The sequence below is a fragment of the Euprymna scolopes genome, chromosome 6 (assembly GCF_053919585.1).
Source record: "Euprymna scolopes isolate OS-2025 chromosome 6, ASM5391958v1, whole genome shotgun sequence".
Taxonomy (NCBI): Eukaryota; Metazoa; Mollusca; class Cephalopoda; order Sepiida; family Sepiolidae; genus Euprymna; species Euprymna scolopes.
In genome coordinates, this window is record NC_136487.1 from 44,282,502 (window position 1) to 44,404,397 (window position 121,896).

At 32.9% G+C, this 121,896-nt stretch overlaps 1 protein-coding gene and 1 pseudogene across 2 annotated transcripts; one reads left to right on the forward strand and one right to left on the reverse strand.

Annotated features, from left to right (window-relative positions):
- Positions 1-52,806: 52,806 nt before the first annotated feature.
- On the reverse strand, positions 52,807-121,499 carry LOC145277624 (striatin-interacting protein 1 homolog). 2 transcript variants are annotated; one of them, XM_080129178.1, is made up of 21 exons: positions 121,342-121,499; positions 112,759-112,828; positions 110,513-110,587; positions 108,922-109,053; positions 105,806-105,926; positions 105,273-105,341; positions 103,722-103,828; positions 95,862-95,989; positions 94,711-94,896; positions 84,562-84,749; positions 81,863-81,992; positions 79,904-79,975; positions 75,708-75,782; positions 73,851-73,936; positions 72,247-72,288; positions 67,437-67,563; positions 65,908-66,008; positions 63,152-63,218; positions 62,324-62,428; positions 58,649-58,853; positions 52,807-53,329 (listed from the first exon to the last, which is right to left on the reverse strand). In XM_080129178.1, exons 1-21 carry the CDS (start codon positions 121,417-121,419, stop codon positions 53,079-53,081), a joined length of 2,415 nt encoding a protein of 804 aa, XP_079985304.1. In that variant the 5' UTR covers positions 121,420-121,499; the 3' UTR covers positions 52,807-53,078. The 2 variants fall into 2 exon arrangements, with proteins under 2 accessions (XP_079985304.1, XP_079985303.1); XM_080129177.1 differs by having other exon boundaries at positions 84,562-84,764.
- On the forward strand, positions 60,446-60,580 carry LOC145278584 (U2 spliceosomal RNA; annotated as a pseudogene).
- Positions 121,500-121,896: the final 397 nt, after the last annotated feature.

The following is a 121,896-nucleotide window of genomic DNA, read 5'->3' on the forward strand; positions in this document are numbered from 1 at the left end:
AGGCTGAAGAATCCTAGAGTGGATGAAACGCGGAATATTCAGTGTCGCTTAATCGCCATATATATTTTATAGATTACTATATATATATATATATATATATATATATATATAATGAGCACTGTCTAGAAAGTGCAAACTAATAAGTAGTCAACTAGCGGTTATGCAACATTCAGGGATTCCTATCGTTCGAACACTATGGATTGTCTAATGTCCACGCCTGAATTGACTGTTTATTAGTTCTTAATTCCTTTCATTCTCGTGGCAATTATTTGGTGGTCGGAGGTAGAGGGTTAACAAATGTAGTCGAAGGTGGTTTCATGGCTGTGTTCGAATCTACCGACCGGCAGGAATTTCATCCTACACTGATGATTGCATAAGCATGAAGCAGTAGTGTCTGTAGATATAAAAGAATAATTATTATTTAATTTTAATATATTAATATATGTATATAAACAATCGTATTCCAAATAGGCCCTTTTCTCTCAACACTCCACTTCAGCATATCCGTTATACAGAAGAATAATGCACATTGAGATATTTTTGTAATACTGAAACTGACCAACAAAAAATAATACGTATCATCACTATTTTAGGTTTGAGTTTGTTTTGCTTGTTTTTTTTTGTTTTTTTGTTTTTTTTTTTTTGTTTTTTTGCAAAAACTTTACCATCCAATATTCAAACAAATCCATATTAATACCAAGAACATATTCCTTATTATTACCATAATAATAATAATAATAATAATAATAATACAAACGGATAAACCCATCCAAGCAAGAAGACCGGATGTCGTAATAATTAACAAGAAAGAAAAGTCTTGCCAAATCGTAGACTTTGCTGTCTCAGCTGACCACAAGATAAATATCAAAGAAAAGAAAAACGGAGCAAATACACAGAGCAAAGGGATATGGGTGATTAAAAAATCAAGATAGTACCTATAATAGTAGGAGCACTAGGAACAATTCCGAAAAACTTTGAGAAGACATTGGGAGAAATTGAAATCAGAGAAATGGCTGGAAAGATACAACGAATAACAATTACGAAAACAGCTGCAATATTAACGAAAACCCTGGAATGCGGAAACTAATACATGAGCCACATGCGCGGCCCAGACGAGCTACTGCAGAGACAAAACACGAAACGTTACACATGGAACCAAGAACATTGAAGCTGCATATCTATAAGTTCTCCATCTCCACTTCCATTACCCAATTACCCCCCTCCAAAGAATGGTGCCAAATAGTCGAGAAGGCTCAATGGGGATAGAAAGACTGAGAGAGTGCTGACCAGACCTCCGCTGGACAAATGCCAATAGAATTGGTACCTTGGGGAGGGGGCTTGTTGACACTCACATTCCAGTGGAGACTAATGACCGCTGCTAGTGAGAAATCAGTGATAAGCGGCTGTTGCGAAAATGCAAATTTATTTGCAAATGTTATCGAAAGAGGTGGAGAGTACTGGAAATTTGTAGAGACTTATTGTCACTCAGCTTTCAAGGAACACCAAAGGTTGTTCTCAAGGAGAAATCCTTTATGACCTGTGTGGAAGTTCCTAGTGAGCCAATAATAATAATAATAATAATAATAATAATAATAATAATAATAATAATAATAATAACAACAACAACATTGAAACTGAAATAAACCTTATAAACTGTGTCTGTGAAGGTTATTGTCACTCAAATTTTAGTGAAAGGGAAATAGTCGTTACCAGCGAGAAATCAATGGTAAGCGGCTGTTGTGATAGCGCAAATTAATTTGCAAATGTTATCGAAAGGGGTGGAAATGTGAGGATACTCGTCGTCATACAGACTTAAGAGAACACCATCGATTATTATCAGTGAGTAATCATTGATGATTACCTGTTTGATACAAATAATAATAATAATAATAATAATAATAATAATAATAATAATAATTGGAATCATGCAAACAACTGCATCTTGAACACCCCAGACAAATGAGACAAGCACAAACCAACAGCAGTACTTGAACATGGAAATCATGAAATCTTATGAGACATGGGCGTGCAAGTCCAAACAAGAAAACCGGGTGTATTAATAATTAATAAGAAGAAAAAGCCCTGCCAAATCATATATTTCACTGTTCCATCAGACCACAGGGTTATAATCAATAAGATTGAGAAGCGGAACAAATTCACAGAGCTAGCCAGACAGCTGAAAGGAATATGGAAGATGAACAAAGTCAAAATAACACTAATAATAGTATTAGTATTAGGGAAAATTCCGAAAAACTTTGAAAAAGAATGGGAGAAATTGGAATCAGGGGGGGGGCTGTGAAAATACAACGAACAATAATAATGGAAACGGCTGAAATGTTAAGAAAACTCTTGAATCCGAACTAATACACATGAGCCATAGGCACTGGCCGTGCATATATCTACTGCTACAGATGTAAAACACAAAGAAACGCTACATGGAATCGAGAAAACTAAAACATGTTATTATAATCCCCCTCTCCAAAAGAAAAGTAAGGGCATCAACTGATACCACACCAAATAATCGAGAAGGATCGAAGAGGATGGAAAGACCGAAGAGAAAAAACACTAACCAGACCCCCACGAGATGAGTTCGAGGAGAACTGAAACCTTGAGGAAGCTTAATGCCAGTCAAATTCCAGTGAAGACCAATGGTCGCTACCAACAAGAAATCAACGGTAAATGGCTATTGCGATAACGCTAATTAATTTGTAGATGCTAGCGAAAGAAATAGAGAGTAGTGGAAATCTGTGGAGAGTTTTTGTCACTCAGACTCCAGGGAACACCGCAGGTTATTTTCAAAAAGAATTCTTTGATGATGGCTTATGCGAAATAATAATAGGATTATTCAGTATGACATATGTTTAATCCCGTTCACACGAGATTTCACGAGAATTCCACACTACATATTTATGTTATTCTAAAAAGCACCTCATCGTTTGCCTAAAAAATGTTGGATAAAAGCCGAAGAATTTGCACTTTCTTCCAATTGATGCGCTGAAAACGAAACAGCCATTTTGCTGGCTTCTTTTTTCTTTCCAGATGTTTCTGTTTCAGACCGACTTTTATAGTCATTTCTTGTTTCAGGAAGTGAAGATTAACGTATCTGCGCATGCGTTGTATGTCACATTCATTATGACTGATTTTCATCAACTCAAACAGGATTAAAGATTATAGAAATAACATTTCAGCGAATCCTCCAACCACACGCACAAACGCTCATACACATGCGCAGTCACGCAAACAAAATTTTTTTTTTTTTAAATCATTGCATGAGTAAGTTGTACATATCTACACACACACACACACACACACACACACACACACACACACACACACACATATATATATATATATATATATATATATATAAAACAACTTACTCATATATATATAAGTAAAAAATAGAAAAAAAACAAAAATGAATTTAGTCAAATAGCATTCACATTTATTTCAATCAAATAACGTCTTATAAATAAGAAAGTTGCATATATCTATCTATTTATCTGTGTGTGTGTGTGTGTCTCTCTCTCTCTCTCTCTCTCTCTCTCTCTCTCTCTATATATATATATATATATATATATATATATATATATATATATATATATATATATATATGCTTGTTTGTGTATGTACAAAACGGACCGTAAATTATATCAATTGTGTATGACTTATCGGTTGAAATCGCTATCAATACATTTGACAAAAGTTCATCTCAATACGTCAGCAGTATATATATATATATATATATATATATATATATATATATATATATATATAAGTGTGTGTGAGTACGTGTGTGCTTGCGTACGTGTGTACGTGCTTGTGTGTGTGTGCATAATTAGTAAATAGGCAAATTGTAATATAGTAAGAGCTCGATGAATGTTAAGTTTTTAAACCAAAGCATATATAAATAAACAATAGGATATTAAATTCAAAATTCAAAATTCAAAAGATGAATACAAATAAAAACACCAAAATTAAATTATATCTATGCCTGGAATAAAAACTGCAACTGCCAAAAACAATTTTTCTCCTTAGACAAGTACAAAAATTATTTGCTATAATTGTGGCCAACCTAATCATAAGTGTTTCTAATGTAGGTACAGGACTTTCAAAGGAGACTCCATTAAAAATGTGGAGAGCTCCGTTAGTGAACATACATTTTTATTTTCATGTATGTTTGATGCTTCAACAAATAGTAACAATTTTCTTTGTCGATTGTGGTGCAACGGCACATGTGATTACGAAGGAATCTGATTTTATCAATTTTGATCCCAACTTTAAGCCTCAGAATTATTTTGTAGAACTCGCAGTCGGGGAAACGATATCATTTTGAAAAGAGGCGGTGCACAAATCTCGCTAAGGAACAATAAAGGTGAACTTTGTTTCTGTTTATTTGTGTATGTAAAGGTGTCTATAAAGTTCGTGTGCACATGAAAATATTAAATTTTTATTAAATATATATAATTTATATAATATATTTTAATAATAATAATAATAATAATAATAATACATATATATATATATATATATATATATATATATATATATATATATATATATATATATATATATACTAGCTGGTCTCGTGTCCCGGCGTTATCCAAATTAATTGTGAAAAATGATTTAACTATAAAAATCATCCGTAAAAAATGGAATCTCTTCCAATATTTTTTACCTACAATGAATTGTATCATCTAGTTTTAAGAAAATTATATTAAAACTTTTATTGAATTAATTCATGTAACTTTATGGAGTAGAGCTGACATCTAATCAATGTAGTCGCCTTCACCCTTAATCACCGCCTCAATACGGGTCCGGAACTGGGAGCATGCCTTTTCCATAAGCACCGATGGGAGCTCGGCCAATACTCGGCGGATGGTGGCGATCAGGCTGGCTTTGGTATTGCGGGAGGTCATGATGTTCTCGATGTATGGCCAAGTGAAGTAATCCAGCGGGTTCAGGTCAGAGGGTTAGAGAAGGGTTCAAAATCGTAGCACTCCTCAAGCCAAGCCTGTGCCTCTTAGGACTCGGCGCCGGTCCACAAGTTCAAAGAGAACCAGGCTTGGTTTCAGGAGTGCTACGATTTTTTACCCAGTGTCTGCCAGCGGCGATCTGATTACACCAGGGGATCACCATGCTCTTCAGCACATCCAGATACACTTTGGTGTTGACTTTCAAGCCGACTTCGAAGATGTGAGGTGGCATGATGTGGCCCCAACTTGAAACCACACCAAATACCATAACTGTGACTGTCCCTGTTATTCACGGCAATCCAGCGATGGTTCAGGCTGCTGTGCACCTGGTCCTGGCAGAAGTTCTTTTCGTCTGGAAAGAACCAGAGGATGTTTGGTTTTTTGTGATGCTTTAGTTTGTTAAGCAACATAATGGATTTGATTAGTCTGGGGTTCTTTGTCTTCTCGGTCAAGATCTGACTTGTCAGGCACCTATAGGACCTACACTTTTAGCCTTCTTTCGCACATGCATTCACAGTTGTGTGTAAGATGCCTAAATCTCTGGTAATCTACTGTATAGGCCGTTCGGGAGTTTCATCCAGCCTGGACCTTTATGATGAACTCCTTGGTTCGGGTCTTCCTGGCGGTGTCCTCAGCCTTGGGCTTCCGCTCCACCACCTCCAAAGGGGCGTCCGATGCGTTGAGACGTTTCATCAAGCGTTGAATTGTCCGGATTTGCATTTTGAGGGTGTTGGCAATGGTCTTGTTTTCATAACTTGAATCTGTAGAAAGCATGAGTTTTATTTACAGCGGAGCATCTTCGATCTCACTCGTTGAACATTATGTCACTTTCAGACATCATCAAGGGCTCCTATCGCTCTTGGGACTTGTACACAACTGGCCACTTAGTAGATGGTCTGCAACAACAAAAAAAAAAGAACACCGGCTTTTATCAAACGGAATTTTTTTTTTTTTACATGGAGGTCATAACTTATCAAGGCCCAGAAGCCACTCGGGGATAAGGGTTATAGCGTGTACAGTAATCAATAGGATAGTGTCGTAGTAATCATTAGTATTGGATATTTGATAAAGTGTCTTACTTAAGGAGGTGGTTCATCAGGAATTTGTTTATGTTGGACTTGAAGACATCCAAGTTGAAGTAAGATGGGAAACAGGCAAGCGGTAGAGAGTTTCACAGACGCGCAGTTCTGAGAAAGAAGCTTTGTTCATGGAATCTACGTTTTGATTTAGGCACAGATAAAGAGTGGGAAAAATTATTGACAGTGGTTTCAGCTAGACGGGTGTTTATCATGAAAGATTGGCGATGGGGGACTGGAGATTGGAGCTCAGACGAGCACTTGCCATGGAAATAACGATAAACCAAAGACAGGCTCGCAACGTCTCTTTTGTGGGAGAGAGGTTGCAGGGAAGAGAAAAGGGTATCCCCCACTAAGCCACGAAGTCTATTTTGTACTCTATCAAGGCAGGATAGGCTGTTTGTAGCAGCTCCTGCCCAGATGTGGACGTAGTTGGCTCTTATACAGATAGAGAATTGCATCAGTAGTGATATATCTTCTGGAACGGTAGAAGTATCCCACCATTTTCCCAGCCACCTTGGCAACAGACTTGATATACGTGTTCCATTTCAGATCAGGAATAAAGGTCAATCCCAGAAGCTTATCAAAACATGGGGCCTTCCCTAGACGAGAGCTATCCATTTCAATTGATGCCAGATGGGGATCAGAGCGTTGATGATCTAAAGATAGGAGCTTGGTATTAGATGTATTAAAAGTAACCAACCACTTCTTCCCCACTCTACAACGCGTTTAAGATCAGAGAAGAGAGAATCTGAGAGAACTTTGTCATTTACGGCCTTTGATGTGTTGCCATAGATGGTCGTGTCATCAGCATAGATGTCAACGAATGATTTAAGTATGTGTTTTGGGAGATCATTGATATAGATCAGAAAGAGAGTTGGGCTCAGGATGGACCTCTGAGGGACTCCAGCATTAATACTGTGGACCTCTGATTTCTGCCCATCAACCACTACTCTTATGAACCTATCAGAGAGAAATGATTTAATGATTGAGAAAATATTTCCAGTAATACCGTAACTGGAAATCTTGTGAGGTAGGCCTTTATGCTATACGTTATCAAAGGCCTTTGATATGTCAAGAGCAATTGCCCTAGAAAGGAAGCTGTTGTCAAAAGATTCACTAATCCTATGAGATATAACCGTTAGCACATCTGCTGTAGATCTTACAGAACGGAAACCTTATTGCGTGTTACTAAGAAGGTTATTTCTGCTGAGGTGATTGACTACTTCTCTATTTAATATGGATTCCAGCAACTTACTCATGACACACAGGAGACTTATTGGTCTGTACTGAGAGGGAGATGATTTATCACCTGAATTCTTAAATACAGGGCATACTGATGAGGTTTTCCATGGTGTTGGAAAGCACTTCTCCTTAAGGCAACGCTTAAACAGTTTTGTAAGTATAGGGGAAAGTTCTGGTTGAAGCTTTTTTTAACACTATAATTGGAATGGCTTCAGGGCCAGTTGCTTTACTGGAATCAAGGTTCTTGATTAGCTTGGTGATCTCATGCACAGATATTTGAATGTTGCATAGTGTGTTGTCTGTTATAGAAGGGAATACGGGGAGTTGATGGCCTTTGTCGCATGGGGTAGAATTAGCTGCAAAGTTCTTGGCAAATAGTTTGGCCTTGTCTGATGCTGATGAGATGACCTCAGGTCCATTGATGATGGTTGGGATAGAACGCACGCTTCTGTTCAAGATCCTATTTGTTATTTGCCAAAACTGGTGGGAATCAAGCCGCTACTCAGCTGCTTTGGATTTAACGGACTGAGCATATAGCTCTCTTGCATTTTTTATTACTCTTTTACAGTGGTTGCTGACAGTCCTGAAAGCAGCTTTAGTCTCAGTGCATCTATTATGTTGGTAGCTATGGAAAAAGTGATGGTAGCAGGGAGAACAATGGCTGGCTGTTAGGTTTTTGTTGGAATTTTTGGGTGGTATGAAACGGTCTATGCCTATAATTAACCATTCGGTCAGGTATGATACTATAGAGGACACATCCTTTTTAAACATGGAATGCAGAGGTAGATCAGATATGAATGTATGGAAGCTATCCCAGTCAGCCATAGAGTATCGATATACAGTACAGTGGAGAGATACGTCTGAAGACTTATTACATTTCATTTTTATCTTAACTCATACAACGGAGTGGTCGGATGACCCCCGAGGAGATAGAACGGAACATGAACATAGCTCACGGGAAGTTGAGAGAAAAAGTTCTAGAAGGCTTGCATACTGACCAGTAGTATCGAGCACACGGGTGGGTTCGCGAACAATCTGAGTGAGGTCATAGGCAATGACAAAATCATGACAGAACCTCCCCTCATCATCTGTCTTATTTGAGTGGATCAGCCATTCCACATTATGGACACTGAAGTCACCGCAAATGTGAATGTTAGCCGAAGAATGAGCAGATAGGATATGGTAAATTTTCTCAGATATACTCTTAAAGATAGTAACTCCGCTGTTGTGTGGGCGATAGAGGGCAAATATAAATGCAGTGGTGTAAGCAAGTGTAACCCGGAAGCACATATAAGGTAAATTAGGGTCTTCTCTGGAGATATCCCTGCCACACGGAAAGCCATCTTTAATGTAGGCACATATTCCATGCCCATGGCGATCTTGGGGATCAGATTTAGATGTTAAGTTAGAGTATCCTTTAATTATGAACTCATCAAGGGAAGTGGTCGGCCCTATGCCAGTTTCGCTTAGAAATAATATGTCCGGTTTCGTCTCCTGTAATTGGGTTTCAACCTCTGGAAGGTTGGAACGTAGACCCCTGATGTTGGAGAAGGAGACATGGTAGTAGGGGTCTACGTTGGAGGATGAGGTTTTAGGTTTATTCGTGTTTTTTTCTGGAGATATTTCATGTTGAGGTTTTGGGATTTGTGGAACAGGTCGACAGACTTGGTTAGATCAGGACAGAGAGGGAAAGTAAGAGAGAAAAAGCAGGAAATGGAATTATATCGTCTTTTCTAGTGCGACAATTTTATCCTTCCACCCTGTAATGTTTTAAGATACACTTCCGTCTTGTCCCCCCCCCTTTATACTATTTTAGAGTTATGTATCCAGAAATTTGCAGCCGTGACGAGAAAGCCGAATCCAGTTACAATGCTTCTATACAGTATGAACCGAACTAAACCGACTTTACGAATTAAAACCAAAACTTAGTTTAGGTTTAGGTTGAGGTAAAAAAAATTTAAAAATATCTAACAGTTTGGTTTGTATTGTGTAGTAAAGTTAATGTCACTTTTATTCACTCAAACGCTGATATTTTCCATCATGGTCGAATTTTTTGTGTGTGAAGTAATCGCTTTCATAATTTGTATTCCCCACCGAAAGTCTAAAAATTTCATTTTTAAAGTAACCTTACCATTTCTATTTAAAAATACAATGTGGACGAGTAAAAAAATGCTCCCGCCCTAATTTTCCCGTCCTAAAATGTATGGCTCTCGTCTTCAGGAGGCCTCAAGTTTTGACAAGCTTCTTGGCTTGACCATTACTCCTGATCTTAAATGGAACACGTACATCAAATCTGTTGCCAAGGCCGCTGGAAAAATGGTGGGATCTTTCTATCGATCCGGCAGATATCTCACTGCTGATGCTATTCTCTATCTATATAAGAGCCAGGTACGTCCAAGGATGGAATACTGTTGCCACATCTGGGCAGGAGCTGCTAGAAAGGACTTGGCCTGCCTTGATAGAGTTCAAAATAGACTTCGTAGCCTCGCAGGAGATGTCCTTTTTTCTTCCTTGCAACCTCTATCTCACAGAAGAGATGTTGCGAGTTTGTCTCTGCTTTATCGTTATTTTCTGTTTTCCTGCTTTCCGGCTGACTACAATATGGTTGTCTTCAAGTCTAACGTAAATAAGTTCTTGATGAACCGTTCCATATAAGTTATCAAATTTACCAAATTTTCATTACTAATGATTACTATATTGTCCAATTTCTACTGTACACTCTTTAACCCTTATCCTTGAGTGGCCTCTTGGCCTTGATAATGTGGTGATGCCTATGTAAAAAAAAAAAAAAAATTTAAAAACCAATCGGTTATATATGTCGATTTACCGCTTACTGGAGAGAAAGTGGGTGTTCATTGCTTGTTTAATTTATCTAAGAAAGTGATTCTCACTTAAAATATATTGTGTTACTTCTCATTTTGCTATTTTTCATGCCGCTTACATGTAATCACAAAAAAGTAGAATCTAATGTTTTTGAGGCGTCAAACTAAGTCGCGTGTGATATTAAAGATTTGTTGTAAATTTCTTTTAAGGACTTTAAATAGTAAATAGGCTAGTTGAAAAGGCTAGTGTCTCTACTTATCGATATAGACTATTAAAAGTATGCGCGCATGTATTGTGTTTTGAAGGCTATGGCAATACAATACAGTTTGGTAGAAAAACGCCGTGATATATGAGATATGATGGATAATAAATAAAAATACAGTTAAGCAGCACTTTTTTTTTTCAATTTTCTTATCAGTTTGTTTTAAGCTGGGGATGGGGCATCCTACCAGACACCAAATATTCACCCTCTATCTTATATATTCCAACCGTATATTTTATTTTTCTGAAGATGAGATTTATCTGAAAAAAAAAAACGTTCGAACAACATAATAGAAGCAATGTAATCCTGATTACGTTGTTAAAAAAATACTTAATCGAAAATTATTAAACTGTTGAAATATTGTCATTTATTCTTATATAGTCTCATATGCATCAATGTTTTTTCTATTAAACTGCATTGTCATAGCCTTAATACACAACTTTTTACATACTACACATAAAGCTTCAAGCAAACTACGAATTACATAGGCATCACCACTTACCAAGGCCCAGAGGCCACTCGAGGATAAGGGTTAAAGAGTGTACAATATAGTAATCGTTAGAAATTTGTAAACAAGTGGAACGGCTCATCAATACGTAAATTTGTAATAAACGGTAAATTTGTTAACAAGTGGAACGGCTCATCAATAATTTGTTTACGTTAAACTTGAAGACAACCATGTTGTAGTCAGCTAGAAAGCAGGCAAACGGAAAACAGTTCTACAGGCGTGCAGTTCTAAGAAAGAAACTGTTCATGGAATCTACGTTTAGGCTTAGGCACAGATAAAGAGTGGGGGAAATTATTGATAGAGTTTTCAGCTAGACGAGTGTTTCTCGTGAAAGATTGGAGCTCAGAGGAGCACTTGCCATGGAAATAACGATAAAGCAGCGACGGGCACGCAGCATCTCTTCTGTGAGAAAGAGGTTGCAGGGAAGAGAAAAGAGCTACGAAGTCTATATATATATATATATATATATATATATATATATATATATATATATATATATATATAATTACGTACATATGCCGCTCCCCATTTGGGGGGGTACTAAATTGGTCAAAGGGAAAATTATTCCCAACTCGCATTTAAGTAAAAATGCACTTTCGTATAAATAATTGAATTTATTCAAAAAGTATCGCAAACAAAAACACACACACACACACACACGCATATATATATATATATATATATATATATATATATATATATATATATATATATATATATAATTCCAGATTAAAAGTTTCTAGAGGTAATGCAACCAATGAAGTTGGCCTTTGTAACGTAAAATATTCTCCTGTAAAAAGTCTTCTTTTTTATCTAAAAGAGAGGAAAGTTTATTTTTAAGATCGGATTGTTTTCTATTTTCGATACTTGATTAGTTTCTGTACAAAACATATCTAAGAACACTGCCAGGCATATAAATTACCTTTGTGTGAAATTTGCAAAAGATATTCTAAGTCGTTTTGGAACCTATGAAGAAGGAACTCACACTCACAAAGTGAGTTTTATATAAGAATGGAGGAAATATACCTGTGGGGGGTATGGATGGGTGTATGTGTGGGGTGATATAAGGCTTTGAAAACTAAAATAAAGAGAATTAAATACAAAGTCTCTAAGCCACGGCTTTGTTCATTAGTCTCAATCTGGTGTTTGGTTAGACATTTATACGCACAGATTAGTATGTTTTTATGGGGGGATAATATTAGGAAAGCCTCCTATTTTTCTGTCAGATTCGAAATTTAAAATAGGATGGAAAAAATACGTACAGTTTCAAACAATACTCACTATAATGCCTATTAATTACATTAATATTTTACGTTACAAAGGCCAACTTCATTGGTTGCATTACAATTCCAAGTGGTTCTGCGTGATATTTTCTTTATTAACTGGCGCAGACGCCAACCTCCGCTACAGTCAAATGAGAGGCGTCGATTTTAGATTGAACGCTGAATTAAATTTTAAAATAAACTCGCATACAGTAGTTATTTCACTTAAGATGTTAATTGTTGAGATGTTTGCATTTGCTAGGACTGCAAGCTGTTTCTTACTGCACACCTACGACAATTGTATAAATAGACGAGCGTTGTGGCGTGTTTATTTACGGAAAACAACGAGTTCCCATCCGTTGAGTCAAGTATGCCCCAATAGGCAGTCGAATGCGGCCATTGTCGGCGAAGAAATGATTGCCTCGAACGATCAACGTTTGAGCAAATGCAACTGAACGACAGGAAATAAGTGCGGCCCAAGGTTAGCATGACCCGTATTGAAGAGTCTCTTATAAGCTTAACAAGTGTACAAAGGTTTTTCGAAGATTTGTTTCGTTGACAACATTAAGATAATTTTTTTTTAAAAGACAAGAAAAAAGAAGACAAGAAGAAAAGTGAAATCCATAGACTTTCACATACAATTGGAGAGTTTTACTAATTATGTACGACAAATTAAGACACGACAAATGTACGACAAAGCACGGTAACAGCCCGTGCTGATTTTATATTCTTGTGATATTTAGACACGTCATTGGAACAACCTGTGATTCTTAAGTCAAACGCAACAAGAAGCAACCGATTTTAATTTAGACAAACTGGCATTTTTTTCTTTTTATTTATTTATTTATTTTTTGCTAAAGAAATCTTTGTAAAAAATAAACAATATGTTTTTCAGACGGGCCAAAATTTTGTGGAATTAAATAATTTATTGATATATATACTTTTCATTGTCAATTATTCAAAAAAAAAAAAAAAAGGGCAATTATACTGGTCGTCAAATGAAATGAAGATGAAATCGTCACTTTTATACTTATTATTTATTTTTTTAGTTTTGCTAATTATGTACGACACATTAAGGCACGATAAATGTACGACAAGACACACAACTGCCAGTGCTGATTCTCTGTTCATGTGATGTTTAGGCATGTCAACCTGAGATTATGTCAAGAACAACAAGAATCAGCCGATTTTAATTTAAACCGACTGGCATGCTGTTTTCTTACTTTTTGTTAAAAACTTTTGTAAAAGATAAACAATTCTTTTTCAGATTGATTGGCCGAGATTTTAAAGAATTGAATAATATGTTTATATATTTACTTTTTATTTTAAGAAAACATTTACTATTTAAAAAAAAGGCTGACTATGTATAAAACATTTACGATTTTAAAAAGTAAACAAATATTTTTTCTTTTAACGTAAGATACCATTTTCTTTTAAAATTTGACGTTTATAAAAAATATTTTTCCTACATTTGAAAAAGTACTTCTTTATTTTTTACAAAAGTTTAAGAGAAACAAATCAGCAGGAGCAATTTGTTATACCTTAATATGTCGTGACTAAATTTGCCGTTCCTAAATATCACACGAATATAGAATCAGCATGAGCAGTTGTTGTACTCTGTCATACATTTATCGTGCCTTCATTGGTCGTAGATAAATAGTAACACCTTAAAATCAGATTATCTCCATATAAAGTTGCGAATATGTATATTTTAATATATTTCTATGTATAGGATTCACTCCTAAACTAAACTTTACTTATATTCCCAAAATTTCACTTCACATGAATATTTTAATGGGTTTTAAGGTCCATAATATGAACGCAACTTTCTATTTTAACAATTAAATATTTCACATGCTCATTAAATTTGATATATAATTAATTAAGAAAGATTTCCTGAATTTTAATTTCTTTTAAGACACTTTAAGCCTTATATTTTGGACATTTTCTAGAACCAAAATCATGTAATAGATTTTGATCAAAATTAGAATAAGGGTTAGAAGCATTATATGTTTATTATAATCTTTGTAAAAGCGGTGTAAAACTGTGCTCTGCGGTAAATTTATTTTACCCGCATCAGGATGGATATTCTTCTAGTATATATATATATATATATATATATATATATATATATATATATATATATATATATATATATATATATATACTTCATTTATTCACATAAAATTAATATACGAAAGTATAGATTTATGCGTAAACTTTAAGTATTTACTTCAAAGTGCTCAATACGTAGGTAGAGCTAGTTAGTAATTTATAAAATACATATGACGATTAGGCTACACTGAATATTCGGCGTTTCATCCACTCTAAGATTCGTCAGGCTTATGCGCGAATTCTGTGGTTGTTTAAACTGTAGAAGAGAAATAGCAAATAACTGTGTTCACAAAATAAAACTAGGATAGCGATACAAAATAACTTTTAAACTAACAAAAACAATAGAAAATAAACAAATAAATAAATTAAATAAACATGAATATACATAAACAATCACACATATATGTATGTATGTATGTATGTATATATATATGTATATATATGTGCATATATGTATGTACACATATGTATATTTATATATAAAAAAAAGAAAATAAAGGAAAATGTCTGCCTTAAACTACTAACTTAGTTCTAAAACAGATCCTTTGTTCGATAAAATGCATGCCCATTGGCTGATAGGAAGGGGCGCGGTGGATACTAGAAAGCTGATTGGCTAACTAAAATCCTCAACAGAAGCGGACCATATAAAAACGATAAACAACCACAGAATTCGCGCATAAACCTGACGAATCCTAGAGTGGATGAAACGCCGAATATTAAGTGTAGCTTAATCGCCATATATATTTTATAAATTACTATATATATATATATATATATATATATATATATATATATATATATATATATAAACTATTTATGTACGATCTTTTGATAATACACTTATTCTATCTGATAACAATGACCAAATACTGACACTTAAAACCTTTTCCAAAATAACTCAATGCTTACATTCACTGTAGGACTAAACGTTAATAACAAAATCCCAATTCCTTGATATTCTCATCGAAACCTCTAACAATAAATAAAGCCCTACCAACTTCAAAAAAATCAACTAGCCTAAATTCTTGGCTTCCAAATTTTAAGAGCGAATGCCTAACCGTAACAAAATAACTATTGTCAAAAACCTACTTACCTGCGAAAGACTAATTTCCTCCACAGATAGTCGCTACTGCTCGAACTAAAAAATATTAAACAAGTCTGTTTTAGTAATGGATTTCATAAATATATTGTCGATTAACAAATAAAATTAATGCTTCAGAATTAAAAAAAAAAATACCACCACAAATAGTAATATCACGTAGCTATTAAAAGTTAAATTCTTCACTAGTTTGGAGACGGAGTGCGTTGTTGTGATAAGTGATTTTTTTTCTCTACTAATTCGCACTTTTTATTTTAAGATTCAAATATTAATAACTACATTTTATTTCAGTATTTAAGTTATGTATTTCTGTTGTATTAAATGCTAGCTTCTTTTTTTTTTTTTTTTTTTTTCTCGTCCATAAATGTTTATCTACCAAGTTGATCTTAAATATTGTATAATCAATCCATTATATTATAATTTTCAGTCCCCCACCCCTAATTTCTGGCTCCCATCTTATCTCGCAATTACTTATAACGTCACCAACTAACTTCGGAAGAACCCCCCCCATCCGATTTTGTTTTATATCATAAGTTGCTTAAAACGTGATTAGTTAAAGTTCAGAATAAAATCACGCTTTCTCTTAACGGTTAATTTAAAAAAAAAAATCTTCTGAACGCTATTAAAAGTTAAATTCTTCACTAGTTTGGAGACGGAATGCGTTGTTGTGATAAGTGATTTTTTTCTCTACTAATTCGCACTTTTTATTTTAAGATTCAAATATTAATAACTACATTTTATTTCAGTATTTAATTTATGTATTTCTGTTGTATTAAATGCTAGCTTCTTTTTTTTTTTTTTTTTTTTTTTTTCTCTCGTCCATAAATGTTTATTTATCTACCGAGTTGATTGCAAAAATAGATTACCTAATTGTACTCATTTTTAGTTCGTGGGAGGGGAATCTATCACCATACTTTCCCTTAAACAGGTCCGTTGGACTTTTATTAAGTACAATACTTAATAGTTTTTTTGTTTTTTTTTGTTTTTGTTTTTTTAATGGAGAGTAGAAAACGCATTGTGGATGCGTTATCGGCAGCTCCTGTTACTCTCGCTTCTACTTATTTGTCCCTCAGTCCTCATTTTTTAAATGAGTGATTTTTCTGACAAAGGGAGAAGAAAAAGCTGTTTTCTAGGTTGGCAGTAATTTTGCGCGAACAGTGGGCAGAGTTGATGGAAATTTTCTGTTTCTATGTCTATCCTTGTAGCCATGTCACTAGTAAGGGTGCTGGAGGTAAACGTTTTGTCTGGGCTGACGTTAGCCGCCTGATAGTCAGGGACCCGAACCTTGGATTAACCACTAAGGAGGCTGTCCTATCAGCAGGTGCAAAGTACTGGGGCTGCTGTATTGCCATTTGGTGAATGGAATCTGGACCATGCAGTAGCTTCTGGTGGGGCCTCTCGATGCCATACTAGTGGGTAATTGTTACGGCTTTACCTTATCATGTGGTACAAAAAAAAAAATTCTTCGTTTCTTTTTCTCTCTTAGTTTCCCCTCTCTGTCCTGCTCTAAGTAAATCTGTCGACCTAGTCCACAAATTCCAAAATTTCATCATGACAAGTTTCAAGAAAAAATACACGATTAAACCCGGTTCTCCAACTTCTAACGTAGACCCCTACTACCATGTCTCCTTCTCCAACATCAGGGGTCTACGTTCTAACCTTCCAGAGGTTGAAACCCAATTACAGGAGACTAAACCAGACCTTTTATTTTTAAGTGAAACTGGCATTGGACAGGCTATTTCCCTAGATGAGTTTGCAATTACAGGATACTCTAACTTAACTTCTAAAACTGACCCCCAAGATCGCCATGGGCATGGAATATGTGCCTATATTAAAGATAGCTTTCCATGTGGGAGGGACATCTCCAGGGAAGATCCTAACTTACCCTATATGTGCTTCCGGGTTGCTTTAGCTCACACTACTGCATTTATATTTACTCTCTATCGCCCCCACAACAGCGGAGTTACTATCTTTCAAAGCATATCTGAGAAAATTGCCCAAGTCCTTTCTACTTATCCTTCAGCTAACATTCACGTATGTGGAGATTTCAATGTTCACAACGTCGAATGGTTGACCCACTCAAACAAGACCGATGATGAGGGGAGGTTCTGTCATGATTTCTCCATTGCCTATGACCTCACTCAGATTGTTCAGGAACCTACCCGTGTGCCCGATAATGACGGCCAGTATGCGAGCCTACTAGACCTTTTTCTCACAACTTGCCCTGAACTATGTTCAGTTTCTGTTCTGTCGCCTCTTGGATCTTCCGACCACTCTGTTGTATCAATTAAGATAAAAATGAAATGTAATAAGTCCCCAGACGTACCACTTCATCGTACAGTATATCGATACACTAAGGCTGACTGGGATAGCTTCCGTACATTTATATCTGATCTACCTCTGCATTCCATGTTTAAAAAGGATGTGTCCTCTATAGTATTAGACCTAACTGAATGGTTAATTGTAGGTATTGACCATTTCATACCCTCTAAAAAGTTTCAGCAAAAACCTAACAGCCAGCCATGGTTCTCTCCAGAATGTGCTGCTGCCATTGCGCACAGAAATCACTTTTTCCACTGCTTCAAACGTAATAGGTGTATGGAAACTAAAGCCGTTTTCAGGACTGCCAGCAACCATTGTAAGAAAGTAATAAGGAACGCAAGAGAGTTGTATGCTCAATCTGTTAAGTCCAAAGTAGCTGAGCAGCGGCTTGGTTCCCACCAGTTTTGGCAAATAGCAAACAGAATCCTGAACAGAAGCGTGTGCTCCATCCCAACTATTATCAATGGACCTGAGGTAATCTCGTCAGCATCAGACAAAGCCAAACTCTTTGTCAAGAACTTTGCAGCTAATTCTACCCTTTGCGACCAAGACCGCCAACCCCCAATATTTCCTCCTGTATCAGAAAACACGCTATGTGATATACGTATATCTGTACGCGATGTTGCCAAGCTAATCAAAAACCTTGATTCCAGTAAAGCAACTGGCCCTGATGGTATTCCAATTATAGTACTCAAAAAACTTCAACCTGAACTAGCGCCCATACTTACAAAACTGTTTAAACGTTGTCTTAAGGAGAATAGTTTCCCATCTCCCTGGAAAATCTCATCAGTATGCCCTGTATTTAAGAATTCAGGTGATCGCTCATCCCCCTCTCAGTACAGGCCAATAAGTCTCCTGTGCGTCATGAGTAAGTTGCTAGAATCTGTGTTAAATACAGAAGTAATCAAACATCTCAACAAAAATAACCTTCTTAGTGACACTCAATATGGTTTCCGTTCTGCTAGATCTACAGCAGATGTCCTTACAGTTATATCGCATAGGATTAGCAAATCTCTCGACGGTGGCAATCTTTCTAGGGCAATTGCTCTTGACATATCTAAAGCCTTTGATAGGGTATGGCATAAAGGTTTACTTCATAAGATCGCTAGCTATGGTATAGCTGGAAAAGTCTTCTCAATTATTAAATCATTTCTTTCTGATAGGTTCATAAGAGTAGTAGTTGAGGGGCAAAAATCAGAAGCTCACAGTATTAATGCCGGTGTCCCTCAGGGATCCATCCTGGGCCCAACTCTTTTCCTGATCTACATTAATGATCTTCCAAATCATATCCTTACATCATTTGTAGACATTTATGCTGACGACACTACCATTTATGGTACCACATCTAAGACAGTAAACGAGCAAGTACTCTCCAATTCTCTCTCCTCTGATCTTGAGCATGTAGTACAATGGGGAAAGGAGTGGCTGGTTACTTTTAATGCATCTAAAACCAAGCTTCTCTCTTTACATCATCAACATTTTAATCCACATTTGTCATCAATTGAAATGAATGGCTCTCGTCTTCAGGAGGCCTCAAGTTTTGACAAGCTTCTGGGCTTGACCATTACTCCTGATCTTAAATGGAACACGTATATCAAATCTGTTGCCAAGGCCGCTGGAAAAATGGTGGGATCTTTCTATCGATCCAGTAGATATCTCACTGCTGATGCTATTCTCTATCTATATAAGAGCCAGGTACGTCCAAGGATGGAATACTGTTGCCACATCTGGGCAGGAGCTGCTAGAAAGGACTTTTCCTGCCTTGATAGAGTTCAAAATAGACTTCGTAGCCTCGTAGGAGATGTCCTTTTCTCCTCCTTACAACCTCTATCTCACAGAAGAGATGTTGCGAGTTTGTCTCTGATGTATCGTTATTTTCATGGAAAGTGTTCAACTGAGCTTCAATCTATGGTCCCCCCTCGTCAAACTTTCACAAGAAACACTCGTCTAGCTGTAAACACTATCAATAATTTCCCCCACTCTTTATCTGTGCCTAAACCTAAACATAGATTCCATGAACAAAGCTTCTTTCTTAGAACTGCACGCCTGTGGAATTGTCTTCCGTTTTCCTGCTTTCCGGCTGACTACAATATGGTTGTGTTCAAGTCTAAGGTAAATAAGTTCTTGATGAGCCGTTCCATATAAGTTATTAAATTTACCAAATTTTCATTACTAATGATTACTATATTGACCAACTTCTACTGTACACTCTTTAACCCTTATCCTTGAGTGGCCTCTGGGCCTTGGTAATGTGGTGATGCCTTTGTAAAAAAAAAAAAAAAAAAAAAAAAGCATCACAATCCGAATTCCATTAACATATTCTACTGCAATCAAATGCAACTAAACTTTAAATTAGAAGAAAAGGGCATTAAAAATATTATACATAGATACGTATCCAAAACAATAATAGAATTAGACTCATTATTTACTATAAAAAATTTAAGTAAAGTATAAAAAATTTAAGTAAAGTATAAAAAATTTAAGTAAAGTATAAAAAATTTAGTAAAACACAACCCCCAAAATCATTAGAAAGAGCCAACGTCATCTATAATTTTAAATGTCCTTTGCATGAGTGTAACTCCTATAAGAACCTTGAACTAGATATTTACGTTGGTTACACAACCACTACCCTATCTCGTCGCCTTACCATGCGTAATGTAGACGCCGGTCCATTTTTCTAACACCTACAAAATAAACATGTTTCCTCACCTATGTTAGACAAATCTTAGGAACACGAAGATAATACATCATGAAACAAAATTTTCAACAGCTGAATATACTCAAAATCATCTATATAAAAACACAAATATTCGCAATGACATTTCAAACATGCCAAAACATTTTAAAATGCCTATTATAGCCATTATCTACTTCTCTTCCTTTGCAACCAAGTTACTGACCCCAGAATTTGGTTCGCCAATGGTCTACAACACTCGGGCACCAAGCAACCTATGTATACTGCTGCTACTACAAACCGTTCTTACTCGCCAATTTTTTTTTTGTTTTTTTTTCACAATACATGATTCAACACTTACCTGAAGATGCCCACAGAATTAGGTGAAAACGTTCGTAATACGTATAAGACATATATTAACATTTTTATCAAAAAGGATAAGAAAAATCGAAAAAATAAAATCATAATTAAACTCTCTGTTATCTTTAACAATGTTTGTATCTATCTATCTATACATATATATATATATGACTTCATTTAATCGCATAAATTAATAAATGAAGATGTAATTTTATGCGTAAATTTTCAGTATTTACTTCAACAATGCTCAATACATAGGTAGAGCTAGGTAGTAAACCTGAAAAATTCTCACAAGAATGAAACGTGGAATATTCAGTGTAACTTAATTGCCATATATATATATATATATATATATATATATATATATATATATATATATATATAATTCGAAAAATAACAGTCATATAGACAAAAGGACGAACACAGCACTTGAAAATGGCAAGACAACTGATGGTTAAGAGAATCTCTTGAACATAAAACAAAATTTCAAAAAATGCATTCTTCATTATAGATAACAAAATAGTATGATGTAGCAGATGCTGACATCGAACTAAGTATTATGGTATTCAATCGATTTTCAGTTAGGGATTAATAGACGTTAGTCATCACAATGATCACAATTATTGTCACTTTTTCTCGAAATCTATTTGATCAATTTAGCTAGATTTTTGTATGAACCTTTGTTATGAAGAAGTACAGCGGGCTAAGTATTATGGTATAAGTTCGATGTACAGTTAGCGATTAATTAATGCAAAAATAAGCACAGATTTAACCATATTCAACTATAAATTTAGCATAAAGCATTCTTTTAGATCAACGGACTATTGTAAATTTTATGATTCCTAACAGGCTAAAACGTTTACTTCTATTACTACTAATGCTAATGCTAATGCTAATAATAATAATAATAATAATAATAATAATAATAATAATAATAATAATAATAATAAAGAAAATGGTGACACTATACAACAATGGCAATGATGAAAATAGCCGAAATCTTGAGGAAAATCTTCGAATGCGCAAACCAACCGATATCACCAACTAGATATTTACGTTGGTTACACAACCACTACCCTATCTCGTCGCCTTACCATGCGTAATGTAGACGCCGGTCCACATACAGTCTCGGTTGGTACCAAACAAAATGATTGTGAAAGGTCAAGAGGATGGAAGACAGAAAAACACCAACCATACATTCACTGGAAGTGTGCAAAGAATACAAAAACCATGAGTAAGTTTATTATTATTAAGATTTTTAGAGAAGATCGACATCGTTATGAGCGAGCAATCAATGAAAAACGGCTGTTGCAATAACACAAAATGGTTTGCAACGTTTATTGAAAAGTGGAAAATGTTGGAAAATCTGTGGATACTTGTGGTCACTTAGACTTCAGAGAACATCCAGTCGTTATTGTCAGTGAGCAATCATTGATTATGACATGTAGGCACTACCATTTTTATGTGAACTTTTTCAAAATGTATACATGATCTGGTGACGTCATCAATTGATGTGCTTGATGCGAGCCACGGCGAACGATTTTTTTAAACTATTACTTACTACTGTAATTTAATTCAATAGGAATTTATTTTACATTCAAATAGTTTACTTGAAGATCAAAATGTAAAAAAGATTCATCATTATCGTTAGAAATAATTAAGTAAAATCTGTTTTATTTTTCAGTGGGGATAGAAAACATAACACAAAAATAAAATGTTACGTGACTTTTTTGACATCTACGGAAGAGCAAAAGCAATAATAAAATACTTTGTTAGCTTACTACACATGTTATTTGTTTATTTAAGTTTTCGATACTTTGGAACGATTTAAATTATTTATACGAAAGAGCATTCCCCCCCCCCCTGAATGCTATTTGGGAATAATTTTCTTTTTACCAGTTCGGTCCCTCCGACCACTTCATTACTACTAAAATTAAAAACAAGCGTTAACTTGGAAATTGAGGGAAAAGTTTGATAAACTTTAAAATTAAACGTAAAACACAAGAAAAAAGTTATAAAAATAATTTTACTTACTTTTAATAGATAATTTGGTTACCTTTTAGTAAACACTAACAGAATAATCGAATTAAGCTGTGAAGTTTTAGAACGAAGAACGCAAATGCAGAAGTGAATGTTTTCCAATCAACCAGTTCATTTGTCATCAGTCCCGGCTTCCGTATTTTATTTCATAAAACAAGACATACAAGAATATAGCAGTGCTGTCAAAATCTGGATTTTAATGCAATATTAATTTTGAATCGGTTTTAATCTGGCCATAAAATATCTGGCAAGAGCGATATTTATATTATAACTTTATATTTTTTTAAAAATTTTCACACAATTAATTAAAAATCTATGTTGTAGCGGACATTTTGAAATAATGGAATTTTAATCGTTTTACTCTTTTAAAAATCAGTTAAATTTTAAGAAGTTACTTTTTCTTGACAATTCAACTGATTATAGTATATATTAATTAGAAGAAACGCTATTTAAAAAAAAAACATAATAATATTAAATTTATATCAACTTTTTAATTGCAAGTTCAAGGTATGTGTATTTAAATTTAAAAAAAATAAATATTTTTTACTTATTTGAACTCTTATGTTTCATAATAAATAGAAATTTGGATAAATTTAAATATATTTTGTTCGAATTTCGAAAAAATAAATATGGAGGGGGACACGCACTAAAAAAATATTTCCCCTCATATATTTTACAGAAACTGCATTTTGTATGTAATTTAATTCTAAAATGAATAGGTATCGAAAATTTCACGAAAATCTGACCATTAGTTGATTTTTGCTAGATTTATTAAACACAGGTATGTTATCACGTTCGGAAACATGGGAACGTTATTTTAAAGCGCCAATTATGTAAACAAGATTTTCGTCTTGCAATTTCATTATTTTCGTACGATGAAAATGGTTTTTAATTATTACTAGTTTATTTTGCCCTTCTTTTAAATAGTACAAAAGTTATATTGATAATATTAACTTATAATAAAGTTACATCGTTTTACATATAGAGGGGGGGGGTAATTCCATGGTGAATTTTAGCAGTCCCTAATGACTTGTATGAACATTCCTACGGTGTAAATGATAATAATAACGACCATAAATTTCATCATCTGACTAGTTCTCCCCCCCCCAAAAAAAAAATAAATAAATGATGGCTTCAAATTGTAGTCACTCATACTTCATGAAATATTACGTTTTGTTGAATCAACAAGTTTAGTTAAGCGATATGGAGCTTGGCCAGAGCCAGATGGGTGACCGTTAGGAAATGCTATGCGGCGCATGCGCTGTCAGTACTGTATGCCAGCTTCCCATGACCACTGCGGTTTGGGACCGCTCGTGGTCCCCAGCCGCACGCAGTCGTCATTATTACTTGCACATTGAATTTAAGTTACTATTTTATCTGATTAGTGTGTTCTTTAGTTAATAGTTCTATAAATAATAATAAACGTTCTAACCTTAATTCTAATTCGTTAATAATAATAAACAGAAGAGAATATTTTGTGTGTCAGGGAAGTAAATAAGTTTCAATCCATAAACACTGAAATAAAGTTACTATTTTATTTTATTTTTTAATGAAGTATTGTTTTTATGTGGGTTTTTTTAAAAGTTAATCTCTCTCTCTCTCTCTCTCTCTCTCTCTCTCTCTCTCTCTCTCTCTCTCTCTCTCTCTCTAGCAGAATTCCACCATGCGGACAAGGAAAAGAAAAAAACAGACTCTTCATTAATAAGGATGTATAACATCGAAATATATCTGATACAAACAAATAAATTTGTTTATTTAAAAAAAAAAAATGCGTTGTTTTTAGCCTTCAAAATGTATCCATTTATATACGTTTTGAAGGTCGATTGAACACATGGAATAAATAACTACAACATAGAAGTAGAACAGATATATTGAAAACAAGAAAGTATATATATATATATATATATATATATATATATATATATATGTGTGTGTGTGTGTGTGTGTGTGTGTGTGTGTGTATGTATGTATATATATATATATATATATATATATATATATATATATATATATATATATAGCAGCATTTTTCATACGTAATATATTGCCGCTGGGCATTCTATGGATATTCAGCGTTAATGGAGACCCTCACGATATTATTGTAGCTCTTTTGTTAAAACTGTAAAAGTATTTATCTAAGTAATCTGGTTATTATGATCTATCTGCAATATCCTTGTAGGAGTCTGTGAAATATTTCCATTTCGAACAGAAGCCTCACAATATCCTTATAAAATCTTTTGCCAAACGACCACGAAGGTATATTTTAGTTTCACGTACATTCCAGAAGCGACATCATTTTTTTTTTTTTTTCACTTTAATTTTTTACATTGCGTCTTCGGTGATCCTGTTTAATAAAAAAAGGATATTACAAGGTGATAACATACTACGAACATCAAATTAGCGTATCTACAGGGTGGTCAAAAAGTTACATGTTAAAGGTAGAAAAAACAATATGATCCATTATAATCTCTATTCGTTTAATATTATTTCTTGGATGAAATTTTTCCACAACGATGGATTGGTCGCCGTGGCCCAGTTGAATGGCCAGCCAGATCTCCGGATTTTACCCCTCCTGATTTCTGGCTTTGGGGCTATGTAAAGGATAGCGTTTATGGCAAGAAGCCTGATACAATAGCGTCTTTAAAGTTATTTATTGAAGAGGAGATTGCGCGGATAACAGCTGACATGATTACACGTGTTACACAATCAGTGGTTAATCGCTTCCAGCGATTGATAGAGAGAAATGGACGACAATTAACAAAATAAACATATTTCATGTTTGTTTCATTTTATATTTCAATGTATGGTACTTAAATATACGTGTATTGCTAATATCGTTTTTCTTTAAAATGTTACCTGACTTTTTGACCACCCTGTATATACTAAAGTAATGTCTGTGGTATGTTTTCACCTTCTCTCCTTCATTTTAATAAATAGGATCTCCCGATCCAATAATTTATAATCTGGAAACCGTGACACACGTCCATTAAAGGTAGTGCGATATTAATATATATTTCATTGATATGTAGTGATATATATTTCATTAATATGTATTAATATAAATTTCATTAATATTTATTAATGAAAGTCTATAATTAATGAACGGACGTACTTGTTTTTTACTTGACGCTCCTCACTTATCAAAGTCCGGAGACTACTCTAGGATAAGGGTCAACGAGTATAACGTAGATGGTCAGACAACGCCGTGATGGTCAGTAATGGTGAAACTCTGGAAGAGCTGAGATAATATAACAGTAGTATTAATAGTAGTAATAATATTTTAACAATATCTTGCAGAAATGTGCCGTAAATTCAGTTACTTATATTATAATAAGAGTAGTAGTCGTAGTCGTAGTCGTAGTAGTAGTAGTAGTAGTAGGTAAGTAAATAAGTAATTAAACTATTTTGTTGTTTGATCCAAAGCCAAATGTTATTCGCCTACCAAAACAAGCAAGTCACTTTGATTTTAACATTATTCCGTCATCGGTTATTTCGGTTTTACCAAACGAGTGGCTGACTCGTTTGCAGAAAAAAAACATCTCTCTCTCTCTCTCTCTCTCTCTCTCTCTCTCTCTCTCTCTCTCTCTCTCTATCTATCTATATGTCTCTATCTATCTATTTGTCTCTATCTTTCGTATAGCTACCTATGTATGTATGTATGTATGTATGTATGTATCTATCTATCTATCTATCTATCTATCATTTATCTATTTATCTATCTTTTTAATCTCCCATCTATCTCTATCTATTAATCTATCTATCTGTCTGTCTGTCTGATACTCTCACTCTCTCTCTCTCTCTGTTTATCTCTCTTTCTTTCTCTCTCTCTCTCCGTATATATATATATATATATATATATATATATATATATATATATATATATATATATATATATATATAGTCTATCTTTTCTCTAACTATCTCTTTGACTCTGGAAGAAGATTGAAATAACACAAACTTTTCTACGTATGAACATATGTGGGAGGAGAAAAAGTAAGGCGGGAGGGGGGGGGTTAAGAATAAAATAATCTTTCATGACACCGCCAGGTGGCGCAGTATATTTTACCCCCACATAACCCCAACAAAAAAAAAAGTTCTTATTGTCGAGACTTTGCCATTTGAGAAAATGTCATTCACTCGATGACCCCCCAACACACACACACACTCAGGTTTGACGTGAATTGTTTAATATGACCGTTTTACACATGAAATGTTTACGAATTAACAGTCGACGTTTATTCGTGTAGAATAATCTCATCAAGTACTTCACAAAAAATATACGAACGCAAAAGTAATGTAGGAGAGTTATGATCTCATCACATCTAGATGTAGATAAAATAAACCGTTTGTACAACTCGGGTGAACAAAACACGAATATTTATATGTGTATAGTCAAATTTAAATATATATATATATATATATATATATATATATATATATATATATATATATACTCATACATAATCATCTCTATATTTATAAAATAAAGACGATTTTCTATTTTAGAAAAGACTTTATAGCAATACAAAAACAGACGCCATATATAAACTCAATATGGTCGCACTACCTGCCAATACCTGATGCATGTTTTCCGGTTATTATCACTCCATTTTATTCAATTCTTATAATATTTTCGAGGAGAATAACTCTTCGAAACAAGTCATGTTTACAGGTGGTAGTAGGATACTAATTATTACGTCCTCCATCTTTCCCAGCGTATATCGTTACAAAATATTTAATAGGGTTCAATTATTATACATCCGTGATTATTTCTAATACTCATTTAGTTTTTCAATAATTACTGCTCCCTTCCGTTTTTTTTTTTTTGGGGGGGGGGGTCATCAATATAATTGGATGTTCAAATTCGTTCCATTGTTTAATTAAGAGATTGCGTTTTCGAACCGTTTCAAAATGAGTTCCATAAAATTCAATGTAGCGTCCGCTCCTAGTCGGTTTAAAAAACATAGAACACTTTGCTTATCACACATACCATAATAAAACACGGATTTTCAAATTGCTAATCCAAAACAATAAAATTTTATTAGCTTCTTTAAAAGTTATACTAAAAAAACTGCTTATTTCCAGTGAATACATAACTTTTCACATTGATCAGATTTACTCATTCTGTAACGTAACTGTTGTAGAGTACAAACCACCCATATTTGAAAACTTAGTGGAATCAACCAATCCTATAAATACCACTTGTTTCAGAGACTAGATTGAGACATTCATACCATGTTTAACCGCATGCTACGAAAACGTTCCTCTCATGCCACTTTAGTGGCTCCTGTATTCTTTATGATAAATACATATTATATTTATGCACTTTACACTACTTGTGGTTTCTTTCATTTGTGACCCCTAGCATGGGTCTACAACAATAACAAACTTATATTAATTTATTTATTGCAGATTATTATTCTTATCTTTATTAGTTGTTGTTTCACGACCTTTCGGCCAACTACTCCTCTGGTCTTTGTTAGGTGGTAATAGTCCGCAATAAATAAATTAATATAAATAATACTCATCTCAATAATGAATTCCAATTAAAAAATAGTAAATAACAAAGTTGTTTGGGTTGTTTGTTTTGTTTTTTTTTTTGTTTTTTTTTTTCACTCTACCCGCTAGTCAGCTTCGTTGACACCCAATATTTAACGTACGCAGTTCGGTTACATTTCATTCAATAAAACACTTGAATTATATCAACTCCTTTTTTCACCATTTTTTTTTTGTTACTATTTTAAAGCGTCTTTCTAGTAATAGCAGCTTAATACTTTTACTGTCTGTTTTTCTCTATCAATCATTTACATTGAAAACATAATTTCCCTAAACTTCCTCAATCATATCGCAACAAAGAAATAAATATTATGATTTTTTTTTTCGCATAAGGAAAACAATAATCATGTTTCTTATCATTCATTTCTACGATTAAGAGCAGAATTTCTGTACAAGAAGCGGTTGTTTCAGTGTAATTACGTGTGGATTAGCAGGTGAGGTTCTTGTCCAAAATTAACCCTGTATTAAAAACACAATTCTTTTAAAAATCTATATTATTTACATACACGTGACGAAACGAAAATATTATATTTCATTATTACATAAATTGATCAAGTAGTTTTATTTTTATGAATAAAATCATTTTTAAACGATCACTGAGAATTCATAGGCATTACAACATAAATCCTAAACGTTTAAATAATTGAGTTATCTCCCTTTGTCTCATTTTGTTTTTCGTTTGTTTATTTTGAAATTGTTTTCAAAATGTGTTCAGAGTGATAAAGTTTCCGGCCACGGTTATGGTCTTCCGTGTGATTTAAAGTGAGGCCCCCATCATGCCACCTAACATCTTAGAAGTCGGCTTGAAATTCAAAACCAAAGAGTACCTGGATGTGCTGAAGAGTGTAGTGATCCCCTGGTGCAATCAGGTCGCCGTTAGCAGACTCTGGGTATGGCAACAGGATTTGGCGCCGGCCCACAAGTCCAAAGAGACCCAGGGTTGGCTTAAGAAGGAGTGATACGACCCTTCTTTCAATGCCCCGTCCTTCCCCGATCTGAACTCGCTGAACTACTTCGTTTGGTCATACGTCGAGAACATCACCAACATGACCTCCCACAACATCCATCGAGTATTCGCCAAGCTCCCGCCGGCGCTGGTGGAAAAGGCACGCTCCCAGTTCAGAACCCGTATCGATGTGGTGATTGAGGCTGTAGGCGGTTACATCGAAAAGATATCAGCTCTACTACATAATCAAGTTATCTGAATTGATTTTTTCAACGAAAGTTTTAAATAAAACTAGTGTTGCTTTTTAGGGCGACATTTTATCCTTCCACCATGTACTGTTGTTCGACAAAAGCAGGGAGGTGACAGTTTTTTAACAACATGGACTGACAACCTTGACGTGCCAAGTTCGAATCCAGTTCATTCCACAGAAACACTTTCATTTGGGGACGTTGTAATCTTCACTTGGTCATTCTCATAAGTACACGATGTTTTTCTAGAAAGAATTCTATCTAGAAAGATAACAAGAAAACGAATGCCAACAATAAACATTTGATTCATTCGAAATGAATGAGGCTCAGCAATAAAATGCACAACAAAAAAAAAGTTATAATAAATCTTGATTTGAATAATCATATTTGTTTTATGAGAGTCATCGACATTGAGGAGTACAGTTTACCCCCATTAACAGTCGTTTCGGGCATTTTTGAAAGGCAGTTCAACTTAAAAGCACGTATACGTCCTACTGATGTGACGATTCCAATATTTTTCCCGATTCCGATACAATTACCAATTCCGATTCTTTATAAATTTCTAAATATTTAACTCTAGAGTTGTTTTTACCTGATTACTGTAACAACACATGTTAAATGTGCAGATATTTACCTAAACAACAACAACAACAATAAACACTTGCGAGGGATGAGCTATCGATTTTAGTTTTACTGGTAGTTTAAAATTAATAAATATTTATTATTTTATCATTATTACCAGCAATGAAAGATTTTTCTTTTAAAGAAAATTATTTTTTTTAAAAAATACAATTACAAGAATCGTTTTTTTACATTGGAAAATAGACACAATTTTTCCTATTCCGATACCGATATCCTCAAATGTTCGGATTTTTCCGATTCCCGAAACCGATTTGGATTAATCGTCCTAACACAAGTGCGTACGTACAGTTTCTATTGAAAATCATGCACAAAATTCCTGGTCACCGATTTGGATTAATCGTCCTAACACAAGTGCGTACGTACAGTTTCTATTGAAAATCATGCACAAAATTCCTGGTCACGGCACCAAATCAAGGTATATATTGCATAGGGGACATTCATATTGAAGGATGACCCTGTGGGGACATATATATAAAAATGATGAGGGAGAGGTATTTATACAGTTCTGTTCTGAGATGCTTGTGACTTCATATAGATACTGAGGGTGATAGAGTGATAGAGTGATAGATGCACAGTTCTTATATTTCTTGTAACACATATAGTTCATATTAAGATGGTTAACACATTACCTTCAATTTGTAGAATGATGACACGAAGAAAAACAGTTAAAATCGAAGGTGATTCTTTATTTCATTGGACCGGTCGAATGATGATGACGTCAGGAATTCACATTTGTTCTACATAGTTTAATCTTTCTTCCAAAGACCACTCACTGACTCTCCTGATCTCTGCTAACTAGCAGACTCAACTCTTCTACCTCCTCTCGACTGCCCGACTGCCCGGCTGCCCTAATCTGACTAATTCTAGCTCCTATATTGAGAATTCCCTTTTTCTATGACGTCAGATTTGTGGTTCCAAAACGTGACCAACTCACGTGACTAAGCACACGTTTGTCCAAAACGCACTTCTGCAAACAAAGAATTCTCAACTAACCTATTTTTTAACCTGTCCTATTTTTTACAATATATTTTTAATTTATATTGTTAATTCTTTTTAGCTGACATTTTTAATTCAGTTTTCATAAAAGAACGAACAATCAATTTTTTTTTTTTACAATACAACCAATATCTAACTATTTCCAATAGAATTTAACAATAGCTAAAATCTAACATTCAAATTTAGAACCTTGCTTACAAGGTTCGAGCCTCGGTTAATCCTAATCTCATTTTCACTTATCTAATGTTCTTCTTATGTACATGTAACATGGTTAAGTCTTTTCTCGCAAAATTTTCAACTTAGAGATTGGGTCATATATTCTTGTCTTTCTCGATCGGATGAATCTCTCCATTCGCGCAAACGAGTTTCTGCATTACGACGACCAGAATAATACAGCTAGCAGAAGAAAAAAAAGAATACCTCACGACGTCCAGTGACATCATCTGTGCGTTGGAGTCCAAATAAAGCCAACATGACGCATGGGGAAAGGAATGTCAAAAAAATCTCATAATTCACTGAAAAGATGTTATATTTCGGTTTCTATTCATTAAGAATCATTTGTGATTTCATCCGAGTCCTTCGTCATAATTGCAAACATCCGATACATCTTGACTGATATAAAGTTGTTTCGTTTTACGATTCTCTTACCGTCATGGGTCGACGGAAAGAAGAGACTTTATGAAGCGTTGCACATTATCTGCATAAGTGGTCTGTACTGATTGTGCACAAATTATGCACCGAGTTGACCTCAATTAGTGACAATTAGCCACTCTTCTAATATGTAAGAATTTTATCTATAGGAGTCTTTTTCTTCTTCTTCCTCCTCTTCTTCTTCTTCTTCTTCTTCTTCTTCTTCTTCTTCTTCTTGTGCTACTCACACTACTCTTCTTCCTCTTGGGTTTCATCGTCTTTTATTGTCTTTCTGATTATTCTGGATCTTTTTCTTCTATTTCTTTTTCGGGTTCTTCTTCGCCATCTTGTTCTTGTTTTCGTTTTTTCTTCCTCTTTTTCTTCCTATTTTCCTTCTTCTTACCAATCATTACCAACTGTCGCTATTCCGGTCTTATCCCTCTTTTTCTTCTTCTTGTGCTTCCTTTTTTCCTTCCTTTCTTCTCATCTTCTCTTTGTTCTAACTCGTTCACTCCCCCCTCCCCCTCCTCTTGTTTTTGTTCTTGTATTTCTTCCCCCCTTTTCTCTTGGTTTTCTTCTTCTTCTTCTTCTTCTTCTTCTTCTTTTTCTTAGTCTTTTCTTCCTCTTATTCTTCTATTTGTTGCATTTCTTTTTCCTCTTCCTCTTGGCCGTTTTCTTTTCAGGTCCTTCTTCTTGGTCTTATTCTTCCTCTTTATTTTCGTACTCCTGTTCTTCTTAATCCTTTCCTTGTTATTGTTGTTGTTACCGTTTTCTTCTTCTTCTTCTTCTTCTTCTTCTTCTTCTTCCAAGTCTACCAACTGTTGCTATTCCTAGCGATATTCTCGCTTTCTCCCCCCACTCCCGCTTTTCATATCCTCCCACTCCGACACAATGTCTCACATAAGCCCCTCCTCTTTCCTTGCTTCTTGCTAATAAATTTGGCAAATCATGTTTTCCGGCTCAACCAATGCAGAAAACAATTTGAAATAAAATTAGCATTTTGTTTCCGTAGAAATAGCATTTCTACATACGACCACGCATCCCTAGATGTGTTGTCAATCGGTTTGTCTTCCACAAGTTTGAAATTGAATTAAACGCGCATTAATTTTAGATGCCAACGCGAAACTAGTAAGTGAAAATCTGTCCCCTTTCCTACAGCTCTTTTATTGCAGAAGACACATTGCTTAATCTACTCCATCGTTATTTCCATGATATGTGCTCGACTGAGCTCCAATCTGGTTTCGTCTATAAAACATTCACAGCAAATACTCCTTACTACTACCACTGCAAAGAACTTTTATTTCTTCCTCTGTATACCTAAAACGAAATGGAAGGTCCATGGAGTTTCTTTCAAATAACTTCCAATTTTACTGTGAGACTTCTTTCTTGTGGTCTACAGTATGGATGTCTACAAGTATAAAATAGCGCAGATGCACGGATGCAACTCCATGCGAAATGACGCCATCGGTAAAGAAAAAAGGCTATAAAAAGGGAGAACGATCACATTAAAAACGTGGAGCACGTTCGAGAGTGAATAATGCTCGAGAATACGCTCGAACAGACGATCACGTTGATGACATCACGGCCGTAACAATGAGAAAATAAACGTCGTTGATACAAAGAAAAAGAGAATTGTATTTTTTTCTATTCTTTGTCTATCTTGCGATGGAAGCTACAACATATTGGTTCCCGGACTACGTTACACAAGTCCAATGCAAACAAATACCTTTTGAGCTGTCATAAGACATATAATTTTGTCCATTTCGTACATTCAGCTCAGACTCTAGGGCAGAGTACGCTGGCTTTAAAAAACATACGTGACCTTACATAGAGGTAAATACTTTATTATATAAAGATCAGTTGTCTGTGTGTATATATGTCCACCTAAAAGTAAAAACAAACTACAAAATAAATACCCACAAAGTTGGTATATTCTTGATAAGCCTTGCCTTGGGTAAATAATATCTAAAAGAAAATGTTAATTATTCATTCTTTGGAAAGTCAACTGAGCCATGTTTCGTCAGGAGATAGGTTAGTTTGTTTGTTTTTTTGTTTTTTTTTCAGACATTTTCAATATTGTCTATTATATAAAGGACAGGTGAATTACTTACTTATTTATAATATATGAAAATACTGTAACACTAAAATAAAATTGTTGGTTTCTTCAAGTCCAATGCCAACAAATAATAATAAGTAGTCCTCTTAAATAATTAGATTTTATTCATCGTTTTGAATCCTTTCGTTTTATTCTTCATCATCCAACTAACAATCACACTAACCCTTTTTGCCCTTGTAAATACTGACTCACCTTTACACATATGAAGTTTTGAGCGTACATTATAATGGTCAATAGAAAATTGGTTCTAAAATAATAAATACGAAATCTGTATAAATTAAAATATCATATTTAAAGGTATTTTACGACCGGACAACGACGGCAGGGCGGCACTACTATATATTGGGTACAATATAAAATCATTAGAGGATTGGCTCTATAATAATAAATACGAAATCTGCATACATTTAGAAGCATTCCTATAATAGACTCTGTGTGTTGGTTGGTCGATCTGTCACGCTTATGTTTGCAAGAACACATAAAGATGTGCCCATACGTCAAAGGATTATGATGCAATCAGTTTGACAAGGGATTTGTTGCGGTCGGGTTTAGGTATGGTTGTGTTCTGTTTTATGAAGTCAATCTTCCCTGGCTTTACCTATTCTCTGAGAATTACTTTATTACTAATCGCCTGTTGCAAACCTATGGGGAATGCCGATTGGATTTCTAAGATATTTCTGTAGGTCATTGCGTTGGCTTCTAACAAAAACGCGCGTGACCTTGTGTTTAATCTGTCAAAGTGATGTATGTATAAAAGGGTCTGTTCAACTATCTGTCGGTCTGTCACGCTTAAGTCTGAATAGCAGATAGAATAACAGTTTGAATAACCACTCACGTGCCATTAACATCATCTACTAGCGTCAGAATCGTGAAAATCTTATCTCGCGTTACTATTTGGCTAAGAAAAACAAAAACAAAAAAACACCGCGTCTGAACGTGCCGGAAGATTTCAGAAAGAAAGAAAGAAAGAAAGAAAGAAAGAAAAGAAAGAAAAAAGACATTTTTATTTCGTTTACGTTTAGAAAATCAAAAATAAACTTTTTTATTTACTGAAGGTTTTAGAGATAAACTTTCAAATAAACAACTTGTAATCAGACGCCCGGTCGGCTACACAATCTTTATAGAAGAAATAAACTCGTTGTCCTTCCTAGCAACCAACGCTACCACCATCCTTGCTTCTGCTGGTGTTTTTTATGGTAATTGCGCTAAACTTAGATATAATCAATGGACTTCAACAGGCCAACATTAGAAAGCGGCTATCCTCCTACGCATTATCCCCTCCTTTGAAAGAATGATTGCTTTTATTGCCAGTCGCTTTATGTGCTCGCACTGAGGAATGACGATGAATCCAAGTTTTTAACTTATCCAAAGTGCTCCTTTTAAGGAGAGCTCAGTTCCACATTATAAAACTTATGGCACGTCTAACTGTGCCGCAGAGTAAGAAAGGTAAATAATCGAACCCAAATAATTTTTTTAAAAGGGAGGGGGGCTCCACCTCCACTTTATTCTGAAAGGTTCTTTCCTCGGATCTGTTGCCTTTAGAATTCTCTTCCTGCTCACTGTTTCCCCAACATGCAGAAATTTAAATGTACTGCTTCCCGACTTCAGTTACGTCATAAATCTTTCCCTTATCGCAGTATGGCTTACGCTTTCAGTGTCAGTATGGCTTGCTTGTGGTAAACAAAGGCAAAAAAGTACGTAAACAAATCTGGCCATCCTTACAAAATGGCACAATATTTATGAAATCGTTCATATCACACATTAAACAAGTGTCGTTACTTTTGCGATCACTTTAATAATTCGATCAATTTTTTACTCGCAATTTTGAAACATATTTACTTAATGTAACAATTTACCAAAAAGTAACGATTGTGAAAAATAAAAATACAACTATTAGGAGGTGTCTCTTTTTAAACATTGTTGAATTGAATAAGTGAATGTTATGTGACAGTCGTAGATAAGAACTTATTTTCTCTTGTGGAGAAATGTCCTTGCTAGGCGATTTGACAACACATTAACCAATCAGCTTGCAAGGCGCATTAATTTCATCTATCTCGTGAAAGAACTACTTCAACCGTTTTGGGAATCATGATCGGTCAGCAGAGCTGATTATAGAAGCAACAAGAAAAGATGCACATTCTCTCTTTGCTGTCTACTGAACACTCAAGCATCTACTATCTTCACCTGAAGATAACTGCTGGCAGATTTTCTTGAGTCCAAAGAACTTTCTAGTCTTCATTTTCTTCACTTTGACACTGTTCAATTTCCTTCAACCTATACCAAGCAATATACGTAATTGAATAAATATTTTCGTTGTTATAAATCAGGTTTTGTCTTTCCTTTCCTGCGACGGTTTTCGTTACATACGTTGGGAGCTTAGTTGACATTCACCGATGCCTTGTATCACGGTCGTGATGTGAGCATAGGTAAACATTTCCCAATCCCCAACAAAAAATATGAAAATAAAAGGTTGTCAAAAATGGCATTAAGACAAAGGCGAATTTTAAAAGTTCAACATTATTTTTTTATTTAACAATATAAGAAAGTCGAATGATGTTATTGTGTTGATGTATTTTTATGTATGCGTGTGCTGATTTAACACGAGAGTCATGGAAGTGATAAAGCTAAAATGTTCAGGAAAGGAATATTTTGGTAATAAAGTTAATGTTTGTAACTTCTTGTATGTTCGCTAGGACTCTATGCATGTATTTGTATTTAGTCTGATAGGTTTCGTGAAGAGTTCGTTGATAGAGTGAAAAGCGTTCCATGTATTTAAAGTAGGCACCGCCAAAACTGGGGGGGGGCAGGTCAGTACTTTTTGACGGACCGTCTTTTTAAAAATCTACCAAAAATCAGGTAATTATCCGATCAATACGAAATTTTCAGCGATTATTAGGAGAAAAATGAGCTTTATAACAGTGTACTTATTTTTCATAAACGATATTTATATATATATTTTTTTTTGCTTACAAAACCCCCCCTTGTTTTGAAGTGGGAACAAATATGCTTAAAATAATCATCTGAAACTGAACAAAACATATTGTGTTGTTGTAAGGGACAGAATTATAGATTAAAAAAAAAAAAATTGTTTGCATACCTTATTTTGACGTCTGAATATCAGAACTTCGATTGTGTTTAATTATCCCGCTTTTGAGTTTTGAAGTGTGAAATTCGGTGAATATGTTAAGTAAAATAATTAATTTAAGTTAAGCAAAACAAAAAAAAAATTTTTTAATATTTATACGAAAAAAGCCATTTTAAAATTTTTGATAAATAAATTAACAATTTTTTTTAGCGATCCGAATAATGCATGACCATTATTAAACAGGGCATGCTTTGAATAATCGATGCAAAAAAAAAATTCGATAAATATTGTGCCCTTTGTGTTAAAAATAGCATCATTTTTTTCGATCTCGTTTGAAAACGTTTGCCGCCTTTCGACTACGGTGGACCAAACGCGCTGAAATAATTTTTTTTTATTCTGCTTTAAATTGCCCCCCCCCCCCCATTTTGGGGAGCCTGGCCCCCACACACATACACATTAAAAACCAAACTCATACAAATGGTCACCCATCTGGTACTGGCCAGCCTCAGCTTAATAATACATTGAAATTTTCGTAACTGAAAAAAAAGTTTTTTTTTGCCTGTTTGGTCTTCCATAGTTTTCTTATCATCAAAAGAAAACGTAAACAGAGTCGATCTGAACTCTACGTCGACGCGAAATATTTGGTTACCTATATGAATAAGTGGAATTATTTGAAATTCAGGTACTTATATTATAATATTTTTGCATATTCTCTTAGAAAATCATCCTAAATCTTAGTTAGACAATAAATAAATAAATTAATTATTTCAAAAACCCTTTTTTTTAAATATTTAAGTACGTTTTTTGTGCAAGACAAAAAATGTCAATTGTTAACTTTTTGGGAAAATTTAACATTTAAAATTGAATTAAAAATAGTAGAAAAAGTTTTACATTATTCTGTTTTCTATATGATAAAATTCAGGGTTTTATCTTTCTGGAAAAAAAAAAGTTACTCAGAAATAATGAATTTTAATAAATGTAATTTAGTTTTAAAAAACAACAACAACTTGATTTTGCGGCCATTTTTGGCGGTGCCTAATTTAAAGATAGAATTGATACATTGCCGGCCGGTTGAAGGAAACGATAGTTCCGTGTTCGTGCGCGCACGTGTTTACAACAGTAGTCGTCGAAACAAAAGAGAAAGAAAAGGCAAAGTTCCCAGTGTGTTGACGTGGGTGAGTACGAGTTGTATTGATGTATGTTCCTTAGCGTGACAAAGAACGTTCGCTTCAGGGTACCGCACGGGGAAAAAAAATAGTAGTTAGAAGAGAAGTTTGTTTTGTACTCACGTTAGGCCTGGGGGCCAAAGCCCCCCCCCCCCCTCCCCCGGCGATGTCCACCGCCGAGCAGACCAGCTAGAAAAAGGGCTAATGGTTTCAGGTTTTGCCTTTTATAAACTCTGTCACGTGATAGAGAGCTGGCTTGTAATTGGACAAGCCAGGCAGAAATGAATTTCAAATCTCGAAGTTGTGTGATGTAGCTCTGCTTGTACAATCACTTAATATTTGTAGCGAGTCGCTACACATATAACTAATATATAGAACTGGCATTTCATTTCTATAAATGAAACCATTCTTATCATCAACATCAAAAACAAAAAAAAGTCAGTGTTTCTGAATTTTTAGATGACGATTAATATTCAGATTATTCGGATTTTTGTTGCCTTCGTGGTTGCTGTTTTTACATTGTAAAACTCCAACATTTTTAGGCAAATCTTTCAAAACTTAGGAATCTAAATGTCGGACTCAAAAACCTATACGAAATTTCGAACTAAACCTTTTTATTTAATCCACGGGAGGAGAGGGAAAATTGTAATCATTCTGTCAGCTATGGCACGTGGCGAAACGGATAAAAGCATTGATTAACAATCAATTTTAAGTGACAGTCACCTGGAGATTGTTGGTTCAATCCTTACTACAAACGAAAAGAGCCATAAATGAAATAATAATTAACACTTCTACCTGATCGCGAGAACTGTCCTTGCTAGGTGATTTGGTTATACACTGACCAATCGGCTTGCAAGGCGTTTTGGTTTTATTTGTTCGCTGAAGAACAACTTCAGCTCCTTTGAAAATCACAATTGATTAGCATAGAAAACCCTGATAGAAACACGGAAAGACATATTCTTTCAATGCTTCTCCACTGTCTCTATCCACCTATCACTTAAATATCCACTATCTGCGCCTAAAGGTAACTGCTGCCAGACTTTTGGGAGCCTAAAGAACGTTTTAGTTTTCATTTTCTTCACTTTGACACTGTCCAACTTTCTTCCACCTATACCGAACGATATACGTAATTGAATAAATTATTTAAAATTGTTTTCGTCTTCATTCCGTGTGACTACTTCGTTGACTACTAATATACAGAAGTTCATCTTATTTCTATAGTTATGGGAAGCCATTTTTTCGGCGAATAAAACTCTCTCATCGGAAGTTTAAAGACATTTTTTTTCTTCTAATGCTTTAAAAAGAGACATTTTTAGGGCGTATAGATATTTTACTCCTAATTCATTAACACTGAAGAAAGAACAAAAACTCCTTAAGATAAAACAACGAAAAGGGTTTATTAAATATAGAAAGTAGACCAACCAGGAAGAAGTAAACTGTTTATTCAGCGAGGGTTGGTATGTCGAAGCTCCTAGTGAGTCGCTAGCTTCTACAGCGAGAGTGGATGACTTGTTGCTTTCGGTGGACGTTGACAAGAAGAGCAGAGAGAGAAAAATAAAAAGAAAGAGAGAAGGGAGGAGGCATCTGTCTTGCTCGCCGGTTGACCAGACGGTGGTGCTTCTCCAAGTGGCTTATAATAGTTCCTTGAGGACAGATAATATTTATCTGCTCCACCAGTTGATTAGTCAGTTGTGGCCGAATTGCTCAGAACAAAGGCACTAATTCATAGAAGGAAGCCGTCCTTTATTTTCTTTGCTGCGACATCGCCTGCTGCTTATGCAAAAAAACGATAAAGAAAAAAAAAAGTAGTAATTGTAAAACCAGAAATACAAAATAAGAAAATGCCAATACAGTTTACATAATTTCGTATGAAAAAGTGTTTTCACTTTTCACTGAAACGTTTTGCTGACGAAGAAAAAAATTGAAGTGTAAAATTGTTTTATAAGGCCAAATGTGTCTTTGCTGTTAAAATTTATTTATTTTGTTTGGAAAAAATATGCAGAAATTTATTCTGTATCTATATAATATGTAATATATCCCGGGTTACGCCAACATGTTGAAAATTATGATTTTGCTGTGAAGGTTGATTAGTGCAAGAAGAGTTCAAGGGTTAAGTTGCTGACGTATATCAAACTCTGTAGCTGGGGTCGGCAATAGCAACCTAAAATACTTTATTCCGGTACGTGTAAAAGAGAACGTGGAAAGAATGAGGAAGAGAATGAGACAGAGCATGTAAGAAAGAAAAGAAGATATCTTTTCTCTCGCATGCAAGTCAGTCTGGTTTCCGATTTTGGACGAAACAGACGCGTCGAGATTGGCGCAAGGATGCGTCGAAAAAAGAAATGCAAAAAAGAGTTTAGAATGGCCAATAAGAAAGAATGTTGAACCGCCAAGAGTGAGAAACAAATGAACCAAGCATTAGTTAATTAAAAGAAGCCTCCGACTTGTTATTTTGTGCATTCAGTTCGCTTTGCAGCTACGCGCGACGAAACCAAGAGGCAGAAAAAAGGTATGTCAACGTTTAGTTATACACATATGTAAGACATTATGAACACTAGACTATCACGATTACATACATAGATACAGACAAAGAGACGCACGTAATGAGATATACACGCACCAGACAATATCCCTCCGAAATCTTACATGCCTGTTTGGTACTGCGATGACCATTTTCGTGACCTCATGTCACGAAGGAGAACTTGGGTACATGGGAAACAGTGAGAGGAAAAACCCAGAAACAAACAACGTGAATGGATTCACAGAACTATAAAGAAAAACACACACATATACTACGTCGGTAAGAAAAAGAAGGATATATATATATATAAACATGCCCACAAAATTAAATAGCTTTTATAGGATTTGAAAAAAAAGGCGGCAATTTGCCACGCTTAATCGTATTGTGTATTCTGAAAAAAAATATGTGTCTTGTGTAAAAGAGTGGAAAAAAGAAAAGAAAATACAGCCGTATACAGAGAAAACAATAAGGATTTTTATGGCAATTAAAAAAAAATAGACTAAGCGACTATTTAGCAGGAAAACTATGAAAAAAATGTTAAAAAAAGAAAAATTATATTTTAAATTGTTGAAAAAAAAAGAAGAAAAAGCATTGTGTGCATTCTAAATGTTATGATTTAAATGTCAGATTGCATAGCTTTAGTTAGCAGAATTCGTGTATTCATGACATGGCAACTGTTTTTGTGTTGTGTTCGTTGTGAAGAGTTTTAATGTGGCAAATAGAACTTTTAGGCTTTGTGAAAGGAAAAGAAGAAAGAAGGAGCAATTGAATTTTGTTGCTTTAAAAACAATGGACACGTTCTGAAATGTAAATGAAAGTTTTTTTGTTTGTTCTATTTCAGGACAAATGTTGGGATGTGCCTCCGACCTTGTTCATGTTCGCAGAGGCGTTCTTGATTTTTTTTGTGTTGTAATGATGTTTTTAAAAACTATGGGAATATAAAAAAAAATTATTTTTTTATGAATTTTAAAAGAGAAATTGTTGAATGTAGAACGTATGTTTTGTAAAGAGAATTTATTTTCTGTTTTTTTGTTTGTTTGTTTTTAATTATTAACAAAGAGTTATGGAAAGTATTTGAAATTGTTTACAACTTGGAAAAGAGGAGAATTGTAAGAACATAATATCTGTACAGTCTGCGAATTTTTATATTTTTTTAAAAGGAGAAAGTTATTCTTTTAACATAACATGTAAGATTTTTTTTTAATTTTAATGGGTTTGTAAAGGGAAGATTATCTGAGCATCACAGTAGAATGTTTTTGGAGTTTTGGTAAATCTTAAGGAAAAGAAATTTATTCGAATCAAGCACATGGGTTATATTTTCAATTTATAACGGCTTTTTCTTTTAGGAAAAAACTTTTGAACACAGCACGTGGGATATTTCTTGAATTTATAATGAGTTTTTTTTTTTTTTTTTTTTGCTTTTTTTAGAAAAGATTATTCGGCATAAACGTAAGGTGATTCTCGATTTGATGATTTGTTTGGAAAAAAGAATAATTGAACATAATGCTTGAATGGGTCTCCTGAATGTTTTTTAAATTGTAAAAGAAAATGTCCTTTGTGTTTTAATGAACTTTTTAGGAAAGAAGTGTTGTTAGCATAACAGCTGAAATGCTTGAATGAGATCTAAGAATTTTTTTACTGTTTGTTTTTTGTTGTTGTTTTGAAGAGAGACTGTTGTTCACGTTACCTTTAAGAGGAATTCCTGTTATTTTCGTTTTTATTTTTATTTTATTTTTATTTTTAATATCGATGCTAAATGTAAATTATGCATGTAAGGGCATTCCTGTTTTTTGTTGACTTGTTCGCTTAATTACATGAAATTTTCTTAATTATAACTATTAAGAAAAAAAAATGAAGGAGGGAGTGTGTTATGTGTATTTTTTTTTTTTTTTTTTTTTTTGTTAATTTTAAAAAGTTTATCGAAATGAAGATGTACCTATGCGACTAAACATTTGATACACAGGAAGTGTGGATAGCATTATCTATCTTCTTAGGTAGTGAAATCTCACATTTTCAAAACTTCTTTAAAAAGAAGACAATGTCGAACAACGTCCCTTCGGCTCGAGTGTCCATGTCTAAGAGATAGGGAGAAAGATAAAGTTATGTGAATGTCGTCATATCTTTCAGAGCTAGCAGCGGAAGATTAAAACATGCATATTTTCGTATTTGTCAGACGTATCCTTGTCAAAGTTTTGTTCATATTACAAGTAACGTTCTGAACAAGAATTCTGAAGATTGTTTGAATTCAATTGTTACATAAAAAGGTCCGATTAAAGAAAGATTTTACTTCTGAATGGGGATCACCAACTTTCAGTGAAAAAGATTTTTTAGGTTTATCATTAACGAAAACGAAAGATATTGTCATACAGTAAACAAAACTAAATGAGTTCAGAAGGCATATATTCGCAAAAGAGATATTTTATATGTTTAAAATTGAAGTTTACAGCAATAGAAAAACAAAGAATGTTCGTGAATATTTTTAGAGTTTTTGTCAAAATAGGGGAGAATTCATTAGTTGAGATATTGGAGAAATGTGAATCGATAGTTTAAGAGCCGTACGTTACATGGGTCAGGAAAATCGTAATCAAAACTTTTCCGCTCAATTAAATAAATTATAGTTCATTGAAAGTTGTTTATAAGAGTCAATAATCACTTTGTTTATTATATTAGAAAAGAAGTTCATCCAATCTGGTACATTTGTTTCCTGTATACATCTCAGGTTTTGAGCTACCCTTTCGTATAATGTTGTGATTTTTTTTAGCCAGTATGCATGTATCCCATCGTGCCCTGGTACTCTCCAGTTTACCATTTTCCTGTGGTTTTCTTTAGGGTTCCTTTGCTGATTTAAATCAGTGTTCCTTCTTCGATTTGTTGTAGTTCTTCTTTCATGTCTTTCAGCCATTCGGCATTGCTATTGTGATTCCATCGTTCTTCCCATATCTTACTCCAGTAGAGTTTTGTTTCTGTCTGTTTTTGTTTTTTCTCCATTCACATTTTGGTAGAATTGGCTTCCATTGTTTTCGAATGTCCTGTTTTGTTTGTACTGTTCAGATTTGTATCTATATCGCCTTAATCTCCCTTCTTTTGCTTCTATTTTCTGGTTCAGTTCTTCATGTTTCTTGTTTAGCCTCTCCCTGCTAGTCGAATTTCCAATTTTCCATCGTATCTACGTCGCTTTCTTTTCGTTTTGGCTTCCTTTTTTTTATGTTGATTTTGGGATCTAGCCTCATTGCCCATTCAGGTTTTGTCGGTACATCTTTCCCCGGCTATTTTTTTTTTCTGATTTGAGCTTCATATTTACCATCTTGGCGTATGCGTAAATTAAATTATTAAATCTGTTATGATGTGTGTGAGGAGCTTGTTAACCTTCTCTGTTTCTGTTTTTAATTTCTTCTGCTCTTGGTTCCTTAAAGATGGGAGCATTGTTTGTTACTCATTCATGAAGTGTGTTATTTTTTTCTATTTCGTCAGCTTCATCCTCTGTTTCATTGTTCTCGATTTCCACATTTGTAGAGTCCGGTCTTCGCAGGTCCCCCACCGGTGGTGCATCTACTTGTGGGGCTTCAACAAGTGGGGGTTCTACACGTGCGGTTCCAGTAGGGGATGCTTTATGCTCATTTTCCCCAATTATTTTTCGCTGTATTTCTGTTAGTTCCAGTTTTGGGAGCTAGTCTCTTTTGAGTGTCAGTCTTGCTTGGTTCGCAATTCTTTGTTCTCTCATATGGTAGACACTGGACAAGTCCCAGAGCTCCTACATTCGTTTCCGATAGCCTCCAATTTTATATTTAGGTTTGCTTCTACAATAGCATTCCATTACAAGTCTATTCTCTTTGGTTGTTCAATTCTTCCTTCGGGTTTTCCTTTTTTGATGGTAACCTTGGCTGTGCTGTGTTTGGTCGGTAACATTTTGGTCCTTGAAATTAAAGGTTATACTTACTTGTTCAGCATCCGTGTTATTTGCGTTTCTGAAATTAGAAAGTAGGTCAACATTTGCAGGATGACGACTGGGTCTCCCATGCTGGCTACCGAGGGAGCACCTGCTGATCATGACACCCAGACCTTTCTTCTGGGTCCCACGATTTGTGTTGTTATAATTATTTTTAATAATAATAATAATAATAATAATAATAATAATAATAATAATTTCACTCTCTAGCTTTCACACAGGCAATCATCAGGGATTGCACACCGACAACAACAGGCGATATTCTCTCGAGTCTGAGTGACAACAAGTTTCCCCATATTACCAGTAACTTTCACCTCTTTCGATAACTTTTGCAAATAAATTTGCATTATCGCAACAGTCGTTTACAATTCACTTCTCGCTAACAATGACTATTGGTCTTAACTGGAATTTGGGTGGTAATAAGCTTCTCCGAAGTCCAAGTCTCATTCTCAGCCATCCAGTGGAAGTCTATTTAGTTCTTCCACATTATTATTATTATTATTATTATTATTATTATTATTATTATTATTATTATTATTATTATTATTATTTTTATTTTTATTCTTCTTCTTCTTCTTCTTCTCCTCCTCCTTCTTCTTCTTCTTCTTCTTCACTATGAGTTTTCAGACAGGTCACCATCAAAGATTTTTTTTTTGGAATAACCTGGAGTGTTCCCGGGAGTCTGAGTGATAATCAGTCTCCTCAGATTTCAAATACTCACTAACTCTTTCAATAATCTTTGCAAATAATTTAGCGTTATTGCAGTAGCCGTTTACGATTGACTTCTCTTTGGTAGCGACCATTAGTCGTCACTGGAATTTGGGTGGCAATAAGCCTCCCCAAGGTCCCAGCCCTCTTCGCACGCATCCAGCAAGCGAAGGTCTGTTTAGTGTCCTCCTTTCTCGGTATTATTATTATTATTATTATTATTATTATTATTATTATTATTATTATTATTATTATTATTATAAAAAAAAAATTTTTTTAATGGATAAAATAAGGCGTTTGTCTAATCTACATTTGAGCGGCAATAGTCTACTTTTTAAATTGGATTTGAAAGAAATTCCTAAAATAGATGGCAGCCATGTTAGCAGTGGTAGCAAGGCTGGTGGAGGTTTTGCTGTTGTATGAAATACAAGCGGAGGAGAGCAAGAGTCGGAGCTCAAGTATATGTCTGATTATATCATTTCTTCCAGAGGAAACAAAACGCCTCATTTCATATAAAAACTAACCTGACGGATGTCATTAAGTAGATGTTCACCCACGTGACTATCGAGAATCCATTACACTAGGTTTCTTCATTTTAATCCTTTCAAACTCAGTACACAGGAAGTAACCTTGGAAATCCGATAGAAGATGATGATAAATAGCTATAATCAAACTTACGTTCTTTCTTCGCAAATTTTATTTTTAAAAATGATTTAATTTATTTAGTTTAGGGTTTAGTTTATTTGAAATATAGTAACTTAATTATCTATAATTTACATTTCGCCTGTCTGTTTAAATGTATGTATGTATGTATGTATGTATGTTTTTTTTTTAATCCTAGGATTAAAAACAAGACCTTCCAAAGGGCGAATGAACTCTTTTTCTGGGTCAACGGCCAACTAGCACCGTGTATATTTGTGTATGTGTATTTGGGGTGGAGAGGGCTCCCGTAAGCCGTGGTGAAGGCAACCTTTCTAGGAGAAGCAAATCTCTGATTTAAAAAAAAAAACATAAAGCGGAAGACCATTACCCGCATTAAGCTGGTCTGCAGTTTAATTTGTTGCTGGCTATCTTGCTCTTGCTTGTTGCTGGATCTCAACATTTTGAACCGGGAGAGAGACTTAGCTGTCGTACAAAGCTAAGACTCTGTAACATCATATTTGTATAGATACTCCCTCAGGCATTTGGGCTCATGGATTTTAAATGTCTGAGAGAGTGGCACTCGTCTGACAAGACGTTGCAATCAGCATGTATGTATGTATGTAACTTAAACTTTCGACAGAGGCGACGGACTTTCATGAGATTGGTATCGTTTTGAAGCTCAACCCTTTGGACGACAAATATTGAAAAATTGCCTAAAAACGTTAATTCCTTCACCCTCAACTAGGCACTTTTCAACAGGGAGGGGTCGCTTTTTTCACCGATATTTTCGAAAGTCATACCCTCTTTTCGATTGACTAGCCTTAATTTAAATATTCGTTACTTCCGGTTTGCCGATGGGCGCAACAGCCAAGCTGTTACGTTTGTTTGTTTGTTTGTTTATTTTTTTCACGTTCTTTTCCTCCTTCGAGGAACAGGTTAGAGCCTGCCTACTACCACTTTTTTCTTTTTTTTTTTTTTACTCAACACACATGTCTAAATAACCAGGCTAGTCATCAATAAAGAATTAAAAAAATAGTACTAGATGTCTAATAAATTTTAATATATTAGTAAAGCTAACGCTATTTGATAATGTAGCTTTTAAAATTTCAGCATCTTCTTTTTCTCAATTACTCCTAACTTATTTCAACCGGAAATAAATATTTCCTTCCAAATTCTCTACTCTGACTCTTAACCCATCTTATTGTCCATTGCGTCATTTCGTCTGTATAGCTTGATAGATCTGTTGTTTTCATATTGTAATCTACTTCCAAGCTAATATACCCCGACCGTCCCGATTTATGGAGATAAGGGCTGGCCGCCAAGATCAAAGTGTAGTATCTGTTCTTCAGATACTGCACTTCAATTTCTTGTTCTCTTTCGGTGGAGGAGCAGTCCTTCACGACTGAGACAATTTTTATTTTTGTACCTTTTCTCCACGTTAAAAAACGACCCTGGTGTCTAACTCTGTCCCGTGGGGAGGCATTGTAAATAGGTACTATCAAAAGTATCAGTAAAATAAAATTAACAACAAAATTCTTTAGAAACTCCTTTATATCTAGTTCTGAAACTTTCAACCACATTATTAGATTCCTCGTGAAAGAAGATCTCTGCTTCACTATATTAAACACCTGTCATTCCAATTCTCAATAGATTACCCAAGTTAAGTAAATGCTTAGTAGCTGATAGGTGGTAATTTGGAAATATCAGGCGATTTATATGGGAGAGACTATGAGATACTCACCACAATAATTAACCTTGTCAAACCGATTTTGGATTATTAACCGCAACTGTGTGTTGTTTGTGGGAAAGAACATTAGCAAAGTGCTCGATTATAAAGAAAAAAAAATTCAATATAACAGCATAATATTTATATTAAAAACTTTACAGAAAGTCAGAAAAACATCGTTGCCCCAGCTTCCAAATTCAATATAGGGAAACCAGTTTATAGTCGAGAAATATTGGACTCTCTCCAGCCTCTGTTTTATATAGAGATATATAAAACGGGGGCTAAACAGAGTTCAATATTTCTCGATCATAAACTGATCCTCCTACATTAGATTTGAAACCAGCGGTACAGTTTTTTTTTTTTTACTTTCTGTAAAATTCATACACGTATGTGTGTGTCTGTGTGTTTGTGTAATGAGGTTTCAGACAAAATAAAATAAATATATGTGTGTATGAACTCATTTGTCAGTTCAATAAAGAAAACATCATATAGAAAGAAGAGTTGTAAACGCTTTTTATACCTAGGCATTTCGAAAACTGACAAATTCATATAAACATACATTTATTTTACTTAAATTTTATTTTATGTTATGCTCCACTCATATATCCTTATAGGTCCCTATATAAAGAATCTATACATATTTTTAAACCCATATATATATATATATATATATATATATATATATATATATATATATATATATATATATATATATATATATCGAAATTCTGAGTTAGATTATGTAGAATTACAACAAAATTTATTGTTTAATAACGGAGTACAAATAATCATTAAAGTTTTTTTCTTTAATCCATGGATTTTCAATGAATGGCTCATCTCATCGGAGAAATATATATATATATATACACATACACACACACGTGTAGATTTTGTAAACGATATTATGGTTAGCGTCTCCACCTTGGAGATCGGGGTTTTTTTTTTTTTTTTTGGACGTAAACAAATAATATTTTATTTTATTTATTTATTTATTTATTTATTTATTTATTTAAAACAGTAATACACGTACATGCATGTTTCGGGGCCCTACCCCTCTTCAGCGTAGCTTGACTGTTATTAGGAATCGAACCCAGGACCTTATGTATTACAGTCCAGCGTCTTAATCTATTATGCTATGAAGCCATAGACACTGCTTTACTGTTTAGTTTTTATCATTTATATATTTACGTAATTGTTTGTTTTTATTTTTTAGAATTATTTATTGTTTTGAATCTGTTTATTTATTTGTTCCTTAAATTCATAATTGCAGTATTTGATTGTATTGTTTAAAATGTTAAAAATATATTGTAATCAACAATATTTTCTATATAATAAGTTGAAATTGTAGCTTTAAAAAATTATAATCTCTATTGCTTGACTTGGCACGTTTTTATTATAATAACTTCTATAACGATTTTTTCAGATCGTCCACAATCAAAAAAATAAATTTTATTCTTTAAAATTGATGAAACATTTATTTACTTTACACAACAACTACTGCAACCCAACGTGTGGCTCCCTGACAAATTGCCGACTCCCAACGTTGTGTACCGTGGATTTTTTGTTCATGGCCGGATCGTCATTTTCTTGCTGGCGACTGTCAGTGGCGACACACACGTGGTTTCACAAAAGTACAAATATGAACAAAGAAAGGAAAAACACAAACGCCAATGTTCACATATAAATTGACTGTTGGACTTGTGAGTGTGTGTGAGTGTGTGTGTGTGTGTGTGTGTGTGTGTTCTTCCCGTCCTATTGATGTTACATTTATCTATCTCTATTTCACCGTCAACTCTATAACTGTTCAACTGTAGTCGTTATCAACTCCCATCCATCTTCTAGCACATCTAGATCTCAACTGCCTGTCTCCTCTGTCTTGGTCTCTCAGATCGCCCACCTCACCCTGGCTACTGGAAGCTGCCCTTCTCTGTTTTATCAGTAGGTTTCTATTGTTATTGTTTGCTATTTCCTATCTATTGCTGATTGTAGGATATTTCAGATTTCTTTGTTTATTCTAAGCTATTTCCTCTTCCTGTGTCTATTCCCCCCTCTCAGCACTTAGTGGCTCAAATCCACCCCAGGGCCACTTTATAGTATCACACTACACCCAGCTTAACTATTCATTTTGAATTAATTCATTTCATGAATTAATGTATAATATAAATCTCACCTGTCTGTTTAAATGTATGTATGCACGTCTGCCTAAAGCTTTTGACAGAGGCGACGGATTTTCACGAGATCGGTATCATTTTGAATCTCAACCCTTCGAATGACAAATATCGAAAAATTGCCTAAAACATTAATTCCTTCACCTGGTCACTTTTCAACAGGGAGGGGTCGCTTTTTTTGCCGATATTTTATAAAGTTATCCCCTTTTTTCAAATGACTAGCCTTAATTTAGACCTTCACCACTTCCGGTTTGGCGATGGGTGCAACGGCAAAGATGTCATATTTTTTTATTTTTTTTTTACATTCTTTTCCTCCTTTGCAGTACGGGTTCAAGCTTGTCTGCCTATTACCACTTTTTTTTTCTCTCAACACACACACGTCCAAACACCCAAGTAACGCTGGGAACCCAGGTTAGTATTGAATAAAGTTGTTTCAGTATAAATTATATCATTATTAAATCATATTTTCTTTTTTAAAATTAAAGTTTTAAAAATTATTCACTATTGACATCTTAACTTTTCAATGTTTTGATTGCACCAAAGTGTATGACATCATTTTCAAGCAAAAAGGACTGCTTAACAATGATCGTGGTAAAGTGCATTAACAATATTATTGTAGAAGCTGTTCTAAACAGACTGTTAAGATCAAATCCAATATTTATAACAATGTGAACTTCACGCATACTTTTTGATAGCTTTCTGGAAACTCTCTAATGACCATCCATGATTCCCAAAGGAGCTGACAGTTCTTCGAGGAACAGATAAAATAAACGAACTCTGCAAGCTGATTGATCAGTGTGTGACCAAATCACCTAACAGGGAGAGTTCTCAAAAGACGAAAGCATGAATGTTCATTACTACTTCATCATTCTGTTTTGCAATGCCTAAACTTCTATTTACGTCGTGTTTATCTGATATGTAGTTGCAATCAGCACAAAGTCACTTGCTTGAAGATGGTTGCGTCATAATCATCATCGCAAAACTTTTTAGACATTATCAGGATTGCTACCCCTATTGCCTCTACATGAAGGCAGAGTTAGATCCAAAAGCTAGCTTTAATGTGGGGGGAACATCAATCTCCCCAAAAAGGGAAAAAAATTTAAATTGCTCCAATATAGAAGGATTCACTGATTGAGAACACAAAAGATAAAGTGTAGCATCAGAACAGATACCACACTTTTCTCCTAGTTAAAAGTCTGAGCTCCATTTAGGTCGTTCACATCAATGCCATTGTGGCCAAACTTAACAAATCCTTCCTGCAACCCTCTGCAATCAAACATGGTACCAAGTTTGCCAGGTTTGTATTGGTTTTCAAGAAGTAATGATTGCCGACCCACATTTGCTTTTTGAGTCGGGAAATCACATACAGGATGCCAATTAACCCTAACCTTTCATGCTATAAAAAAGTATTCCATCAGCACTTGGTAGACGAGAATAGGCTATCATCAAATAGCGACAAGGCACAAAATTATTATCAAAATCATATCAGCAAGATAATCCACAAATATCGATATCATCATTATCAAATTAATGAACAATACTACTTATAAAAATATTTAATCAGTACTCAGCAGACAAGATTTGACCATCATCAAAATCGCGACAAGGTCTACCAAATATTGTCAGAGAAACGAATGACTGAAGAATGTCAAAGCACCATTACTGTTGTTCTAATTAATCAAAATGCCATGAATTCATGATACTATTGGTGTTCTGCCCCCAAGTTTTGGGAAGTGGGGGAGAAAGAGCAAAATAAGCACGACAAAATCGATTTATCAGCAGAAGAATGGATTAGTTAAAATGGGATTTATTGAGATTGTCGGACTAACTTCCTCATCTTGGTTGTTATAGTCACAACGTTTTGGCCGTTTTGCCCTCCAGCCTTCATCAGGTGTTTTGTATCGAACTGAGGGCAAAACAGCCGAAACGTTGTGACTATAACAACTAAGATGAGGAAGTCAGACCGACAATCTAAATAAACGAAAACACCTCATCTCAAAAATACAGACAATTATTAAAATGGGATGTTTGATCAAAGTGTGCTAATAAGCAGGAACTAAAGATTGATCAATATAGTTATTTAGTAAAGTTAGTTTTAGGAATAGAGATAAGGTTTTTGACAGTTTTAAAACAGTTGCGAGCGGTTTGTGACAGTTGATGAGTGTTACAGTTGAGAGTGTTTTGGAGTTGAATACAGTACAAGGCAAATTATGACTCAAAATCTAAACAGAATTTTCATTGAAAAAAATTTCTAAACACCCTTCTTTTCCATTAACAGAAAGTGATTGAATGTTGCAATCAGTTAAAATTTCACCTGGGTTTGATTTTTGTTTGTAATATTAGCAACCATATGCCCCCTTCCGATCACGTTTGCTAAGCTGGGAAGCCGATATCATGACAAATGAACTACATACATTGAACTTCACTGAACGAAGTAATGACCAAGAGGATTAGATCATTACAAACAAACTCTACCATAAAAAGAGGTAATGTCTGCAACAGAAAAGATACTAAGCCTTCTGCAACAGAAAAGATACTAAACCTTCACCCCAAAAAAGGAGGAGTTAGTCCCTGGGAAGATTGTCTAATGACAGCAGAACAGAGATTACCTAACCCATTCAACTCACTGAGAGGCTTATCCATCAGTTCTTAAAAAAAGGAGGAGGTAATTATTGGGAGGACAGTACAACAAAATTGATACTATTCTACCCCTCTCATTAAAACAGGGTGCAATAATATATTTAATCATGTTTTTCTTTTAAATAAAAATTCTTTGTTATAAATTTTTTTTTTTTGTAGTTCCTTGGCCTTTCAGTTAAGATCAAAGCGTAGTATCTGTAGCATTTAAAAGATGAATCTGCTGGTTTTCAGTTCTGAATAATCCGGAAAACAGTGGATGGTTTTATTATTTAAACGTGTTGAAAAATGCAATAAAACAAACAAGAAAAGATGAGAAAAAATTTTTTGATGATTTATTGAAATAATTTAAGAAAAACCAAAAAAAAGAAAAAAAACATGTATTTACAAAATTGATATCTTTGAAGAGACACGAACGGTCATTGTTTTTTTTTTTTTTTTTTCTCTTCACAGATTTTGCAGAATTTTTTTTTTTCATTTTTTTTTTTAGTTTTATTACATAGAGCGTTTTTGTTTTTACTTACAATAATGAAAACATAAAATGTGCAAAAATCATCGAATGTTGCTTTGCTGCCACCAATTGTTATTGTCGTAGGATTTCATCCCAGTCCACTTGATTTGAAAAGACTTCCTGATTGAGCCAATGCTCGTAATTCCTTTTAAACTCTTCACTCAATTCGACTTTTTGTCCGAGCACACTGAGAATACAATTGTCAACTGGTTTGAAATCGGGGTCAGTCCCATTGGCTCCATAGCGTCTGTTGTTGAACCGGTCGACACATGCCCGTAGCGCACACTCTTCTGCTTGGAAGTCCCATGGTTTTGCATCAAGGTCTGCAAAAACAGAGAGTGATTGAAAACAAATTCTCAAAAATTCTTTTGAAAAAAAAAAAAAAAAAAAGAAAAGAAAATTCTTTTGAAAAAAAAAAAAAAAAACTCTTCAAATGAAATAATTTTTGATTAACAATTAAAATAGAAGAAATGCTTTTTATTTTTCTGAAAAGACATTTCCAATGGAATACACGAATTGACATTCAGAGTGTGCTAAACACCATAAAGATAGGGATAAGGGTTAAAATTGTAACATCATGTCATCTCTCTTGACAATGGCCAACTCCAAACGCTGTTTGCCGTGATTCCCTATTCACCTTCATTTTTTTTCTATTCTGGCCAGGTCATCTTGGCGATCACTAGTACTGATTTACAAAAAAGATAAAACAAAAACTCACAAAAGAAAAAAACTCTTACGCATTCAATAGAGATTGGTTGCATTGTGCATGTGATTCTATTGTGGAAAATGATCCTCCAGTTGCTAACATCCACATCCCAATTGCAATAATCTGGCTGTCAAGGCCATCACTATCATTCAGTTGAAGTCAGTTCATCTCGGGTGTGCTAAAGCTCTGCTCAGTCAGTTTAAACCCACAAAGTGTTAACTCACGCTAAATAAAAACTATCATAAAACTGAACTTTTTTTTTTTTTTTTTTAAATACTTTTTCACCTGAAATAAGGCATATTGCCGCTTGGAACAAAGAGGCTACTATTTGGGATAGTGTTTAACTGTGGGGAGTTGAGCAACAAGATGTTTACATTACATTTTAATTTCTGCAGGTTAATACAGTCAAGGAAGCAAGAAACGGGGAGGGAATTCCAAAGTCTAGTAGTCCAAAAGAAAGTATTATAGATTAAAGCAGAAGGCTTTTAAGCATCTAGGGACCTCGACAATGAAGGGGTGGGATTTTGCTGCTTGTCAGGAATATGTACATCGATGAGGACATTCTATTGAAGTACTTGTAAAATATGCATTGGGATGCAATGCTGCAGCAATCATATATTTATTGATTCGAAATTAGAAATGCTATGTCCAGTTTTTCGTTTAAAAGCGACAGAGATAAGCAGAAAATGACTTGCCTGCTGAACCACTTCCCACTGACTACTCATCCTATTTTTGATCATCTTTGTGAATCATTTTTAACTGTTGTTTTTGTTTTTTTTATTCTTAATTCAAAAAAAGCGTTTGTTTTTGTTTTTGTTTTTTTTGAAAAATTTTTCCTTTCTTTGATAAATCATTTTCTAACACTCTGGGGAGAGGAGGGCATCAATAGTATCAGAAAATGTTTTATTCAAATATGAAAACAATTCTTTTGCAGGTGGAATATTTTTAGATATGAATAGAACAAAACAGATTAATTTTGTTTAACAACACAAAGGGAAATATTTTTTTTTTTTCGACTTATCACATTTTTGTTTTTATTTAGTTCAGACAGAAATTGTAAATGCGAAGAGAAAAGTGGAATTTTTAACATTATTTTGATTTGGAATCTAAAACAATTGTAAGAATATTAAAAATTTCAAATCATTTTCAAAACATTTGAAACTTCTTATCAAATCTGTTATTCTTAATTCAATAAAAAGCGTTTTAAAAAAAATTAAAATTGATTTGGTTGTAGATATATTTCCGTCGGGTGTGTTAAAAAAAAGAAATGGTTAAAATCTGAAAATTCCACAAAAGTAAAACAATTGGAAAATTCTATTAAAAGTTTTAAGTTTACAATTGGGACTATGTGGCAGGATATGACAACATTGACAGAAAGTCCAAAGTGAGAAGTAACAAAGATCTTGATTGCTGTTATATCATATTAAACATTGATTGATTAATTATATTTTTTATGGAAATCACTTCAGACAAGGCATGAAGCCACTTGATATAAGGAATTAAAAAAAATACTTAAAATACTAGCCAAAAATAAGCGTTAGATGAATACAGGAAGCAACAATTCTCCCCCTTTTGTCAGAAACATCGCTGATGGAATGTGAGGACTAAAGGACAAAATACGGGAAGCGAGAGTTACACAACTGTCGAAAGTAAGCACAAGGTTAATTTTCTTTAATGCTGAATCACACTCTTGGATAAGATCTTATAGGTGGGATAATTATTAATCATTTTTATTTATTTCATTTTTGAGATATTTTATAGTTAGATTTTACTGAAGAGTTTAATTTCTTTAATGAAGTTTAAGATGTTGTTCAAGTCAGTGTTTATAAATGGGTCTGTTACGTAATTTTAATTGGCCTTAGTATATACTCAATTGTATACAACTCTTGACCTGTATTATACACTGGAAACAGTTCACCATTCACTAAATGTCTATGAATAATATATGCATATCCTATATAGAATTATGGTTAGTACGTCTTTGTTTCTTGCTTTTCTGTAGCTTGGATGTCACTCATCAATAGTTGATCAAATATTGTACAATTTGTTTCTTTGACATTTATTCCAAGATAGAAGATGCAAAGAAGAGAGATTTATCTCTTTGGTCTCCAAGCTGACCATGTTTGAATGTTTTTTTATAGCGACCATGTTTGAATGTTTTTTTATAGCGACCATGTTTGAATGTTTTTTTATAGCGACCATGTTTGAATGTTTTTTTATAGCTCTGTTGACTGAGAATGGGCGAAGGGAAGATCTAAAAAATATGACTCCATTCAGAAAATATGCATTTTTTTTCCTTTTGTTTTCTGACATTATTGCAATTACAAGAATGAAGAACACATTAACTTTTGCTGCTACATTACCACTACAACTACTTTATAACTAGACATCACTATCCAATGAGCCAACTGCTTGTGTCAGAAGTTTACTAATATTAATAAGATATTATTGGCATTTTTAAAACATTTATGACATTATTACAACAACAATGGAAATTGAAGATGCATTAACTTTTGCTGTTACATCACCATTACAATTGTTTTAACAACTGTGATACTATTGACATCTCCACTAAGTGTTAGGAAGTGATTAAAAAAAAAAAAAAATCAACAGAACAAAAGTGAAGTTTAGTGAGGAAGTGGTTCACCACATAATACAAAGATCATTTGAAAAATGGATAGTTAATTAAAGTGTGGCAGTGACTGGTACAAAAGATCGGACTTAGAGGTGAATATATTTAGAGCAAGTTTTAAGTTCAGTTTTGAGTTGACGAGAGTGGACAACAGAGTTGAAAGACAATTGGGAGAGCTAGTTCAGCAAGGCACACAAAGGGCATCTAAAATATTTTGGGTTGCCTTAAGAGTATATTAATCAAAATGTGGTGCTGACTGGAACAAAAGACTAAACACATAGAGATCAATATATTTAGAATTAGTTTACAGAGTGTTTAGGAGCAGGGAGGAAGTTTTATAAACAGTGGTAGTTGACAATAGAGGACAGTGGATGACAGCTGGTGGCTTGGATGTTCCCCGAGAGAGATTGGAGTCAGTTGAACAAGAGTAGATTAGGCCAAGAAGAAAATTACTGGGAACCGACACGACCAGGCAGCTATCAATGGACAACGTTTTGGGTTCTTTTTTCTATGTGAGCGTATCATGCACACACAGAGATCAATTGTCTTATTTTATCGTAGTGTGATCACGAATGTGATAATTGGTTCACATCATCAACTACTTGAGAGAGATGAACAGGTATTTCTGTCAACAAAAAGATCTGTGAGAATCGAAGAATTCATCCATGCTCTGCCACATAGTAGGGATCGCTTCTTTTCATAAATAAAGATCATTCATAATTATCTTTGGAATTTGTGGTGAGAATCATTTCTTCCAGGAGAAACAATTTCAATTTGACTTAATAACTGAAATACGTTTTTTTTTTTTTATTACTTAATTTCGAAATTACTGAATAAACAAGTCAGTTCGCAGACAACACTGATTTGACAACAAATCTTGAAAACTAAAGTGGAATTTTCTGAGAAAGAGGAAAAAGGAAGTCAAGATAAATACGTTTCATAATTAAACACTTCACATATTTTGCTGGTTTGCATTGAAGTCACATTTTTTTAATACAAATTTCTTTCATTTTTATTACAGCTTTTTCAGTTTATGGAGAATAGAAAGTGGATTTTGGCTTTACTTTCAGCAGCATCGGAACTCGCTTCCCTTATTTTGTTCTTTAATACATTGCATGAATGATGTTTCTGACAAAGGGAGGAGAATTGCTGTTTTCTGGGCTGCAATCTAACACTTATTGTTGGATAGTTTTGACCTTTAAGTAGTTTTTTTTTAGTTCTTTACATTAAGTAGCTGCATGCCTTGTCTGGAGTGATTTGTATAAAAAAGAAAAAGTTTGTTGATGAAAGTAAAAAAAACATTTAAGGTCAGAAATAATAAACAGTTTTTCTCTCTTCTATAACTGTGAAACATAGCTAATTTAGGTGGCTTATCAGCTGCAGTTGGAAATCTTTGACAATGACTGCTTCTTTGCGAACACTTCAATCTGAAGTCACTGTTGTGCAAATTATCACAGAGACATCTTTAATTATTTAGGCATCCAGCTTGTTGCAATGTAACCCTCCCTATGTCTGTTTAAATATCACAAGTGTATTGGTTGGCAGCTGAGAACATAGGTGAGAGAACATTAAGAGAGGACTTGGTTAAGCTTTCGGATCCACAAGTGTATACAGCATAAACATATTGATACACCAGTTCTTGTTAAATCACCAAAGTTAAGCAACAATGAGCCTGGTTAGTATCAGATGGGTGACTATTTGGGAATACCAGGTACTGTATGTAGGAGAACGTCAACACTTCCCTGCAAGAACTGCAAAAACCTAGCATTGTCATTTTCCCTGATGAGGATATACAAGCGAATAGGGACTATTGTCAATTTGATATTCCCCTGAAACTTCCTCCTTCAGAAGAAGCAGATTCAACCCATCTAGGGGGAGTGCCGCTTTGGTCAGTTGGGTTGGTATCCATAAGTGGCTGGTCTTTGACAATAGAATCACAATTGATTAACCATCATTTACAACCTTTCTCAGGGTTGCTATGCATGTGCTGCAACCAGAGAAAAAAAACAGTTCAACCTGATCAATCATCAAACATAATATAAAGAGATACAATGGGTGATTGTTAATGAAATGTCAATTACCATTTTCAAGGTGCAAATGCCCAAATTTAAAATGGAACAGGGAATGACAAACAGCAATAAATACCCCATCCATCACCTACCATTTTTTGCAGTCAAAATGAAAATTATTTTCGGATAAAAATCAATAAGTGTTTTTTTTTTTTTGTTCTGCTTTTTTTAGCAAAAATTAATTTTGAACAAGAATAAAAAAAATGTGATAAAAATGAACTCTGGTAAGACTTACCGTTTCCAAAAGCCCAATCATCATTCAGCCTGTGCCTAACTTTTTGGTAAATGGCAGACATTGTTTTCATGTTACTCTTGCGCCACTGACGTCCCAAATATTTCGTCTGCATCTTAAGGAGCTTCAGGACATAAAGTTGCATCATGGACTGTTTGACTTTGAGAGCGCGCTTCAGGATGGGCGCCGACTTGAACACAACCAACATCTGAAAATGGTGGAGAAGAAAATGAAATAAAAATAAAAAAATGCTTTCTTTTGAACGTTTCATAAGTTGTTAAAGCAAAAATATTCCCTCATCACTTTAACCCTAATTTCGTCTAACATCAATAAAAAAAACTATTTTTAACAATTTCAAAGTTAATAATTTTTGTAAAATCAATCATTACTTGTCAATCGATATTATATAAACACTAGTGTATAACTACCTAGATATGTCAATTTCTCTCTTTCCCTAATTTCTACAGCATTATAGGTAGTATGAAGAAAAATATTTACGAAATTTTGTATAACAAAATACACAATATATTTATATGAGAAAGTAATTATGGCAAATGCGTTTAAATATTGTTTTTATTAACAAAGCATTATAAACTATGTCATTAAGTAAAAATACTAATTTGATTCAAACCTGTGTTCAATATCATTTTGTCTATAAACAAAATGTTATGGCAAGTTAATTTCTTCAAATTTATAAAATAAGCATCCCATTAAAACTCCTTTAGAATTACATGAGATTCAAACTCAAGTATTGATATTGTAAAAACTATTGCCTTACTAATGAGTACTCTGCCTACTCTTTTTTGTCAACCAATAACATGTTTCTATTCACATAAAAAAAAACAGAGAAACTCCAAAAACACCATTAAAATTCGAGTAGTAGCTTACCTGCTATGGGCTGATAATTTCTTATAAAAATAAAATTCTTTTCACATAGTATTTTGAAGCAGAACAGTTGAGCATATATCATCAATTTAACACCAAGAAGATGCAAAAGTTTGATATGTAATTTGTACTGTGAATTTGTTTTATGCATTTTGTCTTATTTATCATGTCATCCTTATGTTTATCTAGTTTACAATGAAATTAAGGTCTATATCTCAAAGAATAAACAAAGACACATATAATAGATAAAGCATCCATCCAATTTCAAAACACTGGTGTTCTTCACTAGCCGATACAGTTTTGGTGACTATGCAGATTGTAAATGGAAGAGCTTTCAATCCTTTCATCACAGTTTTGGTACAGATAATGCATTTTAGAAGTCAAATCACTCCGAATAAGCTAGAACTGGCAGCTGCTGCTGTTTTGGGTAGAGTTTCACCTCCCCACTCTACACCCTTTCCTTTAACAATTACAAGAAAACTCCTCAACCACCAATTGCCGTAATTAATAGTACGTTACCTGAGAGCTCTTCATTCAAACTCCTTGACTAACATTCACAGCTAACATGAATTGAAACAAATACATTGAACATATTGTCAAGGCTGCGGCAAAGAAGATGGGCTCCCCCATCATATTAGAAAATTACTCACACATGGAGTATTTTCGTCAAATCTATACTGGTGCATCCGCTACTAGTCTCTTCCTCTTGTGCAAAAGGCAGGTGCAAAAAAAAAAGAGTCTCCAATGTAATAGGTCCTGCACTGCAATAGATCTGACAAATCGATAGTTGATTCTAACTAATTTTTAAATAGTGACCTAAAAATGTTCAAGATGTAAGGGAGATAAAAAAGAATATGAGTTATCTCTCTTACATTTTGCACTTCTTTTTCTATATGTAACTTACCATTAATTTTTTCAGCTTCTTGGCCTTTTTGGTCAAGATCAAAGTGTAGTATCTGTTCTCCAGATGCTGCACTTCCATTTCTTGTTCTCTTTTGGTGGAGGATCAGTCCTTCACGACTGAGACAATTTTTTATTTTTGTACCTTTTCTCCATGTTAAAAAACGACCCTGGTGTCTAACTGTCCCGTGGGGACGCATAGTAAATAGGTACAATAACATTAATGAATTCCATACAGCTAATTATTAAAAAAATAAAATGCTTCTTTTTTTTTTTTGTTGACACTGTTTCAAGAAAATTATGATCAAGTTTTGAATAAAATTTGATTTTATTGGCAATTTTTTTTGTATTAAAAAAAAAAAAAGTCTTCTGCCACAATCTAGTTTTTATACAAGATTTTCTAGTTTTATTAAGAACTTTGAGAGATTTTTTTTTAAAACTCTTTTCATCCCAAAAAGGGCATATTGCTATTTGGATATAAGTGGCTACTATTTGGAATTACGTCTAACAGGGGACTGTGGGTAATTTAGCAGCGCATTCACAGTCTGTTCACATTACATTTAAACTTCTGCAGGTTAGTACACACAAGAAAGCAATAAATGGATGGAATTTCAAAGTCTAACAGTCCAAATACAAGGCTTTCTGGCATTTAGGGACCTTAATAGTCAATGGGAGGGATTTTGCGGGTGAGTCGAGAGCATATACATTGAGAGGGCACATTCCATAAAAATACTTGTAAAACAGGCACAGGGATGCAACATTGCAGCGATGGGACAGGGGTTGGAGCTTAACCAATAGTGCGAGACTTATTAGATTTGTGACTCATTTCTAGATCTTATCTAAGAATGAGGGACTAGTGGTAGATGCACCAGGCAAACAATACTCCATGCATGGACAAATTGTGGCCTTGTTAAGATATCAGATACTCTCTGACATGAGTAATTTAGATTATAGAATGAATTAGTTTAATAGCATTTCAAAAAAGAGTAACAGAATTTGGATTATTTGACTATTATTTTCATCATAGTTGTTTTTCTTCTCCACTAATGTAAAATGTAAACTTCTTCAGAAGCATCTAGTCAAACTTTTGCTTTAAGAACTGTGTGTATACCATTTCTATGAAAATGTGGAAAATATAAAAAAAAAAGATTAGAAGAACATCAAAAAGCTGTAATACATGGAGAAATTATGGAAGGAAAATGGAAACACTCTGCCATTGTGGTACGAAGTAATAAATATAGAGAAAAGTAGTGAACAATGAAATGTCTCAAAGAAGCATTGCATATATTGGACAATAATGGCCTCCTAAGAAGATTTAGTATAGAATTCTATGCACCGTGGAAACCAACAATTATCAATAAATTAAACCAGTAAAAAAATTGCAATATGAGTAGTAGTAAATAAAAAAAAATTTTAAATAGTAATTATACAGTAATAAGCAGCAATACTACACTTCCACAAAATTCATACTAAAAAATTGTCCACATGGATCCGTGGCTTAATGGTAAAAAGTGTTGGTTAACAATCAGTTACAAGTGACAGCCTTCTAGAGGTTGAAGGTTCAATTATTACTCAAAGTAATTATCGTTAAAAATTAGAAATTAATATTTCTAATCGGTCATTCCAAATGGAATAAGAACAATCTACCCTTGTAGATAAAATGTTCAGTAAAAATTCTGTACATATTCCCAAGTTTGACTAAAAGGTTCATAAATTAAAAAAGATACATTTGAATAAGGTCAGAGGTTACATCAGCTGAAACATTGTGAATATAAAAACCAAAATGAGAATAGTAGTCCGATAATCCAAATACAATCCTTGTCTCAAAAATCGCAAAACAAAACTGTTTTCTTCTCATTTTTACAATTTGGAGAAAATTCCGTCATTTCTTACCATTGTTCTTGAATGTTTCCATTTTGTAAGTTTATTTAATATTCGTAAAAGATTGACACACGAAAATAAATTACGCCAGCAAAATACTTGACTGTCCCCGTTTTCCTGAATAGAAAAAAAAAAATTATTAAGTTGGTTTGGAAGAATTTAGAAGGAAAAAAAATAAAAAAGAATCATAATTTGCTAAATTTTTACAACCACCAAAATAAAATGAGATTCTACATTTTGGGGGCAATTACATGTAAACAGTCTAAAATAGGAATTAATAAATAAATAAATACATTAGATTTTTGCTAGGAAAAAAATGGTCACTAAAACATTAAATATTGATTTGCTCTTTATTTTATTGTAGACCCCCCACCCCCACATCACCCTCAAGAAAATACTGTATCTCTTACCATCTCACATAAATTCTACTTTCCTGCTAAAAACTTGAAAAAGAATAGTTGGTTACACATCTCCAATTGCAGTGAGCTGGCCTAGAAGTGTGGTTATCAATTTATGTTAAATTTACATAAAATTTTAAATATATATTTTTTTTAATTCTTAAAACAGTTCAATATTTAAAAGAAACCAATTTCTTTGCTTATCAAACATTTTTAATTTAGCATGATAACACGAAAGAATTTCAACAAGACAATAAAAGAGCAATTAAACATTTTAATTACTATCTCAGGTAAAACGTGGAAATATTTTTTGAAGCAAACTGAACAATGGCTTAGAAGAATCCAGATGCAGAAACAAAGATGCAACATGGGAAAGAGAAAAGATTTACAAAAAGAATTTTTATTGAAATAGTTTCTGTTGACGAGAAAGAAATTTACTCACCAAACTTTCAGTTGTGATTTCAATTTGCTCCCCAATCACGCAAGAAGGGAAATCCAGAGCCACAATACTAAATGGGAAGATACAAAAAATAGGATAGTGATTACTTTTTGAAGAAAGTTGGAAAAATAGTTTTGCATCCAATAAAAGAGAAATGAAACTAAAAGACGAAATCAAAATTTTGTTGCTGCTAAAATTTGACAAGAATTTCTTAATATTCATGTTTTACAGTATTTTAACCTTTTCAGGTTATTTAATGTCGAATCCAGTAATTTTTAAAGTTTTTATGCTTCAGTTTCCTTATATTTTTAAATATTTATTCATGGTGTCTGCTTTGGTTGTTTAATAGAGGAAAAATGTTTTTGTTCTTAACTTTGGAGAACATAATTGAACTTTGCAAAAAAAAAAAAAAAAGAGAAGAAAAAACAATAACATCAATGTTTGGAGCATTTTAAATCAGGAAGTCAGACAACCTGGTCTAGTAGCACCAGGACAATTTGTTGACATCATTTCATTGTTGATACTATGTAAATTTCATGTAAAATTATTCCTCTGGAATTGATATTTCCCTAAAGTCTTCTTGACTTTAAAATAGTTATGCTTAGATATCAATAAAATTGAGTGATAACTTTGTGTCAGTAAATATTTCTCACTTTTATACGACTTACAAATTTCCTACAATTAATCAAATATTTATTGAAATGAAAAATGCAATAGCATAAAATAAAACAAATTTTTATGTCATAATGCTACTTAAAAAAATAAAATAAAATTTAATTATATAATTAAATCTACAACGCATTTCAGCATCTTCGTAAAAAAAGTCAGCCATTTTATTTTTTGTCAATAATTAAAAAAAAAAAAAATTAAATCACTTTATTATCCTTTGAAAATTTAAAGGGAATTTGAAAGTGTTTAAACTCTCAAATAGAAATATCATTTCTGGTTTTAAAATTCTCAGCAAATTCTCATGTATTAAAAGATTAAAGGTTTTAGATACTAATTATATCCAATTATTATTTGAATAAAAATTAAAACATTACTTATCAAAATCAATTAGTTAATTAAAATTTAACAAACGATACTGGACTTAAATTAAATTTGATTTTTAAAATCCTATTTTAAAAAGATCATTTATTTCATATTTGATATCATAATGCTTGAATGATATTTTAGTTCTAAGTGAACAATGACGTTTAAAGAAGAATCATTATTAAAACAAAAACAAACAACAAAAAAAAGAAATGACCATAGACTTTTAATGAAAACATAACTAATCATTTAGAAAGAAACAAAGGGAAATAACTTAGTATTAAATAAATTGGTGCTTGTTGAGAGTTGGACTAATTTTTAACATATGTCCTTTTAACCAAAAAGAAATATTACTTTCATAATTGCCATTTCGAAAACAGCAATTTATTAAAAAAAATTATGAAATGTGAACAAGTAGATAATTTTTTATGCTTAAAAATAATTTTTACGGAAAGTTGTATATTTCGCTATTGTCCTCATACGAGTCCGAATAGCGAGGAAAATAAATTAAATTATCTCCCTTGTTTTCGCAGATCCTGCGATTGCAATGACGGCCATCGATTTTTACCATGATATCTATGCATCTTTTTTAAAAACTAGTACATGTTCTACTTAATCAAATTTTGTAATTTTTCGGATATATTGCTATTTTCGAGATGACAATTACATAAGTGATACTGTTTTTGCTTAAAAGAACAGATTTTAAAATTTCTGCTTTAGTTTAACTGTAAGGAAACACAAAAAATTGGTAATGTCACTTAATAGGGTTTTGCGAGTGATAGGAGAAAAATAAGGCATTAAAAATGTTTCTTATCTTAAATATTATCACATGAGAAGTCATTTTGAGTAAAAATTTAATTTATTTTATCCATCGAAACTCGTGGAATGCACAGTTAAATATGTGTAAACATTCAATAAGCAAAAAATCAACATGGCTGCCAGTTGCCATTCATGGACCAAAAAACAGCCTTGACCTTGAGATCAAAAACCAAGATCGAATCAAAACGGATCGAATCAATGGGACTTTGGTGACTGTTTCGTTTGTATGTTCATGAATTTATGTGGAGGGAGTGAGTGGTACAAATTCAGCAACATCCTTGCATTTCATGACAATTTAAACTTGTAGTTTTACTTATGAAGAATAAATGCAAGAAAAAACACATGAAAATAAGTTAAACAACTTTTAAGCAATTTTTAATTTTAAGTAAAATTTAGTTTTAGTTTAAAATGAAAAATATTTTATGTAGAATAAATGCACGTGATGCAACAAATGATTTTGCCAAATTTATTCGTGCCACTCGCTTTCTTCACATAAATTCATAAAGATACAAACTAAACAGATTCACCAAAGTCCCGTTGATTTGTGCCATTTTGACTCGATATTGGTTTTTAATTGCAAGGGCAAGGCTCCTTTTTTGTCAATGAATGGTAACTTGTGGCCGTATTGATTTTTTACTTATTGAATGTTTACACATATTTAATTGCGCATTTCTCAAGTTTCGATGGCTAAAATAAATTAACTTTTAACAAGGAATGACTCTTCATGTAATAATGTTTAAGATAAAAAAAACATTTTTAATACCTTATTTTTCTTATATCACCTGCAAACCCTATTTAGTGACATTACCCAAAAATTTTTGCAAGGGGAGGTAATTAAGGTTAGTTGATCAAAAGATTTTTTAATAGTTTTGTAATCAACGAAAGTAAATACATGAAAGTAAACTTACTTATTTTTTGTTCCAACATAAGACATGATGTTTTGATTGAAAAATTTCAGCACAAGTGGAATGCAATTAGCGAAGACCAAATGTTGACTCATGAATTCAAACTGAAACAAAGATGAAATTATGAAAAATAAAATCAAAATAAATTGGTTTAAATTGAAGAGCAAATTTTTCACTAAATGTGAAACGGAAGAAAAATAGGTGTTTCTTCATTAGAGCAAAACTCAAAAATCGAAATATTGAATTTAAAGCAAAACAAATGGCATCTACTTAATTGTCATGTCGCAATAATAAACATATGCAAAAATTACGAAAAACGATAAGGTGGAAAATTATTAATAATAGTTTTTGAAGAAAATTAGCAAAAATTGCAATTTTTGCTAAAAAAATAAACAGAAGCGTATTATAACAGGGGAGGTAATTATTTTCTGAAAAAATGAAAATTTTAGGCCAATTCCAAACTATGAGTTCCTTCCCTTGTTTATTTACATCACTTGTCCGAAAGAAATATGACAAAGTGTTTTTCAATAAAGCTTAAAAATGTGAGATCACTGATGTAGATCAGAAAGAAAGTTGGGCCCAGGATGGACCCCTAGGGACTCCAGCATTAGTACTGTGACCTTCTGATTCTTGCCCATTAACCTCTACTATTATGAACCTATCAGAGAGAAATGATTTAATAATTGAGAAGACATTTCCAGCTGCAATACCATAGTTGGAGATCTTATGGAGTAGACCTTTAGGCCATACCCTATCAAAGGCCTTTGATATGTCAAGAGCAATTGCCCTAGAAAGGAAACCTCTGTTGCGATATTCATTAATCCTATGTGATAACTGTTAGTACATCTGCTGTAGATCTAGAAGGACGAAAACCATAGTGCATGTCCCTGAGGAGGTTATTTTTACTGAGGTGGTTGACTACTCTATTTAACACAGATTCCAGCAACTTACTCATGATGCACACAAAAAAAAAAGAAAAATCTATATGATGTATATTAATGTGAGAAAACGAAAATATATTCCAAAAATCATAAATTGATCAAGTATATTTATTTTATGAAGAAAATCATTTTTAAGTGGTTAATGGGAATTTGCAGGCATTACAGCAAATCTAAGTATTGTTGAGTTACCTCCCTTGTTTGCTTTTTTTTTTTTTTTAGAGGTTTTTTAAAATGGGGGGGGGGGACAATTTGCCGATACTCATAAAATTTGATTTTCTTAATTAAAAATAAAACTACTTGATCAATTTAGATAATTTTGGGACATGATATTTTCATTTTGTCATGGGTGCATGCGTCATATGGATTTTTATTTTTAATATGGAGGAATTCTGGACAAGAACCAAAATATTTATTGAAATCTGTCTACAAAATATTTTTTTTTTTTTTACATAATTTTTTATTAATTTTTGTTTATTGCATATTTGAAAATGGAAAGAAGATATGTGATGAATTTAAAACATGTTTGAAATAATAAAGAATAAAGACGTTTGAAATAATAAAGAAATAACAAACATTATGCGAAAGAGTTACCTGATAAACGTGATTGAGTTTGAAATGCTTTAACAGCAACAAAAGCAAACCCGAAATGGCTTTGACAATAATTTCTTTATGTCTGTTTACATCGACTTCCAATTTCATTGACTGAAGAACGGTTGTCCTGAAAAAGATTAAAATATCTAAAAAGACTTGCAAAAGAAATCATAAAAAGTGTACAACTATCCAATCTAATCATAAGTTCAATTGAAAAGTAAGAAAATTTGATTAATTTCTTTTTTTTTAATTATTTTAATGTTAAAAAGAAAACTAAGCTTTTGTGTGAAAATAAATGTATTGAGGTATGTTAATAAACAAAATGGATAAAAAAAAGAGGTTCTAGCAAAATTGCATAAATGAAGGACAAGAATAAAAAAAATATAATAATCAAGAAAAAGTTTTTAAAAATATTGAATAAAAAATAATGAAAGAAAAAATATTTATAGTAAAAGAAAACATAGAACAAAGAAATAGAAACATCTGACAAATTTATGATTATAAATGTACAACAGAACAAAGATTTATTGAAGGTCAATAATAAATTTTAATACAGACTTGATTGAAATATTTAAAAACAAATTTTAAATGGATTTGGTATTTATGAAATTGTCTTAGGAACAATTTAACATTCTTTACTAGAAAACTAATTTGAGTATCATTATCGATAATGATCAATCCTTGTTACTTTCATTAACTGATATTCTTTTACTATTTCCAAGACAATCATATTGTAGTCAGTTGGAAAGCAGGAAAACGGAACAGAGTTCCACAGGTGTGCAGTTCTAAGAAAGAATCTTTGTTCATGGAATCTACATTTAGGTTTAGGCACAGATAAAGAGTGGGAGAAATTATTGATAGCGGTTTCAGCTAGACGAGTGTTTTTCATGAACGTCAGGAAAGCGGGGGACGAGAGATTGAAGCTCAGATGGGCACTTGCCATGAAAATAACGATAAAGCAGAGACAAGCTTGCAATGTGTTTTCTACGGGAAAGATGTTGCAGGGAAGAGAAAAAGACATCTCCTCACTAGGCTACGAAGTCTATTTTGAACTCTGTCAAGGCAGGATAAGCTGCTTCTAGGAGCTCCTGGCCAAATGTGGCAACAATACTCCATCATTGGACATACTTGGCGTTTATACAGGTAGAGAATTGCATCAGCAGTGAGATATCTACTGGAGTGGTAGAACTATTTCAACCCTGGCAACGGATCTGATGCACATTACATTTCAGATAAGGAGTAAAGGTCAGACTTAGAAGTTTGTCAAAACACAGAGCCTCCCCAAGACGAGAGCCATTCATTTCGATTGATGCCAGATGGGGATCAGGGCGTTGAGGATGTGATTTGGTAGATCATTAATGTAGATCAGGAAGAGAGTTGGGCGCAGGATGAAATCTTGAGGGATTCCAGCATTAACAGTGTGAGTTTCTAATTTCTGCCCATCAACCACTACTCTTATGAACCTATTCGAGATAGATATATAATTATAAAATACAATTATTAGCTCTTAGTTGTCAGATTTAAATTAAATACTACATTTTGTAAAATATATCATTTTCTTTTCTAATCTATTCTAAATATATATCAAATTCTAACTAGTGTTAATATTTGTTATCATTATATTACATTTGCTTTGTGATTTACGATTCCTAGTTTATTATACCTTATTTGCTAATTTTATTTAATATATTTATCTCTATAAAAAATGTCTAATTTCCATACTTTGATAGTTTAATTTATTTTCATCTAATCCATACTTCTAATCAGGTTTTAGTCAAGAAGATATACTTAGATCTATGTAAACAGTTTTGAATTACTTCTTGTCATTTGTTCAGAAGGCTTTCTTTAGATATTATTGTATGATATGATTCCAGATTGCAAAGGTTGCATCAGTCAAACTTATTTGGAGAGTATTTATTAGTACTTCCTCGTATTGATCATTTCAATTTTTATTCAATTTTATTCTTTCTTAATTCCCTTATCCAATTTGCTAATGATGTTTTCTTATTATTGATTGTTAGTATTTTAAAAGATGCTACATGGTTGTTAAATCTTCACATCTACAATCAGTGACCCGAATGTAAGTTCAGGTTCTATTATTATCTATTATTGATAAGAATCAAAACAAAAATCTTCACTTATGAAATGTGACACTTTGTAGTCATGACGTGTCAGATCTGCAATGTTTTCTTTTAATCATAAAACAGACACATTTTATATAAAGACAGCCATTTCACGCTTTAGTTTTCCTTTAATGAAACTCTAGAGTTTTCAATATGAAATTAAGAAACAAGTGATTTTCTTTTTTTATATTGGAGTTGTTTTTTTGTTTGTTTGTTTGTTTAAAAAAGTTATACTGCATATTCTGAATAAGCGGAGAAAAACAACAATTTTTTATAAAACATATAGGGAAGTGATTTTTATGAAGATTAATTTCATTTCATAAAAATACCAGTAAAACTTTCAATATACTTTAAAAATTAAGTCATATATTTAAAGATTATAGCTAAGAGACAAACAAAATTAATGAACCCAAAAATAAAGGATGAAAGATAACTGTAAGTAGTGGTCTCCCTTGGACCGGTTGCTCTTGATATTTTGCAGTGCTAATACAGTATCAGTTTCAATTTTCATATTTTGTCGATCCACCATTGATAAGAGCGAAAAATACCCGTAAAGCAAGAGAAAATAAATCAGTCTGTCATTTAACCAATAATGATTGGCAGATTGGCAAAATACAAAAACTGATTTTTATTTATACTGCTATCTATTTAGTTGGGCTCCTTGCCTGAACCAATGTGACTCTCTTTCCAGATTTCTCTGTCTTCCATCAGTTGCTTCAGATCTTCAGGATCACAGTTGGCATTATGTGCAATTTGTTGGATGTATGTGGATCTAGGTCGTCCTATGTTTGTGCACCCGTGTCATGGCGTCCACAGCAATATACTTCTCACCAGCTCTATTTTTTTTTAAACTTCTACTCAATAATTTTTTTAATTTTTGATGAAGGGATTTTTATTTTTGCATGAAACGTATGTTGAAGAATTTTTACTTGGAATGTGATTTTCCTATGCCTGCTACTGTACAAGCACTTATTTTCCTAATAAAACTAAAATGTTCTGGTCACATGGTAGAATTTCCAGATCATTAGTTAGTCACATGTAACTTCAATAACGAATCAAGGAGCTATGTATGTGTAACTTTGAATTATGCTTTTTTCTTCATTTTCTAATTGTTTTATATATTTTGTTCTATTTATTATGTCATTACCTTTGTAGTTGGGCATGTGTCTAGGGTCTATTCATCAAGAAAGGAAAGACAGATACATAAAAAGGAAACTCTGGGTCTTTTGGCTAAGAGCGAAATGTAGAATCTGTTCTGATACTAGATTTTAATCTGTCTATTCTTAGTCAGTGAAAGAGAAATCTTTTTAACCTGAGGTTTTTAATGTGAATGAATATCCAATTCCCCAAAAGAGACACTCTGGATTGATACAAAAATAAAAAATTACCTCAGTCTTGAAAGATTTTTCCATCAATAACCAAAGGCAGAAAAGATTAAATGTAATATTAAAACATATACTACACTTCTCCTCTAACCACTTGTATTAATAGGGAATTTTTTTTTTTTGCTACTTTAAGTTACAATACTAATTTTGGTGATAGGCAATTTATTTTTATGAAAAAGACAAAATGATACTTTTTCAAATTTGGTGTGTGTAATATTGTGTCTCTAAGCACATATGACACCATCTTAAAGAAAAAAGCCCTCTTATCAATATTGGGATTTAAATTATCTTCCATAATTTTTTTTTTTTTTTCTATGATCAAATTGTATTTCTGTCCATTCTTACATGGTTCAAATCTTGAGTTTCTTTTTATTGATTTACTATTAAAATAAAAATTTGAGTTAATCTTCAATGTGCTATAAATTATATTACAAGGATTCAATGTGTTAGCTGTTGAAAGGAATCTTATATGCAACATTTTTTCCAGGAGTAAAAGGATTTTTGCTCAATATATAGACTGGTTTGATCTAATAATTGTTTTCATTATGATTAATTTTCATTTACCACATGATGACATTACATTTGCAAAGATTTTTTGCACTTGATCAAAGCCTGCATTCTTAGTTTTATACTGTGAACATTATCTTCTCGACTAATAACACATAAGAAAGCAAATTTTTAAATTTCCAACAAATTTTGAACAGTCATAATTTAGTTGTTAATTGTGCTACCAAAATAAATTTTTTGTCTTAATGTCCACATTAAAATTTTTCTTTTTTTAGATATGAAAATTTTGGTTTTAAATAATTAAAGCAAATTCTGAAGCAAGATTTTTCTAGAGTAAAAAAAATGAACTAAAACTTGCAATTGTTTTAAAGAAGCGACATTAACATATATTAACCGCACAAGTTGACTAACATTTTGCATAACTGGTGGGCTGACTGTGTCCAACACCTCAATCTCTACCATAGGATTTATTGAGAGGTAGCTTTAATGGTTTGGCCATGTAACTTATCATAGACAGTGTAATAGCGATTGGTTAGCTCAGGACTACCATGCATAAGTGGCCAATCACCGAGAATTGAACTACTGCCATTTTCCGTGTTAATACATTGTTTTAAAGCAGTCTTTGCAACAAGGGTTGAAGGAGGAATCATAATCAAGAAGACACAAAAAAACGTTCTGCATTGTTTAAATCCTATTTGACTGTTGAACGTGTGGAATCAATTGCAAAAGAATTTGAAAGCAAGACATGCACTTAATATGAAAGGGGTGACAAGGAAAAGATGAAAAGATAGAAACCTGATATTTTGGACTTCAGGCTCTTGATCATTTGTAAGATTGCTGGAAAAGATATGAAGATGAATTGGCAATGGAATAACAGGTTTTTGTTTTTCATTTTATCTTTCAAAGGAAATGAAGATGATAATTAAAAAAAAAAAAACACAAGGGATAAAAATTGTTTGTCCATTTCTGATAGAAAACCAATGAAAAACAAAGGAATAAAGCAAGAGTTAGTCATGAGATTTCATATATCCACCTGACAATGTAAGAATGGGTTTTGCTTCTTTAAATTGGATGAAGTATTAAGTTGGTGCAAAAATAATGTTTTTTATCAGATATATATATATGTCAAAAAACAATATTTTGTACCAACCTAATATTTCCTAAGTTATGCCACGGAATGTTCATAACTAAAAAAAAACTCTATCTAATCAGTCTTAAACTTTGTATGGTTGTTACTGTTATGAAACAGCATCAGATTTTGATATTAAATTTGGACAAATCAAAAGTTGAAATTGTATAAAAATTTGATTTTGACTGAACTTTTCAAGGCTATAATCTATATCTCTCTCTCTATATATATATATATATATATATATATCAAGTTAATATAAGATGCACAATTCATTATTACAATATAGAAATGGAAACGAGTCTATGAACAGAACCAAAGTTATCACCAAAAACGTGATGATTTTTACCATTTCCATGACTTTTTCCTTGAAAATTAAATCAGTTTTAAATTAGACAATGTTATTTTAACCAAGTTTGGTGACAATTAGTCAATCAATTTGAATGCAAACATAACCTTCTTAATGGAGGCAATATAACAATTTAAATTTGCTCAAAGTAAAAATATAAAATGATTATTTTAAAATTAAATTCTCAGAACATTTTAGGATGGATAAAGGATTAGATCAGGAAGGGATGGAAAAATCACTGATTGGTTTTTTAACAATTTAGAGACTAAGAGAGGGGAGTAAAATAGTTATTGTTTAAATAGTCCATTTCCATCATTTTCACTGGTTTTCAGTTGTCACAGCAAAGGCAATTACTTTTCAATCAATTAGATTTTCATTACTTTCTTTTTCTTGCTAATAAACTTTCAAATTTTTTTTTCTAAAGAAAGCATCAGATTTGTTTCAATCATTTTGGATGTTGAAAATATCTCAGTTCTTGTCCAGAATTCCCCTTATACTAAAAAAGCAAAAATAAAGAAAAATCTGCATGGTGTATGTATCCATGACAAAACAAAAATATATTCCAAAAATCATATAAATTGATCAAGTAGTTTTATTTAAAATAAAAAAAATCATTTTTAAGCGATTAATGGGAATTTGTAGGCATTACTACATAAATCTTGCAATTTTGAAATGGTTGAGTTATCTCTATTTATTTTTTTAGCTTGTTTTCAAAATGGCGGACAAGATCACTGCTCTCACATTACTGATAAAATTTGATTTTATTATTTGAAAATAAAACTACTTTTTTCTTTATATATATATATATATATATATATATATATTTTTTATACAGGGAGAATTCTGGACAAGAACCAATATTTTAAATACAAGACAAAATCATAGAACTGAAATGTTGAATTAAAAAAACGTAATACTTACGGTAACACATCGGCCAGAATATTGATGGAATCTGTCTTTGCCTTGGAGGTTGGGGCAGCAGCAAGAAGAATCTTCAGTAATGCTATCTGTTGTACAAGAAAACAGCAGAAACGAAAGACTGAAATGTGTTAACACACTCAAAACAATAGCAAAAAACATACAAAACAATAAAATAGTTTAGCACGTTGTAAATTAAGATTACAATAAATTCATTTTAGTAAAATATGCTATTTTTTTTTAATGATTTTTACAAGCAAAGAAAATGAGGATAAATTTAATAGAATTATAAAAATTAAATCTGAACTTATATTTAACTAATTTATATATTTAAAGCCGGTTTGAGGGGCAAAGCTTCTTTCTTAGAAGTGCACGCCTGTGGAACTCTCTTTCGTTTGCCTGTTTCCCACCTGACTACAACTTGGATGTCTTCAAGTTCAGCATAAACAAATTCCTGATGAATCGCCCCCTTAAGTAAGACACTTTATCAAATCTCGATTACTACGATACTATCCCATTGATTACTGTACATGCATTAACCTTTATCCCCAAGTGGCTTCCAGGCCTTGATAAGTGGTGACCTCCATGTAAAAAAAAAAAAAGGATTCATTTTCAGAATGTAAACTGACCTTACGATTAAATTTTAAATGTAAATTGACCTTACTTTTATAAATCTTGCTTAATGAATACCACTATAAAGACTGGCATAAGGTTAATCGTAGAAAAATTAGATTTATAATAAAATGTTATATTAAAAAGAAGTTTTCTAATCATGGAATTTAAGTGTATTGAAAATCACTTTGAAAATTCTGTTATGTTAATAAAACTGCTGTGTCTTCATTTTCACCATCTGTTTAGTGAAAGTCTTGCCAGTGTAAATTGAAGAAGATTCTCAGTTAAATTTTAATTCTACATAAAAGAACTCGTCTTTATTTTGAAATGGTTCTTTTTCACAACGGTTTTAAATTAATAAAATGTATTATAATCAAAATGTATGTTTTAGTCTTTACTAATTTTTTTTTCAGAATGGTTTTATATAATAAAATTTTTTTTTTTAAATTTACATAAAAAGGTTTCACTTTTAAATGTTTTTTTTTTATATTTTGTAATAAAAATATTTGTCTTTACATTGAATTTTTTATAGGTTTAAATGAAAAATAGTTTTTACATTGAAATATTTTCTAATATCTTGTAATAAACAAATATTTTTTAATCTTTAAATTGAAATGCTTATTTTAAAGTTTATATGAAAAATATTTTTTAAAAAATCTTAAATTAAAAACATAATTACAAAATATTTCAAAAAACATTTTAAAGCCAGGACTATTTTTTATGTAAACTCAAAATATATTTTCAAAGTAAAGACGTTTTTTTTTATGTAGAGCATTAAAATTAAACTGTAACCCATGCCCTCGATGTAAATATACCCAATTAACTCGAACAGATGCAACATCCCATCCCTACACTGTAGAGATCCATAGATACCGGAAAGCCTTCTATTCTAATAGTTTCTTCCTCCTAACTGCTAGACCTTGGAATTTCCTCCTGGGTCCCTGCTTTCCTGATTGTACTGACATGCAAAAGTTCAAATGTAGTGCGAGCAGACATCTCACTGTTCAACTCCCTACATAGTATCCCTATCAAATTAATCCCAAGTCGCACGTACCTTGCTTGGGGGGGGGGGATAATTGTAAAAAAAAATTAAATTAAGTAGTAATCAGAACGGGACTTTTTTTCGGTATACACTTGCAAGACAGAAAGACTTGCAAATAGAAAGCGGAAGTCAAAAAAAAAAAAGTTTTATTTAACATAAGTGAAAATTCAAATTGTAAGAATAAAAAAGCAGCAAATTCTACTTACCATGTATTGAGGTAAGCTTGGTAGAAGAGCTTGGTAAAGTAATTCTGAAGGAGTGTAAGGAATATCTTTTTCAGGCTGACAAAAAAAAAAAGAAGACATTAAATAATTATTTCATCTTTGCTTGTAGAATCCATAGAACAAAAAAAATGAATATTTTTTTAAATATCAAATAGAAAATAAAAAATATCAAATAGAAAATAAAAAATATCAAATAGAACATTTTGCATAAAAAAAATTCTGGAAGTAAATTTTATGTAACAAATGTGATTTTAAAAGATTCTTTTTACTCATAAAATTTCACAGGTTTGTAGAAAAAAAAAGATGGGGAAAAATGAGCATCCTCCCACTAATTTGACAAGTGACAAAGAAAAAAATACTGGATCAGACTGATATTTAAAAAAAAAAAAAACATAGGAACCACAGGACATTTCTCAAGATGAATGCTATTATTAGAATTGCACAGTTATACACATTGAGGGGGCAGTATATTTAGAAGCGCATGTGAGTAACAGACTTGTCGTGGATAAGAGATGCTCAGCCAAGGGAAACATGAGCATAGAAGCACTCGAAAATATCTCTAGTTGTTAGGCTACCCAGAAATGTTTCTTTTGTTTGAAATAAAATAAGTGCATCATTAAACAGGGGTCCCTGCTGAGAATAACCCACTGGAGAAAAGTAATGTTCCTAGATGGTCTGTAGATAAGCCTTTTTGAGTGGATACTCTCCAGCAATTATTTCTAGTAGACATTGGCGTGATCCTTCTTGGTGGCTAAATGGGAAGGACTGATATCAAGACTAAATGTCTGAATTTTCAGTCAAAGGTGCGTATATTTCAGATAGGAAGAAAAGGCCAGATAGAGCTGGCCCTCCGGACATGAAGCAATCAGAGTTAGAAGTCTAAGAGCCAGTTGGTTTTTGGTAACCTTCAAGGACAGATGGTTTGTTTATGTCAAGTGGAGTTCTGTTTTGATTTGGTTTGGCAGAAGTTTTTCAATTGAAAATCTGTTGTTCAGAAAATGAGTATCGTTTATTAATTGTTTTTAGTTATGGCTTTTTGTTTAGAAGGAGAATATTTTGGTTACAGCACTGACTGAATGAAACAACAACTTCAGACGAACATTGTGACCTGTGCAGTGGACACACATGTACATGAAGTTCAAGATTTGTTTTATATATTATTTAATTGGAATTCAATGAGATGAGTATTATTATTTAATATTTATTATTTAATATTTATTAATTCATTTTATTGCGGACTATTATCCTCATCTTAGATGTTTCACAATGTTTTGGCCAACTATTCCTCTGGCCTTCGTCAAGTGATAACCACGGCGGGATAGGAACTCCGAATCTGAAATGTTGTGAAAACAACATCTAAGAAAGATGAGGATAATAGTCCGCAATAAAATAAATTAAGATTTGTTTTGTAGTGATATTGGATGAGTATGTCAAAAGACAGAATCTTCCACATAAAAAAAAGTGGAAAATTTCTTTAGAAGTTAAGATTAGAATTAGAGCATAGTGTGACGTGGTGAAGAAGAGACGAGTCGTTTCTCTTTGAGCTGATTGAGTTCAGATGCCTTTTTTATCCTCTTTGTACTCTCCCCCTCCATATATGAGGGGTGTGCAATAGGAAGCTTATGTAACGTTACACTACTGCAAGAAAAAATGAAAAATCAAAGATAATGATTCCATCTAACAAGTGTGTTGCTGATGTTTTATTTCGGAATTTTGGAAACATGGATTGAAATTCAGATTATTATTTTGGATGTTATTCTTACAATGTTTCAACCAATGTAACCTCCAACGTTCTCCAGTTTGACAAGATGCATGTGAAGTATGCATCAGCAAAATGTTACGAAAACAACATCCAAGACGAAAACAGTAATACAAATAAAGTGGCTTGTAATGTTATGCAAGGATTCTTTTGACACAAATAAATCATCATCTTATTGACAAAAGTCTCAACTGAGTTATTATTTGAACGATGTAGGTAGTCAGCTAAATCAGTTGTGACGTCTCTCTGTAGAAGTGGCAGCAATGATGACCATGACAGTACTCCAATTTGTTTTTCTTTCTCTTTGTTGCAACCATAATCATAAGTTGGTATAGATTAACAAATTCAAAACAGTACAAAATTCTACATCTTTAATATTTTCTTCCTTTTTATTTATTTTTAAATTACTCTTAGTTTATAATCATATTACATCTTCCTCTCAAAGTCCCAGACACAAACTCATCCGTTCCTTTTTATAGAGAGAAGCCAAGAAAAAAAAACAGATTTATTTTGTCACATCGACTTCCTGTCATGACGTCATTTTACTAACACATTAGCATAATTTTCTAACTTTAAATTCTATTGGAAATTTCTTCTTTAGTTAATTTACTTTCATGTGGAAAATTCCATTTCTACATCATTTTAATACACATACCTTCAAATACTGCTTCATACATTTCATTAAACAACATTGTTCTGGATTGGGAAACCAAACCCCAAATCAAATACAATAAAAAGTTAGTCTGATTTGTTTGAAACAATGATGAATTAAAAAAAATAAAAGCAAATCACGTAGTGTGGTGACGTCCAAGATGAATATATTTGCTGATGCTACCACACTATTTCCATCGTGTAGGCAAATCAAATAAACACATATACAAGGCAATAACTGAATCTTTACAAATTTACCTCCAGTCTGTAATAGAATGGGGTCAAAAATGGATGGTCACATTCAATGTTACCAAGACAAACGTCCTTTTCTTTAACAATTATAAGAAACCGTTCCAAACATTGATTGTCATGAATGACAGCACTATAACCAAAAGCTCAACATTTAGACTCCTTGGTCTAACATTCACAGGAAATGTGAATTGGAAGATACTGCCAAATCTGTTGCAAAGGTGTGCTTCCTCTTTCGGGCTTGAAACCTTCTCACACCTGCCAATATTTAATATCTCTATAAAGGCGACTGAGCTGATACACCAATCACTAGCCTTTCTATCTTGGACAGTGAACAAAAAGAGTCTCTAACCTAATAGGTTCTGCACTCCCTATTAAGCTCCAACACCTGTCCCATCAACGAAATGTAGCATCCCTGTTCGTGTTTTAAAGTACTTCTACAGAATGTGCTTTGATGAACTTGCTGAACTTGTAGTCCCCTTAATATAAATACCTGATCAACCTGATTAGCAGCAAAATCCAACCCCTTCTCTGTACAAGTCCCCAGATACTGGAAGACATTTTACTCTAATAATTTTTTTCCTTTGATTGCTTTTTTTTTTCTTTTTTTTTTTTTTTTTTTGCACAGTGGTCACCACTTATCAAGGCCCGGAAGCCACTCAGGGATAAGGGTTATTGCAAGTACATTACGTTAGTGTGGAGATTTGATGAAGTGTTTACTTAAGGGGGCGGTTCATTAGAAATTTGTTAACGTTGGACTTGAACACATCCAAGTTGTAGCCAGGTGGGAAGCAGGCAGACGGAACAGAGTTCCACAGGTGTGCAGTTCTAAGAAAGAAGCTTTGTTCATGGAATCAACGTTTTGATTTAGGCACAGATAAAGAGTGGGGGAAATTTTTCACAGTGGATTCGGCTAGACGGGTGTTTTTCGTGAAAGATTGGCAAGGGGGGACCAGAGATTGGAGTTCAGACGAGCACCTGCCATGGAAATAACGATAAAACAAGGACAGGCTCGCAACGTCTCTTCTGTGGGAGAGAGGTTGCAGGGTAGAGAAAAGAGCATCTCCCACTAAGCCACGAAGTCTATTTTGTACTCTGTCAAGGCAGGTTAGGCTGTTTTTAGCAGCTCCTGCCCAGATATGGCAGCAGTATTCCATCCTTGGACGTACTTGGCTTTTATATAGATAGAGAATTGCATCAGTAGCGAGATATCTTCTGGAGCGGTAGAAGGATCCCACCATCTTTCCAGCGACCTTGGCAACAGACTTGATGTACGTGTTCCATTTCAGATCAGGAGTATTTCTCCAACTGCATCAATATGCAGAAATTCAAATATAATGTGAACAAATATCTTGCTGCAACACCCCCACTTAAGATGGCCTCTATAAATTTGGCTCCTAATCACAGTTGCCCTTGTCTTGTTTGAGGATGAATTCAAAGTACAAAATAAAATGTTAAAATTTAAAAAGGAAAAAAAAAAGCAAATTATTTAGAGAAATAAACAATTGTTATTCGTTACCTTAGATAAAGGGTTTCGAGCGATTTCTTCTTCTCTTTTTATTTGTATTTCAGACAGAGAAATGTACAGATGCTTTAAAAGAAAAAAAAAAAAAATCAAGACATGAAGAGTTTCAAATCATGAAAATAAAACAAAAGAATTTTTTTTACATATACACGATTCTAAAATTTCCAAATCATTTGAAAAAAATCCCCTAATTGCATCAACTGATTTAGGCACAAAATTCCACCAGTATTTTGATTGATAAAATAAAGAAAATGGTGTAAATAAAACTAGTTCAAGATACTGTTTGTAACCTAACTTGCAAAGGGATCTACAGAAAGCTAAAAGCCTTTAACTGTCTTTGATGGATGAACGAATCAAGCGTTATAAGTGTTCAACGAATACAACCTTTAACAAACACTGATAATTGCAATGGAGAGCGTGCTTCCAACAGAAACTAACTAAAACTAGGCAGCAAGCTAGTCGCTAAACTAATAGACTAAATAGGTGAAATACGCCTACTTATATGCAAAATATTGTAGATTGGTCAACAAAACTAATCATTTTTATGATGGCCTATTTTGTTGTCCTGGATATTTGTCTACAATTGCTTGTTTGGGATAACTACTATTATCTTTCCACCACAGACACGGCACACAAATCAATGCTTCAGCTGGCGTGAGGAACTATTATCACCAAGGGCAGGGAGCAATTCATTGTTTGTATCAGCTCTACTACAGATAAAACCTTATTCTACACATAATATCATTTGAAAGAGGAACTATAAAGGAAATACAAAGTTTAACTTTGTATTTCCTTTATAGGTCCTCTTTCTATTAGTTTAATTTCATTCAATTTTCAGTCAATTCAACCATAAATTATAAGAATTATGATAAGAACAAACATCTGTTTGTGCCAGGCAAATAATTTTTTATAGTTATAATTTTAACTTGATTTTTTTTTTTTTTGTAATAAAAGTTTAAAACACTAAAAAGGTGCTTATTAAGAATTACACTTAATTAAAAAATAATATAAAAAAAATCTTCATCATGTATATACTTGTTACGGAACAAACATTTCGTATTTCAAAAATCATGTAAATTAATCAAGCAGTTTTTTTTTTCTGTAATTAAGAAAATCAAACTTTACGATTTTTAGCAATTAAAAAGTTTTAATTATTTTGAATATAAACAAAATCCCAGTAATCAAATTTAGTTGCTGCCCTTCAATTATAAAAAAATATGGCCGCTCCTGACCCTCATATCATGTCCTCATAGAATTTTATTTTCTGAGTTAAAACAAAAAAGCTTCTTGATCAATTTACGCGAGTTTTAGAATATAACATCTTTGTTCCATAACAAGTAAATGCATCATAAAGATTTTTCTGAATTTTTATTTTTTTTTATTAAGTGCTCTTCTAAATAGGCACCCATAAAAAAGGTTTGGTTCAAAAATAAACAAGAAATAAAACATTAAGAGGACTAAAGTGGGCTTGTGAAAGGAAGGCAATAGGAAGATTATTTGATGAAACAAAAATCTTCTACCTCCCCATTATGAATTGTTTGAAGTATGGCAAAATAAACATTTTCAACAAGAGGGGGAAGGGAAGTAAAACGAGACAGGAAGAAGAAGAGAGAAAAACAGTGAAAAAGAAAGATAGAATGAGAGAGAGGAAGAAAGAGAAATAAAATGGAATCAAGAAACAAATCAGCCTTTTTAGATAGAAATCCATTATGAATTTTAAAAATAATATATAGCTGCAGAATTCCATTTTTATTCACATTCCTTAATATCTTTTAAAATTAAACAAATAGCAATACTACATATTCAGAAGAATTTAATCAGTGCCAAATCAATCAGCTTTTAATCAATATAAACTCAATTATATTTGGATTTTAACAAGATGGGAAGGGGCTAACAAAAGATTTGTTCTAATGAAAATATTAAAAAATCTGTCTGGAAAATGTAGTTACTTACTTGACGTAAGACTTTAACGCCTTCGTGGATTGGTTGTGGGAGGCCGGCTAAAGATGTATGATCACTTTTTACTTGAAATCCAACAAATTTGGATCGTGTGTGATCCAGAAACATTTCTAAATCTTTTAACCTTTAAAAACAAATTTCAAAAGAAACAAACAGAAAATATAATTAACATTACTTTCATTTTTCAGTTCTTCCAAGTAAACACAGAAAAAAATTTTCAGCGCTGTACAAATAAAAGATATATTAAATTTCCTAAAAAGAATTGGACTGTAATAGAAAATCTAAAATTAGAATAACCAACTCTATTCTACAAAACAAAAAGGCTTCATAAATCAGAAAAATATCTACAATCTTCTTATCTTGTCTTAGAATAAATATAGCACTAGTGATTCATCACCCTGGTATGAAACCAAACTGCATTTTATATAAGCTGCCAAGACTAAGTTTGTTTCATTTAACAATTATAAAACGCCTTCTCAGCCACTAATAGCTATGGATAAAGATACATTACCTGAAAGTAAAACTTCAAACTTCTCGGCTTAACGTTCAGAGCGAACAAGAGTTGGAACAAATATATTGAGAGCATTGCCAAGGCTGCTGCAAAGGTGAGCTCTCTCTACCGTGCTAGAAAGTTACTAATGCCTGAAAGTATCCTGTACCTCTACAAAGCCACCATTCGTCCATGTATGGAGTATTGTTGTCACATTTGGATTGTGCATCTGCTACTAGTCTCTCACTTCTGGACAGGGTCCAAAAGAGAGTCACCAACCTGATAGATCCTGAACTGTTATCTAAGCTTCAACTTCTGTCCTATTGATGAAATGTTGCATCCCTCTGCCTGTTTTACAAGTATTTTAATGGTGGATGCTCCAACGAACTACAAGCCCTTGTACATAAAGCCCTCAACGTAAATGCCCCCGACAAACCCGACAAGCAGCAAAGTCCCACCCCTACACAGTAGAGACCCCAAGATGTAAGAAAGCCTTCTACTCTAATAGTTTCTCCCCTAGAACTGCTAGACTTTGGAATTCCCTTCCAGGTTCCTGATTCCCCAACTGTACTGACATGCAGAAGTTCAAGTGTAATGTGAACAGACATCTTACTGCTCAATTTCCTACATAGCATCCCTGCAACTTATGTCCCTTATAGTAGCCTCCTACATCAAAGTGGTACTGTGCCTTGTTTGAGGTGAACAAACATACTAGAAGAATACTCAACTCAGAACAGGTAATTAATTCCCCCAAACCAGAACAGTTTTGTACCATTGCATATCCCCTTAAAATCAAGATATAATGATATCAAACCTTAAATTTTAGATACTTTCTAGAATAAAAATTATATAATTGATTTTAAGCAAGATTGGAATAAGGATTCTAGACAATGTTGCATTTCTGTGCTTTGCAAATATTTTAACGGAATATGCTCTGATGAACTCATTGCACTTGTGTCCCCTTGATGTACATATCCCCGACAACCTGCTAAGCAACAAAATCTCACTCCTTTACTGTTGAGGTCCTTAAGAGCCAGAAAGCTGTCTACTCTAATAGTTTCTTCCCTCGAACAGCTAGACTTTGGAATTCCCTTCCTGCTACCTGCTTCCCTGACTACTGATATGCAGAAGTTTAAATGTAACGTAAAACAGCATCTTGTTAATCTTTCGATATGCCTTGTTAGGAGTGAACGTGAGTAAAAAAAAAAAAGGTTTAGTATCATAAACTGAGTTTAATGTTGTATGAGACATAAAGGTGATGAAAAACTGTTCCATGAAGAGAATTTTACCTGTCCTGGAACGGGTACTCTTCTAGTTATTAGAAATTTCGAAGGAAATGATACAATTTAATTACAAAAAAGAAATAATAATGTTTAAAAAGTGGAATAAGAAATAAGTTTAATTTGGTTGTTTTATGGCATATCAACCTTTTTCATCTTATTTAATGCAGAATCTAGTAATTATGAAAAAAAAAGTTATGCTTCAAATTCTTTATATCATCAAATATTTGTGGCATTTGGTTTGTTTTGTAGTATATCAACTCTTTTTGTGTTATTTAATGCTGAATCTAGTAATTTTGGAAAATATTTTTATGCTTCAAGCTCTTTACATCTTCAAATATTTAAGGTGTTTAGTTTGGTTGTCATAGAGCAAAATTGCTTTTGTTTTTGACTTTGCAAAACATGATTGAGTTTGGCAAAGAGAAAGGAAAACAAAAAGCAAGATCAATACCGTCAAGGGTGTGAATTCCATATAGAAACGTTGATTTAATTTGAATAAAATACACATCAAGTGCACTTGAAAGTCAAATCACAACGCATTAACAAACAAATACTCTACTTGTTTGAAATTAATAACAAAATACAACTGCTGAGATACAGCATGCGGCTCCCCACCTTTCCCTCTCCAATGTTTTTTTTCTTCTTTTTCTCCATGTTGTGAGGTTGGAGAGGGAAAGGTAGGGAGCCGCATGTTGTATCTCAGCAGTTGTATTTTGTTATTAATTTCAAACAAGTAGAGTATTTGTGTTTTCTTGGTAGTGCGTTGTGATTTGACTTTCAAGCACACTTGATGCATATTTTATTTTATTTAACATTAATACTTTGTGCATTTTAGGCCAAGAAGCAGGTATCTTCGGACAACCTGATCAGGTAGTACCAAGGAGTAAGAAATAAAATTAAAAAAAAAAAAAAAATAGCATTACCTGACTTTTGGCTTCCACGGTAAACATTTGGGTGCGGTTGTTGGTGTAGAGGGTCGTGGTGGCTTTTGTGGCATCTCGTCGTCACTTCCCGATGATTTCATGTCAACTTCCCTCAACAGGTCATCGTCTGCACGCTCATTGTTACTGCCACTTTGGCCATTGCTCTCGTACGAATCGTCCAAACTCGTCTGTTTCAGCAAACTCTTCATTTTAGAATCAGTTCCCCAAATGGAGGAAGAAGGGAGTGGGAAGGAAGATGGGGGAGAAACAGGAGTGGAAGGAGGAGAGCAGGAGGAAGAGGAAAGAGAGAAAAAAAAAGGAAAAAGCAAGGCAAAGAACAAATATCAGAGACAGGCACACCAAGCAAGAGAGGAGAACCTTGACTTACAAGCTTTTCATTAATTACCAGAAAAATTCAAAAAGAGGCTTTCAAAAAATTCACCAGTTTCAAATGAAGGCACGTCATGCAATTTATCATGGCGGAAATAAAAGCAAAAATAATTATTAAAAATCTATATTTTGTTACTTCCTTAGAGAAATAGTGGGTGTTTATTTAGAACTGAGCCTATTTTAAAATTGCAGAAAAATTTTTGATGCGCATACCTGTCATGGACAGAAAAATGTCATATTCCAAAAATCATCTAAATTGATCAATGATCAAGTAGTTTTATTTTATAAAGAAATTAATTTTTGAGCGATTTGAAGTAATTAAATGTGAAATCATTAGCATTACAAGGTTGATCTCCGAATAAAAGATGTCATATTCCAAAAATTACGTAAATTGATCAAATAGTTTTATTTTTTAAAAAGAAAATTTTATGAGTAACAAAAGAGTGGCCAATCTTGTCTGCCACTTTGAAAATAATCTAATAAAAAAAAAAGAGATAAATCAATTCAAACTTGTGAAATTTATATTGTAAGGCCTACAAATTCATATGATTCGCTTAAAAATTATATAAAAATAAAACTACTAGATCAATTTACATAATTTTGGAAATATGAGATTTTCATTTCACCATGTGTACATACATAGTGATTTTTCTTTGTTTCTGCATTTTAATATAGGGGGAATTCTGGCCAAGAACTAATAAATTGAGGAAACCTCGGGCGTTTGGTACTGTCGTAATCTGGCAGAACAATGACGAATATAATGTCAGATTACAACTTCTGACAGTGAAGACGAAGGTTGACTTTTATTTGTCAAGCTATGGTTGTTGTTATAACAGCATTCACTGTAGTTGAGTCAGCTTCATCCTTGGTTTGCATCACATTCCTAAGCATGGTGATCTTCAGCAAGGTCACACAAAATGCTTAACTTATCATGACTACGATTGAAAACTAACAATCTGTGAACGTGAGAGATCAGCTTAGTTTTTCTTGATGATTGTTGCCCAGCTTTTCATCTACTCACCGATACACTTATGTCACCCGGGCAGAGAGTTAAGGAAGATTAGTTTGCATATTAATTCCCTTCAGAGCAAGAAGCTGTATGTCTGAACTATCCAGGACATTGCTGCAACAAGATGGACAACTGAGACTTCAGGTTGAGATTTGGTTGGATAAGGGTGAGACATGATAGGAAACGTAGGATTTGGCGGATGCAGTCATAGTCAATAACTTCATGCTCCCACTGATCGTTCAGTTACAGAGGAAAATCGACTGGACAATAAATCAATAGACATTCCCCTTAGTTAATAATTTTCTGATATCTCCATATGCAGAACTGTGATATTAATTAACCAATTAACATAGAATTTTTTTTTTAAAGATTTTAAGAGCAATGCCATATGATTGAAAACAGACCTTTTCCAAAACGTCTGCATCATGGCTGAAAATTAGATTCCACATAAGCCTTTGAATTTTTACAGACATAACAGACATTGACTGTGGTTAAGTGGTTAACAACATGAACTGAAAACTTGAGTGTGCCATTCCACAGAGACAGTTTCATCAAATCAATAATTGATCTTGTGTCTAACCTCCTAAAAAGGAGTTAAATAAAATAACAGACATTTCAAGATTAGACAGAGTTCTATGGACAAATTTATCTTTAGTTGACCTTTGACAACTAAATATTTTCATTTACTAGCCAAATGGAAAAGTTACTAGCCAAACCCATGTGATTTTTGGAATATGACATCTTCGTTCTGTGACAATTATGTACATAATGAAGTTTTTTCTGTATTTTTTTAATAAGTGTAATTCTAAATATACAACAAATTTATGTTGATACTTGAAGGTAGAAACATTCTAATTTCTTCAGATGTTTTTTTAAACAGCCTTTGTTAAAAAAAAAAGAAAAGTATATTGTTCTATTAAACTTTTATTGTTTAAATAATTTAACTTAGTTCGTTTTATTAAAAAAAAAGTTGAAAAGATATTTTTCACTCAGTAGGGAACTTTGGAAGATTGTCAGTGAACGAAATACAATCGCCAAAAGATAAGCGTTTCATTTTTTTCTAGTCGTCATTTTGAACAATCACTTGCAAATGCGACTGTTTCACTTGCAATGCAGAGCCTTGTTAGATATTTTTTAAATAAAACAAGAATTCATGCAAACATGATATAGAAGATGATAATGGTAACGTCATAAGAATTTTAATCTTATGAAAAATATCAAGCTTTATCACCAATATATTTGAAGCAGAATTAAAATAACAATCATGGTGTTGTTAACACTTTCATTGTTCAAGTTCAAAGCAAATTCAGATGGATTCCAAATAATACAATTAAAAAAATGTTGTAATTTTAAAGAAAATCTTTTTCACAATTATTCTTTACTTTGTGTGTGTGTGTGCCTTCATCTGAACCTGGAACACGATATTTGCATTCATGCAACAATATTCAAAACAAACAAAAATGAAATAAACAACATCTCAAACCAATTCAAACAGGGGATTGAAAATCTCAGAAACAGAAAATTGGAAACTGGAAGTTTTGTAAGTTAATAATTCCACAAAGTATTTGTTATTTTATTTATATTAAATGTTAACAATTAGTGGCTTAAGCACTTTTAGTTTTAATTTATTTTAGTTTAGAAATAAGAAACTGCAGTTAATAGAAAATGCAGTGCTTGTTAAGATGCAATCGATAGATTGATTTTTTTAAAAATGTTTTAAGCAAAAACAATATATTACATACTTGTCATGCCAAAAATAATATATCCAAAAATTATGGAAAAATCATTGAGTAGAAAGTTATTCATAGTTAAAAGTAATTTTTATCGCAAATTTGGTAAAATCGCATTTTTCTTAGATGTTATAAAGTAGGCAGTAAGAGTCTACATGCAGGGGACATAACTCCAAAACCAATATTTTAGATTACTTGTTCATGGCTGCAATATTTGTTATTTATAGCAATAAACTTTTCTTTGTTTTACTAAAAACACAATAGTTGTTCTACCTGATGAATTTTTGTAATTTTTGAATATATTACTATTTTCGACATGACAAGTACATAATATTGTTTTTGCTTAAAATGATATATTTAAAAAATCAATTTGTTGACTATCTTAACAAACACCAAAAATTTTTATGAGCGAGAAAGATTCAGACAAAATATAATAATAGTAATATTTTAGTAAGGCTTTATAATGAAAAATAGACATTACAAAATTATAAAAAATAAGTACAAAATATTTTACTAAAACAACTTTAGGCAAAACTGTTAAAATTTACAAGAAATAAACATTTATAGTAAAGAAAAGATAAATTAACAATAAGATTGAACAAGATGAATTTTCTAAATTTGTTGTTATAATTTAAATATTTTAAACAAATTTATTAATGTTATTCACCGCTTTTTAAATAAATGCAAAATCAGGTCCCAATTTTCCATGAGGAAAGAAAACATGCAAATAATATTGTTTCCAGACAAGAAAACGTTCAACAATAAAAGATTTTAAAAAATGAAAAATATGGTGGACATGAGGATTTACAACATTATGACACACATTTAGATTAGGATTCGTTTATAAAAATAAAACTGAAAGTTTTTTTTTTCAACAGATGATAATGTGGTAGACGTGATGATCCTGAACCTGGATCAAGCAGTATAAGTGACCCTGACTTGCCACATTCTCGCCATAAAGCATTACTTCTCTGATGAATGTTATCTAAATGAAACCCCTTTTATTTGCTATTTCAAAATTTTACACCCAACAAAATTTATTTAGAAATATGTTCTTTCCTAACATTTATTTATGGATTTTTTTAAAGATTTTTTTTTTTATGCTTTTTTTATTAATTTCCTTTTTTTTTTCTTTTTTTTTTTAGAGTGGGGTCATTTGAAAGTCAGTAACAGAAAAAAAAAAAAAAGAATCATCGAATATAAATAAAGATTTTGTCCACCGAATCATAAGTCACAATGTTTTTAAATGTAATAAATATAGCGCAGAATTTTTATTGTTTTGGAATATCAGAGACCATAGCTACTTTTAGAAATGGAAAATATTGCAACTGACTATATGACTAGAAATTGAAAGTAAAATCTTGAGATCTTCAGTTTGAGGTTCTATAAATTGAGTTATTTGGATTTTCTTATGGAGCTTAAAACATTACTGTTATGGGATTGTTACCTACTTATACATGGACTCTTCCAAATTCTATATTAATCAAGAGCCAAGTACTCTTGGAGATATTGGATACACTACCAATATTTAACTGACAAGTAAGCCTAGTTTATGCCACCACTTTTCTCTGTATCTTGTTAATTCAATATATCTTTAAACTTATACCATGTTTCGAGTTCGTCTTTTTGTGGTCCCAACCTGGGTCCATATCAATTACCTAAACAAAATAATTATAACTTTGGCGTGACATCATAGATTTGTGATTTACATCATGTGTCAAAACATGAATTCAAACACAAACAATCAAAAATGATTAGGTAAACATTATCAATAGCATTAGAAATAATTTAAACAATTTTTCTTTTCCATGTTTTAGTGTTAAAATTGATTTAATATTAAATATATACAATTTAACCATAGTCAACTTTAACAAACTGAGCATGCAAGGTTCCCGTCCATGAGGGAAAAATTTTCTTTCACCATGATTAATGTTTGTGCAAAATTTTTTAAAAATCTAAAGCCTGGTTATTGAGAAAATGCGAATAAACTGGCAAATGATTTTGGAGCAATTTTACCCCTATAATGACCCCTTGGGGTGGGGGTGGGATAACCAGAATTATCCCGGAAAATCCGTTCTGGAAAAAATTTACTTTCACCATGACGAATGTTTGTGCAAAATGTTTTTTAAATTTTGAGAAAAGTGCAAACAGACGAACGGACACACAAGAATGAATTACAAGGTCCAATCCCTCCTTTGTCGGGATAACGATAAAATTTTGAAAGAGACTTAGTATTTTCTTTTTAAAGTAATTTGCTTGTGAAGTTTTCTTCTTATCTCCCCTCTTTTGCCTTTTATGGTAAAAAGGGAATGTGTATGAATCAGCATGATGTAACTTCTTTTTTTTTTGACGCATTTGATTCTGTTGTTGGCATTAGTTTCTCTGAATATCTATAGGAGAAGGTATTTACGAAAAGGACCACATTAAAGTTCCTAACATACATAAGTGAAAGTGGATTAAAATTCGACACACCCAGGCAGTCAATTTCCATAGTTATTTACTGCATCACAGCCACCGACTCCTTTTGTGGAGAGCAAACTTTGTTAGTTTTCTGACAGCAAAGATATTCTGAATAATCAAGAATGGAATCTAACAGTGTTTCTTGTTTTCAGAAAGCTGTCACTTGTTCCCCTAACAACTGCTACTGTCAGAAATGAAGAGGATATTAGATGTAATTGCATTCATTTGGATTCTCAATGACTAAAATATTTCAAATTCATTTTTAAGGGAGAAAAAAAAGTTTCAAGATTAAAGCTATTCACTTGAAAAACAATTGCAGTATAAAATTTGTGATATGAAACCAAAAGTTTTTTTTTTTTTTTGAAGTAACGTTGTCCAGAATTCTTCCTATATTAAAAAACAAAAATAAAAGTTTGTATGATGTATGTACCCAAGACGAAATGAAAATGTCATATTAAAAAAAAAAATTAAGTAAATTGATAAAATTGTTTTATTTTTAACCAAGAAAATCAAATTTTATGAGTCAGCAAAAAGGAACTATCTTGCTTCACCATTTTGAGAAAAAAGGGCAGATAACTCCACAATAATTCAAAATTGTAAGATCCATATTGTAATGCCTACGATTTCCCATTAATTATTTAAAATCGTTTAAAAATTATTTTCTTTATAAAAATAAAACTATTTGATCAATTTACATGATTTTTTAATGATCTTTTCGTTCTGTCACAGGTACAACAGGTACATTCATCATAAAGATTTCTCTGTATTTTTATTATAGGGGAATTCTGGACAACCACCAAAAATGTAATTTCAATTAATTTAATTAATAAAAGGGATCTAAATCTCAAAACCGGCACATTTCCAAAATATCACAAAGTACAAACACAAAACCAACAAAACATCTACAAATTATGCAAAATAGCAATGGTGTGAGAAAGAAAAAATGTATTTTAAAAAGCCTCAAGTGATCGGAAATCTTTTTTGTGCTTTGATGTAGAAAAATTCTAAATTTTGTACACAGGGAAGAAAGAGGGAATTTTTTTTCTTTTTTAACATATCGATTTTTAGATATGGACATGAACAGATGAAATACCAATTGCCTATTTTAAAAACTGGTGACATCATTCATTTCTATATTAATAAAATCAAGAAAAAATTTTATGCACATGTTTTTATTGTGACTATGTGAATTACATATTGAACTGTTTTTATTATTAACTACTATTAATTATTCAACTTTATTGCAAAATTAAATCTATTAAAAAGCATTGTTTTTTTTAATCTTGAAATAAAACATGAATTAACATATTAATGCACAATACATTATATACATATATATATATATAAGATATGCAGGAGTATGATCTGCTAGAAAAAGTTATCACTGCAATAAAGCAAATTATCCCGCCTTGACAGAATTCCAAATAGACTTCGTAGCTTAGTGAGGGATGCCCTTTTCTCTTCCCTGCAACCTCTTTCTCACAGAAAAGATGCTGCAAGCCTGTCTCTGCTTTATCGTTATATCCATGGCAGATGGTCGTCTAAGCTTCAATCTATGCCCCCCCCCCTTACCAAACTTTCGCGAAAAACACTCGTCTACCCAAAACCACTATCCATAATTTCCCACACTCCTTATCTTTTTTTTTTTTTTTACACAGTGATCACCACTTATCAAGGCCCGGAAGCCACTCAAGGATAAGGGTTATTGCAAGTACATTACGTTAGTGTGGAGATTTATCTGTACCTAAACCTAAATGTAGATTCCATGAACAAAGCTTCTTTCTTAGAACTGTACGCCTGTGGTACTCTCTTCCAATTGCCTGCTTTTCAGCTGACTACAATTTGTCTTCAAGTCCAACGTAAACAAGTTCTTGATGAACCGTCGCACTAAGTAATCCAATTTACAACATTTCCACTACTTATGATTACTATGTTATAATCCCATTGACTAATGTATATCCATTAACCATTATCCTTGAGTGGCCTCTGGGCCTTGATAAGTGGTGACTCATTTGTAAAAAAAAAAAAAAAAATTATGCAAACTCCAAATGTTGCAAATAAACAGAAGATCGTTTCAGCGATTGGTTTGTAGTGATCATTGGAGTTTATCAAAGATATTTACTTTCACCATTACTCTTTGCAATAGCCATTGTGTATTAAAATAGGCAACTAAGGATCAAGGTATAAAAACTTTCTGACCTAGACTTTGTAGACAATATTGTTGCACTAGCAGTAAAAACCACTGACCTACAAGGCATTGTCAACAAGATCAACTGAAGCAATGCGCATTAGTCTCTATATAAATTCTAATAAAATTTTGAAAATTGCTAGCTGAGACAGATCAGCCATATACAAATGTTTTTTTTCGACCATAAAGAAGTAGTTATAGTTAACAATATCACCTACTTAAGAATGGACTAGGAGTTGCAGTGCAGGGAAGATAAAGCTTCAATAGCATTTCACTAACTCTGCAAGATCTGAAGAAACAAAAAATTTACTCTCAGATGTAAATTAAAATTTATAACAGCAACATCTTGTCCACACTGCTACATGGAAATGAAACTTGGCATCTTGAAATCAGCCAAGAGAAATTAGATGCATTTGATTCTAAGTGCCTTAGAAACATTCTATGGATAAAATGGAGCAATTAAATTAATAACTAAGAAGTTAGGTGGTATTGTCAGTAATCTACAATGTCTAGGCTAACTTGGACATATCTTAAGATTGGTCATACAGAGAATTGTCAACCAAGTACTGCAATGGACCTATGATGACCAATCTGATGGGAAAAGAAGAGGAGGAAGACTAAAAATGAACTGGAAGCAGACAATCGAGAGAAATTTGATTGCAACAGGAATAAACTAGAGGAACGCTATAGATCTGGCTGCAGATCAAAAACGGCAGTATATTTTGACTGCTTCATGTATCACAAGATGCAAGAGTTCCTAAGTCAAATATAATTTAAATTATTTTTTTTTCTAAACCTTCTGGCAGGAATGTGTTTCCACCTGGACAAATAGTTGCATATAAAACTTTTCAAATGTATGTTTTTTTCCAGTCAAAGTGATATTTTCAAAGAAGTAAAAGAAAACTTTTGATCAAGTAGTTTCATTAAAAAAAAAAAGTTAAATTTTATCTCTAATCAACACTCTCTTGACACCATTTCACAAAGAGTTTGAAGAATAAGGGAGATTATTACAAATCAAACTTTTGCAAGATTTTAGAAAGCAATCCTTATTATCTGAAGGGTGGGGGCACTAGAAAAACTCAAATTTATCACCGATTAACTCCCCCTTAAAATATTCTTCAGAAACTAAAGAGTTTAAAATCAGTTTTGTACATCATTATCATGTCTACAAATTCGCATTAAAAATAAAACGACTTGATCAATTTTTGTGATTGTTGGTGCAAAATTTTTTCTTTCCATGACTGGTATGTATACCATAAAGATTATTATTAATTTATATTTTTTCTTGGGGGAGGGGAGGGGTTATAGATCAGTAGTATTTACATTGTATCATGAATTACTTAATCTAATTCATTAAGATCTTAGCTTAAAATCAAATTCTAAACCAACTCGGATAAATGATTTTTGTTATAAAGATTTTTGTTCCTTGTTATATAATGAACTATTCTGAATAGTCTATCAATAACGACAAGGATAACCCCAAGGAGTATGAATACAGTTGAGTTGTCCCCTGTACCCAACTATTGCATTGTTCATATTAATATTTATTTTATATTTGTCTGTTGGCTGTTCAAACTATTATTAAATATCTTAGGATAATATTACAAAAATATTGGTGCTAGTCCATAACTCTCCCCATCCCTCCCAAAAATGTTTATGATATATGTATCTGTGATGGAAAGCAAATATTGTCCAACAAAAATCAAGTAAATTGATTAAGTAGTTTCATTTTTATAAAGAAAATAATTTTTAAGCTAATTTGAGTTTTTCCCATGCCCCTCCCTGCCTGTTAAGAATGGCTTTCTAAAATTTCACAAATTATCTCCCTTGTCTTACAAAACAGCATTCAGAGTGTTGCTTGGTTAGCCATAAATTTGATTTTCTTTTTCTTTTTTTTTTTTTAATCAATTTGCACATTTTTTGATGTACAACATTCTTTCATGGGTACATACATCATACAGATTTTTCTTTATTTTTGTTTTTCCACTGAAGGTGCTGGTTTAGATAAAATTTTCAAGTTAATTCAATTTTTACACTATCTTGTTTATTAAATTGTTAGATGAAAATACAGGATAGTTAAAAATAAAAGCTTCCTATCCCATGTTAAGAATAGTTTTCTAAATAATATTATTTTAGCACAGTCCATATATTCTACATAAATACCGATTTTCTGAGAATTGCAGTTTTCATGTCCATACCTTATCCATCCATACATTATTATATATATATATATATATATATATATATATATATCAGAAGGTGAGAAGTTGGCATGCATAGGAGTTGCATGCTATTTAAATAGAAGTAAAAATTTTGTATAATTTGTAAATAGGAAAATGTTATTTTTCCAGCCTTATTGGCAAGAAACATACCCTTTTCCCTCGGGCAGTTCGCTTGGGTAGCTGCTGTTCAATGAGGTCTGCAGCCGATGCAGGTGGTGACGAGGCTCGCATCTTTTTACACACTTCGTATGGATCTTCTGGTAAAGCAGGTAAGTTGTGCTCCATACGGATCCGGTTTTTTTCATCCTGAAGTTGTCGTAGGCCTCCTAAACACACCTGTAAAAAGTTAGGTGTCACAATGAGGAAAAATGATAAGACAAGAAAAATAAATGGCATTTGTCCAGAACTACGATTCCCCCCCACTGCTCATTGAAAAAAATATAAAGAAAAATTCTTATGATGTACATACCCGTTACATAAAATATCGTACACCAAAAATCATGTAAATTAATCAAAGAGTTTTATTTTTATGAAAAGATCATTTTTAAGTGAATTTAAGTTTTTCCAATTGTCCCTTCATATGTAAAGAATGGCTTTTAGAAAAGTTTGAATTATTTGAAATTATCTCCCTTACCCTGTAGCATGGTATTGAAAGATTGTTATTCAGCCATAAAATTTGATTTTCTTTTAAAGAAAACTACCTGATCAGATTAAGTGATTTTTGGTGTGCAATATTTTCTTTTTGTCAAAGGTATGTACACGTAAAGATTTTTCTTTATTTTTGTTTTTTTCAATGTGACCAAACCAATAAAGTCTCCTATTCTGGAAACATCTCCATATACGGAAGGCATAACAAGGACTTTATTTTCTCAAAATTAAAAAGAAATGAATTCATTAGAACCATGCAATTTTGTGAAAGCTTAAATTTTAAATAGTATCATCACCAGAAAAAGACTGATTGAATGGACGCATCTCATGAATAATTGTACATGGTAAAATAAATAAAGTAATTGAAACATTTGCATGTTATGCGACTAAGGATCCAATAAGAACATGTTTAATGAGAAATAATATTAGTAGAGTTAAAAAAAATACAATGGGTGGGAAGAAAAGAAAAAAATGGTGGAGAGAAGAGAAAGAATAGAAAAGAGAAGTGAAACAGGAGAGGATGAAGAGAAAGAAAAGAGGAGGAGGAGGAAAGAAGAGAAAATATTTTTGGATGAGGGAGAGAAGAGAAAGAAAAAAAAGCAGATAAAGAGGAAGGGGGAAAAAAAGGAAAAAAAAAAAGAAAAGATGTTTACCAAAACAACTTTCCAAAGTAAAAGTAAAACTTTCTTCATAGGGAAATGAGGTGCACTGCCACTGCCAAAACGAGTCACCATTCCAAAAAGGGTGACGGGAAGAATTTCATCAGCAATATAAGGCGTTGCTAAAAAATAAAAAAAAAACTTAAAAACTCATGAAATGAAAATGGAAGACATATTTAATTTTTTGTTTTAAATAAATGAATATTATTACAGTAAACTCGCATTATCTTGATAACATTGTTAGATAAGCATTTATATTAATATCAGTTTAACAATCAATATAGATATATATGAAAGTCATAACATCTATACAAATACATTTTTTCAACAGTTTCAGCTGAAAATTTTATAAATAAAATTTGAGACTAACATAATCAACTAAACGTTTTGGACATTGTAATTCCGTTTCATATCATTTTTTTTTTTTTTTTTTTTTTTTTTTTTTACATGGAGGTCACTGTTTATCAAGGCCCAGAAGCCACTCGGGGATAAGGGTTATTGCATGTACAGTAATCAATGGGATAGTATAGTAGCAATCGTTAGTATTGGAGATTTGATAAAGTGTCTTACTTAAGGGGGCGGTTCATAGGGTATTTATTTATGTTGGACTTGAAGACATCCAAGTTGTAGTCAGGTGAGTTGGTTGGTTGGTTTATTGGGGCTTCACGGCATATCAACCACTGTGGGTCATTTAATGCCGAGCTATGTATTTAGTTGAGATAGTTTTTGTTGTTTTTTTTTAGCTATGTATTATTAAAATTTTTGAGTTTTTACGGTTTAAAGTGATTTGAAGAGTTGTATTTTTTTTTTTAAGTATTTGATGATTTGGTGTGGTGTTACCTTGTGAAACAATTCTTTGATTTCGTTTACTGTATAAAATTTATTTCTGGTAGTTTCGTATTTTTGACATTCTGTTAATGTTTTATTGTCATCTGTTTGTCACAGAAAGTGCATTTTGTTTTTTCTGTTGCTTCGATTAGGTGTGAGTGTGTTAATTTGGTATGTCCGATTATGATTCTGTTTAGAACGATATTTTCTCTTCGTCCTTTTATTGTTGTTTTGTTTTTGTGTTTTATTATGGGTTGGTGCTCGTGTAGTTTGTTTTGGGTATATGTGTCCCATTCTGTTTGCCATTTATTTTTGTTATATTCTCTTATTTTTCTGCTGAAATCTGTGTATGGTATTTTGATGTTTGTTATATTTTTGCTAATAGCTTCTTTGGCTAATTTGTCAACTTCTTCATTGCCTGGAATATCAACATGACTTGGTATCCAGGCTAAGATTATTTTTCTTCCTTTTTCAATAATTTCATTATTTGTTTATTATATCTAATATATAAGGATGCTCTAGTTCTTCTCCTCTTAGAGCTAAGATGCATGACAAAGAATCGGTATAAATAATGAATTTTTTCTTATTGTTGTTCTTAATTAATTCAAGTGCCATTTTGATTGCTTGTAGTTCTGCTGTGTATATTGATGCGTCGATGGGAAGTTTTATTTGGAGATGGTTCTTTCCATCTGTACATGCTGCACCTGTTCCTTTTTTTGTTTTGGCTACATCAGTGTATATTTCTTCGCGTTGTAGGTACTTTTCTCTGAGTTCGCCGAAGTGGCTTTTATTTATTAAGTTGTTGGTATTGTTTTTTTTGTATTTAGTAAGAGTCAGATCAGTGCTTGGATCTTTCAAAGTCCATGGTGGTTTGTTGCTTACTGTGTGTTTGACTATGTTATTAGGGTCTTCGTTAATTTGAGTTAATATTTCTTTGATGCGATATACGAAAGAAGGTATGTTTTTTGGTTTGCTGGTATAAAAGTTTGTATATTGTAGGTTGAAGGTTTTTTCGTGTGTTGGGTTGTTTGGATCACTTTGTAGTTTTATTGCGTATTGTGTTATTAATTTCTGCCATCTTAAATGTAGAGGGGGTTCATTGGCTTCTATGTATAGGCTTTCTATGGGTGATGTTTGATATGCTCCCAGACTAAGTCTTAATCCTTGGTTTTGTATGGTTAATAATTTTTGGAGATAGGATTTACGGGTGGAGCTATATGTGATGCATCCATAATCTAATTTTGATCTTATGTGTGCCTGGTATATTTTTAACATTGTGTCATGGTCTGCTCCCCAGTCTGTTTTTGATATTACTTTTAAAATTTTCATTGCTTTTTGGCATTTTTGCTTTAAGTTAGTGATATGCATATTGAAATAAGGTTATTGTCCAGTGTGATACCTAGAAATTACGTGTGTTGTGCTATTGGGATTGAGTTTCCTTCTATTTGTAGTTGTGGGTCCAGATGATATTTTTGTTTTCTGCAGAAATGGATACAGACAGTTTTGTTTTGTGCCAACTTGAATCCATTTTTATTGATCCAGTTTTCTATTTTGTTTAAGCATTGCTGCATCTTTCTTTCAATTGTTGTTATATTTAATGCAGAATATACAATTGAAAGATCATCTACAAATAATGATCTTTCAAATTGTGTGTCGACAATTTGTGTAATTTCATTTATTTTAATTAAGAATAAGGTGGTGGATAATATACTACCTTGTGGCACTCCTGCTTCTTGCTCATATTAATCTGACAGTGTTTCCTTGTCGTACTTTGTAGTATCTTTGAGAAAGGAAGTTTTGTATAAATATTGCCATATTTCCTCTTATTCCCATATTGTGTACGTCTCTTAGAATTCCATATCTCCAGGTTGTGTCGTAGGCCTTTTGGATGTCGAAAATGACTGCCACCACGTGGTGTCCGCATACAAAACTGTCTCTAATAAATGATTCTAGTCGTACTATTTGGTCGTTTGTGCTTTGTTTTTGTCTATATCAACTCTGATATTTTGATAAGAGGTTTTTTTCCAGGTACGACATTAAGCATTTGTTTATCATCCTTTCCATAGTTTTGGAGAGGCAGCTGGTTAGGGCTATGGGTCTGTAACTGGTTGGGTTATTTGCATTTTTATTTGGTTTGGCAATTGGTATGATGGTTGATTCAAACCAGGATTTTGGTATTTCTCCTGTGTTCCATATTTTGTTATATATGTCAAGCAACAGTTCCAAAGATGACCCTGGTAGTTGTTTTAGGAATTGATAATGTATATCGTCTGGGCCTGGAGTTGTATTTCTGCTTTTGTTTATTGCTCTTTTTAGTTATTTTATGTTGAATGGTATGTTGTATGTTTCTTTGTTATTAGTTGTACAATTAAGTTTTTCTCTTTCTGCTGTTTCTTTATGAATTTGGAATGATGTTCAATACTGTTTGTTTGATGAATTTTTGTAGAATTCTTCAGCTAGTAAATTAGTTATTTCTTTTTTGCTTATGCGTTTTGTTCCATCAGTTTTAATTAAATAGTTTGATTTTTTGTGGGATTTGTTGAAGTTTGGGGTATTGTTTTGGTGACAATATTGTTTAAAGTTTGTGTGAAATGTTTTAGTGGTTCTTTATTTAGAATGTTCGTGTCTAATTCTGTTCTGCATAGATTGGTAAATGTTTCTCAGTTGGCTTTATGTAATTTCCATTTTGGGACTTTTTCTCCCGGTATTTCTTTTATTACTTTTAAGTATGATGGGATAGTGATCACTTCCGTGTTGGTCTTCTAGTCCATATAAATGGATGGAGTACATATTGTTAAGTCTATTGCAGACATGGATCCATTGGTTGGGTGCATGAAGGTATTTTTACCATTGTTTAGTATACGGAGGTTTGTTGTATTTAGGATTTCATTTATTATGTTACCTTTGTTGTTGTTTTAATTACTTCTCCAATGGTCACTGTGCGCATTAAAATCACCCATTATTATAAATGGGGGTGGGAGTTGATTAATTAGCATGTCTATTTCTTTTTTTTTTTTTATTGGCTGATTTGGTGGAATGTATATGGAGCAGATTGTGATTTTGCGGTGTAGGTTAGCCATTAGTGCTATTGCTTGTAGTTCAGTGTTTAATTGGAGGATTGTGTGATGTATAGTGTTTTTAATTAGTATAGACACTCCTCCAATTGCTCTATTTGTTGTAGATATATGGGTTTTGTCGTACATGTTATATTCTTTGAATTTGTAGTTGTGATTTTCTTTGAGTAGTGTTTCTTGTAGACATATTTTCTTTTAGTGTTTCTTGTAGACATATTGCTAATGGGTTTGTTTGTTGATGATTTCTAGTATTTCTTTATGATCATTTATAGGTTCATGGGGTAAGAGGAATATCTTGATTCCTCAGTCTCCATGACTTCTTGGTTTTCGAGTCCTAGAGGCATAGTGTTTTTTTGTTTATCTCTACTTTTGGATTGTGAGCGTGGTTGTGCGCCGCAGAGGTTGTTTCGCCAGCCCCTTCTTTCCGGGGGGATCCTTCGGCATGTCTATCTCTTTCTGAACACCCAGGGGAATGTCTTTTGGCCTGAAGAGTGAACGTGACCTGTTTGTTGAATTTTTTTTCTGCTATTTTGTTTCTTTTTTCCTCTGGTATGTTTTTTGGTGTTTGCTTTTTTTGTTTTCTTTTTCGGCTAAAGGGGTTGTTTCTATTGGGTGTGGTGTTTAGGTTTTTTGTTCCATTGAGGTTTTGTTTATATTAATTTTTTCATTTCTTCAATTGTGTTTATTAATATTTTTATTTAGTCGGTGAGGTCTTGGATTTTAATGTCTAAGTTTGTTGTGTGATAATTGTTGTTGTGCTTATTAGTATTAGGAGTATTCTTTTTTATTATTTCTGAATATTTGATTGTTTCAACTTTTTTCCTTGCTTCTGGGTAGGTGATGTTTAGCGTGTGTTTAATTCTGGTAATTTCTTTTTCTTTTTTCCAAATTTCACAGTCTTTGGAGTAGGCACTGTGATTTTCTTTACAGTTGGCACATTTGGGAGTTTTTTGACAGTTGGTATGGTTGTCATTTTCTCCGCACCTTCCACACACTGGGTGGTGTGTGCATTGATTCTGATGGTGGCCAAATTTTTTACATTTGAAGCAACGCAATGGGTTGGGGATGTAAGTTTCGACTTTCAGTTTCTCATGGGCTATTTTTATTTCTGGTGGGATTTTTTGTTGGTAAAAGGTTAGTATGTACGTGTGTGTGTTTATCATTTCTCCATTTTTTTTCATTTGAATTCGTCTAATATCTGTTATGTTCTATTTTTTCAGATATTAATGTAGTTCGTCAATGGGACAAAGTGAAAGTTCATGGCTTTTTACCACTCCTTTGCATGTGTTTAGTGTTTTGTGGGGGTATGTTTTCATTTTTATATTATCGAAATGTTCTCATTTTAGGAGTTCATCATTCTTGCTGTTTTGTGAGGATTTCTATTAGCAGAGTTCTATTTCTTAATTTTTTAACCATTTTGGGTTTTATATTTTTAGATAATATTTTCTCTATCTTAAAGGGAGAAAGTTTGGTTAATGGTGTTTTTTCAGTGGATTCCATTATTATAAAATTTGGATATAATCCAAATTTTATAATAATGGAATCCACTGAAGAAACACCATTAACCAAACTTTCTCCCTTTAAGATAGAGAAAATATTATCTAAAAATATCTTGTTCCTCAGTCAAGTCACTATCCAAAGTGTCTAGCAGTCTTTTTTTACTTGGTATTTTGTAACTCACTAGGATTGTTTGTGTATCCATCATTCCTGCTCCCCACCCACCTTGGAGCCCTATTTGGGATGCGCACACGGGGAAACCCATTCACCCTGGCTACAACAGGGTTACAGGAATTGCATATAATGTAGACTCCGTGCATTTGTGTTTCTTAATTTTTTTCATCCAAGTAGAAAATGGGAAATATTAGAGGAAAACAGCCATGTCTAGTTTTTATTCATTATATACAATTGACCCGTAGCTACCGCTTTCACCACTTATTTACGGATCTGTGTTGATGGGAGAATGCTGTGTAGTATTTAGGTTTTGTGTAGGTTATATTTGTATAAGTGGTGCACTAGACGTGACCAGCCGATTGATTGGATCAGGCCCATCCGACCGCCCATCTAGCCCAGTAAGGGCCAAAGTGGTGTGTTGGGAAGTGGGGGTACTAAAACCTGACCTCCAAGTCTCTCAACCATCAGGATATCCGTCCTAATGGCATTACAGGTCGCTACCCACGGCCAACAGGTAGCCCCATTGAGGGACTTCTACTCTCTGCAGGGGGGGGGGGGGCAGTCGGCATATTCTGATGCCCTGCCAACAGGGTCTAGTGGAATCTTGATGGATTTGAAAAAATTTTTATTTCCAGTTGTTTTCTTTAAATATTTATTTATGGATTTTAGTTTGATTGTTTTTATTATTTTGGTTTTTAAGTTAGGGAATCAGTAGGGAAGTAGGGGTGGAATGACAAAAAGAAAAGAGAGAAAAAAAATGTGGGGGGGGGGCTGTTGTTTTTGTAGAACATATTTAAGTTTTACAAAAGAGGATAGAAAACATAAACAGAAATTTAATGTAGGTACATTTTGTCCCAGGAAGCCAAAAAACAGCCTGATCTGGTAGCACCAGAGTCAGGTGGGAAACAGGCAAACGGAAAAGAGTTCCACAGTCGTGCACTTCTAAGAAAGAAGCTTTGTTCATGGAATCTATGCTTTGATTTAGGCACAGATAAAGAGTGGGGAAATGCGCACAAACAATTGCCCATGGTCAAAATAAGGAAGAAAACCCAACATTGTATAGAATAGAACTTGTTGGGTTTAGCTAAGATGCGTGATATAATTGCATAACTAATGGTTTTATTCAATTCAACCAACTTCTAAACTAATACATATTCACTATTAAGGAGGATTCTTAGCAAACCCACTTCTCATTCTGAAACCCCAACGTTAGCTTTCTGATTTCTCATTGTCTACTTCTTAAAAAATCCCATAGATCTTTCCACATCTAATCAAAATACCTACATGACATGGCAATGCTATGACCGCTGGTACAAATGGGTAACATTTAACGTACAAGAAGTTTGTTCAATATCTTTATATCCGAGGATGAAATCTTGAAGGATTCACATGAAACTTATTTAGTTACTTTCCAGCCAGTATTAATTCGAGATGATCATTGGTAGGATTGGAGCTGTTTTATAATATAAAGTGACCATTCCAAAAAAAAAAAAAAAAATTGCCATCTATGAAATTGTTAATAATAGTCATAATCCAACTAATATTTGATATAAATACATTTCAGCATATGCTTGACTTGTCCACCAAGTTTCAATTATCAATGTGCAACAGTCTTTGTTTTATCATCCTTCATTATCATTATACAACATGGAAAATTGTTAATTACTCTGATAGACTTCTCTCTTGGCAATACTCTAATTTTTGCTGTGATGTCCCTCTTCAGTTCAGGAATAGTCTAGAATTGTTTTGACACACTCATTATTATCGTTGAGGTAAGTAACATCACAGATAGAAAGCTGGGGGTTAAGATCCGGTGAGTGTAAAGTTCATTTGGAATCACATCTTATCATTGAATGCTGATAAAACAAACATCTTAGCACAAAAGTTAGAAATAGCCTAAAAAAAAATATTTGGTAAAAAAATATTTTTTAACAAATATGGTTGGATTGCAGAAAGGATTGTGAATTTTATTAACGAATCCATGGTTGGCATTTTAGGAGAAGGGGAGGTAACTCTGTATCACACAGTTGGAAGAAAAGATGTTAACATGGCAAATAACCATATTAACATATGTAGAAGCAGAAACAGAGAAAATAAATGAAAATCTTTGAAATACAAAACAAAACTAAAGGACTAAATAATAGAAATTGTTGCAAAGTGGTTATTTGTTCATCTGGGCTGGTGCATTTACTTTAGCTGATTAAAATAATTCAAAAATAAAATGACTTTTAAATGAAAAATAAAAATACTTTTCTTTTCAAAATCTTAAAAGAAGCCATACTTAGTTCATGTCTGAATCGTTTCTTTAGACATTTCTCTTCTTCATCCTCTTCATCATCTAACAGTCTCATCGTTTCAACCACTGTGTACAAGACATTCAAAATGAGACTGAAAAAAAATAAAAATAAAATGTAACAATAATATTGATTAGATATTGTTAAAGGCTAAGCTGATCTACCTATTTAAGGAATAATAAAGTTACCCAAGGGGGATTAAATATTGTTACATCTAACATGTTATTGGGTAGTGATTCATTGCAGTTATTGTCACCAGAATCATGATGTGTATTTCTGTAACATACTTTTGCTAGTACACTTCTCGTTTCTTATACAACTGTGTTTGTCTTGATTATACCAGCCTTCAAGGCCACAACAGATATTAAAAATAAATTATGCCAAATATTTTTTTAATTAATGTTATTTCTCATCACGAAATTGTTTAATTTACTTTTAAAATAATAGTATTGGATCTTTGTCAACTTGTAACAAAGTTGGATCTGAGTTTAAAAATAATATGAAAAGCGATATTTTTCCACACAAGATTAAATTAAACAGGTGGAAAATTATGTCAGAAGTTAAAAGATTAGAACTAAGGCCAGATACATGTAGCAGATAAGCTTATAAAATCCTTTTCTTTTTGTTCTGAACTGTGAAAGAGAGTAGTCATAGTTGGGACACCTGCTCCTTCCAAAATGGGTGACGGGCTGAGGAAGACCTATGAAGTATTATGTAACAAAGTATACAGTAAAGAAAAAGAAAATACCAAGTCATTTGGTGCTGCCATGATTCTACTAAAAGGAGAAAAATTAACATGCATCATGACAGATATACGACAACTATTAACAATGAGAAAGAATGCACTACTGCTACACATCATCTATACAATAAGGCCCAAGCTATTTGTATGATGAGCCATTATCTGGATTAAAGTAAAAAAAAACGATCCACTGTAGGTATTTACTTCCTTCCCACCACAGAAAGATGTGACACAAGGTCGGAAGGTGTGGAGAGTCAAGCCAACGTCCCCAAAGAAGGAACATTCCGGCCTTTTAAAAATTGCCTGGGCAGCTCTATCGGCATTCCCCAGTAGGAGCATTTCAGGTAGTAAGCAATAAACTTATTCTACCTGAAAGACAGGAGGCAACAACCTGGAAGTGTGGACCTTCTAGGACTACCAAGAACCGTACCTTAGTTTGATATATGCAAGGTCATTACCTCTTCAAAAATGGCCAAGACTCTTGGACTGTGCTATTAGGCATATTCTCAACTGGCATGAATATAATCTACTCAGGCTGCGCCAGAAAACCAATTCAATAATTGTGTAGATAAAAATTAAAATGATTTCTTAAAATAAATTTCTCTTCATAGTTTTAACAGAGATATGTTACATTTTTAAAACAAATCAATTAAGCATTAAAAAAAAAAATGACATTTTTATCATCCGGATAATATGCATGCATTTAGACACCTTTATTAAAATTTATTTCACAGGAAAAATTACTTAAAATTTCATTGTTTTGAGAGAGAGAGAAAGAGAGAGAAATTGTACTTACCGTAATTCTTTGCTATCAGCAATTGATAAAGCTGCTTTCCTGAGAGCGGCACTCGCGGCAGTTTTGTTTCTAAAAATGATAGAAAAGAATGAAGTTAAAAACATTTCAATTTCTTGAAATTCCTCAGTTCAAATAAAGACAAATTTTTTTTAAATAAAATATAAAATATGTTTATAAGCCAAATTACAACACAAATATTTGTTTATTTTCATAATATTGCATTCTAATTTGGTTTATAAACATATTTTATTTTAAAACTCAAACAACGCTTCTATCACAGAAAACACAAATCTGACTTTCATAATTTCTTTTGTTTGATTAAAAAAAAAAAAAAAAAAAAAAAACATCCCTGATAGAGACTTCTATTAGTCAATAGTAGATCATCAGTTAGAACTGAATAAATTGGTGTTGAATTAGAAACAAATGTAGATGTTTACTTTACCGGAATATTTTATAGTAGAGTAGGAGTTGGGTGGGGGAGTCAAAGAAGAGTTGTTTTTCATAAGAAGAAGTAACAATTTTGCAAGACTTACTCCATTTCCAAGTGAAGCAATTGAACAAAAGATGTAAAAAGTCCCAAGTCATAAATCAAATAAACATTTTTTTTGGACCAATAATGTTGCTTCTCTTCATTTTCACATTCACCAAAAACACCTGGAAAAAAAAATAAATAAAAAAAATTTATTTGTTAAAAAAATAAATAAAACTGGTTCAATAGCAAGAAAGCAAAGTTTTTTTTTTTTTTTTTGCATTCTTCTGGGGAAAAAATACAAAATCAAATTAGGCATCTTTAATTGAAATAAAACAGCTTGCATATTATATACTAAAGCGATCAATATTTTAAATGTTAATTTCTAAACTAGAGTAAAATAGTAATAATAAATTATAACTAACAAGACTACCAAATGTCACCTGAGGTCTTAATTAATCCCCCCTCAAAGAAGGAAAGCAATTCTATTTCCTTATCTATATTGGCTGAGGTAACAAAAGGAAGAGGAAGAAAAAAAAAATTAAATCTTCCTTTCTTACCAATATTGATACAGATATTTGTGTTACAATAGTACACAATGATTGGGATAGTAGTATCAGGATTCTTGACTGTGAGAGGGTTAGATCCTCCAACTCTCTTTCTCATATTTAATAATCAATACAAAACTATTAATGAGATTAAATATGAAATTTGATGAAACTGATTGGAAATGAAATTGTTCTTTCTATTAGGTTGACAAGAAACTTCTTGTGATTTTCAACTTTTAAATTCAGATTAACATATCTGAGTTTAAACAAAAATTTATTCATTGAAATAAACACCATCAGAATCAACACACTTTTGCTAACAAAACAAGTGTATTTATGCCAGTAACGTAAAAATCTTGTGTTCTGTTGGTGATGAAGTCGCTAAAGGCGTGTTTGATATTGCTTAGGTTTTTGAAGCATTTCTCATGCAGAAAGTTGTCAAAATGCTTGAAAAAAAAAGGGTAGTCGGTAGGTGAGAGGTCTGGAGAGTATGGTGACTAATGCTGGGGGTTGTTGTTAAAGAGTATTTTAAACCCTAAAATTCTCATGTATAGTGAAAATTGAAGACATGTAAAAATTGAAGAAATGTCAATTATGTGAATATTTTGTGTACCAGTTTCTATGAAAGGTACAGGCCATTCTCATGATGATAATGAGAAAGATTTAATATTCTATTTTATCAAAGCTAACAATGCATAAGTAAGGAATTTAAATTAATCATTTGAGCATATTGGATGCTGTAAAAATTGCACAGTATGTTATGTTGATTACAAACCCAAATATATATCAAATAAAAGACAATAAAAAAACAGGTGATAGACAAAGACCTTTCATTTATTAGTCTGCTTATGACAAACCGTAAATATTATAATATATTGTTCCTACACAACAAAATTCATAAGCTATTCATATAAAAAGGTAATGCGAACATGTATATTTTTTGTGATTTCTTTTTTAACACAGGAAATACTCCTAGGTCAACACTGACTGCATTTCTCACCAGCAAATGAGAAAAGAATGTATACATCAATACCATAGTATCTTTAACGACCTTACATATGCATGTCACGGTTTCTAGATTATAAATTATTCGATCAGGAGGTAACACTCTACAAACATTAATATATATATATATATATATATATATATATATATATATACTAGCAAAAGTACCCATCGTTGACTGGGTTCAAAAACAGCCTACAGAAAATGGACTCTGAGTTATGAAAGTATGATAGGTTATGAAAAGGAAGGGTTGTAAAGAGATAGCTTTGGGGGTATCAAAACCAAAGCAAAATATGATGAAAGTAAAAATAAAATAGATAAACCTCATAATTTATTATACCATACCTGTTCACACTGAAACACTTATCACAATATTCTGTGGATCTATATTAAAAAACCTTGTTAAACTTTGTGACATATTTTCATTCTATGGAGGTCAGGTGCGAACGAACACCCCCATAATTTTATTATACTATATTTCTTCAAACTGAAACATAATTATCAAAGTATACTTACGCAGATAGATATGAAAAGTCTTTATTAAAGTTTGTGCCTATTTCCATTCTATGGAGGCCAGGTGCAAACGCAGACCACACAATTTTATTATACCATCCTTATTTAAGTTAAAACATACTTATCAAAGTATTCTTATGTATATCTATATCAAAAACACTTGTAAACGTTTTTTTTAATTTTTTATTTCCATATTTTGTGGACCAGGCACGAATGCAGACTCCACAATTTTAATGAACCACTGTCTGCCAGATCAAACATAACCATTTCTGCGTCTCGATACATCTTCTATCATTATATGTAATCAGTTTTTTAAAATAGTCAACCATATAGGAGCCTATTCGTGACCAGACATAGACTCACACACACACACATTCAGCTTTATATTATAGATATATATATATATATATGCTAATTTAATGTTTGTAGTATCTTATCACCTTCTATCCTCCTTTTTAATAAATAGAATCTCCCAATCACCAAAGATGCAATGTAAAAAAAAATATATAAAAATTATGTCACTTTTTCGCGTATGTGAAAATAAAATATACCTTCTTGGTTTTCTGGCTAGGATGCAAGTGTAGTATCTGTTCTATCTAAAGATAGTATAATTATATTGTGGGGTTTTCGTTAGCACCAGGCATCCATACAGTAGAAATATATCACAAACTCCTATAAGGATATTGGAGATAAACCGTAATAATCAGATATATTCTGACACTACGTTAACCAGATTACTTAGATAAATATTTTTAGTTTTAACAAAAGGGCTACAATAATATTGCGGGGTCTCCATTCACGCTGAATGTCCAAAGAGTACCCAGCAGTAAGATATTATATATGAAAGATGCAGCTGTGGAATTTCAACAGATCCCATTAGTAAGTATTAATTCATGATCACATGTTATTACAAGTTAATATTTGCAACAATATTTGAGGATCTTCCTTTATTTCCAAGAGAGTAATGCTTTTTTACCAAGAGGCTGAACACTCAGATGGAGGATGTAGTGCCAACTCAAAATGACAATGGTGACTGTTGCTACAATAATAAGTCTAGCCTAGAGAATAATTTTGCCTTAAGCTCTAGTCGCTAAAGTAGTAACAAAATACAAACCTTGTACAAGATATAAAACTGCTTGTATTGAATTCATGCGCCTTTCCATGTCGGCAACATCCAATTCATTTTGTAAAAAAATTACAAATTTGCGCTGCTGTGTTTCAGTGGCAGTCGTCCATTGTTCATAACCTGAATGAAGACAAAAAAAAGGAAAAAGAATTAAACAAGTGACAAGACAAAACTTTAAATCATCAAAAATCTCATTTGCATATTTACAATCATAAAATGGCAACCATGAAACAGTCCAAATATTATAAATTTTCTGTGTAACCTGAAAAATAAAGAAAACAAAAAAAAGACCAACAAAGACACACAAATTTTGAAACATACATTAATCACATAATGGATGGGGATTAGTGATGAGAGGATTTCAATATTTTTTCCTGATTCCATGCTAAATTACTGATTCCAATTCTTTATAAATCTCTAACTATTTAACTATAAAATTTTTATTTCCCGTATTTTCATAAAAACACATGTTAAATGTACAGATATTTTCCTAAACGTCAAAATAAACTTGTGGAGAGTGATCTATCGATTTTAGCTTTACTGGTATTTTCAAATCAATAAATATTTATTTTATCATTATTACCAGCAATGGAAGATTTTGCTTTAAACAAAATTAAATAAAAAAAGACAATTAAAAGAATTGTTTTGGCATCGGAAAATAGGCATCAATTTTTCCGATTCCGATACCCGCAAATCTTCCGATTTATCCGATTCTGATTAATCATCCCAACACTAATGGGGATTTTTTTATAGTTCATTATAATGGACTATAAAAAAATCCCAATCCATTTATAATTGTCATCAAGGCCTCTTAATACAAACAGAAATATGATTTTCCTTTATCTATAATATAAATCTCACCTGTCTGTTTAAATGTATGTATGTATGTCTGCTTAAAACTTTTGACAGAGGAAACGGATTTTCACAAGATCAGTATCGTTTCGAAGCTCGACCCCTCGGACAACAAATATCGAAAAATTGGCAACTGAAGATTTGACATAAGGGGTATTGAGATTTGAGAAAATCTTCTTAATCAGTTTTCGGACAGAAATTTGGCTGTCAAGGTTCAACGATTTGACCTTTGACATTTGAATAAAGGATGTGAGAAAAAGAAAGCGAAAATGTAAAACAACAAGAAACGATCGGTGCTAGTGCAGCATAATGGAATTTCAAATAAATGCATTTTAGGTAAAAACATGCTTATGTACTTACTTGTCATGTCAAAATTAGTAAAAAAATTACGAAAAAAAATGATGAAGTAGAAAAATAATTGCATATAAAAATAAAATTTTTCAAATTAGTTTTATTGTATTGAAGAATTCTTACAATCCAGGGGAGGTAATTAAAATCTATGATTTTGACAAATTTCCCATTTCTAAATAGAAAATTGGTGGATCGTTAATATCTATGTTGTTTTTGCAAAAAAATAATTCTAGCACATCTTCTACTTGCTTATTTGTTGTAATTTTTACTCATTTCAACATGACACATAAGTATGTAATAGTTTTTTTATCTTTTAATTTTTTAAATTCCATTATACTGCAAACGCATGAAACAAATGAAAGAAGGGATGAATTACCTTCTGATGTAAAAATTTCTTGAAAACTTTTGAGATTCTGATGAAATTCTGGTTCTTCTGTATAACAATACAATTCTAAAAAATAAAAAAAGAATAGGGATCAAAATAGTGTCAGAATCCAAAGGTTTGGGTAGACAGTAGAATAAAAAGGAGTAGAGATTAAAAGAAATCAATACAACCTGATTCCATTTTTATTATTTGGATTACAATCGTCATTTTGATTATCATTTCAAAAGTGTTTGTGCTGATGTATCCTTCAACTTTCTTCAGGTACATAACACTAGAATCTGTATGTCATTTCAAAATGGACCTTGTATTTAATCTACAAAGTATATAGTTTTTGTTTCATCAGCCATAACTGTGTAGATGTGTTAAGTAATTTAAAATATATTTATTCTTAATTACTACCGCCTGTAATGAGAATTGAATCTTCAACTTCCAGAAGACTGTCACTTAGAACTGATACTCAACATTTTTATCGTTTGTGCTACAAGTTTAAAAATAAAATAAAAAATTACTTAACGTTTTTACTCAGTAAATAGAACAAGAACAACCTACCATTGATAATTAATGGATTAAATTTAAAAACTAAAATCTTTAAATGTTTTAATACATGAGGATTAATAAGAATTTTAAAGACAGAAATTTTTTTTTTTTATTGTACAGAATGCTTCCATATTAAGAAGTGTAATAAAACCACTCTATTTGGGTTTTTTTTGTCACATTAAAATGACTGACTTGCTTACAAAGAAACCAAAATGCATTTACGTTAATTTCATAATTAAACTTATTTTTTTAAATAACATTTTTAAATTTTGGTTTTAGTATTTTACAAGAATGCATTTTTTATTTTAATAAATAATCAGTTAATCTCTAATATATAAAATTATGTGGTCAAATTTTAAAAGTTGGATCTAATAGCATTTAAGCTGATAAATCAAACTTTGATTTTGACTAGCCAATTTTCATTTGTTATTGTTGTACCATGTCATCTGCTATATACTAACATACTATGCGTTACATTATTATTTTTTTAATATTTGGTTCAGTCCTTCAGTGTGAAAATAGAAAAATATATTGTGATTGAGAAATAATCATCTACTAAGATTTCATATTTGAATAAGTCTTTGTAATGCTTAACTTTCGTAAAACTGAAACAATTTCTATCAAATCTCCTAGCATTACAGCAAGAATGGTTGAATATAATTTAAACTTTTGAGATCTATTAAATCTTTTCACATCTACATTTTGATAGTGAAGGCTTTCCTCAGGACACTAAATGTTGAGTGGTATGTACCAAAATTCTTTTGAAAGAACTTTTCCAAAAACAAAAAAGCTTGAGTTTTCACAACTACATTTTTTTATGCAGATTTGTTGTCCATCTGAAGCCAAACTATAATATTACTATCTTTTACTGTTCAATGCAATTTATATCAGATATCGCAAACCAAACATTATTTTCATTATATCTAAAATCTTTATGCATCACATAGATCTTCGCAAGGCATAAACAATGTGACTAAATTTATTTTGCTAGCACAATTATCTAGCGAATTATGATCGTTCAAACTTTGTTAGAAATTAGAAAATTTGCCATTTTGTATATGTATGTTATTGGTCAAGAAGCCAATTTCCACAGCAGGCTTTGAAACTAATGAAAAATCCTTACAAACATATTATGTCATCTTGTGACAAACAAAAAATTATCTCTTGAAAAAAACATACCAAAATGATATGGAAATGCGACTTTGTTCATAAGATTCATTTCAACAGCTAATGCTTTGAATCTTCTTAATATGATTTCCAGCACAATAGAGATTAAGCTATTTTTTTTTCCAAAGTAAATCAATAAAAACAATTCAGATTTATGTCTCTGAAGTTTTAAGATGAAGCCTGATTATTTGTAATATACAATTGAATTTTACCAAGTACTTTATCCACTACGTCACAAGTTACGCTCTTCTGAGGGTTAAAGGGTCAATCCTTAGTGCAGCAAGTATTATTCTTATTTGTTTTGTTGATTTTGTAAAGGTAAACTGATTTATGTTGACATATATTTCTAGCCTATGAATAACTAACTTTTAAGGTTTTTCTATTGAATATTTTGTGAAAGGTGTTGTTTGTGCCAAAATATTTGTCTACTAGTTTTTAGAATAACTTTAGTATTGATGTCGGATAGCTGTTTCTGTTAGAAAATTTATAAATGCAACCCATTGTCAGGTTGGTAAAATGATGACACTGCTTACCTGCAATTTCGCTGTCATAAAAGTCAGCATCCCCGTATGAGAATTCAAGATCAGGAGATTCGTTCATCGTCTGCAAATACAAAAATTACATTTTTAATCCATCAATCATTTCATTTGACCCACAAAGATCATCTGTGCTTATTTTCAAATGTTTCTTGAGAGACAATGGCTGTCATAATCAATAGTCATGAGAGTATTCAACAACAGGAAGTTGGAATGATGCATATTCACTAGTTGACTTTTTTTTCTCAATTCTCTAAATAGTGATCAACATTAATTTCTTAAAAGGATTTTATAACTATAATATTTTAAAATATTTCATTCAATTTTTGTGTGCACACAAGAACAAACATGGCGACCAGTGAAAACAATGGGGAATTTGTTGGATAATCAAGGTGTTAATATCATAAAAATTGTGTTAGCGACAATTTTAAATGTGATATTCGTTCAAAATAGATCAGAATACGAATAAAAATCAATTTTTAAAGTCTTTAGTTGATATTGTAGCACACTTTTTTTAGAAAAAGGAGATGTATATATATTATTGTTTTTATTTAAAATTCAACCCAATTAAAAAAAAAAAATACAGAAACATTTTTAGCATATGTACCCGTCATGAAACGAAGAGGTCATATTCTAAAATTCACGTAAATTGATCAAGTATGAAAATTGAAATTTATGAGTAAGCAAAGAGATTATCTTACGTTGACATCTTGAGAAGAAAAGAAACGAAAGCAGATAAGTTCACAATAATTCTCACTTGCGAGGTCAGCCTTGTAATGATAACGATTTCACATAAATCGGTTTAAATCGTTCAAAAATGATTTTCTTTAAAAAGATAAAAAATCATTGATCAATTTACTTGATTTTTGGAATACGACGTTCATTCCATGACGGGTATGTACACCATAATGGTTTTTCTACAGTTTGTTCTTTTTTTCTTAATTGGGTTGAATTCCAAATAATAATCATTTTAAAAATTTTTGTCAAACCAACAAAACTAATTAACTTTCTTAGAAATAGCAATTTTTAATATCATTGAAGATTACGACCCTTCATCTAAAGCACACACTTCTCACTATCTCCAAAATGAGATTATACTTTGAGGTGATTACATGATTATATCTTGTGTGCATGCACACATGGAAAGCAAAAAAAAACTTGGGTTAATATGGCCTGGTTGTCCCACTGAAGACTTACCTGCGAAGGGTGTTTATTCTGAAAGCCATTCTTAACGGGGAGGTTGGAGGTATTTATTTCGAAAGCCGTTCTTAACATGGTGAGGTTGGGGGTAATACTCCTAAAAAGCGATTCTTTGCAGGTAAGTCTTCTTTATTTTAAAAAAAAAAAATTTTAAGAGCAAACTGGTTGAATTCTTCTTTTTAAGGGAGACTTTCTTCAATTACAGGTATTCAGTAAAAGTAGTGCACTTGTCGTTTGCTGCAAAACTCGAACAGTGTTTGCGCATGCTCCATAAACAACTTCCTTTCATTAACAAACATGACAAACAATTCGAAATACTAGAAAATAACATTGCACACTGAATGCATTAATACTAAAAAACTACTTGTCGACAATAAATTTAAAGGTGATATTCATTAGTAGCGGGCCGGATTACCCCTATATATTTTTAAAAAGTCAACATTCTAAAAGGTAGGTATTTAGTTGAACAAGCAGCGCACAGCGACTAAAACATTAAAACCTTTTTTTCAGTTTGTTGTCTTGGGAGATGGGGGGGGGGAGGTCGGAGGCGCCCTTGTTATCCCAAAGAACCAGGTATGTAAACACACTTTGCAATATTTTTCAAAACTTTTCTATGTTTACAATTTGTTTTTAAGTAAAATTAAGAAATTAATTTTATCTTCATTCAAAAGGTTACTTTTTCAGGAGCTTCACTGGTTTTCAACCTAAATTTTCCGAATTTCTACAAGACCTACTTCCTTTATTTGCATCCTTTTTTTATTAAATTGTTTAGGTAAAAGTACAGAATAGTTACAAAACACCCTCCTCCCCCACGTTATTCTTATGGCTTTTTAAATAATAACATTATTTCAGCACGGTCCAATTAAGTGCATAAGTACCCTCAAGTGGTCTCCGGGGCTTGATATGTGGTAACCTCTTTTTAAAAAACAAAAAAAAATTTTTTTTAAACCTAAAAATTAAATTTAACTTGAAAATGCTATCTAAAACATAGCACAGTCCTTTTCTGCATACATACCAAAAGAAAAGAAAAGTTATTTTGAGAGGGGTCGCTTATTTTAATATGATTTCTTATCAGGTGTAAAAACAAATTGTTTGAGCTATTTTCAAACAGGATCAGCTAGAGACCTTCCCTGCCCCCCCCCCCACCAAAAAAAAAAAATCAACAGAGATTAGATTATGCCTGTAATGATCCGGTCCCTGTTAATTTTGCAGTGAGTGTAAAATTCTGTGCAGTTTTAGGAGGTCCATGTTAGTTTATTACTAACCGCTTGAGGTGCCCTCACCGGGGAATGCCGACGGGGCTGCTCACGCACTTTTTGCAGTTCAGAGTGCCCCTACTTTTTGTCCCTGGTGTCACAGTTCTTGCAGTGGGAGAGAACTAAATATAATTTTTAACAGTATAAAAAGGTTGGGTTACCGGATTTTACCAAGTAAAATATATCTTTTTTAATATGAAGAAAAACATAAAAGCACACAAAAATAGTGAAAAAAAAATGTTAACAATAGTTTCTATTAAATTAATAGAAACTATTGTTAACTATTGTCATCTAAAACCGGAAGTAGAAACAAATAAACTGAGTGCTTATATAGCTCAGTCCCCAATATTGGCTCAATAAAATCCGGTATGTGACAACAATTAAAAGGCGACCACACAAAATAAAAACCGGGTTTATTTTATTTTGATGCTTATGTACTTTGTTACTGTACTATTTTTTAAAAATAATATTTTCAAGTTAAATTCAAGTTTTACAATATCTTTTTTGGTAATGTTGACTGATTCTTTACCATGGGTGTAATTCGGTCCAACGAAATAGTTCATCTCAAAGTTAAATTAGGACAGCTAAACATTGAACCGAGAATAAAAACGAAACAAAACATGGTTTTCTTCTTTATTTTTTCCTCCCACTTTTTTTTCAGCGAATCATTATCAAAATGAAACGAGACAGCTCTGCTTGTTTATCTTTTCTTTATTTATTTTGGTGGACCTGTACAATGCACGCATTATTGAAAAAAAAAATGGTTCTTGGTGAGAATAGAGGCACCTAAGAACAATTTATAGGACCACAAGCTGATTTTATATTGTTTTTTTGGTGGATTTCTATTTCTGCCATTATTTTTTTTTTTCAACTCTTTGGGCAATTCTTAGGACTCCAAGGGAGAGAGGATATCATGGTGCTATTTTTTGTAACCGCCTGCCAAAAAAAAAAAAAACTGTTCAAAGAATTTTTGAGCATAAATGCTACCAAAGGCAAGATATGTTACTCTTTTGTCTACTTCGATAAGTTTTTAGTTTTTACTTATTTTAAGTAGTTATTTTTTTTTTTAAAGTTTGAAACACAAGTATTGCCTTTTTTCTGTATTTTTTTTTTCTTTCTAGATTTATAGACTGGTATTGTTTGCAATCCCCAACCATCGCCAGCACTTCAGCTTAAGTTATTAATGGGTTGACTAACTTCACAAAGTACCATGTCCTTTTTACACCAGGATGTCCATTAGACAGTCGAAGTGTCTGTATCCGAGACATGTGTTGTTTTGCGGCCACAGCACACAAAACTTCTCTGGGTTCAGTCACTTTACGGATCTCATTTAACCATCACTGTGCTACTCGAGTAAGTTGGTCAGCTATGTTATTGGGAGACTTAATGAGCCTACATCGATTTTTAGTGCATATTCCGAGACCAAATCTCGGAGTGTAGCGAGGCGACGCCTAATTAACATTTCCGAGGCTGCTTTGGTGTGCACACTTGTATGTCCGGACAAGGTGTCAGTTATCCACCGATATGCACAAGCAAAGTCCGTTCATAAATGTATGGTTTTGGTTTTCCATTGCAATGCAAGGTTGACACCTCGCAGCACAGCATCAAGCTCAGCTAAATTTATATGCTTGGTCTCATGCACTGCTTGGAGCCAGCTTGCATCTTCCGCCACGGAACCATTGCTTTCCACAACCATGCCTGTAGCAATGGAACTAGTGTCCACCCACACTTTAGCATCTTCTCCACAGATACACTAGTCACCTTTCAGTCGATCGTCCTGGGCTGCTTTCAACCAAATATCTTTGATTATCCATACTAGAAGAGGGTCTCGCACTTCGTCATTCCATCCAGTTATCATCATATTTGCCCTACATTTTACAAATGCTGTAGCGTCATTCAGTTTCCCGCACACTGAAAATACTATTCGGCAAGTAAGTCTATAAGGCACTGTTAGAAAGTCACTTCCATGCCGATATAACAATTTTCCGTGCTCCTCCTGGACACGTAATCCCAACACGCATGAGCCCAGTCTCAGATGTTCTGATGTTTTGCTTTCCAGACCAAACTTTTTCAAATACTCCTTGAGACGGGTTATAGAACACACATTTTCATTCACAAAAATGTTGTCAATATACGAAGACGTAGTCATGTTTATGGTCTTATCCTGGCTGAGGGTGGTATTAACACTAGCCCGCATTATTAAAGGGGCGATGTTAAGCCCAAATCTGAGGCGGGTAAGACAATATCGCTGTCCCTTGATCTCTACTTTTGGAACGGCCAAAGAGATTTGTCAACAAGTACTTGCAAATAGGCTCAGCATAAATCCACCACCGCAACGTTTGGTCCCTGCTGTCGCCATTCCCTCAATTTTTGTAAGCAAACATCTGCATTGGTCGTATGCACATCCACATACTCATTTAGCTCCTGATAATCCATAATAGATCAAACTTTCTGTTTGTTCTCCTGTACAACAGCCATGAGAGGGATTAGATCTTTTTGAGGGCTAAGTTCATCCTCAGGATATGGCAGAAGCCAGCCATTATCGATCCACATGTGCAGTTCATTGTTATATTCTTAAAAAATTTGTGTTGGGGCTGGATACTCTGCAAGTCTATTTCTCAATGCAAGTGGAAGTTGGACGCCAGTCCATTTCCACAATGTGATCCACTACAGAGTGTTCTGTTCATACTCTGTGGAGAAATTAGGCTTGGTAATGGTGATAGCAGCAAAATTGGTCTTGCTGACATGTGGAAAGATCATCTCACCTGCACTAGACACAGCTACTCCTCCCAGTCGCTTGATTGCGTCCAGCTCAATCAATAAATCCAATCCCAGTAAGCATCTTTCCACAACTAAGATTTCTATGCTAATGATCCGCGTTGCACCAAGGTTCACTTGCACCACTCCTATTCCACAGCAGCTAAGTGTGTTTCCATCTGCTGTGAGCACAGAAGTCACTTTCTCCGTCCATTCCTTGCAACACGACTTGCTGATGAGTGAATGTTTGCATTCAGTATCAACTAGAGCTGTACATGGTTGTCCATTGATGTGAACAGTTAGAACAGGTAATGCGCCATTTCCACCAGTTTGGGGAAATGAGATTGGTGCTGAATTCTCACACCCTTTCTCGTTTCTCGGACAAAATCGACCAATGTACCCACCCTACTGACATTGATAGCATGTGATATTTTTTCAAGGCTTGACACCAACATCTCTGCCCATCGCACTATCCAGTAGACAATCACTTGCTCTATGATTGAGCCCTTACAATTATAACACCGCCGTGAAGTATCCGTCTTCTTAGGTGTGATTTGTGTTGCCTGTGCAGCTAATGCAACTTGATCTGGAACTCATATGCAGTTCTTTAAAATGACACAAGCGCACGCGAGTGTGTGTGACAGATGTAGGGTTATCCATCTGAGAGGATGCTCGTAACAAGTCTTTCACATGTTCAGGCAATCCAGCAATGAATGCATATTGCAAGCATTGATCCGATACACCATCAAAACATACATCGACCGTTTAATCTGGTTGAAGGCGGTGTGCTGCAAACTGCTTCCATGCAGCAAAGAAATCCAAACCAAATGCTGTGTACAATGTTTTCGTTATGCAGTCAAAATCCGCCCGCTTTTCCTCACTTAATTGCTGATATGACAAGCGCATCAAAATGATGCACTCGATGCGCTTCTTCACCCCACTGAGCTGACATATCAGCTCAGCTTTTCCAACCACTCCACGATTGACAGTCCAGATTCACTGCCATCAAATGCTGGTATGAGCTTTGGGTCAAAGGCCATGATGGCCGAAAAAGCTTATTGGTTCACGAGGGAAGAGAGAACAAAAAGAAGAAATATAAATAAATATATATATTTTAAACGCTCATCCACGCAATCCCAAACACGTCCGACGGTTTGGCACGACACGATCCCGAACAGCACCGTCGATCGACACGACACGATCCCGAACAACACCATCGATCGACACAACACGATCCCGAACAATACCGTCGAATTGATTCGCCACAACACGATCACGAACGCAGTAACACAGAGCAATCTTTTTCAACTGCACCCTACCCCGAATGACTTATCAGCTTGTTTTTTTTATAGATGTTGGGGGCGCACCCAATTCTTGTATTGGGCGCTTCCGCACAATCTCATCAGAAAGAACCAGTCAACATTACCTCTTTTTTAATTGAATTGCAAAGTGAAAGTAGATAATAGTTAGAGAACACTGCCCCTCCTCATGTTAAGAATAGCTTTCTAAATAAGAACATTATTTCAGCACGGTAACAAAAGTGCACAAGTACCGTTTATTTTATTTATTTTGCTACTGATATATTTACATTGATTCAATGGTTTATATATATATATATATATATATATATATATATATATATATATATATAGAGAGAGAGAGAGAGAGAGAGAGAGAGAGAGAGAGAAATAAAATACCTTTCTATTATTCGAGAGAGAAAGAATCACTCCAGACTGCAAACAGTTTTGTTTGTTTGTTTATGTTTTGTTTTTTTTAATCTTTTCGGTTAGATTTAAATTTAAGTATGAAAAATCGGTTCTGAGCCGGGAGTGCTTCTATAAAATTACCCATTTTCGTAAATCATTGCTTTTTACTTTATTGTAACTGTTTTCTAATATATTTTTAGTTGTACAGACAGTTAACTCGTTTCGGAATTCTTCCATTCCTTATGTAAAAAAAAAAAAACAAAAAAAACATGAGACATAAATAAATAAAAGTTTTTGTACTGCTTCAGAATACATACCGTGCTGAAATAATAACTGTTATTATTAACATGGGAAGGGGGGGGCTGTACAATGTACATTCACCTAACAATTTAATGAACAAAAACTTACTGCAAAAATTGAATTTGACTTGCAAATCATATCAAAAAAAAAAAAATTAAATTGCAAGGTCCGTATTCTGAATAAAAAAATCCTGTTTTTTTTTTATATTATCATTTTTTTTTTTTTTTTCCCCCCCTTTTCAAGAACCAGAGTTTAATTTGTGTGTGTGTTTTTTTGTTTTCTTTTTTCTTTTCCCCTGGCTGCTTTTACTCGCCTCTGAATTCTATCGAACCAATATCGACAGCTACGGGGACTGATCTATTCTAAAACACCAAAGATTTTGAGGAATTCATTTCAAAATATTGTAAATTCACCGTAGAGGTGGGGGGGGGGGGTAAAAAATTTTCTTAAATATTTATTTGAAAAAGATTAATTTTAAAGAGAAAAAATAAAACAAACTTTCTGTATAAATGCAAATAAAAAAGAAATGATTTTTTTATTGAAATCTACAAATCGCGAAAAAAAAAACAAAAAAACTAAAGCTTAAAAAAAAGGGGATGGTTGCGAATGTCTCCAGCGTCCCAAATTCTCGTTTTAAAAGACCTTATTCTATAACATTATTTAATTTCTAATATTAAAATTACATTGTAATTTAAGATGTAATCAGAAAGCAAAAATATTCATAAACATTTAATTTAATATATTTTCAAAAGAAAGTGTTTCTATGTATATTTTTTTATCAAGTTGTAAATTTGGATCCTTCTCCCCTGTAAGTTATTTTTTCTGATATTAAAGTTAAAATGTAAGTTCTCTTAAAAATTTACGTTGAGTTAAGTCTTTATCAATATTTTACAATTTAAATTGCAATGTGATTTTTATACTACTCGTAAAGAATGACAATTTAAAAAAAAAAAAAAAAGAATTTGGGACGCTGAAAACGTACATAACTAAAAAGGAGAATTATTACTTATTAAAGAAATACTTTTTATCAAATTTCCTTAAAGACATTTTTAAAAGACTTGAGAATAAGATTTAACACTGAATATTTCGAAAATACAGATTTTTTTTTAAAAACTAAAAACAAAAAAAAAAAAAGATTATAATCAAAACATTGTCATGTCAAAAATATGACAATCAATGATGAAAAATTATCAAGTTTCTTCGCGGAAGAAATGATGTTATTATGGTTGTTCCGTGTGTGAGAAAAAAATGTCTATTGCCAAATGGAAAAGCTGATCACAGTTATTTTACGCGATTGATAAGTTATAACATTATTTTAATTTAAGAAATGGTATAACAAATATCAAGCAAAGTCTGCTAACCTCTGAGTCACGCCTTTGACGGCGGAATAATTCTCGTAATTTGGGCAACCCTCGGCATCCACCGTCCGTAGAATCCATATTGGATGAACGACATTGACGAAACTTGATTAACAAAGGGAGATAATCGAGTTTTTATTTTCTTTCTCTCGAATGGCATCTAATGCAACATTTTTACGCCAACCACCTATGGGAAAGAAAACGGACACACTAACATACAAGGTTAGGGTGAAGTCGACTAAATTTTTGTATTAATAAGCTCTATGTCAACCTAGAAATTCAAGGGGAGATTATTCAAATAGTGAGGGTAGCATGTTTCCATCATTGTTTAAGACTTCTAACTCACACCATTAAATTTGACTTTTGAGTTTGTATGGTCTGTTTTTTGGGGGACATCTTATACTCTTAACTAAAATAGTTTGTGTATTCATTTTTTTTTTTTTTTTTTTTGCAGACTGTTATCCTCATCTTCATAGTTGTTGTTTCACCACATTTCGGCCAACTATTCCTCTGGCCTTCTCCAGGTGGTTAACTGCGACGGGATAGGAAAGATGAGTC

What these genes read in the sequence shown, in the direction of transcription:
- LOC145277624 (XM_080129177.1), bottom strand. Translation starts at nt 121,419, where the DNA reads ATGGATTCTACGGACGGTGGATGCCGAGGGTTGCCCAAATTACGAGAA. An exon ending in CCGTGGAAGCCAAAAGTCAG is followed by an intron (nt 81,993 to 84,561) that starts GTAATGCTATTT and finishes TTGTTTTTAAAG; the next exon opens with GTTAAAAGATTTAGAAATGT. An exon ending in GGAAACATTCAAGAACAATG is followed by an intron (nt 58,854 to 62,323) that starts GTAAGAAATGAC and finishes CACCATTTTCAG; the next exon opens with ATGTTGGTTGTGTTCAAGTC.